This window comes from Hylobates moloch, unplaced genomic scaffold (genome assembly GCF_009828535.3).
Source record: "Hylobates moloch isolate HMO894 unplaced genomic scaffold, HMol_V3 SCAFFOLD_3, whole genome shotgun sequence".
Classification (NCBI taxonomy): Eukaryota; Metazoa; Chordata; class Mammalia; order Primates; family Hylobatidae; genus Hylobates; species Hylobates moloch.
In genome coordinates, this window is record NW_026652278.1 from 163,533,909 (window position 1) to 163,678,087 (window position 144,179).

The following is a 144,179-nucleotide window of genomic DNA, read 5'->3' on the forward strand; positions in this document are numbered from 1 at the left end:
ACTCTTGAAAAAGACGGTTTTATACACTTTAAACTGAAAGAGTATAGGAAAAATAATTTCACTCTTACAGCTAGGAAACAAAAGGGAACAAATACAAATGGGGTAATTATTGAAGTTTCTGCAAGGGGGAATAAATCGCTCAATGTCCCTTCATTGCATAAAAGCAAAGTTCTCTAATTGTTAAAGAAAAAGAAAACTCAACATTTTGATTGATAGGCCCTGTGACATCTGTCATACATCGTGATATTGTTACCTAACTTCCCCCTGGGACTGAATAACTATCAGGTGCCGGGTACCTCTAATAACCCTCAAACACTTTGCATGCCCCAGCGCATAACTATCGCCTTCAGACTCTTAATTGAGAAACATTCTTTCCTCCTTTGTGACATCACATCCACTAACCAAATGGGGTGGTGTGACTATCTCCTGTAAAATAAAATCTCTTCTGATGGCCTGTTCCTGCACATTTCCTGAGGACGCACTCGATCACAAGCAGGTTATAGCTATTTAAACCTTGCCTTACCTGTACTCTTTACGCAAATTGAAGGTCAAAAAAGTAGTCATACTTCTGGGCATAGATTAAACTGATTTTGGAATACTATTTAGGCTGAACCTATCAGTTTCAGACTAAACTCTCCAAATATCTGCCCAAACTTGCCCCATACCCTCTAAAACCAAGGCCTAACAAAGCACTAAAATCAATAGATGAACACCTAATTGAGAAATGAATCATGAAACTTTGTACTATTCCTTGGAGTACTTCTCTAAATTTAAAAAAAAACAAAGGGCAGTGATATAAGTTTGTTCAGAATCTCAGGAGTATAAATTGAATAATGATCTCCCACTTCTCTGTAGTAACAAATTCAAATATTATTTTTTCTTTGGCACATAACGAAATTGCTATTTTACAGCTGTAAATATGTTTTCTGTTCCTTTAGCATCTGTTTAATTCAGAGTCATCTATTTGCTTTCTCCTGAGAAATTTGATAACGTACACTGGTAATTATGACTTAGGGCTTATTGAGACATTGTCTTAATTTTTAAAAGTCTTTAACCAGGGCCTCAAAGAATTTACATTTCCCTATATTCTACCATACTTTGTGGTATTCTAAAGTTTAGCTGAGCTCTAGGACTGACTCCATCCATCTAATTACTTGTTTTATCTCTAATAGTCTATAAACTTTCTGATGGGAACTAAATTTTTTCCTCAAAGTAAAGTGTATCATCTGAAGCATAATATATCCCAAGGAGGTAAATTTCTCTTTTCTGAAAGATCATAACCATTCAGAATTTTTCTAGTTAGTAACCAGGAGATTTTAGAGATGATTCTTTGGGTCTCACTCACTATAGTCAACAATGGGTTTCCAAATGTATTCATTTTCTATGGCTAGATATTAAATTAGCACAGAGTTAGGTGCATAAAGCAGCACACATTTATCACACCACAGTTTCTGTGGATGAGGAGTTTGGGTAAGGCTTAACTAGGTCCTTTGTTCAGGATCTCACAAGCCGAAATCAAGGTATTAGCCACGCTGCAGTTCTCTTCTGGAGCTCAAAGTTCTCTTCCAAGCTCATTAATGTTGTTGGTAGAATTTAGTTACTTGTGGTTGTAGCATTGAGGTCCTCTCCTTTTAGAGGCTCCCCCTCTTTACTGGCAGCTTTCAATACAGCTGTTTCTCTTTAAGGCTAGCTAGGGATTCTTTTGCTTTTATGGCTTTCACCTGATTAAGTCAGTGCCCATCCAGAATAATATCCCTCTTGAGTAAAAGTCAACTAATTAGAGATAGTTACAGCAGCAAAACCCTTTCACCTTTGCTGTGTTACATAATCCAATCACTCAAGTGACATTTATCATATTCAAAGATCCTACTCATATTCAAGGGAGAGGATTATACAAGAACATGCACATCTGGGCATTTTAGGAGTCATTTTCTTATTCTGTCTGCCACACTGACTTTCAGAAATTGACACAATACTGTATCACTTGACCAAATCTTTGTTAACCAAATCTCTTATCTGAGAATTTATGCATATATAGGCATTTAATGCTTTAAAAATTAGCCCTTTAACAACCTCTCATTATGAGCCTTCGTCATTGTGAATCATGTTACCTATTCATACATAAAAGATCTGAACAAGTCAAATATCTCTTCCATCTCAACAAACCAGTATCATGCAACTATTTCTCTACAAACCCAATGTCAAAATCCTACTTTCCTAAGCTGAAAGCAGAAGTTGAAACTTGATGGAGGCTTCTACTAACAGTTTTATTTTCTACCTTAAACTTAATGGTTCCCTATTTTGCCAGTCTTTGCTGCCCATTAAAAATATGCAATATTTCCTAGCAAAGTAGGCTTACTTTCTAAAATTGTATTACTTTCTTCTTTCCACGTTTCTGTTCATCACTGTAATACTTTAAATACTATTATTCTTCTTCCATTAGAAGAGGGAAGCTCATGGCCCCCTAACCACTGTTTCCTAAATATCTAGTAGATTTATTAAAACACCCTAATAAATTGATTAAAGCATGCCCAGAAATCCAGATTTAATCTTGATTTGTTTGTAGGTCATATCCTAAGAATGAAACCAGAAAATATCAGGCAGAATACACTGGAACAAATTTTAACTCACCATTTTGACCCCTTTCCAGAGATGAAAATATTCTTAGATAACAGAATTGTTTCCATTCCCATAGCTTGCTGGATGAATAAAGGGAAGAATGTTTATATACACTAATAGTAGAAATGTTTTGGGATAGTTCATGATTTCGAAAAGCTTCAGAGAAAATAAAGATGCTTAATGTAAGTATCTTTGCAGTAAGATAATGTAATTATCTTACATTATCCATAATTTAGAATGGTTAGCAGATTAAAGGTATTTTAATAACTCTAATGGTTCCTAAGAAGTTGACTATTATCAAGGTGGATATCAGTTCAAAAAGGGACATCATCAAAGCAAAAGAAAATGTCGATTGATCATTACACCAACGGGCAGTTCTCACCAAGATCTCTAACTCACAACACTCAGAGACCACATCTTTGAAGAAGTTCAAAGAGAATATTATACTATGCCAGTCTTTGGTTCCAGAGTAAGAAAAATAGAATAATAAGCACAATGGAATTGTCACCAGAAAGTATAAACAAGATGAGTATAAACAAAATTTATAAACAAGATATAAACAAACACGTTTTTAAAAACCTGTATTTATGAAAACACCCAATCAACTCAAACGTTACATACAATTTTTCAACAAGAGAAATAAAAGCTATAGTATGAAAATCACCTCTGGCCCACTTAGAGCGGGTTCTGGTGGCCTCAAGTGAAATCTTTTTAAAAAGGTATGTGACATTACCCACACATGTAGGACAAACTGGCCTCTGTACTCAACCAACATTAGCGAGAAAATGAATTTCATTTCCTGTTGCTGGACTACTCTTGATGCATGGTGCCAAAGATTTGTAATATTATCTGACAAACTCATAAGGGCATTTTGGCCAAAACCAGATCATTGAATGATCCCCAACAACCAATTTCCAGATGGACGCACAAAAGCCTACTGCCTATTATCCAAAAAGTGAACAAGGATATGTTACCATGTTAAACTGATATCCACCTTAAGGATAGTGACTAACAATGTCAACTCGCATATATTTTGACCCATCAGCTTCCCGTCTCAGTAAAAGACTAATATGCTTTCTTTGTATGTTTTACATAAATTGAATCATTTTTAAAAGCTTTACTAAATATGTAATATATGGAAGGTGTATTATTAACTGCTACAGGAAATACCTGTGGGAATAAGTTGCATGTGTGTGCACATGTGTACACATATACATGTGTGGTTAAATTTTAAAATTTCTTCCAAGCTATAGGTAAATTTTCAAATGATTTTTATTTTTGTATGTAGTTCAAAATGTGGAATGATAAGATAAAGAAAGGATACTTTAGGAAGCCAGACTTATCAGGTATTATAACAATTAATTTAATGTTCAAACTCAATTGAAATCACTCTATTGAGTCTCCAACTACTAAATTAGTTAATGATTCTTTTTAACCTTTGGGATCTTGGTTTGATGGAAGTGAATATAAGTATCAAAATTCCTTAAACATTTCCAATATGAAGACAAATTTAAATCATATGTAAAATTCTGTTAAAGGTCTGTCACCAGGAATATTAATAAGCATAATGTAACTGTCTCTATAAAGTCTTAATAAACAAGTTGTAAACAAAATACAATTTTTAAAAACTGTTGGTGACAATAGCTTATCAACTTGAATGTTACATATACTCTTTCAACAAGAGAAAATAAAGCTGAACGAACTGAAATCAATGAATTTTCTTGGACCCATTAGAGAACTGAAGTCATAGAGCAAATCATCATCCTGAAATCTGGAGACAGGCAAATACAGAGGGTCATAACTGGAGTCTGCTTATTTGGAGCAGAAGTTTCTGAAGCCATAAATTGGTAGTAACATTTATAAGGTAATTCTTCTGAACTGCTGAAACTTTTTGATGAGGCTGAGTTTCAATCAGCACAAGCATAAGAAACTCAGAGGTGCCATTTATGGAGACTTCCATACTTTTGTGGGATTTTACTTCTAGGAACCCCACCAAGTTATCATTGTGAAGAGGTAAGAGAGAGGCCCTCATGGCTGTGACAGGGGTAGAGAAAGTTACCATTTGAAATATTTGAAACCATTTTTATTTTATTTTTATAAAATAAATATTTTTATCTTAAAAAATATTTATTCTGTTAGTTATTTTATCCCCCCACTATCACATTCTTGTGATAATCACGTCTTTTAAATCTGTAAGCAATGTTATCTTTTAATATAATCTTTGAAATATAATATTTGAAATCTCACAAAAATTTATATTTTATCATTCACCCTGAATAGCAAAGCCAAAAGAATAACCCACTATTTCCTATAGTCAAATATGTTACAGATCAACTCAAAAGAAAAAAGAAACAAAACCAAAACCAAAAAAACACATATACTTAGTTAGGAGCTAAAGTTACTCAAGCTCTCCAAATAAAACATACAGATTATTAGCATTAATTAATTATTATTTTTTTTTTTTTGAGATGGAGTCTCTCTCTGTTGCCTAGGCTGGAGTGCAGTGGCGCGATCTTGGCTCACTGCAACCTCCGCCTCCCGAGTTCAAGTGATTCTCCTGGCTCAGCCTCCCCTTGTAACTGGGATTACAGGTCTGCGCCACCACACCTGGCTAATTTCTGTATTTTTAGTACAGACGGGATTTCACCATGTTGGCCAGGCTGATCTCGAACTTCTGACCTCCTGATCCACCCACCCCAGACTCCCAAAGTGCTGGGATTACAGTCATGAGCCACTGTGCTCGGCCTAATTTAATACAATTATAACTTAAATGGCCACTTTGTCACTGACAATGATTGCTTGAGCACAGGGTGAGTACCCCATAAGCTGTTAGGAGCTGTTTCTTCAGATCAATGTCTCCTCTCTGCACTGCCAGCTCCTACTTGCGCATTACCCCCTACATACTGTGCATGAGATATACAGATATATATATATATATATATTTTAAAAATATTTTCCACCACACATACTTCCTTTCATTAATCAGATAACAGGGAAGAACAACAACAAAATCTGAACAAGCCAATCTCTCTTTGAGATATGATTTTTTTCCTTGTGCATGAAGTATTCAGCAACAACATAAGAAAGGGAAAAGAAGAACCATTTCTTGTGTATACTCCCTAAACACACAAGCCTACTCCACTGGGTCGGATATAACTGTATTTATATGCCTACCTCCAGGGATGGTCATTTTGAGAGGTGACAGCGTCCAGTGATGGTCATTTTGAGAGGTGACAGCGTGCCGGCAGTGTTCACAGCCCTCACTCGCTCTCGGTGCCTCCTCTGCCTGGGCTCCCACTTTGGCGGCACTTGGGGAGCCCTGCAGCCCACCACTGCACTGTGGGGCCCCTTTCTGGGCTGGCCAAGGCGGGAGCCGGCTCCCTCAGCTTGCGGGAGGTGTGGAGGGAGCGGCGCAAGCGGGAGCCGGGGCTGCGTGCGGCGCTTGCGGGCCGGCTGGAGTTCCGTCCGGGTGGGCGTGGTCTCAGCGGGCCCTGCACTCGGAGCACCCGGCCGGCCCTGCCGGCCCCGGGCAATAAGGGACTTAGCACCCGGGCCCGTGGCTGCGGAGGGTGTATTGGGGTCCCCAGCAGTTCCAGCCCACTGGCGCTGCGCTCGATTTCTCGCCGGGCCTTAGCTGCCTTCCTGCGGGGCAGGGCTCGGGACCTGCAGCCCACCATGCCTGAGCCTCCCACCCCCTCCATGGGCTCCTGTGCCGCTGGAGCCTCCCCGACGAGCGCCGCCCCCTGCTCCACAGCGCCCAGCCCCATGTACCACCTAAGGGCTGAGGAGTGCGAGCGCACGGCAAGAGACTGGCAGGCAGCTCCGCCTGCAGCCCCGGTGCAGGATCCACTGGGTGAAGCCAGCTGGGCTCCTGAGTCTGGTGGAGATGTGGGGAACCTTTATGTCTAGCTCACGGATTGTAAACACGCCAATCAGCACTCTGTATCTAGCTCAAGGTGTGTGAACACACCAATCAGCACCCTGTCAAAACAGACCATTCGGCTCTACCAATCAGCAGGACGTGGGTGGGGCTAGATAAGAGAATAAAAGCAGGCTGCCCCAGCCAGCATCGGCAACCCGCTCCGGTCCCCTTCCACACTGTGGAAGCTTTGTTCTTTTGCTCTTTGCAATAAATCTTGCTACTGCTCACTCTTTGGGTCCACACTGCTTTCAAGAGCTGTAACACTCACTGCAAGGGTCCGCGGCTTCATTCTTGAAGTCAGTGAGACCAAGAACCCACCAATTCCAGACACAATTTGATGTTTCACTACTACTGGTTTCTGTGTCTAAGTTCTCACACTCTGCTTGACAAGTGCTTCTTCAAGGGGATAACGGGCTAGAACTGCAGCTCTGCAATAAGTCATTCTTCCCAAGGCCACTTCTTCTCAGTTTCTCTGTCTTCATGAGTTCTTTGAGCTCAATCTTCTGTGAGAAAAAGGCAATTTTCTTCATTTTCAGGATAGAAGACACTGTTAAGAGAATGAACAGAGTAGTCACAGACTGAGGGAAATACACAAAATACAAAATAAATGACTTTATTGTAAATCATACTTAACACTCAACAATAATAGTACAGACAACTCAATTAAAAATGAGCAAAAGATCTGACAGACATGTCATCAAAGAACATGTACAGATGGCAAATAAGCATAGGAAAATTTTATCAAGACATTTGTCGTTAGGAAATTGCAAATTAAGACAAGATGCTACACACTTGTTAAAGAGGTTAAAATTTAAAAAATTGGACAATACCAATATGTGGTAAGGATGCAGTGCAACAGGAACTCTCGTTCATTGCTAGTTTTGGAAGACTGCTTGGGAGTTTCTTACAAAGTTAGACATAGTCTTACCTCAACATCCAGAAATTATACTCTTGGATATTAATGCAACTGATTTGAAAACTTATGTCTACACAAAAACCTGCATGTCAATGTATATAGCAGCTTTATTAATAATCATCAGAAAGTGTAAGTCACAAGATGGCCTTCAGTATGCTAATGAATAAACAAACTATGACATATCAATACATTGGATACTGTTTAGTGATAAAAAGAAATGAACCATTAAGCAATGAAAAGACATGGATGAACCTTAAGTGCATAATGGTAGGTGAAAAAAGCCAGTCTGAAAAGGCTACATGGTATATCATTTCAGTTATATGAGATTTTAGAAAGGCAGTTAAAAGACCATTAAAAGACTATTGTATGTTAGGAGTCTGGAGAAGCATAATTCTCCACTTCTTCCATGTAGGCTATGCAAGCTGACACCCTTTCAAAGGCTACAATGTGGAAAACGGAAAGAGTAAATTTACATTAGAGAAATGGACAAATACTACCTAAGCCCGATGATGAAAGCCAACATTAACTGTGACAAGGAATGTCGACAGCAGTTGCCTTGATATGAGAAAAGGCACTTTACCTTTGTGGCCTTCCAAATATGTATAAATTATTCTAACCATAAAAAAACCCCAAAATCATCAAACACTAATTAAGGGACATTCTACAAAATACCTTCCCAGTGCTCCTCAAGATTGTCAAAGTCATTAAAAACAAGGAAAGGGCAAAACTGCCATAGCCAAAGAAGCTGAAAAAAACATGACCAATTGTAATATGGTGTCCTGGACGGGACCTTGGAACCACAGACATTAGGAAAAAATTAAGGAAATCTGACAAAAGGCATGGATTTAATAACGAGGTGTTAATATTGGTTCTTTCATTGTGAAACATGTATTATATAATGTAAGATGTTTCTAACAGGAGAAACTGGGTATGGAGATATATGGAAACTCTGTGCTATCTTTGCACTTTTTTTTCTGTAAATTAAAACGGTTTTAAAAACAAAGTTTATATTAAAAATATTTAAAATGTCATGACCATCTGCCTCTTCTGTCATATAGCCACACCTCCATGGCTAAGACACAGGAGTAATTAAATGGTTCTTTTATTAAAGAAAGGAAGAAAGGAAATATCTTCCAATGTGTTAGAAGAAGTCACTTTAAACTATGCAGTTTTCCCTTTCAGAACTGTCCAATTCAAATGTTCTCTGACAGAATTTGTTTATATTATTAATTCTGAGAGTCTTGATAACTCTTATGCTTGAGCCAAAATTAAAATGCCAGGAGAAGTATCCATTTCAAAGGAAAAAGGAAGTCGCTACCCACATCATTACATAAAGACTTGTGCTCCTGAGAAACAAAGAAGTGAACCAGACAGAAGATAAAATGCTAGATGAAAATTGATGATAATAACTGCTTGAGAAGGCTTAGAAAAATAACTAGAAAATCACAGTGGGTACTTTCTGTTTTCCTTGCTTGCTGAAAGACAAATAGAAACAAAGTATCAGGTACAGATGCTTCTGATATGGGATCACACAATAACAGCACTGCTTCAGACACACTCTGATGAAAGTCAGCTTTCTTTCAAATCATTTTTTTAAAAAAATTATATCCTTTATTTCCTGTTTGGTGTAAAAAAAGGAGTATGGATCTTTATACAGATAGAGTGAAGTGGAGATTTGCAAAACCACTGAAGTATTTTAAAGATTGTGAAATAATCATAATAACGATTATGTATTAAATAAGAATGGTAGTCACTGCCCTAAATATTTAACCTGGTTTATCGTATTTAACTTCCCAAACCACCGTATGAGGTAGACATTACTATTATCATTCCCATTTTACAAAAGAAAAAGCCATATCCATAATGCTTCAGATTGATGCTCAGACCACTTCCCTGCCTTCCAGTCGTAAGTACACAAGTTTACTTAGCCTAAAGAAACTTCTCCTAGTTGTCAATATGATTAAATTGTATAAATATTATTTAATTTTCTCAAGTTCTGAAAATAAGATATATTTAACTATGAAGATTTAATAAGGCAAAAGTATAAGGACAGATAAGTTATGTTTTCCATTAAAATACTAGTTTTTAAACTCAGAGTATTGACACTCCGCAACAGTACTAAAAACAACATTTGGGAGGCTGACCAGGGAGAATTGCTTGATGCTAGGAGTTCGAGACCAGCTTGGGCAGCATAGTGAGACTCCATCTTAACAAATACATTAAAAAGCATTAGCGAGTGTCGTGGTGCAAGCCCATAATCCCTGCTACTCAGGAGGCTGAGCTACAATCACACCACTGCTCTCTGGCCTAGGTGACAGATAAAGACCATGTCAAAAAAAAAAAAAGGAAACATAACAACAAAAGATAATACTGTTTCCCCAGTTTCAATTTCTATTATGTAAAAATCCTCATTTGCAGTTTTACAATGCTATCTATATGGCTATCACCTTTTGATTAAATAATTCTATTGTCTTTATGAACTCTCTCTGACTTGTATTTGGCATATATTGAGAACTCTTAAAATTCAGTAAAATACACAAGAAACAATACAAACTAGACAAAATATTTCAGCAGACATTCCACCAAAGAATATACATGTCAAATATGCTTATCAAAGATACTCAGCATCATTAGTCATTAGTGAAATGCAAATTAAACTCAACTAGATACCACAACAAATCTCTTAGAGTGGCTAAAAATTACTCAAAATACAAGTGCTAGCAAGAACGCAGACAAACTGGAACATTCAAATGCAGGTGTTAGGAAATAGTACAGCCCATTTGAACTATTTGACAGTTCATTATACACTCACTATCAACTCCGCCACTCTACTTTTAGGTGTTTGCCCAACTAAAAACTTATGTTTATGCAAAAACCTGCATATCAATATTTATAGTAGCTTACACCTGTTGGTGCAATAGTAATTGCGTTTTTTTTTTTAATGGCATTACTTTCAATGGTAAAAACTGCAATTAATTTTGCACCAAACTAATATAAAACAATTTGGGGAGAATTGGCACCTTTACTATGTTAAATGTTCTAATCTATCAGTATTTGATTTTAAAAAATTTCCCTTATTAACATTTTGTAGTTTTCACCATGTCAATTCTGTACATGTTTTGTTATATTACTATCTAAGTAGTAAATTTTCTTTGGAATGATTGCAAATGGTAATTGAGTTTTAATTTCAATTTTTAAATATTCCTTGTTAGCATACAAATTGTGATTAAGTTTTGTTTGTTGATCTTGTAACCTGCAGCCTTGGTGAACTCACTTACTGGTTCTAGGAGTATTTTATAATATATTTCTCGGGCTAGTCTCCACACCACCTGTTATGGTGAGGTCCCCCTTGCTGGTTGGTGCACAGCTACCTGGGTATTCCTGGATGTGGGAGTGGGGTTTCCGGATGAGCCTGCTTCTACCGGCCCCTCTATGTTTACTGGGTCCTGATTGATTCCTCTTGCTGGTGGAATCTTGCTTCGTATTATTGGAGAGACATGCATTTGATCCAAGGGAGGCTTAATCCTTTCTGAGCCACCTTCTTTTGCTAGATTATGGGCTGGGAAACACTTGTCCTGTGTGGCCTTCTTCTGTTTGGTGGGGGAATATAAGACAAACTGCCATTATAACTTGGCTTTCCTCCAGTCCTAGGATTCCAAATCAGTTCGTCTTCCTCTTCCCTGCTTAAAACGTTTCCCCTAAGGGTATACAAAAACCTTCATTTTCTGGATTTTACCTGTAAGGGATAATTGGAAGGACAGCCGAGTTCAGGTAAGCCGATTTATTGTCAGTCCTGCCGGGCTACCTCCTGACAAAAGCAGAGGAGGCAGCCCCGCTTACCGACTGTTGCAGGGCTTTACAGGGCAAGGAACAGGGTCAGGGTGGGGGAGCTGAGTTGGGTGTGCAGGTGTCTTGACTGCATCCTGGAGATGTCTTTTGCCAGCTTTGTTATGCGAGGTGAACAGACATGTTAACCGCATCCTGTAACTGACTGGATAGTTACTGGAGGAGTCAGTGAAGGGTGGTTTGTCTTTAGCCCTGGGGGAGCTGTGCGGGATGTCACAAACGACTGCATTGTAAGACCCATGGGAAGGGAGGGGGAACAGTCTGGTTGGGGTGACCCTAACATTACCTATCACTACAAATTCCCTGTCATGTGCTCTAGTCATACTGCCAAAAAAAAAAAAAAAAAAAGACAACATCCAGAGTTAATAGGCAAAGACAATTGCAGAGGGAAGCAAGACTATTGCAATAGGGGAGACAGACTAAATTTAACTCCCCCGAAACAAAAGATGGGACAGTTTTTAACGACAAAGTACTAGAGGAAAAGGGGGGAAACATAGACTCTCCACAAAGCCAGAGTCCCTGCTGGTGCGCTTCCCGCCTCGCAGTTTGAATCCCAGGTTCCACACAGGAAGAGGAGGGGCTAACCGCCTTTCTGCTGCAAAACCCACAGGAACTTCCTGAGTTTCCACCCCAGTGCCCAGGCCAGCTGGAGTTTTTCTGGAGAGTCCTTCCCACCTGTCTGCCTCATTTTTGTATAGGATTTACATAATTTCATTGTTTATACATCTCTCCTTCACTCTGTCTCTCACATCTCTCTTTTTTTTCTCTTTTATTTTGTTGAGACAGACTCTCACTCTGTTGCCCAGGCTAGAGTGCAGTGGCATGATCTCAGCTCACTGCAATCTCTGTCTCCTGGGTTCAAGCGATTCTTCTGTCTCACCCTCCCAAGGAACTGAAATTACAGGTGCATGCTACCACAGCTGGCTAATTTTGTTGTTATTGTTGGGTTTTTGTTTTTTTTTTTTTTGAGACGGAGTCTCACTCTGTCACCCTGGCTGGAGTGCAGTGGCCTGATCTCGGCTCACTGCAACCTCTGCCTCCCAGGTTCACGCCGTTCTCCTGCCTCAGCCTCCCAAGTAGCTGGCACTACAGGCGCCTGCCACCACGCCCAGCTAATTTTTTGTATTTTTAGTAGAGACGGGATTTCACCATGTTAGCCAGGATGGTCTCGATCTCCTGACCTCAAGTAATCTGCCCACTTCGGCCTCCCAAAGTGCTGGGATTATAGGCGTGAGCCACAGCCCCCAGCCTCCCTCATATATATCTATATATGAAACTCTATCCCCACTCATGATATAAAGCTTGAAGCTAAATAAGCACTCAAAAATACTTTAAATTGAATAATTAAAGCAATTTTCACATTGTGTTAAAATTTTAATAATATGTCTCTTCATTCTTGTCTCTGAATAACTTGAGTTCATTCATCTTGTGAAAAAGGCCCTAGCACCTTGTCTGGCAGCTGCTTACTGATTATTTAATGAACAAATGGATGAGTAATAATAATTTATAAAGCAAAATTATTTTTCCAGAAAAGTAGCAATTTTGTATCAAAACTTGGAATGTCATATTAAAGTCTTTAAAAATTAATTTACATAAGAATTAAAAGCCTCAGTTTTTATGTTTAAAAGGTAACTATGTCTTTTTTCCTTCAACTATTAATTTTGTTTTTCACAAATGGCCAACTCTTTTTTTTAAATGACTCCTTTTCTTCTAGAATCAGAAATTGTACTTTGAAAATGTACTCTAGATTTAACAATTCAAATAGCCCACTAACACTGACAATTTTGATGTAAAAGAATGATTTTCTTCTGGGAAATTTTATATTTATGCATTTAAATTTCTCTTGACTATTTTTCCATGTACTTCAGAAAGCTATGAATTTTTTTCAACCTTCCACTTTTGTGTGTAGTTATCAAGTTTTAGCTCATCAAACTGCTGAATTTAAGCTTTATCTGTCTAATTTCCTCTTCCAATATTCTTCAGCAGTTCACAGTCTTCATTTCTCATTTCAGGTAGAGTACAAAACATGTTCTCCCTGCAGTCTCACGAATTGGGAACAAAAACTGAAGTGAAAACTCCCAGTGCATAACTCGTCAATACTCCTGTGATCGTATAACCATCAGCAAGACAACAAATTTGATTGAGCCCCCATCCAGTCCTCTTTGCGTGGAATCAGACCTCTTTCGCAGTGGAAAGGAGCAGGTAAAACAAATAAGCAGGGGCACAAAATCATCACCAAACCAGACTCACTGAAATGCCAACACTGGAACGTGCGCAGACATTTTCTACTCTAGACTTACTTCTAAACAGCAATGCCAACAAGCATGAGAGGTGAAAAAACGTGGATAAATACATGTTTGGTTTATTGAACTAGGTCTTATCATATCCAAATTAAAAACAAAAGGCACATCTCAATTTCAAAATAAGGTTCTGAATTTTAATTCTCAGATTCATTGAATTTCTTTTTGATTCAAAATTCAAACTCTTCTATTGAATATATCCTTGAGATAAATGTCTCCCAAACTTAGCACCAGATTCTCCCTTTTTCTTGTAGCCACATGAATCTATATATTTTCCCTACCAGAGTCTCCAAATATACTGTTGATAGAAACATAACTTTCTATTAACAAAAATTGTTTATGCATATCTACTAGTTTCTTACATTGTATTTCCACCAACCAAACATAACCAAGATCACACACATATGCAATGCTACACTGAGAATACCTTAAAAGCTAATATTTTAAACTTTGTAATTAATTCTGTTTGTCTCTATTTTCATTTAAAAAAATCTCTTTGGCTAGTACCTACCATAATTTATACCCAGTCTCTCTCTCTCTCTCTGTCACACACATACACACACACACACACACACACGCACACATATATACAGTGAGAGGGAGAGTGGGAGAGACTGTTTTGAATGTTTTGATTAATTAACTATAATGTATTTTTCTCATTTGTATTTTATTTAAATTTTCGTATTTACTTTCATTGAAATGAAATATTTTTCCAAATATTTTTATTGAAATGACAATATATGAGGCCAGGCGTGGTGGCTAACACCTGTAATACCAGCACTTTGGGAGGGCAAGGCAGGTAGATCACTTGAGGTCAGGAGTTCGAGACCAGCCTGATTAACATGGTGAAAACCATCTCTACTAAAAATACAAAATTAGCTAGGTGTGGTGGCACATACCTGTAATCCCAGCTACTCGAGAGGCTGAGGCAGGAGAATCACTTGAACCCGGGAGGCGGAGGTTGCAGTGAGCCAAGATCATGCCATTGCACTCCAGCCTGGGTGACAAGAGTGAAACTCTGTCTCAAAAAGGAAGAAAAAAAAAAAGGAATGACAATATATGAGGTTTTCCTGAATGGGGAGAAAGTATAATCAGAGAGTAAAGATGTAACAATTCTTGGTTTATAACTTCAAATATTAGGATCTAGCGGTAAGCTACCTCAGCCTATTTGGGCTGCTATGACGAAGTCTGTATCCCCACCTGGTAGAAAGGAAGGCGTCACAAGCTCCCTCAGGCCTCTTTTACAAAGACATTAATCCCATTCATGGGGCCACAGCCCATAGGACCCAATCACTCCCAAAGGCCACACCTCAATATTATCACATTGGGGTTTAAGTTTCAACATATGAATTTTGGGGGACACATAAATTCAGACCATAGCATAAGCCAAGTAAGGATTTTGAATGATCTTTTAGGAAGTGGGACTATTTTTTCCCATCCTTCTTTTCCCCTTTGTCCAAACTAAATGAAAATTTTGCAGTGAAAAAAGGGGAAAGTCTGAGGAGGAAACCAAAGGGCTAGACACTAATGAGATCTGGGAAAGCAGTTCTTTCGTCTCAAAATTGGCCACAGTATGGAACGATGAAAAGAAAGGATGTCAGGAATCAAAGAATAGATAAGACTTATTGTGTGTTCATACCTGATCATCTAGGAAACCTAAAAATCTCCCCAAATCTCCTGGGGCCAGGAACATGGATTTGGAACATCCTCACAGATCGGTCCCGTGTGATTTGGTCAGATAAAAGGAACAATCTCACATTTCTTTAACTGGCAGAGAGTGGAAGTTAAGGAACAGAAAGCAAATGGCTCTGACGATGTTTTGTAATTGTGATTAGAAGAATCTAGAGATTAAATTAGATTGGACCGCAAAGCTAGTGAGCAGACTGGGGTCTGGGATAACAAGCAGCTCTCTGCCTGAAAGTGTGGAGAGTAGGATCCCAACAGAGGACAGAGCACATCCACAGGCCAGGGGCTTTGCTCCTCCCTCACTATATATAGTGGTCATACAACCTCTTAGAAAAGAAAATTCTAGAGAGAAGTGAAAGAGAAACTTCTTGAGCTCCCTAAGTGTAAATTTGAAGTGACAAAGAATACTGAAATAATTGAGTTTAACTTGAATTGCTTATGACTATCTAACATGAGGTGGAAATGGAGCTTTTGTGATATGTTAAATCATAGAAAAGTCAAGAAGTTACATGCCTACCAAGCTCTGTTTTTTTAGAAAAAAAACTTTTAGGTTCGGGGGTACACGAGCAGGTTTGCTATATAGGTAAACACATGTCACAGGAGTTTGTTGTACAGAATATTTCATCGCCTGGGTAATATTTCATCGCCTGGGTATTAAGCCTAGTACCCAATAGTTATTTCTCCTAATCCTCTCCCTCCTCCTTTCCTCCATCCTTAAGGAGGCCCCAATGTCTATTGTTCCCTCTTTGTGTCCATATGTTCTCATCCTTAAGCTCCAACTTATAATTGAGAACATGCGGTATTTGGTTTTCTGTTTCTGTGTTAGTTTGCTAAGGATGACGGCCTCCAGCTCCATCTGTGTTCCTGCAAAAGACATTATCTCTTTCTTTTTTATGCCTGCACAGTATTCCATGGTGCACATGTACTGCATTTTCTTTATCCAGTTTACCATTGATGGCATTTAGGTTAATTCTGTGTCTCTACTATTGTGAATAGCGCCGCAATGAACACAGGTGTGCTTGTGTCTTTATAGGAAGATGATTTATATTCCTCTGGGGTATACCCAGTAATGTGATTGCTAGGTTGAACGGTGCTTCTGTTTTTAGCTCTTTGAGGAGTTGCCACACTGCTTTCCACAATAGTTGTACTAATTTACATTCCCACCAACAGTATTCCCTTTTCTCCGCAACAACACCAGCGTCTGTTATTTTTTGACCTTTTAATAATAGCCATTCTGACTGGTGTGAGATGGTATCTCATTGTGGTTTTGATTTGCATTTCTCTAATGATCAGTCATATTGAGCTTTTTTTCATATGCCAAGTCTATTTTTAAATATCATTAGTGAATTAATTATGAAGTTTATTACCTTATATTTCTCTTTGATATACCAGCATTATTATTATATAATGTATATATCATAAAGTTTGTAGTTTCTCATTTTCTGATAATTTCAGTATCAGAAATCTCAAAGAGTTTTAATTTTAATCTCGATTTCCTCCATATTTACCATTTTCTTTCTTTGTATTTTTATTTCTATTTTTTAATCTGTAATCTTATGGTTCAAAACACTTGGGTTTTTCTAGTGTCGATTGCAATCATAATCTTAACTGATACAAATTTTAATGCTGATATTGCAGTTTAATTTTCTATAACCAAAACTCTTCTTTTTCAATTCATCTTATTATTTTTTCACTATGAGCCACATGTCTGTTGTGATATTTAAAAGTAATATATCAGAGCTTCATCCCCAGAGATTCTGACTCAGGTCTGGCGTTTCCCATCTTCTGCAGCAGATGCTGATGCACGGATGGAATTGAAAACCGCTGTCGTAGTTAACTTTTTGGGGTCTGTCAGTCTTTTTTCTAGTGAGTCTGTTCATCTGAAATGGGACCTTCAATTTGGCACACAGCTAACTTTTCTGATATTATAATTAGATGCAAAAAGATAGGTTAAAAGAGATATAAACAATTCTCTAGTCCTTTAGAAAGCTGTGAACTAAAGCAAAATTAGTACTTTTAGTTATATTATATTACCTGGATGGATAGAGAGAAAGAAAAATGGATACACAGATGATAGATAGATACATAATCAATAGAGATAAAGACATAGTACATATTGTTGTAACTGTCTTCATATATTATAGGCATCAAAGCTATGAGGAGCATGAGCTGCCAGTGTTATAAATTTTTCACTGAAATACTCTAGTTTTACAATTGAGGAGCCCTTGTTTGGAAAACCAGTCAACCTCCTTAGATAAGATCTCTCTGGTGTCAGTTCTCAAATAAAATCAAGTTATATAACAATAGAAGGGTTTACATATAATACAGGATATGTCATTAGAAATGCGTTGAATGCTTACCAAATTTCAAGGTACCTTCCCATGTGGAATTCAGAATTTATTGTTAGATTAATACATGTAAATAAAAAAAACATAAACTCAATAAGCCCATGTATAGACAGGACACTTTTGGGACACTATGAGGTTTGGGACCACAGGGAACCATTCTTGGAGATCTTCATCAAGTTAAAATGTTCTATCTTAAAGTAAACGTACTACCCCATTCATAGTGAACGTCTAGTAAGATTTTTTTTGTTTGTTTATTTTGTTTGTTTTTTGTTTTGCCTTTTGCTGCTTTCTGATACAGTTGAGGCTTAGGTATTTAGGAAGCAATATAAAAATTATCCATATTTATGAAATAGGCAAGTTAATCTGGTTGACTTAATTTACTTAGAAGTTTTGATTCAATAGATTCCCAGTGGGGCAGTCCTACCATTTACTCTTTCCTTCAAATACTTAACACAGTATTTCACTTCGTTATTCATTTAGCAATTATCAAAAAGGCTCTATGGCTCTGTAAATAGAAAGATGTAGACTTCTGAGTCAGCAATTTGGGGTTTGCTCCTGGATTACATGAATCATTTATGTGAAGGCTTAGTTTCTTCGTTTGAAAAATGGGCACTTCTCCTACAAGTTTGCTCACGAGGATTGTGTTTGCACTGGTAGAAACATAGAGTATGCCTCATATATTAACTAAATAGAGTTACCATATAATTTACTGTCCAATCTGGATACTTTTGAGAACAAAAGGAGGTCAATATTAATAAGAACACTGGGACAACAGGTACAAATTACAACAGCCCAGGGCAAAATTGGGATGCAGGTCAATCTAATAAATAATGGCACTGTAGACCCTCAATAACAGCAATTCAGTCTCTTTCATTGTATTCCTCTGAGAGTAGATAGTTTAAATCTAGCAATCAACTTGCATTGTGGAAATTCTGTCTCTATAATATTAATGTAATTTCGACTTGAATTCCCAAATAAAAGTAAAAAGTGAAAGAAGTTTTTGAGCAGTTTTCTTTAACATGTAGAACAAAGAAAAGTGCCTAATTAAGATTTTGAAATGTCAAAAAATATTATTTTTAATTTATCTTAATTTTTACTTAACGAAGATAAATTTGTTACTTATTTGACATTTTTTTGGAACAACATTTTACGAAGTTTACTACTTTAGCAGAATATACCATTTCCTAAATTTACTTCATTTATGTTCTATTACCACTGTAAACTTCCCCCCTCACTCCTCCCCTGCCCTGGCAACCCATTATAACTTTAAAAAGTTATTTTATTTTCTTGACAAAACACTGCAGTTAAAAACTACCTATGTATTTGTTCTAAGTTGCTCCCACTTGTATTTGAATGGCAAGGATAAAATAAAGCCTCCTAAATGGTACTATTTTTTTCATTGTTATTCCACATTACTACTAAAATTTACCTTCTATTGAAGCATAAAGTTCATGTCACGTCACCAAAAAGACATGGGCATGATATCCTTATATTTTTTTTTCAATTACGCTCATATCACTAAGTGTTATCCTAGGAGGAAAAAATGATTTGGAGAGTGATCTTGTTCAGTTTAAAAGAGTATTTTTATGCCAATATAGAACAATGAGAATTTATCATCTAAGATAATATTTTAAATATAATGAGTTCTTCTTATTCCAGAGATTGTGACTTTCCTGAACAACAGGAGCAAGAATCAATGCCAGATTCTCTCCTCTAAAAATAATCAATTTGTTACTACAGGTAAATTAATTTCACTTTTTTTCACTTCTTAGTACAAGGGGGTTTTAATTTCTATTATAATAAAACACACATTTTAAATAGATGTCATTCGGTACACATTGATACTTACTTGTTGCATTATGTACAGAACCAGTAAAATCTTCTTTTTTTTGAGAACCAGTCAAATCTTTACTCACAATTTGCAAATAATTTCCATAGAGCCTTCTTCCTCAATGAAAGAGGTCACTAATTCCTTCACTTCACATCCTAAAGCTGGAATGAATTGTGTCAAGCTGTTAGCCATCTAGGCCACCAAAGAGAGTTATGGAAATGATGATGTATTCATTTATAAACACTCCTAGCTATTTTCTCAGCTATCATCAATTTTCCATTCTATTTTTTAAAATCATATTACTTTGATATGTTTCTAAAGATTCTTACTGTTGAATCCCAAGTTATTTTACTCTTTTTCAGTTGTCAAAGTTCAAAAACATCTGACTTTTATATTGTGAAAAATAACCTTTCATAAACCTAAACATCCGTAGTCAGACCAGGCCATCTCTCCCATTTTATTAGGTGATTTCTCAACCAGAATTTCTATACCAAAAACTACAGTATCCTTTAAGGTTCTCAAACAGATCATATTTCCTTTCCTCTGAATGTCTTCATATGTGCTGCTACCTCATTTCTTTACGTACCCTATTCACCTGGCTAGTTCCTAAGCATTTCAAATTTCAGAGTATTTTTTTTTTTCTCAGAAAGCATTTTCTGAGCCTCGGATTGAAGCAGTTCCTATTCCTTATCCAAATCACATTTTATACTTTTTCATATAAGAAGGATCTCAGAATAGCAATTAATTAGTGCCTGCCACACTACTTGAATAAGGTATTAAAACATTATGACAAATTGCAATGTTAAAAGCCAGGAGTGAAAAGAAGCAAGTGATACAGGTTAGGGCAAGTTTTTCAGAAATTAATGATATTTCATTGTTCGTAGTCCAACAAAAGTGTGGTGGCAGCTGCATGGTCTTGTGCAATAATAGATATTAGAGATGATGAAAGATTTTCATGACTGTAGCTGAAGAATATGAGGAAATATTCTGACTAGCTATATCTGAAAAGACATTGGGGACAATAGATTATTTGAAGGGTCTCTAAATATAAATGAACATTTCAGCATGTGGATATGGCCACAAGGAAAATTCAAAGTGGAGATAACAAATAAGAAGGAAGATTTAAATATTAAAAAACCAAGAAATCTTGGGGCGGGGCAAGAAGTCTACTAGGTAGAATGAATTATGTGGAAGATATAAAACTACAGAATTTGGGGAAGTTAACTAAGGGTGGAACAGAGAGAAATGGAATGGGAATGTGAAAATACTGTTCCTAAGACCAGTAATGCCACCCTCAACCAAAATATTAGAGAAGTAGATGAGCAATGAAGAAGACTTGACAGTGAAGGGATGCATGGTGGATTTCTTAAGATTTTATTTGTAATATCATTTTTGTGAAGGAGGAGGAAAAACTTCTGTATATACAAAAGTGCTCTATGTTTCTCTCCTTTTTTAAATATTCAGACTTTGCTTAGGTTTCATAAAATAATGTTTTCATAAAATGTACAGCAAAACAAAGATAAACTTATACTGCTCAGATGACCTTGTTTTAAGAGATGCTTGTACCAAATATGAATTACAAGATGATCATGAGATCATCTGAATACCTTGACTGGGGCTTAGGATAAGAAAACAGGGGATTCTTGGTATAATGTTTTATTAGGGCTGCCATTACAATCACCACAAACTGGTGGCTTAAAACAGCAGAATTTCATTCTCCCAAAATGCTGGAGTTGAAGAGTCTAAAATCCCGGTGTTGGCAGGGGAAAGCTCCCTCTGAAGAGACTCTGGGGCAGAATTCCTCCCTGAATCTTTGAGTTTTTGGTGGCTCAAGGAATTCCTTGGCTTGTGGCAGCATTACTGCAGTCTTTGTCTCCATCATTATTTGGGTCTCCACATGGCCTTCTCTATTATGTGACTGTGTCTTCTCACCTTCTCCTTTCTGATAAAGGCACTTGTCATTAGATTTAGGGCACACCATAATCCAGGAAGATCTCGTATCAAGGTCCTTAACTTATTTATCTGCAAAGAGTCTTTCTTCCAAATAAGAGTACATTCACAGGTTCCTGGGATTAGGACATGGGACATATCTTTTTGGGAGCCACCATCCAATCCACCACAGATAGTAGCACTTCTTTTTTTGATCATAGTACTCATAAATATATACTTTCTTTTCCATTTCCTTTTCTAAGAGCCCACCTCAAAACACTGTCTAATTCGTGAAGTACTGATGTTGGCTAAGAAGAGACTTTAATTACCTCCTCCAGAAATCATCTAGAATAAGGAATAGGCAAAGTTTTATTATTATGGTTTGAATATTCTGAAAATAGGACAGAAAAATGAATCATCAAACAACTGGATATTTTCCCCTTTAATATTTCAAGTACAGATTTCACTCCAAGCCAGCATTTGCAAATAAATGCCATTTTTATTTTTAAACAATTTAGAAAATATTTTATCACATACCTTTGAATGAAAATAATAAAATAAATGGGTTTTGGCAATTGTTCATTAGAATTGAGAGATGTAAAATAATTTACAATATTTCATTTTGAGTTACGTTCATCAATTGTTCACATTTCCTAAAATCAGGACCTCATGGAAAAAATAAAGTTTACCTACAAAAGCTTGAAAGGCAGATCAGATTTCACAAGGATGGATTATCCAAATAAAAGACACAATACACATTTAGATGGAAAGAAACAAACAAGCCTGAGGCTACCAAGTTTATAGTTAACTGGTGGAAAAATAGCCATTTTCTCACATGATTATCAGAAACACAAGACTGATCACAAGTCAGTGTTGCAAATTTTATGAATACAATCTTTCCTTTTTCTCCCTCTCTTCCTTCTATCCTCCCTCCCTTCCTCTCTCCTTCCTTCCTTTCCTCCCTACCTCCCTACATTTCTCCCTCCTTTCTTTCTTCTTTCCCTCCTTCTTTCCCTTTTATTGAGGAGTCAGAAACATATATAAAGGGAAGATTTTATATAGTTGGGGGTATATTTCAAGGTACACTGTTTTTGCTACTGTTTTTAATATCTCAGGGTAAAGTGGTTAGTTTTCTTCCAGGGCTGTGGGAAGTGAAGTAAGTGCATGATCACACCTCACGGTGGCAGAACAAGATATTAGTTTTGCCTTTTCAGTACCTCATCTGATCAAGGATTTGTTCACATCAGCTTATTTAGCTACTTTTAGACTTGGTATCATTAACATGAAGGTTTGCTTATTTAGAGTTATTTAAGTAGACATAACATGAGATATTAATAGACAAAACTGCAATGTTAACATGATGACAGCCATATGATATTAAAACTTGAGGGTTAGCATATGCCTATAGGGTCCATAAAGTCCCTAATGTTATAATTAAAACTACTTGTGTGAGTCAAAATGACTTTTACAACCTTTATCTGCTTTTTTTATAAAGATCAGAAAAAGGTGCCATACAAAGTATTTTTCTCAGATTTCTTTGAAGCCTCTCTGACTTTTTTTCATACTAGGATCTTCTATTTTGCCAACATTCCTTGCCTACTTAAAAATGACATTAATTATTCAGTGACATTAATTACATATTCTAGAAGCACTTAATAGACATCACTTTACATGTGAAGTGGGTCTTTTTGCTCAAAACAGGGCTTATAAGACCTATTTAAGTAATATTTGACTCTAAATGTGACATTTTCAGCATGGTCATGATTATACATTCCATTTATCCAAGTAAAGCCAAATAAAAAAAGACAAATCTATTGACCTATGAAAGTGATTATGCATTCATAACTAGTAAAGGGAATCAGTCAAGCCTTTTAGCCTGGTGTATAACCATTGTTTTAAGTGGTATCATACTCAAGAACAATAAATATATACCATTAGTTAGAAAATCATCATTAAGTTTTTATGATTTTCTATGCTTTAATCTGTAGTACAAAATTTTATATGGTTATTATTTATAAATTCAGGGGTCAATTAAGATTCTATTTACTGTGAATTTGTATAATTTCCATTTATACAAATACAGCCTGTTAAATTAAGGATTATAGATGGTATAAGAAAAAAGAAATTTCAAATTATTTTAGTTTCATTCTGTTCTACCTAATAATTCTTGTTATCTTGGTCTTTGGGTAAAGGTAGCAGTGTTTTTAAAAACTGACCTGCTTCTGGATTAAATGAATCATGAAAATCCTGATGCAATCACCTGATGTGTCAGATAAATGTCAGGTTGTTGTGGTGGTGTTGTCTAATACAGAGAAGCCTGTCCCCACGGGTTGGTTCCCTATATCAAATTTAAAAATACTGTATTAATCTGTTTTTACACTGCTATAAAGAAGTATGTGAGACTGGCTAATTTATAAAGAAACAGGTTTAATTGACTCACAGCTTCACATAGCTGGGGAGGCCTCAGGAAACTTACAATGATGGTGGAAGGGGAAGCAAGGCACATCTCACATGGCAGCAGGGAGCAGGGAGAGTGCCACACTTTTAACCATCACACCTCCTGAGAACTCACTCACCATCATGGGAACAGCATGGGAGAAGTTCACCCCCATGATCAAATCACCACCAGGTCCCTCTCCTGACAAATGAGGATTGCAATTTGAGATGAAATTGGGGGAACACAGAGCCAAACCATATTACTCTACCCCTGGCCCCTCACAAATTTCATGTCCTTCTTACATTTCAAAACCAATTATACCTTCCCAACAGTCCCTCAAAGTCTTAACTCATTCCAGCATGTAACTCAAAAGTCCATGTTCAAATACTCACCTGTGACCAAAAAAAAGTCCCTTTTGCATATAAGCCTGCAAAGTAAAAAAGTTAGTTACTTTCAAGATACAAAGGGGGTAGAGGAATTGGGTATATTCTTCCATTCTGAAAGGGAGAAATTGGTCAAAACAAAGAGGCTACAGGCCCTGTGCAATTCCGAAACCTGACAGGGCAATCATTAAATCTTAAACCTTTGAAATGATCTCCTTTGACTTCATGTCTCACATCAAGGGCACGCTGATGCAAGGGGTGGGATCCCACGGCCTCGGGAAGCTCCACCCTTGTGGCTCTGTAGGGTACAGTCCACATGACTGCTTTCATGAGCTGGCATTGAGTGCCTGCAGCTTTTCCAAGTGCATGGTGAAAGCTGTTGGGAGATCTACCATTCTGGGGTCTGGAGGATGGTGGCCCTCTTCTTACTGCTTCACTAGGCATTGCTCCAGTGGGGACTCTTTGTGGGGGCTCCAACCCCACATTTCCCCACTGCATTGCCTTAATAGAGGTTCTCCATGCAGGCTTCACTCCTGCAGCAGACTTCTGCCTGGACATTGGGGCATTTCCATACATCATTTGAAATCTATGCCAAGGCTCCCAAAGTTCAACTCTTGTCTTCTGCACACCCACAGGCCCAATACCACGTGGAAGCTGCCAAGGCTTAGGGCTCGTCCCCTCTGAAGCAATGGTCAGAGCTGTATCTTGACCCCTTTTCGTCACAGCTGGAGCTGGAGTGGCTGGGATGCAGGGCATCATCTCCTGAGGCTTCACAGAGCAGTTGGGCCTTGAGTCTAGCCCACAAAACCATTTTTCCCTCCTAGGCTTCCAGGACTGTGATGGGAGGGTCTGCTCTGAGGATCTCTGAAATGCCTGGAGACATTTTCCCCATTGCCTTGGCTGTTAACATTCAGCTTCTCTTTGTTTATGCAAATTTCTGCAGTGAGTGGCTTGAATTTCTCTGCGGAAAATGGGTTTTTCTTTTCTACCAAATGGTCAGGCTGCAAATTTTCCAAACTTTTACACTCTGCTTTTAAAAATAAAACTTTTAAAAATAAGTTCCAATTTCAGACCATCCCTTTGTGAGTGCATGACTTTACACTTTCAGAAAAAGCCAGGTCACATCTTGAGTACTTTGCTGCTTAGAAATTTCTTCTGTCAGATACTTTAAATCATCTCTCTCAAGTTCAAAGTTCCACAGATCTCTAGGCCAGGGGAAAAGTGTTGGCAGTCGCTTTGCTAAAGTATAGCAAGAGTGACCTTTGCTCCAGTTCCCAATCAATTCCTCACCTCCATCTGAAACCACCTCAGCTGGGACTTCATGGTCCATACCACTATAAGCATGTTGATCAAACGCATTCAGCAAGTATTTTGGAAGTTCCAAACTTTCCCACATCTTCCTGTCTTTTTCTAAGCCCTCCAAACTCTTCTAACCTCTCCCCATTACCCAGTTCCAAAGTCACTTTCACATTTTCAAGTATCTTTATATCAGCACCTCACTTCCAGTACCAATTTTCTGTATTTGTCGATTTTCACACTGCTATAAAGAACCACCTGAGACTGAGTAATTTATTTTTAAAAAGAGGCTTAATTGATTTATAGTTCCACATAGCTTTGGAGGCTTCAGGAAAATGACAACTATGGTGGAAGGCAAAGGGGAAGCAAGTAACATCTTACATAGCAGCAGGAAAGAGAGAGAGCAAAGGAAGATCATCGCTCTCCATCAACCATCAGGTCTCATGAGAACCCATTATCATGGGAACAGTATGGGGGAAATCCACCCCCATGATCCAACCACCTCCCACCAGGTCCCTCCCCTGACACATGGGGATTACAATTCAAGATGAGGTTTGGGTGGGGACACAAGAGTCAAACCACATTAAGGACCTTCTATGGTCCTGAATTGGTGTGTTATTCTTTTGATATTTCTTCCAGAAGAGTCAACTTCTGATCTTTGACTTGTAGCATGAGCCTTACCATAAATGTACAGAAAAAAAAAATAGAAGTCATTCAGTGATTATAAAACTGAATAGTTTTATTATAATAATACACACTCATTTTATGGAAACTATTCAATGGTTACATTAAAAGTAAGCATGTCAATTTATTGTCCATAATTGCCCCCATCTTTGTACAAGAACACGAAGGTGCTTTTACTTATACTAAAAGGTATACCACTGAAACACACTTATATAGTAATGTTTTATTGTTTATAAATAATTATAAATACAATTATAAATTATATATTGTTAAATATATAATTATAATTAACTTAGTTATAAATAATGTGGAATCAAAAAGTAATAGCAAAACTTTGAAAGATTTTGAAATATAAAATACCACATAGAAATCACGAGATACAGCTAAAGTTGAACTTAGAATGAAATGTGTATAATGACATATATTAGAAAAAAAGGAAATCACCCATCTCAAGAAGTAAACACATTCATTTCAAGAAATAAAAACTAAGAACAAAAATCTGAATTGGAAGAAAGATAGTTTAAAAAAATTAAATTGTTTTTGTAAACTAATAAGATCAGCACTCTGCCATCTCACTCCCTAAGTTGTTGATGTCCTTTCACTTCTTTCCATGCATGGGTGGAATATTATTTTTTTCTTTTTGTTTTATTTTCATTTCATATTCAAAACATGGTCGGGAAATGTCAGCATTCTAGTCTCCTTATTTCTATTTTTTTTAATTAAACTTTTCTTTAGCTTCAGGGATCCACATGTAAGTTTGTTACATAGGCAAACTGTGTGTTATGGGGGTTTGATGTACCGATTGTTTTGTCACCCAGGTAGTAAGCATAGTACCCTATAGGTAGTTTTTCAATCCTTATCCTTCTCCCACCTTCCACCCTCAAGTAGGCCCTCCTGTCTGTTGTTCTATCCTTTGTGTCCATGTGTACTCAATGTTTAGCTCCCACTTATAAGTGAGAACATGCAGTATTTGCTTTTCTGTTTCTGTGTTAGTTTGCTAAGGATAATAGCCTCCAGCTCTGCCTATGTGTTCTCAAAGGACATAATCTCATTCTTTTTAATGGCTGCATAGTATTCCATGGTGTATATGTACCACATTTTTTTTATCCAGTCTGTCATTGATGGGTACTTGAGTTGATTCTTTGCTATTGTGAACAGTGCTGTGATGAACATACATGTACATGTGTTTTTATGGTGGACCAATTTATATTCCTAGGAGTATATACCCAATAGGATTGCTGGATTAAGTGGTAGTTTTGCAAAACTGCTTTCCACAATGCCAGAATTAATTTACAATCCCATGAGACATGTATAAGCATTCCCTTTTCTTCACAACCTTGCCAGCATCTGTTATTATTATTATTTTACTTTTTAATAATAGCCATTCTGAACATAGTATCTCATTGTGGTTTTGATTTGCATTTCTCTAATTAGTATTGTTGAACTGTGTTTCATGTGCTTCTTATCCACATGTATATTCTCTTTTGAAAGGTGTCTGCTCATGTCATTTGAACACTTTTAAATGGGTTGTTTGTTTTTACTTGCTAATTTGCTTAATTTCCATATAGATTCTGGATATTAGACCTTTGTCAGATGCATAGTTTGCAAATATTTTCTCCCCTTCTGTAGGTTGTCTTAAAAATTTACTTTGTTGATAGTTTCTTTTGCTGTGCAGAAGTCTTTTGTTTACATAGGTCCTAATTGTCAATTTTTGTTGCAATTGCTTTTGGCATCTTCATCATGAAATTTTTGTCCATTCTTATGTCTAGAATTGTGTTTTCTAGGTTATCTTCCAGGGTTTTTATGGTTTTAGGTTTTACATTTAAGTATTTAGTCTATCTTGAGTTGATTTTTGTATATGGTGTAAGGAAGGGGACCAGTTTCAATATTATGCATATGACTAGCCAGAATTCCAGCACCATTTATTGAATAGGGAGTCATTTACCTATTGCTTGTTTTTGCCAGCTTTGTTGAAGATCAGATGGTTCTACACATGTGGCTTTATTTCTGAGTGCTCTGTTCCACTTCTTTAATCTATGTGTCTGTTTTTGCACCAGTGCCATGCCATTTTGGTTACTATAGTCTTATAGTATATTTGGAAGTCAGGTAATATGATGCCTCAGCTTCGTTCTTTTTACTTAGAATTGCCTTGACTATTTGAGCCTTTTTTGATTCCATATGAATTTTTCAAATCTTTTTTTCTAATTATGTAAAGAATGTCATTGGTAGTTTGATTGGAATAGCATTGAATCTGAACGTTGCTTTGGGTAGTATGACCATTTTAAGAATATTGATTCTTTCTCTCCATGAGCACAAAAAGTTTTTCCATCTGTTTGTGTCATTTTTGACTTCTTTCAGCAGTGTTATGTAATTCTCATGGAAGAGATATTTTACCTCCCTCATTAGCTGTCTTACTAGGTATTTTATACTTTATGCTTTTTGTGGCTATTATGAATGGTATTACGTTCTTGATTTGGCTCTCAGCTAGGACACTGTTGTTGTATAGAAATGCTATTGATTTTTGTACTCTGTTTTGTGTCCTGAAACTTTGCTTAAGTACCGTATTAGATCTAGGAGCTTTGGGGCAGAGACTATGAGGCCTTTCTAGTTATAGAATTATATTGTTTGTAAAGTGAGATAATTTCACTTCCTTTTTCCTATTTAGATGCCCTTTATTTCTTTCACTTGCCTGATTGCTCTAGCTAGGACTTCCAGTACCTTGTTGAATGAAATTGGTGAGAGAGGGTATCCTTGTCTTTTTCTCATTTTCAAGGGGAATGCTTCCAGATTTTGCCCATTCACTGTGATATTGGCTATGGACTTTTAAAGATGGCTCTTAGTATTTTGTTGAGGATTTTTGCATCTATGTTCATCAAGGATATTGGCCTGAAGTTTTCTTTTTTTGTGGTATATCTTCCAGGTTTTGGTATCAGGAAGATGCTGGCCTCATAGAATGAGTTGGGGTGGAGTCCGTCCTCAAATTTTTGGAATAGTTTCATTAGAAATGGTACCAGCTCGGCCGGGCGCAGTGGCTCACGCTTGTAATCCCAGCACTTTGGGAGGCCGAGGCGGGCGGATCACGAGGTCAGGAGATTGAGACCACGGTGAAACCCCGTCTCTACTAAAAATACAAAAAATTAGCTGGGCGTGGTGGCGGGCGCCTGTAGTCCCAGCTACTCAGAGAGGCTGAGGCAGGAGAATGGCGTGAACCCGGGAGGCGGAGCTTGCAGTGAGCCGAGATCGTGCCACTGCACTCCAGCCTGGGGGACAGAGCGAGACTCCATCTCACAAAAAAGAAATGGTACCAGCTCTTCGTTATACATCTAGTAGAATTTGTCTGTAATTCTTTCTGGTCCTGAACTTTTTCTGGTTGGTAGGCTTTTTATTACTGATTCAGTTTTGGAACTCATTGTTGGTCTGTTCAGGGATTCCATTTCTTCCTGGTTCAGTCTTGGGATGTTCAATGTTTTCAGCAGTTTATCCATTTCTTCTGGGTTTTCTAGCTTGTGTTCATAGAGATGTTTTTAATAGTCTCTGAGGCTTTTTTGTATTTCTATGGGGTCAATGGTAATTTCCCTGTTGTCATTTCTCACTGGGCTTATTTGGATCTCTCTCTCTCTCTCTCTCCCTCTCTCTCTCATTAGTCTATCTAGCAGTCTATCACTCTTATTTATTTTTTCAAAAAGCCAACTCCTGCTGGATTTGTTGATCTTTTTATGGTTTTCTGAATGTGTCAATTTCACTCAGTTCAGCTCTGATTTTTATTATTTCTTGTCTTCTGCTATCTTTAGGGTTGGTTTGCTGTTATTTTCCTAGTTCCTCTAGATAACAGGTTGGTTGTAATTTGAAATCTTTCTGAGTTTTAGGTGTGGGCATTTGGCACTAAAAACTTTTCCCTTAACCCTGCTTTAGCTGTGTGCAGAGATTCTGGTATGTTGTATCATAGTTTTCATTCGTTTCAAGTAATTTCTTAATTTCTGACTTAATTTCATTGTTTACCCAAAAGCCATTCAGAAACAGGTTGTTTAAATCCCTCGTAATTGTATGGTTTTGAGCAATCTTCTTACTTTTGATTTCTATTTTTATTGTGTTGTGATACAAGAGTATAGTTGGTATGATTTAGTTTTTCAATTTTCTGAGAATTATTTTATGGCTGATTGTATGGTCAATATTAGAGTGTGTGCCATGTGCAGATGAGAATAACGTACACTGTGTTGTACTTGGGTAGAGAGTTCTCTAGATGTCTGTTAGGTCCATTTGGTCATGTGTCAAGATCATGTCCTGAATAACTGTGTTAGTTTTCTGCCTCTATGGTCTGTCTAATACTGTCAGTTGGAGGTGAAGTTTCCCACTGTTATTGTGTAGTTGTCTAAGTCTCTTCATATTTTTGTCTGACAGAGCTAATTTGGAGAACTAGTCTTTGGGCTCTGGGATTCTTTCCTCAGTTTATCTATCCTGCTGTTAATACATGTGAGCATATTATGACATTCTTGAAGTGAGTTTTCCAGGTGTATCAGATCAGTTTAGTTATCTCTTAAGGTGGACATTTCATCTTTTACCTCCTGTATAGTTTGTTTGTATTCCTTAGATTCCTTGTCTTGGGCTTGCACTTTCTCCTAAATCTTGATGATCCATCTACCTTCTGAATTCTATATCTGCCATTTCAGCCATTTCAGCTTGGTTAAGAACTATTGCTGGGGAACTACTGCAATCATCTGAAGGTAAGAAGACAATCTGGCTTTTTGAGTTGACAGAGTTCTCATGCTGGTTCTTTCTTATCTGTCTGGGCTGATGATCCTTCCGTCTTTGAAGTTGCTGGCCTTTGGATGGAGTATTTTGCTTTTATCTTCTTTGATGCTCTTGGGAGTTTGATTGTGGCAGAAGGTGGGTTCAGTCCACTGACTTCACTTCTGGAGGATTTTAGGAGTCCAAAGTTCAGCTCGGCATGCCTGGGATGGGTGCTCTAACTCTGGTCAGCTGGTACTGAGCCCCCCAGCTTGTTTTTTGGCCCCTTGAGGTTATGAACCTGGTGCGCTGGAAGGGCTGAGGTTTTCCTGGTACACTAGCCACAACACTTCAATTTCCAGGGGCTGCCAACCAAAGTGCTTTGTTGGGATAGAGGCAGTGGGATCTGTGCTTGCTCACATGTGCCAGCAGCTGCAGCAGCATGGTGGGGTGCATGAACTTTGGCTGGGCAAGGGCATCTAGAGGGGGTAGGGTTGTCAGCCTCTCTGCTAGCACTTGTGCTGATGATGGCAGTGGTGATGGGGGCACTGGCAAAGCTGAGGTTGTTGGCACCTGTGCACAAGTTTGTACCAGCAGTGGTGATGGCACTGTGGGGGTGAGTTTCCTGGCATCTGTGCATGAGTTCACATCGGTGGTGGCAAAGCAGCATCACAAGGTGGGGGTGGCTAGGTGAGCTTGTGCTGGCAAAGTGGTAAGGGGGCCATGAGTGAGTGCGTGCTGGAAAAGCTGCATGGGGAGTCTTCAGCAAGGGGAAACTGGGTGGGCTGGTGTGCACTGGTAAGAGTTAGTCTACTGGAGCTTTCCAAGTCAGGCATGGTCTTCTGGCAAAGGAGCTATAACGTGAGCCCCCAGGAACTGCCCTGGTTGGGCAACCGAGGCTGCACTGCAAGTGGATGTGGTCAGGCTGGGGCCCCAGGAGATGCCAGTAGATGGAGGGGCACTCAGTCTTGCCCTCATCCCATGGGCATGACTGCTGTGCTCTGTCCAGGTCCTATAGTCACCCTGAGGCTAAAGTCTCCTAGAGTTCCTAGAGGAGCATGGCAACCTTTGGGGGTTGAGCATCACTGGCCATGCTCCACTGAAGCCATTCCCATGCCAAATCCTCTGAACTACACAGGCTAGAGCCCTGCCGTGTCATTTCTCTAAGCAGATCTTTCTGCCAGCTCAAGTGTCTGTGGGGGTCAGGAGGTCTTCTTCTGCTAGGATTCCAGAGGTCCATGATAAGTGTAGGTCACTCCTCACCTGTGTGAATTACCCCTTTGCCAGGAGTCACTGGGGGCCAGGAATGAGTCCTGGTGCTTATCCACCCTGTGCAGGGTTCTCAGCTTTCTCCCCATTCAGCCCAGCATTTGTGTCCTCCCCCGTCCACTCTCTGAAGACCTACTTGTAGGATGCCAGTCTGCCCCATATCACAGTCCCTTGGTGGGAGATGTTCCTCCTGGCTGCAGCTAGTCAGCCATCTTGAATCCCTTCCTATTTCTGTTTCTGAACCACCATTATCCTTGCACCTCATGTAAAAATCCATCAATCCCCATTTAAAATAATTGAATTAAAACTATTGACCCTTTTCCCCTCACTTTCCTGTCCTTTTCCCTCAATTTCCTGTCTTTATTATAGTCCTTTATATCACTCCCATATTTGTTAAAATCCTTGTCTATGGATTATTAACATTTCCTATACATAAACGCCAAATTTTTCTTGAGAGTTTAAAAAAACACAGAATAACTGTGAATGACTTAACCAATAACCTATCTTGGATCTATTCAACTTCAAAACTTAAAAACTTCAGTGTCTCATTCTGTGACCATAGCCTTTAATAAGTAACAAATAAGCAAACAAATAAAATAAGTAAAAGTATTGACTTTACCAGGATTCTCTTTTCAAACCTCTTCTTTTCTTTACATATCCCTCCACTGATTTCCCCACTCCATGCCCATGATTTAAATATCATTTATATGTTCATGTCTCTCAATCCCGTTCTTTATAGGTAAGCACCAGAATAGAATGTTTCGCAACTTAGTGGAAGTCTCCAGTATGATAAACTCAAAGGACTTCCAACTAAAGCATTCAACACTAAACTCTTCATCTCCCTGGCAAGATTCCTTTCAGATCTGGAATCCTATGTATTGTTAGTGGCATAGCTAACAACCTGGTCTCCCAGTATAAACCTAGGAACTTTTGAATTCTCTGACTTCTCTATTGGACATAAGTAAATTCATTTTTACCTTATATTGACTATCCTTTCTCTTCTCCATTCTCCTAACTATTGCTACATATAACTTCTAATGTGAATTTCTGAAAAAGCTTCCATACACATTGCTTACAAGTAATGATTTAAAGTGTGTAACTTAAAAGACTATAAACATAGATTTCATAAGCTATAAAAAGTCCTTCTAGAATTATCAATCATACACACATGCATGTGTATATATACATACTTGATGTGATTTATCTTCTGTTCCCACCCAAATCTGATGCCGAATTGCGATCTTCAGCGTTGAAGGAGGGGCCTGGTGGGAAGTGAGTAATTACATTGTGGGGGCAGACGTCTCCCTTCTGTTCATGTGATAGAATTCTCACGAGATCTGATTGTTGGAAAGTGTATAGCACTTCCCCCTTCTCTCTTTCTCTCTTTGTCTCTCTCTCCTGCCCCACCGTGGTAAGACATGCTTGCTTCCCCTTTGCCTTCCACCATGATTGTAAGTAAGTTTCCTGAGGCCTCCCAGCCATGCTTCCTCTATAGCCTGAAGAACTGTGAGTTGATTAAACTTCTTTTCTTCATAATTTACCCAGTCTCAGGTAGTTCTTTATAGTAGTGTGAAAATGGAGTAATACAATACTCCACACACGAACATATGTACCTGTGGTGGTAAATGTTTTATAGATTTCTGTAGAGTTTTGAAAAATACCTGATACCCAAGATGTTTCTATCCACTAGCCAATGTCTCCACTCAAGTCATTTTGTATGAACACATGGTCTGTCCTGACTCTCGTCTATTTCATAGACAGTATCTCCTACCATTCCTTGCTTCAAAACATATGCCAGTTCTAAATAGCGTTGATTATTATTTTTTAAAGATACTTATTATTACTTCACACTTCTTTCCATTTGAGCATTTTGTTATCTCTCCCTTAGAAATAAACTTCTCTGATTATTTAACTAGGAAATTCCTATGTATCTTTCAAAACAAAGAATAAATATGTTCTTTCTTAGGAAGGCTTTTGTATAATGGTTTATTTGTTTGAAATGATGTTTCACAGCTTGAGGTGAGTTGTACGTTATTCCTATTTAGGTATGAAATTGTATTTGCAATTATGTTTAAAATCCATCTTCAATAGTATGTGTTAAGGTCATTTACTTTATATATCAAGAACGCAGGATAATGCCTGGCACACAGTAAGCTTTGAATGAGCAGAGAAAATGGATGATTAGCTGAGGGGTTCCAAAACAGGCAGTATCATATTGCTGAGTGGCCCTGCGCTCTCAACCATCAGCAGTGGTTTCAGTACTGTTCATGCCTTTTGAGTAGCCTTTTCCCTGCTTATAGAATCCCAGAAGTCTGGCAGTCTTTCTTCATTTCATCCCATATTTGCCCCCTTTATTTCAAGGGGATTGGGGAGCTGTTGGTTAAAGGATGCAAAATTTCAGAGAGATAAGAGCAATTAGTTCAAGAAGTCTATTGTGCATCATGGTGACTATAATTAATAATAATATATTGTATACTTGAAAATTTCCAAGAGAGTAGATTTTAAGTGTTTTTACCACACAAATATGATAAGTATGTGAGGTAATGCATATGCTAATTAGCTTGATTTAGCCATTCCATGATATATAATGTATCAAAACATCATATTGTATAACAAAAATATATACATTTTAATTTATTAATTAAAAAGAAAACAACCTTATTGACTTTTTTTTGGAATGTCAAGGGAATCAATATTCGACATGAGGGCTCTCCACAGATTCTTCCTGGATAACTTTATCTCTATTCCTAGCTTCTGCGATGATGGCTGTTATGATCCACAAGTCACTCACGCCTCTCCCCTCATGAAGGTCAAAATTTAGTATTACAGTGCAACAACCCCCCACCCCCCCACACACACCTTAATTACAGCAGTTCAAAATGGGTGACTGAGGCCTTCCCAAAAGTGCAGGGAATATCACTACATACTAACACATGAGAATATGTTTGAAACAGCACTATCAGTCAGGACCAGAAGATTTCAGATATCCAGTTAATATATTTTTTAAAGAACACCTTTAGAATTATATTACAACCAGATCTTCCACAGGAATAGTCCAAATGGGCAATGGAAACTATACTTCATTCGGAGATTCAGAAAATTTTAGAAAGAAAAAAAGAGTGGGAGGTGAGATGAAAATGATGAGAATATGCAAACTGAGTATCTGTACATGTGTTTCCGGTATCCTGTCATTCACCTCCAGTGTGAATGGGAAATAGAGGCTTCAGATTAGAACTAAGGAGTAGTGTGCAAAGACTGTCTGCAGATGGAGTGAGGACAACTACCCTGGGCATAGTACCCGGGGGCAAAATATTAATATAATCTTAATATACTCTGAGTGATAAGCTGAACATTTTCTGGTTCTGTTAAACATATGATTCAAAAACTTCACTTGAATGCTATTTTAAGGCATGAAAACTAGTTTCAGTGCTAAATTTGTAACAGTAATTGAAAATAACTGAACAATTTTATCATTAAGAATGCTAGGCCAGGCGCGGTGGCTCACGCCTGTAATCCCAGCACTTTGGAAGGCCAAGGCAGGTGGATCACAAGGTCAGCAGATCGAGACCATCCTGGCTAACATGGTGAAAACCCGTCTCTATTAAAAATACAAAAAATTAGCCAGGCGTGGTGGCGGGCGCCTGTAGTCCCAGCTACTTGGGAGGCTGAGGCAGGAGAATGGCATGAACCCAGGTGGTGAGCTTGCAGTGAGCTGAGATTGAGCCACTGCACTCCAGCCTGGGCAACAGAGTGAGACTCCATCAAAAAAAAAAAAAAGAATGCTAATTACGTTAATTGATATCTTAGTGAATAGATGTTTACTCTTACTTATTTTTCAATAAATTATTCTTTACTAAAGTGTACTATTTTCTTTAATACTCAGTGGGTTCATTGAACAAAAGGGCCTGGAATAAAATAAGCAAAAATAGCAGATATTTGTTCAATTTTCACATCCAACAGATTTCAAAAGATTTTCTCACAACACAAAGCATGAAACTCACAGCTAAAAGTCACATAATATAAAGACACAAAACTGGCCCAGATATACAGCATTCAAAGAACAAAACTTTAGAACTAACCCCTACTACATTATTGTTTCAGAAGATTACTTAGAATATATTTTAAAACACACAATACAAATATTTATTTTAATAAAGTTTTTTATGCAAGAAAAATTGGTACATTATGACCCATCCTATTTTTATTATTATTTTTTTCTGAGATGGGGTCTTGCTCTGTTGCCCAGGCTAGAGTGCCATGGCATGGTCTCGGCTGACTGCACCCTCCACTCCTGGGTTCAAGCTATTCTCCTGCCTCAGCCTCCTGAGTAGCTGGGACTATAGGCATGCACCACAATGCCCAGCTAATTTTATTGTATTTTTAGTAGAGACAGAGTTTCATCATGTTTTTCAGGCCAGACTCGAACTTCTGACCTCCAATGATTCTCTTGCCTCAGCCTCCCAAAGTGTTGGGATTACAGGTGTGAGCCACCATGCCTGGCCTTCATCTTTATTATATCATGTCATTTCAGCTGTCATTTCCTTTCTGCCATTATATAACTTTCCCTCATTTTCAAAATCCACCTTAAAATATAAAATTCTCATGATAGATTTCAAAATATGGCCCCAGTTAACCCTTAAATGCATTCTTTGAAATATCTCTGTATTTATCTTGAGATGATCATTGCCTCTTCATTTCATATTAGATGTTGCCATTCCCTAAATTCTTATCATCAGTCCCTTTCCCTCTCATTTCCTGTATTGTCTCAAATCCCATATCTTTGTCATTTATATTTTGAAGATGCCAAATGATTTTTATCTTCAAAACAGACACATGTTCGAATCCAATAATTTTATTTTTAACCCTATGGTCTCTCTCCACTGAAGTTTTCCAGGTATACTTTATTCTCATTAAGGCTAAAGTTGAGTTCTTATTTTTTCTCAATATTTCTCCAGTCTTTCAATATTCTATTCCAGCAAATGACCACTGAATCTGTTTAATTATCCATAAGCCAGAAACATGGGCTTATACATATTTACAATTCCTTTTGCCTTCATATTGAAACAGTTATTGAAATTGTAAGGATTCATGTTCCCGTTATTTTATCAAGCTTGTTCTGCCTTTCATTTAACACCTGAGTCACTGCATTAGCCTGTTCCAGGCTTCAGTATCCCCAATCTATTCTTATAAAATGTAAACTTTCTAACAAACACAAGCCACATTCTGGCTTTATGTTTTCCCACTTCTTTACAAACACAAACATAGAGTAAATGCAGAATGTAGAAGCATGAATGTGGCACATTTTCGTATATCTCTTTGATTTTCTACACCATGCTGTCTCTGCGTGGCTCAGTCTTCCTTCTATTTCTCCCTCACCCATCAAACCAATCAACATATAATGGTGGCCCTCCAAGTGCCAAGCCCATTGAGGCACCATGGTTCTTGTGATTCACTTCTACACATACTTTAAGACACAAGTCACCTTTATATCTTCTGAAGTTCTCTATAACTCTCTCTGATAAAGTTTATTTTCATGATGGTATGTTTCCTATTTTGATGCTGAATTGTGGCTTGTTGATGGTCGAGCAGTCAGTGAATCTTAATAAATTCTCTCAGCATCCAAAAATCTTCCGAAGTAAATACAATCTACATAAAATGAGCAAAATGACTACGGAAATGCAGCTTAAAACGAGTCTCCTAGCTCCCCACCATCACCTCTTTCCAACCTCAGTTTTTCCTATATAGAAAATCTGGGCCAGGCCCAGCGCCTTGGTGGGAGGATTGTTTAAGGCCAAGAGGTCAAGACCAGCATGGGCAACACAGTGAAACCCCATCTTTAAAAAAAAAAAAAAATTAGCTGGGACATGCAAGTGCAGTTCAAGCTGCTCAGGAGGCTGAGGCAGGAGGATCCCTTGAGCCCAGGAGACTGAGGCTGCAGTGAGCTATGACCATGCTACTGTATTCCAGCCTGAGTCACAGAGAGAGACCCCGAATTTAAACAAATAATAATAAAGTAAAATAAAATAAATAACTTAGGGAAAAAATTTGGAGGCACCACATCACTAATTACATTGCATTTTGATTGTTAGTTTACTTTTTAGACCTATTATCACTTGTGTTCTTAAAAGATATGGATCGTGGAGCTCTTTTCTATCTCTAGAATATAGTTCACTATCTGACCTATAGTTAACACTATATTTTGCATTTACTAAGTTCTTCAGGCATCTGTAAGTTTCTTGACCACCATGACCATATATGTCTATATATGACAATAAATACAAAGTTGTGTGAAAATTGAAGAACATCTAGTCCAATACCCTAATTATATGAGAGAGAAGTTCTGTAACTTGCACAAAACAACAACAACAAAAACACCCAAAAGCCCCCACAAAAATCTCTGTGGATTTGGATTATAAAATTAAAAAATACTTCCTGGGCTAGGCGTGGTGGCTCACGCCTGTAATCCCAACACTTTGGGAGGTCGAGGTGGGCAGATCACGAGGTCAGGAGATCAAGACCATCATGGCTAACACGGTGAAACCCCGTCTCTACTAAAAATACAAAAAATTAGCCGGGCGTGGTGGCAGGCACCTGTAGTCCCAGCTACTCTGGAGGCTGAGGCAGGAGAATGGCGTGAGCCCAGGAGGTGGAGCTTGCAGTGAGCCCAGATCGCGCCACGGCACTCCAGCCTGGGCAACAGAGCGAGACTCCGTCAAAAAAAAAAAAAGAAAAAAACTTCTTATACACACTTTTTACACGTAGAAGAGTGTTTTAATTTGGAGAACAGGCACAAAACTGCTATGAATTCATTTTTATCTGATGGACATTTAAGCAATTTTCTTTTGTGGAGTTATTAAGAATAGTGCAGCTCTGAGCATATTAGTACACTGGTGAACATATATGCTTATTTCTGTTGGATATATATCTAGGACTGCAACTGATTATTCATGCTTTTACTTAGCTTTATTAGATATTGCCAGTTTTCCAAAGTGATTGTTGCAATTAAAGAAGAATCAAGCTTTTATGAAAATTTTAAAATGATAAATTTAAAAACATGTACTTTATAGTTCACAGATGTCTACATGAAAATGGAGAGCATTTGTAGAATATAATGGTGAAATTTCAAATATTCTGTAACAATTAAATACATAAGCATAGGCATATTTCTCTTTTGTGTAGGGTTAAATTAGTAAAGTTCTGCATGTCAGAATGTCAGAACTCCTTTTTTTTTTTCAGACAGTCTCACTCTGTTGCCCAGGCTGGAGTGCAGTAGTGTGATCTCGGCTCACTGCAACCTCTGCCTCCTGGGTTCAAGCGATTCTCCTGCCTCAGCCTCCCAAGTAGCTGGGATTACAGGCATGGACCACCACACTCAGCTAATTTTTGTATTTTTAATAGAGACAGAGTTTCACCATGTTCGCCAGGATGGTCTCAATCTCCTGACCTTGTGATCCACCCGTCTTGGCCTCCCAAAGTGTTGGGATTACAGGCGTGGGCCACCGTGCCTGGCCAGAATTTCTTTTAGAAACACATGTTTATCCTTGACAATTCACTCCAAATGTCAAATGTAAATTCTCCAGTAAACCTGACACTTTTGTGTTGGGGGCTTAGATTCTTATGTTTGTTCATTGTTTGGCAAAGCACCCTATACATTTGGATAATTATTTTCTTTCACTAGGATGTTAGAAAGTGGTCCTTAGTTCAGAGAATAACTGTCAAGGCAAGTTGTAGAGTCTGTCATTGAAGACATTTACTTAGGGCATGCTGAAAACACATAATATTAAAACAAATACCCATTTATTGTATATCATTATGGATATGTTATACACTTAATGTGTCCACACAAAACATTAAATAACTGGGTGGGGGGAAGATGCTATTAGTAGACCCAATTTAAATTTTAAAAAATTCCTTCAGAGAAGAAAGCTTATTGAAAAAGATCAATGGTTAAAAAAGAAACGTTAAAGAACCAGTGCTCATAGTAGGTAGAAGAAAGTATTGCAATATAAGAGCAGTTATCCCTAAGAATAACACATACATACATACATACATATGTACATGTATGTCCAGTTGACTCCAAACTCAGAGTATACTAATTTGTAGAACAAATTGAAACCTCAGGCAGTCAGAAGGGTAATTAAGATTGGATCTGTAGTGGCTGTAAAAACTGAGATGATCATCCGTCTCATGTAGGTTACATATTTCTATTTATGAATGAATGAATGGGCTTGGATTGAATGTAATCATTTTGTTCCTATGTCTATTTTTAAATGCTCTATTTCTAGTATATTCTGAAATTTTCCTCTTATTTGAAAACTTAAAGTAAAAATAAGTCATTTTTATAATCACTTATGACAGTAGAGATGCATTTTCTATTTCATTCGTATATGTTTTAGATTTCTATCATAAAGAAGATTTCAAATGAAAAAATAAAAGGCAGCAAATAAAACTAATAAAATGTAGGTTAGTAATAGTATTAAATGCGTCTTTTTTCAAAATGTAATATCACACATCTTAAATAATGTAGCTAAGTTGTCTTGCTTATCTGGCAAACAACTGCTGTTGTAAACATGAATCCAAGAACAAGGTATGAAATCGTATGACATATTTTTGAGCTGAATATGTCAAATATCTGGCTTATTGAATCATGAATTGTCTGATCAGGAAAGGAGAAGAAAACAACCCCTACTCCTGACCTAGAATAATTCATATCCTGTGGTATTAGGAAGATTTAAAAAAGAAGAAGAAGACATGGATTAAAAAAAAACACTAGACTCTTTCAATATTTGAATATAAGAGGATACTCTGACACACAGTTATTATATAGCTGGAAAGAGGATTTTGGGAGGTCAACATTGTAGCTTTCGTCAGCTTATTATTGCTATTAACAAACAATTGTTCTGCTTTATCGAGATGTTTAAGCATTCTTAAATTATTAGGGGCAATAAAGACAAGCAAACATAAAGCTAAACAGAAAAATAAATACTCAAAATTTCCGCTGTATAAGATCTCAAAATTTGTTATGCATTGTAAATTGTCCTATTTATAATTACACTTATTTTAAGATCCCAGATCAATTTTATTCTGCATGTACTTTATGAAAAGAGAAAAGATCGAATATGTATATTAAGTATAAAGTTGCAAAAGCTAAAGTTTAAACTTAGTTCATTATAAGCCTTTACTAACCCTTTATTTTCTACTCTTCCATATACAATTTCCTTGGAAATTACCAAAAGGAGGAAGCTTTGACTTCAGGAATTGTTTATTCTACCATAATCTTTATTGGTTTCCTTGCTTCAATTTTCAAATCTGCAATAGAAATTAGATATAATTGCCTAGCTGAACTTCAGTAAGACGCATTTTGATTATGATACCTTCTACTTAGAAACATTATGTTCTTTCCTATTGTGCTCAGGATAGACTATGTTTTAGACCAAGTCTTAAGACACATAATAATCTAGCCTCATGCTATATGGCCAGTTACTTCTAAAATAGCCTTAGCATTCTCTTCATTATCTCTTTGGGACTTGAAGTCATATCTCTTTCTGAGACACTTTCTTCCATCTCCTCCTCATTGATATTTGGTATCTCATTCCTTAAAATGTGTTCTATCTGTCAACTTAAGCACATACCTTTCCCATTCTATGAAATTCTTTGCAGCTACATTGATTGATTGTTCCTTCCTCAACATCTATACAAATTCCATTCAATAATCAATTTAATTTCATTAATGTATATATACTTGTGTTTCAGTTTAATTTTTTAGTAAATATTCATTCAAAATTTCTAGAGATAATTTTATTCATTGCGGCTGTGGCATATAAGCCCTAACTATGAAAAATGTCCATATCTATATCTTCAAATTCCTGTTTTGAAAAAAGGTGTGTGTGTGTTTGTGAGAGACAGAGAGAAAAAAAAAAGAGAGAGAATAATGAATAAGAGCTATAGAATCACTCCCCTTATACCATGGCTTTGTGCTCAGTATAGTCAGTGCTTTGCATATAATCATTGTGGTGGTAATATTAGTAGTTTTGGCAACAGAAAACACTTATTCTTTCTGGCCATTGTAGTGAGCATGCTTCATATGTTAACTCTGAATTCTCCTACTGTCTCTATAAACACAGATGGAAACCCTGCTGCATACAGGTTCTAGGTAATTATCCTAGGATAGCAGGCTGTAGATTACATACTTATCACACTATGCACTCTCCATAAATAGTTGATTTTATTAATTAGTTAAGCTTATAAAAGCAAATTTTTCAGGAAATAAACTGTATGATTCCTAAAAGTCATTGTTCCATACATGTAACCTAATGCTTTGTAAATCAGCATAGTCAAATATGAAAGACTGATCCACTGTTCAGTGTTGGCTGAAGTTATTTTTACCTTTCTTTGCGTGCATCCAGACATGCAAATAATACTTAAGCCATTTTTTTTTATAAAACAATAACAATGAAACATACAGGCAACAATTGCTTCATATATGACAGTTAAATTAGCACCTGATTAATTGCATTTATGCGATAGGAAAGGCAAGGACCCTCTCAACATCTGGACAGACAGTTCAATGAAAGAACTTTCCTCAGTTCAGTTCTGTGTATTCTTTTGTGTTATGAATACTTTCAAAATATAGGTTAATGAACATTTATTGAGTACTCACTCTGTAATGAGCTTAATGCTAAGGATTATATTATTGCAAGTCATATTGTTTTATTTCACTGCCTCCTGTTACTCTTATCTGGGTACCTTAGCTTTGATCTCTTCACCCACTGACCTGTACCCAGCTGGATAAAATATCACACAATTTTTAATGGCCAAATTGATTCCTCCTTCTGCTTTAAGATGTGGTGTTCATCTGCCCTGAAACTTACCATTTCAGAGACAAACTGTTAATAACTTCGTTGTTGCACCAGTTTCTGTGTATCTAGGAGTAAGAAATAAAGCAAGACTAGTAAGTTCCTACTCTGGGTCTGCTCTCTGCTTTATCTAAACTGAAACTCAGAGAAAAGAAAATACCTACACTGAAGATTCAGGCAGCTAATTAATATTTTTAATAGATAGAGGGCTGTTTGGGTACCCACAACATTTATTTTCTTACACTCCTTATGAGCTATTTTTGGAATTTTTCAGTCTATGTATTATAATTAATATGAATCTATCTTTCTAAAAATATAAGTAATTAGATCAGAATGAAATTAAACTGACCTGAATTTAAATTGACAAGATTTAAAATGTGAGATACTTGTTTCTGTATAATATTTTGAAAAGGCATTTGGTGATGATGCCTGGATCTGATTTTATGAGCTTTTGATCTTACAAGATTCACTACTCACGGATCACAGCTTTGCCAGTATTCTGAGTATTTGGAGATTTTCTAGTTATCTTTCTGTTACAGTTTGATGGTATTGTAGTCTGAGAAAATATTTTGTATGATTTATATTCTTTTAAATTTGTTAAGCTAGATCCAGGATGTGATCTACCTTAGTAAATATTCTATGTAAGCTTAAATATGTGTTTTGCTGTTTTTAAATAGAGTGTTCTATAAACGTCAATTCAATAAAATGGATCAATACTGCTCTTCATTTCAACCATATCCTTGTTGATATTTTGCCTGCTCCATGTCAATTACTGATGATGGAGGTGGGGAATTATCCAACTATAATAGCCTTTCAGTTCTATCAGGTTTTCCCTCAGATATTTTGATACTGTGTTGTTAGGTACATACCAGTTAGGGTTGTGTTCTTCTTGGAGAATTGACCTTTTTTTTATCATTATGTAGTTACCCTTTCTATCCCTGACAATTTCCTTTTTCCTGACGTCTTCCTGTCTGAAATATACTTTGGCTTTCTTTCTATTAGTGATAGTAAACTCTCTTCCTCCATCCTTCTAATTGTCATAATCTTTACATTTAAAATGAATTTCTTGCTGACAGCATATAGCTGGGGCTTGTAATTTATCTAGGCTAATAATTATTGCTATTTTACCGACGTCATTAGACATATTTAAAGTGATTACTCATATATTTGTGTTAAAATGTAATATATTTGTAACTGTTTTCTTTCATTACATTTGTTCTTTGTTACCAGTCTCTATCTCTCTTTCTACTTTTTTTGTTTTAATTATTTTATATTATTCCCTTTTATTTGGCACAACAGTTACACTTTGTTTTTTACATATCTGTCGGTGAACTAGGTTTTATAATATGCATTGTTAAATAAAGTTAGTTCAGCTTCAAATAACAGTATATTTTATTTGTAGTATAGGTACCTTGTAACACAGTGTTCCACATTCTCCCATCTGTCGCTTCTGATGTTGCTGTCATTATTTTACTCACTTATATTCTTGAATTACCTAAATAAATTGTTATTACTATTGCTTTAAACAATTAACTGTTAGATCAGTTAAAGATGAGACAAATACAATATTTTACTTTATTCCTTTTTTGATGCCCTTTTAAAAATGTAGATTCAAGAATCTGACTTATATAATTTTTTCTTCTTCCAGAAAAACTTCTTTTAACATTTCCTGTATGACAGTTCTGCTGTCAATGTCATTAGTTTTGGTTTGAAAATATTACTTCTCCTTTATTTTTGAAGAATACTTTTTCTAGATATAGAATTCTAGGTTGGTAGGGATTTTTTTTCTCCCTCAATGCGTTAGAGATTTGATAATCTTCTTGTTTTCATTATTTTAGGGGAGAAGTCAGCTGTAATTCTAAACCTAAGTTTTCTGTAAGTAAGGTGCCCCTTACCAGTTTCCTTCAAGACCTTTTTTTTTTCCCTTTACTGAAATTAAAATATTCTTATTGTGGTTTGTGCGTATGAGAAAGACTGTGTGTGTGTGTGTGTGCGTGTGTGTGTTTGTGTGTTCGTGTGTCTGAATGTAATATTTACCCTGCTTGGTGTTTTCTGAGCTTCTTGATTTGTGGATTAGTGGCTGTTATTAATTTTGTAAAGTTCATGGCCATTTTAGTTCTCGTTTACTTTTTTCTCGTGTTTTCTTATAAATTTTTAATATTTCTCCACAGTTCCTGAATATTTTGTTTTTAAAATCTTTTTTCTTCTCTTTGTACTTCAATCTGTAAGTTTCTGTCTTCAGGATTGCCCCTAGCTTTGTTTATTATTTTCTTAATAGTGTTGAGTCTACTGATAAGTTCATTAAACACATTCATTTCTGTTACTTTAAGAAAATTTTCTGCGTTTTATTTTTTACTTTTTCTTAATGTATCCATGTCAGTGTGTCCTGAAGGAGTTGGTGTAAGATTCAGTTTATGTATTTCTTATGCAATTTTATAGAATTCCGTGTGAAAACTACCTGGGGCTGAGTTTTCTTTGTAACAATGATTTTTACAATGAATCCAATAAAAGACTGTTAACATTTTCTGTTTTTTCTTTTGTGAGTTTGGTGATGTGTTTTTTAAAATAAACTTATCATTTCATCTAAGTATTCATAAAGGTGTTATGAAGTTGTTTATAATATTTTCTTATTAACATTCAAGTGTCTATATGATTTATAGTGATAATCCTTCTATCCCTGATATTGATAATTTTTTGCTCACTTAGTGTTTTCTTGAATAATATACCTAGGCTACTGTCAATTTTCCTCGTATTGGAAATAAACTTTGGTCTGTTAATTTTTTTCATCACTTTTTAGTATGAAATATTTACTAATTTTCTTTGTGATTCTTCGTATCATTGTGGATTATTTAGAAGCTGTTTAATCTCCAAATTTTAAGTCTCATAATACCTGTCTTATTACTTATGACAAACTTAATTTAATTATTATCAAAGTATATACACTGTATAATTTCAGTTTTTTAAAAAAGTATTTATATTTGTTTGATTTTTTTATGCGGACTTCGTGTATGTATCATGTGCATTGAGTTTTCTGTATTTTTTAGGTATATTGTTCCACAATTCTCAATTAAATCATTCTGGATGAGAAGGGGCCTAAGAATATCTACATCTTTGGTAGTTTTTTCTCTAATTGCTCTATCAAATGCTTTGTGAGAAGTGCTAAAATGTCCACATCTGCTGTTTTGGACTGCCTCTTTGATTCTATCAATATCTTTCTTGTGCATTTTGAAGCTCTGTTATTAAGTGTAAACACATTTGTTAAACAAGGTTTACAGGCAGGAGGGCATTGTTTTGCACTAACTTCCTGAATTAGGTCCCAGGCCAAACCAAAATGGTATAACTTATACTATGTGCAAGGAAGTAGGTAGATCCCCAAATAGACCAGTTTTCCCTGAAGACAGGAGATTCATAGCAACCAATCAAAAAGAGCCCAGACTACCTGAGTCAGTGTGATAAGAAATGTCTCCTTTGCTTCAGCCGTACAAGAAAAGTGACCTGTAGTAACTTGATGTTAACCAATCTGCTTTTTAAAATTGTTCTGCCTTCTTGCTCCTACCTTACGAAAACCAACTATTCTGGCATGCCCTGTGGAATATTCATTCTGTTTTATAAAATGAGGTGTTGCCTGATTCCAGAATGAAAAATAAAAAATAATTATATCTTTATGTTAAATTTGTTGTAATTTTGTCTTTTGACACATTTGTGATGGTTTTTTATAAACTTCTCATATTGCTAGAAAATATCCCTTTTTACATATAGTAATACATTTTACTCTGAAGCTAATCTTATTTGATATTATTATATATTTATCTATAATATATATTATACATTATATAGTTGATATATTATTGATAATATTAAATATGAGAGTTCTCTCATATTTCACCCTTAGGCAGTGAAGCTTTATACTGCAGGTTTAGTTAATGACTCATTATAAGGAAGTTAGAAGTAAGTCTAAAATTATAATGACCCACATTAGTTACATTTGACTATCTTGTGATTCTAATGCCTTTAGTAATCATTTCGTGCTCATTAGTTTAAATGAGAAAGATTCCATACCAAGCTAAAAATTTAAAAACTGTTTTGGTTTAAAAGAAATACTTAAAAATCATTTTTCATTATTACTACATTAGATACATTCCAAATTTACAACAAACATACCTAAGAAAAAAAGACCTAAACCATTTCATAGTAAGAAATAAAACAAGAATTAGAAAAACATTTCTTATCACTGGCTTTCAAATAAGTTATATGCTAACAACAACTCTCTCTTGTTTTAATTATCATGATGAATTTGGGATTACTGTATTACCATACAGCCTATCCACTCAGAGCACACACTTTGCTTAAACCTTATCAACTCCATAAAGATTTCACTGGCTTCTTCATCTTTCCTTCAGACACTTTCTGTCTTTAAAAATTATGGTGACCATCTCCAATTAAGAATTATATAGTGTTCTGTATTTTTTTCTTTCTATTAATTATTGTATTTTAGGTGGTGCCATTTTTATAGAAACATTCATAGCAAGTAGTATGTATGTTGTAATAGAAAGACAAGGAAACAAAATAAAAATAATAATTTGATATGTAAACTTTTAAAGTAAATACTGATTAATGTCTTATGTAAAATTTTCATAAACGTTTAAAGTAAATACTGATTATTAACTTCATATGTAAAGTTTGCATCTGAAATTATCAATGCATGTTTTCTATAGCTATCATGTTAAAACGATTTACAATTAGAGGCCGGGGGCAGTGGCTCACGCCTGTAATCCCAGCACTTTGGGAGGCTGAGGTGGGCAAATCATGAGGTTGGGAGATCGAGACCATCCTGGCTAACACGGTGAAATCCCGTCTCTACTAAAAATACAAAAAATTAGCCTGGCGTGGTGGGGGGCGCCTGTAGTCTCGGCTACTCGGGAGGCTGATGCAGGAGAATGGCGTGAACCCAGGAGGCAGAGCTTGCAGTGAGCCGAGATCACGCCACTGCACTCCAGCCTGTGTGACAGAGTGAGACTTCGTCACGAAAAAAAAAAAAGATTTACAGTTAGAGAGTAGGAGTACTTTCAAGATATTTTGCATCAGGGTGACTATAATTAATGGCAATATATTGTATTCTTGGAAAATGCTAGAGTGGATTTTAAGTGTTTTTACCACAAAAATGATAACTATGTTAGGTTATACATTTGTTAAATAGCTAGATTTAACCATCCCACAATGTATATGTACTTTAAAACATCATGCTGTACACAGTAAATACATACAATTGTATATGTCAATGAAAAAAATTAATTTGAAAGAAAAAGAAAAACTTTGAATTACTTGATTCAACATTTGTTTGTATTAATTAATCATGATTTCCTAGTATAGTGAAGAGCAATTTAGTGTTGATACTTGAGTCAAGCATGAATTATCAATGACATAACATGAAAAATTATTAGAATACTCTACAAATGAAAAAATGAAGCTGTTACCACCCGAATCCACTGAAAAACTTTAGCATCACAAAAAGTAAGACAATTAGTGTTTTGTGCTTCCTGATGAAACTCAGTATAAAGTATATGGGATGATCTATGAGATGGTCTCATTAAAATACTTGGCCTGAATCTAATCAAAATTCTAAAATTAACTTCCATTTACATGGGAAAACACATAATAAAGGAAAAAATGTAAATGCAACTAAAAAAATAGACAGACACATTAGGTTATGGTACATTCAAATGGACCGCTAACAGGGTGATGGGGACAAATCTAGACTGTAAGAAACTTAAGAGACACATCGAATACGAATGCAATAGGTGGTCTTTATGGATCCTGATTCACATAAACAAATGGTGTAATTTTTATGATACCAGACAAATTTGATTCTTGATTAGGTGTAAATTTAGGTAAAGGAAACACTTGATAATTTTGCTTGAAAAATACTGGCTTTATTAAGTAAGACTGTGTCCTCTGTTCAGAGATTCAGTGGTAAAATGACATGTGGAATTTGCTTTAAAGGCCTTAGCAAAGAAAAGATGAAGGGACGCATGTAAACCACATGTAGCAAAATCCTGATAAGTTGGGCAATAAAGAGATTCACCGTACTTTCCTCACTACTTTAAATATATATTTTAAGTTTTATTAAAATTTTGTAAAGTATATTTTCACTGACAGAAACAGAATGAAAAACTTGAAGGACAAATAGTAAAGGTTTTTTTATTTTTATTTTTTTTCTGAGATGGAATCTTGCTCTGTCACCCAGGCTCGAGTGCAGTGGCACGATCTTGGCTCACTGCAACCTCTGCCTCCTGGGTTCAAGTGATTCTCCTGCCTCAGCCTTCGAGTAGCTGGGATTGCAGGTGCCCCCCACCGTGCCCAGTTAAGTTTTGCATTTTTAGTAGAGATGGGGTTTCCAGGCTGGTCTCGAAATCCTGATCTTGTGATCTGCCCACCTCAGCCTCCCAAAGTGCTGGGATTAGAGGCATGAGCCACTGCACCTGGCCTAGTAAATGTTAATTTAAACATAGTTTGATCTTATTTATACTTCCTCTTAAGCTATCTTTTGTGACTCAATTAATGGGTCATTTGTTGATTAAATACAGTATCATCTAGGATAATAAAATGTTTTTTTCTATAAATTATGTATGGTTTGAAGGCCCAACCCCCAGTTCTTGAGAATGTGACTGCATTTGGAGACAGCTTCTATAAAGAGGTGATTAAGATTAACTGAAGTAATTAGGGTGGGCTTGAATCCAATTTGACCAGTGTCCTTATAAGCAGAGAAAATTAGTACACACAAGAGGCATCAAAGATTGTATGTACAGAGAAAAAACCATGTAAGGACCCAGTCAGAAGACAGCCATCTACAAGCCAAGTGGGAAGTTTCCAAGAGAAACCAAACCTGCCAACATTTTGATTTCAGACTTCTAGATACCATAACAGAAAATAAATTGTTTAAGCCACTCGGTCTGTGATACTATACTTTTGTTTTGGCAGCCCTACTAAACTAATACAGCATTGCAGAGAATACAGAAGTGTAAAGATAAGAAACCCCAAAATAATTAAGAAAATACGAAACACGAAGGAAATTAGTACAGATTCTTAGGAGACCATAATCTATTTTACTAAAAATGTTTTACTATGTAACTAATATTTTTTGGACTAGATCTTACATTCTGAAGGACAAATTTTAAATGCATTAATACAGTATTGTACCTTGTTAAAATTGAGTTTACGGAATGCAGTGGGCCAGATAAATTAAGAAATTTAATTAAAAATTAAATATAAACATGTAAAACTCTTAACGTAGAAAGTTGAATTTAACCACAAGATTATGGGTAACTTATTTTTTAAAAGATGATTTATGAAGTCTTTCTTGTATTTGCAAAATTCTTCATGTATATGTTCATAAGTGTTTGGCTAGGTGAGTAGGCAAAAAAATAAAAAATAAAAAATAAAAAACAGAAAATCAATGAAGAGGAGGTGGTGGTTTATGGAAGTCAAAGAGAACTGGATTCTAGAGCCAACTCCAACAATTATTAGCTACTGACTCACACTACCAAAATCTTTAGTTATCATTTCACAGAGAAAAAGAAGACTATATATATATATATATATATAGTCCTCTAATATATATATATATATTAGTCTTTTTAGTGTTGCTATAACAGAATACTTGAGGCTGAATAATTTGTAAAGAAAAGAGGTTTATTTGGCTCATGATTCTAGGTCTTGTGAGGGACTCCGTCATGCTGCTTCCTCTCGTGACAGAAAGCAGAAGGGTGCAAAAAGATCAGAGGGTAAGGGAGGAAGCAAGAGAGAGAGAAACCAAGGAAGCCAGACTCTTTTTGAACAACCAGCTCTCATGAGAAATAACCCATTCTCTCAACAGTGAGAACTCACTCCCCCAAATAAGTGCGTGAATGTATTCATAAAAGGTCTACCCCCATGACCTAAACATCACATACCAGGCCCCACTTCCCAATACTACTACATCGGGGATCAAATTTTAACATGAGTTTTCATGGGGAGAAACCACATCAAGCTCTATCTATCTATCTATCATCTATCTATCTATCTATCTATATCTATCTATCTATCTATCTATCTATCTATCTATCTATCATCTATCATCTATCTATCAATCATCTATCTGTCTATCATCTATCTACCTATTTACCTACCTATCTACCTATATATGATTATAAGAAACATGAGGTTGATTATAAGAAACATGAGGTTAATTATAAGAAACTGGCTCATGTGATTATGGAGCCTTGAAATACCAAGATAGAGGCAGCAGCAGATTTGATGTCTGGTGAGAGCCCTCTTTTGCTCTTAAAAAAGTGGTTTGCCTATGACTGCCTTCTTTCTGTATCCGTATTTCAGAGGAAGAGAGATGTGGTGTCCTCATCTTCTTATAAAGGCATGAATCTCATCATGGGGGCCTCGCCCTCATGACCTCATTTAAACCTAATTAGCATCCACGGGGTCCACTTCCAAATAACATTACACTGAAGATTCGGGCTTCAACATATGAATTAGTAGGTACACAATTCGGTCTATAGCATTGGGCCCTGGTACAACAAATTCATGTCTTCCTCAAAAGCAAAATACAGTCATCCCTTGACATCCAAGGAGGATTGGTCCCAGGACCTCTCGCCGATACCAAAACCCAGATGTTCCAGTTTCTAAAATGGTGTAATATTTGCATATAACTTGTGCATGTCCTTTCGTATACTTTAAATCATCTCTAGATTACTTATAATACCTAACACAATGTAAGTGCTGTGTAAATATTTGCTATACTCTATTGTTCAGGGAGTAAATGACAAGAAAACTGAATCTGCACATGTTCAATACAGATGCAATTTTTTTTCAAATGTGTGTTTGATTCACAGTTGGTTGAATCTATGGATGTGGAACCCACAGATACAGAAGGCTGACTATATATTCATTCCATTTTAACAGCCCCAAGAGCCTTAATTCATTTCAGCATCAACTCTGAAGTCTAAAATTCAAAGCCTCGTCTAAGCATTTTTAAAATCAGATATGGGTGAGACTCCAAGTAAAAATCCATCCTGAAACTAAATATCCCTCCAGCTATGAAACTGTGAAACTAGATAAGGTATGCAATTTCAAAATACAGATATGGGACAGGAGTAGGATAGACACCCTATACCAAATGTAAAAATCTGAAGAAAGAAATGAATAATTTATCCCAAGATAGTCCAAACCCTAGCAAGGCAAATATTATTAAATATTAACATGTTAATCCTGTCCAGTTTGATGCTCTGCCTTTCAGAACCACTGGGGCAGCACTTCTGCCTCCATGGCTCTGGCGGTCATGGGCCATACCCCCAAGGATTTATGGGGACTGGTACCTGGCCTGGGTTAGTCAAGGTCATGTCCCTCACTCTTTGAGACCGAAGAGGCATCCCCAATGATCTCTGAATTGTCTTTGGGATAATTCTTCCATTCTCTTGAAGAATAGCAAATATTTGTAGCAGAATAGCAAAATAATTCAGTCCTAAAAAATAGAAGTCCAAGTGCCTTCCTTCATTTCATCCCATCACTTTCCCTTTCAGTTCAAACTGGCAGTGTGCCTGCTCATATAATCCTGTGTGTATGTTTTCCTGTATATATCGCCCATCTAAGCACTTTGTGTACATACTTGTATAGAAAATTTAACTGTGCTAGCTTTCATTTGTATGAGTTTGCTAGTGCCTCCCTTATTAAAACTTATTGCAGCTTCACCTCTTTCTAAGATAATTCAATAAAGCCATGGAACTTCTAACATTTTTGAGTTTGTTTTAAATCAGAAGCACACCTCTGAAATTTTGAAATAGTGAATCAAAGGGGCTTCAAACTGTTAATTTATTTTTCTTATTTTATTCTCTCAACATTCTAATTAAATGTATATGTAAACTTGTTCATCTCAATCATTGTGGTAACAAGATTTTTCTTTTATTATCTCTTCTTTTCATTTTATTATTATTATTACTTTAAAAGTAGTAGTGGTGGTTACCTGAATTAGCTTTGGTACTTGGAGTTTCTAAGAAACGTATCTGAATACTTCATTTATATCCTGTCTACCCTCTTTTGCTATTTTCCAAAATGTGTAAAGTTGCTCACAAAGCGGCTCTCATATATTGCTTCATTTAATTCACATCCTTTAAAAATCTGTAATATTTCAAAATGCGCTAATTTCCTTCAAAAGCTTTTGACCCACCTTAATGGATTTGATGATGAAAGGGGAAACACTGCATACAGCAAGAAATGGCATGAAAGGAAAAGCACTGGATATTTCCTGAGTTTGGTAACAACTAGTGCAATTTATTTGCAATCCCTATGCATTAAAACAGTTTGGCTCATCCAAGAAGGTACTGCAGTTCTCTAGAATTAAGTCCTATCATGAAACTGCTTGGAGTCATTTAATGCTTATTGATTTTCATAAAGAAACACTGAATTGTTGGGTGGTTAAGATGAAACAATCGCATAAACTGATATGCTTTCTCCAGTACAGATATGGTTTCTCCAATACAGACACCCACTACTTGGAATGTCTTCCTTTCATGGCCTTTTCTTCTGATTTAATACTCACAGGTTATTTCTTCCCAGAATAATTTTGCTAGCAAATACCTAAAATCTTAACAGAAACTGAATTATTTTGTTCATTACACTTGCTTTATTATTTATTTGTCAATTCCTCTGTAAAACCATGATTTTTCCTTCGTGTTTCTTTCTAAGTGCATTGCAGATGTCAGTACACTTGCCTTTAAATACTTCGTCATGAACACCATGAGCTAGATCTGAATTTTGTTTAGCTTTTTCTTTTGAGTTAAAATATACATACAATGAATTACACACTAGACAAAGTGTGCATTCACTGTCATTTGACAATTGCACACACCTTTATAATCCAAAGACCTATCAAGCAGGAGGGCTTAAGCAAGTGCATCAATGGCCCTCTGGAACAGCTCTAGCTTACTGTGTTTCAGACTACATCAGGGAAGGATTAAGGCTCTTGTAATGCAGCAGGAAGTTAAATGTCTGCAGTCACACTGCCCATGCCAACTGTGGATCAGATCCTCTGGCCGTGGGGACCAATGCATTGCAAAGGACTGGATCTTGTGTACAGTGTCTCTCTCCACTTTTTGTACTTAAGCACTTTAGACTTGACCTTAGTGTGCATGTTGTTTGTTTTCAGCAATCTTGAATCATGTGCTGGTTTCTTCTCTGGGTGGCAATTATCTGCTTTTAACTTTGGCCACATTCATATCATGTTCTATTCCACAGCACATTCTGACTATCCAGTGAATTGGGAAATAGGTAGTATAAATAATCAACTTTGTACTTCTTTATAAAGATTATTGTGGATATTCCTAGGTACTTTGAACATTCATATAAACTTTAAAATCAGTTTGCCACTTTCCACCAACACACACAAACACACACACACACACACACACACAGCTTAATGTAATTTAGATTGTGTTTGTCTTAAATCTGTAAGTCAATTAGGAAAACAAAATTGCCACTGTCATAGATTGTCTTCAAGTATTAGTACCTTGAATTTTATGAAATTCGTTTCCTACATTTAAACTCACATAAATCCTCTCTACATCATTGTTGCTATTTGTATTTTTGCATAAGGGGATTAGTTCTAGAAAAAAAAAGAAAGCAAGATGAGAGCAACTTCACCCTAGAAAATTCAACGTTCACAAAGACTTTCCATCATGTAGTCAGATCTCTCGTTAGAAAACTTAGTCTCTTATTTTCCAGTATTGGAAAAATTAACATCATCTTCTTCTTCATTTTTCTTTTATTTATTTATTAAAAATTTTTTATTATTATACTTTAAGTTCTAGGGTACATGTACACATTGTTGAAGACACTGTGGCAATTCATCCTCTTCATTTTTCTTCATCATCATCATTATCATTGCCTTCTTTATACCATTATATATTTTAAATAAAATTACAGAACCAAAAACAAAGTAAAAATTAAAAAAAATTTCTACATAGGATGTCAGAATCCTAACTACTAAAATGAATTAAAATTGAACCTATTTTCAATGTCTTCACTTTAAAAATAACTTTTTTCTGACTATAAATTGAATTTATATGTATTTGAAAAAAGTGTTTAGAGAAAGGCCTTAGAAAGAAAATACAAGTAACACTTAAACTCACAATTCCAGGGAAAACCAATGTTAATATTTGTGTGTACTTCACAGTAAACTGTATAAAATAAATGAATAAAAATATAGGAATGTTTATAGTAATGTACATACATAAAAGAATGCTATACCAACATCATTTTTTAAAGTTAAAATTAGGTTAGTTATTTTTATCATGCTTTTATGTTTCAAAATAAACACCAAGTATTTTGATGTGTCAGTTAATATCCTTTGAAAATATAATTTATACTAATTACTTTTCCATATAAAAATGAAATATTAATTTATTTACCCAAAGTTGAGAATTCTTTACATATTTTTACTATTATAAGTAATGCTATGATGTTTTTCCCATAAATATTTGATTAAACAACTTAATATTACTCTGGAATAATTTCTTAAAAGGAAACTCTGGATCTTGACCATATTGCCACATTTTCTCTGCAGTGTGGGGCTTGATTTATCATTCTATATTCTGTATTAGAAGGCACCTGTCTCCTCACATCCTCACTGACTGTAAGTGATACCATGTTTATATTATAACACCTTGATAGGTACAAGAGAAAAATATATGGACCCTACATTCCTGGAAGAAAAATTCACAAAAAGAATATACGCAGATTAAAAGACAATAGGATTAGTTATTAGGAAGATGAATACAATAAAGAGGATGAAGTGGGTGGAATAATTGTCTCCCACAAATGTTCCCGTCCTATTCCCTGAAACCAACAAAGATTCCAATTTACATGGTAAAGGGAATTTAGGTTGCAGATGGAATCAAGGTTGTTAATCAGATGACCCTAAAATAGGGAGATTTCCCTGTATTATACCGTGAGTCCAATGCAATTCCAAAGGTTCTTATAAGTGAAGGAGGGAGGCAGAAGAGGCAGAGTCAAAATGAAGTGATATGAGAATGATTTGACCTGCTACCTCCAACCACCCTTGAAAATTGAGGGAATAAGTCTATGAGCCATTAACGTGGGTGGCTTCTAGAAGCTGGAAAGGAATGAGAAACAGATTTTTCCCTTTTAATCTCCAAAAAGAAACTCAGTCTTGCTGACACTTTCGTTTTGGCCAATGAAACTCATTTTAGCCTCCAGAACTACAGAACTATAAGGTAATACATTTGTGTTGCTTTAAGACACTGAGATTGTGGTAATTTGTTACAGCAGCCATAGGAAACTAATAGAAAAGCTAAAAGAAAAATAAACGTGCTATGGTAGTATTAAAATCTATATTGTTGCCAAAACATTCCATGAAAATCCCTTTCATAGTGTTATCTTATGATCCATTTTATTTCTGTGGCATCTGTAGTAATGTTGCCTCTTTCATTTCTGATATTGAGTCTTCTTTTTTTCTTTGTCTAGCTAACATTTATGAATTTTGTTTGTCTTTATTTTAAAAACTGCTTAATAGTCTATTTTAAGCTGATAAGTTCAATAGCACACAGAAACTCTGCAATAATCTCTGCAGTCACACACAGGAGCTCTAATACCCTACCCCACACTTTATTTTATTGTTGCTGCAATTTACATCTTTTCATATTGTGTAACTTTTAACATATTTTATTTCTTTTTTTAATACATTTGTCTTTTGACTTTTATACTAGAATTAAAAGTCATTATTACTGTAGTAATCATTTCACTATGTATATGTATATGAAAACATCATGTTGTATACCTTAAATATATACAATAACATATTTGTAATGAATAAAAAATAAGTCATTTATACACCACTATTACAGTAATACAATATCTGTATCTGTCCCTATACTTACCTTTATCATCAAGTTTCATACTTTCTTATGCTATGGTGTTGCTGTTTAGTATTCCATCATTTCAACTTGAAGAACTCCTTTTAGCATTTTTTCTAAGGCAGGTAATATACTATTGGTGATGATCTCTCTCAGCTTTTGTTTATTTTAAGTAGTCTTCATCTCTCCTCCACTATTAAAGGCCAGGTGTAGTGTTCTTGGTTGGCAGTTTCTTTTCTTTTAGAACTTTGAATGTATCATCCCACTCCCTCTGGCCTGCAAGGTTTCTGCTGAAAAATTCACAGATAGTTTCATGGGCATTTTCTTTTATGTGACAAGTTACTTTTCTCCTTATCTCAAAATACACTTTGTTTTTGACTTTTTACAGTGTGATTACAATGTGTCTCAATGTTGATTTATTTGAGTTCATCTTATTTGGGAACTTTTGGGCTTCATGGATCTGAATGTCTATTGCCTTCCCCAGATTTGGGAAGTGTTCAGCCATTATCTCTTTAAATAGGCTTTCTGGCCCCTTCTCTCTTCTCCTCTGACACTTCCTTAATGCTTATATTGGTGTCCTTGAAGAGGTCCTATCAGTTTCTTAAGTTTTCTCCACTCATTTTTATTCTTTTTACTCTACTGACTGAATCATTTCCAATGATATGTTTTCAAGTTCACTGATCGTTTCTTCTGCTTCGCCTAGTCCATCGCTGAAGCTCTCTATTAAATAATTTAATTCAGTTATTGCGTTCCTCAGCTTCAAGATTTCTGTTTTGGTACTTTAAAAATATTTTCCATGGCTTTGTTGAAATTCTAACTTTTTTCCTGCATTGTTCTCTTGACCTCCATAAACATCTTCATATCATATTTTGCATTCTAAATCAAGTAAATCATATAATGATGTTTCATTAGGGTTGGTTTCTGAAGATTTATCTCTTCTTTCTTTGTTTGGAACATCTTTGCCTGTTTCTACATTTTCCTTAGTTATCTGTGTTGACATTTGCACATTAGACACAGAAGGTCATCTCTCAGTCTTTACAGACTAGCCTTGTATAGGAGGAAACCTCCACCAACCAGCAAAGCCAGAGATTCTAGTCTTTCTAATAACTCTCTCTCTCTCTCCATGAAAAGAAACAGTGTGGTTTTTGTCTACTCCTCTGTGCTGACCTGGGGTGGGAAACTATTGTATCAACCAGTCCAAACTACCATTTCTATTAATCTTTTATCCCAGGTGTCTAGACTGTACTAGACCCATCAGAGATCCAAGAGTGGCAAGTCATATCAGTTCTTTGTGTAGTCCTGGAGAGGTTAGGTGCTGGGCACATGATCAATTCTTTTCTTCTCTAGAAGAAAGCTGACACGGGATATTTTTTCTGCTTGCTCTGTGCTGAGCAGGAGGGAAGATCTATGGTGCCCACCAGCACTAGCCTCCATCTATTTTCCTCCCTGGTGGCTAGACTGTGATAGGCCTTTCAGAGCTCTAAGACTGGTTAGTAAGATGCCAGTTCACTTTGAGAGCCCTGGAGAAATTTGGGTGTTGGATGCACCAATCAAGTACTCCACACCCTTCCCAATCCCAGGAGAGAGCTGAGAGCTGGAATTTTTTGTCTGCTCTCTACGTACTGAGAAGTAGGGAGGATCTACGCTGACTACCGGCTCAAGCCGCATCTCCATTCTCCCACAGGTGTCTAGACTGTGCCAAACCCATTCAAGCTCTAAACTAGTTAGATAGATGCTAGATCTTCAGGCAGCCATTGAAAAGTTGGAGTGTCAGATACACAGATCAGCACTTTTCCTCCATAGCAGGAAGCTGAAAGCTGAGATTTCTTATCTGCTTACTCTATGCCAAGAAGTTGGGTTGTGGGGGGGCGGGGTCTGTGGCATCCACCAGATGAAGCCACCATCTCCGTCCTCTGCAGAAAGCTAAATTGTGGTAGACCAGTAAGAGCTCCAACTGACAGAAGTAATTCGTGTACAAAGGCCCTTAAAAAATTTTGGAGTACTGGACACAAATCAGTCTCTTCCAATGACTGGGTGAAGCTGGGAACTAGGGGTTCTCTTTCTGACTGCATGGCAGTACACTGGGGACAGGGACTCCACTGAGAGGATGTTCTGAATCTCCCTACCAACTCTGGTAACTCTGATTTTTCATTTTCCCAGGATGTGGTAGTCATTCAATTAGCTTCAGAATTTCTTACAAAGATAATTTGTTCAAATTGTTGTTGAAATACGTTCTAGGGAGTAGGACGGTGCAGAACTTCCCACTCTGCCATTTTGCTGATGTCACTCTGTAGGAGATGCTTGATCCTATTTAAATTTTCTATTTTAGAAGATAGTTGCCTTTCTACGTTTAGAGTATATATATTCTGGTGTGCTTTTGTGGGCTGAGTTCCAAAAATGTTTAATTTTGATAGCTCTTTCAATATTATTATACTTTACTTGGCTTTTTTAATTCTGAAGGGGTTTCAGCTCAATCATTGCTGGTGCCATCTGGGGCAGAAGGCCCTTTCTAGGCCATTCATGTCATTAGGCCACTTTCACGCCTGAAGATGGAAGAAACAAAAACAACCAGGCTTTGGTCTTCCTATGTCATTTGATGGAGGGCTAGGAAATATCAGGTTTTATGGATAATAATTCTGTGGCTCATTCAGGCTCCATTTCACTGGCCTTATTCTACAGCAGGGTTGTATCAGCTAGGTAGGGCTTCACTGATGCCTCTGAAGGCAGATCAGTTAGCTAGTTACCTGGTTATCGAATGAGGGTTAGGTTAGTCATCCAGTGCTGTGATGTTGCCAATATGGGTGGAATGGACAGCCCACCAGCGCACTGAATGTGGTTTGTGTTTTTGGTGGGCCTGCCAAGTCTGAAATGGCCACTGTGGGTGAATCAACACACACGTGTCCTGACTCCCTGACTCTAAAGAAGGGGCTGCAGCACCTCCCCATGTCTTTGCTGAGCTTTTCCATTCTTAGTCATTTGGCCAGAAAGTGAAAGCTTTTCTTTAGTTATTTTTATTTTTTTATTTTTGTCTATGTCTGTTGGAGGTTTGGGGTTAAAGATCTGTCCAGCACCCAGTTTGGGATATACATGAAAGATAATAAAATCACTGAATGTTGTAAAGATTCCCTCCAAATTAATCTGTAAACTTAATGTAATTCATTTAAGATCCAATGGGACATTTTTAAGATGAGAAAAGTATTATAAACATAGAAGATAAACATATAGAAAAACCCAGAATTATTTTCGCAGTATGGAATTGGTCAAGGAAATTATAGCACATCAGCACAAAGCAACACGTAGCAGTCATTTGAAATGTTTGTGTAGCTCTAAATTTACGGACATGGAAAGAACATCACAAAATATCAAGTTGAAAAAGCAAATTGCAACTTTGCTTATTTTAGTTTGAGCCCATTTGGATAAGTTAAATACATAAACAAACAAAAAAATAAAGTCTTGAAGATGTACATCAAAATATCAAAAGTTATTTTTAAGAAATTATAGGTTTTTAAGCTATTTAAAATTTTGCTTATATAATTTAAAATTTTGCTTATATAATTTTTCTAATTTTTCTACAATTAATATATGTTGTTATTCTGATTTAAAAAAAAAAAAAAAGAAAGATAAGAAGAAACTCAGATAACTGACCTTCCTCAAGTCCAAAGGTAACTACTCAGAATTTTTCTTTTTATTAATCATCCTTCTATTCTCTATGTCCATGAGTTTTCAGAGTCTTTTTTTTGTTGTCCACTGACTTGTTTCAGAGTATTAAATTGTATTTAGAAGGAAGGATAAGGAAAAACTGAAATTATAAAACTTTGTTCCAGAGCATGCATTTATCATAGATGCTGAATAATGTTCTTCTTTAAAAACATAATAAAGTGTAAACATATTTTGAGTAATATTTATTTCACTCCAAGAACAATTAGCTTCAAGTCAACCGTTATTTATTACATAAAGAATTAAACCAGGCATTATATGAGATACTAATATTTGTGAATGATGCAAATGATGCCCTTGAGGGTATTCCTGCTGACAAGGCTAGTGAGAAGAGGAAGTTAGGGAAGAAACAGAAAATTAAATAAATATTGTGCCATAGAAAGCTATATGGTAAGTACCAAAAATTTAAAATAACATAAGAATGGTTTTTAAAAATGTCTCTTAGACAATGTTTTCAACTAATTTATCATCTGAAATGGAATAGAAAAGATATTAATGCTTATGACAATTTAACACGTGTAAATTGAAACTGTCTCAGAAATTTAAGATATAAGTTCAGCTTACCCTTAAAAAATTTTGTTTTCATTATTGTGGAAATATTTGCAAATAATTACATATTTAAAGAACTGTATAGTGAATCAATTTTCCATCTTTATATTCAGTAACTATCTGTGTATGGCCAAGTTTTATTTTCTGTACACTCCCTATTCCCTTTTCCCTATCAATATTTCAGAGCAAATTCTAGGCAATTTCTTGAGTCATTCCTTGATGACTCAAGGAATAAAAGCACTAATCACTTTTATCTCATGTTTTTTTCTCTTTCTCTTCTTCTCCACTGGATTCTCTTATAAGAAGAATTTCTGTACACTCATCCACATGCTTTTTGTTTTACTTACAGTGCTGCAGCTCTGATGGTTCAACTCTGCCAGAAGATGGATCTTTAATGATCAGCACTACACACTGACCAACTCAGAAGAAGGAGCCACACCACCTGTGACTCCAGCCCTGACTTCTTCTCTGGACCAGTGTTTCCATAACAGGGACTTCAAAATCACTGTGATTTGAAGCCTTGTTGAACATGAAGATGTTACTCCTGCTGCATTGGCTTGGGGTGTTTCTGTCCTGTTCTGGACACATCCAGGATGAGCACCCCCAATATCACAGCGCTCCGGATGTGGTGATTCCTGTGAGGATAACTGGCACCACCAGAGGCATGAAACCTCCAGGCTGGCTCTCCTATATCCTGCCTTTTGGAGGCCAGAAACACATTATCCACATAAAGGTCAAGAAGCTTTTGTTTCCCAAACACCTCCCTGTGTTCACCTACACAGACCAGGGTGCTATCCTTGAGGACCAGCCTTTTGTCCAGAATAACTGCTACTATCATGGTTATGTGGAAGGGGACCCAGAATCCTTGGTTTCCCTCAGTACCTGTTTTGGGGGTTTTCAAGGAATATTACAGATAAATGACTTTGCTTATGAAATCAAGCCCCTAGCATTTTCTACCACGTTTGAACATCTGGTATATAAGATGGACAGTGAGGAGACACAATTTTCAACCATGAGATCCGGATTTATGCAAAAGGAAATAACATGCCGAATGGAATTTGCAGAAATTGATAATTCCACTCAGAAGCAAAGTTCTTATGTGGGCTGGTGGATCCATTTTAGGATTGTTGAAATTGTAGTCGTCATTGATAATTATCTATACATTCGTTATGAAAGGAATGACTCAAAGTTGCTGGAGGATCTATATGTTATTGTTAATATAGTGGATTCCATTTTGGATGTCATTGGTGTTAAGGTATTATTATTTGGTTTGGAGATCTGGACCAATAAAAACCTCATTGTAGTAGATGATGTAAGGAAATCTGTGCACCTGTATTGCAAGTGGAAGTCGGAGAACATTACTCCCCGGATGCAACATGACACCTCACATCTTTTCACAACTCTAGGATTAAGAGGGTTAAGTGGCATAGGAGCTTTTAGAGGAATGTGCACACCACACCGTAGTTGTGCAATTGTTACTTTCATGAACAAAACTTTGGGCACTTTTTCAATTGCAGTGGCTCATCATCTAGGTCATAATTTGGGCATGAACCATGATGAGGATACATGTCGTTGTTCACAACCTAGATGCATAATGCATGAAGGTAACCCACCAATAACTAAATTTAGCAATTGTAGTTATGGTGACTTTTGGGAATATACTGTAGAGAGGACGAAGTGTTTGCTTGAAACTCTACACACAAAGGACATCTTTAATGTGAAGCGCTGTGGGAATGGTGTTGTTGAAGAAGGAGAAGAGTGTGACTGTGGACTTTTAAAGAATTGTGCAAAAGATCCCTGCTGTCTGTCAAACTGCACTCTGACTGATGGTTCTACTTGTGCTTTTGGGCTTTGTTGCAAAGACTGCAAGTTCCTACCATCAGGGCAAGTGTGTAGAAAGGAGGTCAATGAATGTGATCTTCCAGAGTGGTGCAATGGTAGTTCCCATAAGTGCCCAGATGACTTTTATGTGGAAGATGGAATTCCCTGTAAGGAGAGGGGCTACTGCTATGAAAAGAACTGTCATGACCGCAATGAACAGTGTAGGAGGATTTTTGGTGCAGGGGCAAATACTGCAAGTGAGACCTGCTACAAACAATTGAACACCTTAGGTGACCGTGTTGGTCACTGTGGTATCAAAAATGCTACATATATAAAATGCAATATCTCAGATGTCCAGTGTGGAAGAATTCAGTGTGAGAATGTGACAGAAATTCCCAATTTGAGTGATCATACTACTGTGCATTGGGCTCGCTTCAATGACGTAATGTGCTGGAGTACTGATTACCATTTGGGGATGAAGGGACCTGATATTGGTGAAGTGAAAGATGGAACAGAGTGTGGGATAGATCATATATGCATCCACAGGCACTGTGTCCATATAACCACCTTGAATAGTAATTGCTCACCTGCATTTTGTAACAAGAGGGGCATCTGCAACAATAAACATCACTGCCATTGCAATTATCTGTGGGACCCTCCCAACTGCCTGATAGAAGGCTATGGAGGTAGTGTTGACAGTGGACCACCCCCTAAGAGAAAGAAGAAAAAGAAGTTTTGTTATCTGTGTATATTGTTGCTTATTGTTTTGTTTATTTTATTATGTTGCCTTTATCGACTTTGTAAAAAAAATAAGCCAATAAAAAAGCAGCAAGATGTTCAAACTCCATCTGCAAAAGAGGAAAAAATTCAGCGTCAACCTCATGAGTTACCTCCCCAGAGTCAACCTTGGGTGATGCCTTCCCAGAGTCAACCTTCTGTGAAGCCTTCCCAGAGTCAACCTCCTGTGACGCCTTCCCAGAGTCAACCTCGGTTGACGCCTTCCCAGAGTCAAACTCCTGTGACACCCTCCCAGAGTCAACCTCAGGTGATGTCTTCTCAGAGTCAACCTCCTGTGATGCCCTCCCAGAGGCAACCTCAGTTGACGCCTTCCCAGAGTCAACCTCCTGTGACACCTTTCCAGAGTCAACCTCGGGTGACGCCTTCCCAGAGTCAACCTCCTGTGACGCCCTCCCAGAGCCAACCCCGGGTGACGCCCTCCCAGAGTCAACCTCATGTGACATCTTACTGGAGTCAAAGTGGTAAACGAAAGCAATCAGTACCAATTCCAAAAACTGTATCCAGAAAAGGTACATTAAAAAATAATTCCTAGTGTGTTTCTACTTACTTTTCATTGTTTTAAATAATTTGAAACTTTATTTTTCTGAAAAACTTGCCACTTTATATTTCCTAAAAAAGCCATGGCATATGTGTGGCGTACCAATTTTTAACTTGTTGCCTTTCAGCTTCCAAATCCTTTCTTCTTTTTCACTCTACTTTATAGGAACCGTATTTCTGCTAAACCAGACCTCATCCTACAGGGTTTTGCAACATGGAGAAAGAATAGGAAATTAGAAATCTGGGAGATCTGTTTTCTTCCTGTTTATCAGTGTTTCCTGAATAATAGGTTTTACACTGGTAACAATACTTGATTTTAATCTCCCCCTACTTTTTAAAACTCACTCCAGAAAAACTTCATTGTCTGCTGTCTGGTGTGTTACACTCAGGGTTCTGGATTCCAGTTCTTTGAGCTCTATACAAATGTCTCAAACTTCCAGCACCAGCCGAGCAATACCTATTGTTAGAATTCTGAGTGTGAGATCTGTGGGGCCACTACCATCTTCTAGGTTCAACTAACTCCAATCTTTTCCATTTGCTACTTAGCTTTATGAATGGAATCATTTGTTTGCAATTAGTAGTTCATATTTAGTAGCCAATTAGTAGCGTGGTGTCTACCTTAACTTGTTCTGTTCTTCAATTGCTGTTTACCCAATTACTTATATTTAATTATATCCCTCCAAAATCACACATGTGGTTTCCCTTTTTCTGACTGAGCTCTGTTATAGTACTAATCTTGATATAATGGATGAAGCAGGAGTGAGAAGGCATCGTATGCCTTATTTTTTAAAATTTACTTTTAATTTTCAGGGTTTTTTAAATCATTGTCCTTCATTGTCTCTGGAAAATTACTAAACTTATAGACAGTTTACTTCAAAATAAGGTGGGATAATAATTACAGTTCTCTTTCAACTTCTGGGTTCCTCTGGTTATAAAATGAGATGAAGCACAGCACTCTTAACAGCAGCAAAGACATGGAATCAACCTAGGTGCCCATCAGTGGTGAAATGGTGTGTTAGGGTTCTCTAGAGGGACAGAACCAATGGAATACACACACACACACACACACACACACAGAGAGAGAGAGAAAGGGGAATTTATTAAGTATTAACTCACAATAACAAGGTTCCGCAATAGGCCATCTACAGGTTGTAGAACAAAGAAAGCCCGTCCGAGTTCCAAAACTAAAGGACTTGGAGTCTGATGTTTGAAGGCAGGAAGCATCCAGCATAGGAGAAAGATGTAGGCTGGGAGGCTAGGCCAGTCTCTCTTTTCACATGTTTCTGCCTGCATATATTCTAGCTGTGCTGGCAGCTGATTAGATTGTGGCAACCCAGATTACGGGTGGGTCTGCCTTTCCCAGCCCACTGACTCAAATGTTAATCTCTTTTGGCAACACCCACACAGACACACCCAGGATCAATACTTTGTATCCTTCAATCCAGTCAAATTGACACTCAGTATTAACCATCACAAGTCCACCCCTTGTCAACTTGAACCCATACACATCTCTTGAGATCATGCATAATCTTCAAATAAAGACAATAATACGGTCATAATTATGCTAAAATAATACAACTATCCTTCCTACAACTGGAAACGCACCAATCTCCAATCCAAATACTATTACATAAAATTAACAATACTTAAATGCTGATATGAAGTCAATAAATCTTGTCACATGATAAATGAGAAGGGAAATAAAACGAAGATATTTTCTTAGTACAAGTGTATACATGCACAAAAATGTTTTCAACAGAAGAAGGAAGAAATACTCATGACAATTTCAGTCCTCATTTCTGCAGCTGGTCACGTGGTCATGGCTGGTATTGATGACTACCTTCTACTACCCATTCTGTATTCCCTTTGCCTTCAGCAAGCACCTCAGCAGGTCCTTTTTTTTATTTTTTTATTTCCCTGGTGGAGTGACCCAAACCTTCATTCCTGTGGGGTCTGGTCATTTGTAGTCTTGCCTGGATTGGGCTGTTGTAGTTTCCCATTTACCTTAATCACAGAGCATGGTAATACTAAGAGATGCCCTAATGGATCTCCTGTATTCCATACATACTCTTCCTTACCTCCATTGTGCAGTAATAGACTGATTTCCTCTTAATAGTCTGGGTAAATCACCCCAGCCAACACTGTAACTCCCTTCTTAGCCTGTTGACTTAAAGGTAGGAGGAGCCCAAAGTGTCCAGGTGGCAATCTTAACTTCCAGTTTAATGGAATCATTGTTGTGTATCCTGGTGGCAGCATTCCTCCCTCTGGAACTAAGACCTCTAGGCCAGCAGAACGAAATGTCATAGAAACAGGAAGCAAAAGGTTTGGTAGTGGATCACTATGGGTAATGGTGAGTGGTGTCACTTCCACCCCTTGATTCCTGGAGCATGAATCCTGGCTATGGGAAAAACAGTACCATATATCGGATGCTAATTCAGAGCATATACAGCCTTGTGGAGAGCTTTGCCTCAGCCATGAAAAGTATAGTCACCTAGCTGGCATTGTAATTGTGACTTCAAAAGGCCATTCTACCATTCTATCAATCCAGCTGCTTCAGGATGATGGGGAACATGGTAAGACTAGTGAATTCCATAAGCATGAGCCCACTGCTACACTTCTTTAGTTGTAAAGTAAGTGCCTTGGTCTGAGGCAATGCTGTGTGGAATACCATGATGGTGGATAAGGCATTCTGTGAGTCCACAGATGGTAGCCTGGCAGAAGCATTGCATGCAGGATAGGCAAATCCATATCCAGAGTAAGTGTCTATTCCAGTGATGGCAAGCCTCTACCCTTCCCATGATGGAAGAGGTCCAATATAATCAACATGCCACCAGGGAGCTGGCTGATTACCCTGAAGAATGGTGCCAAATAGAGGGCTCAGTTTTGGTCTCTGCTGCTGGCAAATTGGGCACCCAGCAGTGGCCTTAGCCAAATCAGCCTTGGTGAGTGGAAGTCCATGTTGCTGAGCCCATGCATAACCTCTGTCCCTACCACCATGGCCATTTTGTTCATGGGCCCATTGGGTGATGACGGGGTGGCTGGGGAAAGAGGCTGAGTGGTGTCCAGAGAAAGGGTCATCTTATTCACTTGATTATTAAAATCCTCATCTGCTGAGGTCACCTGTTGGTGAGCACTTACATGGAATACAAATATCTTCACAGTTTTTGACCACTCAGTGAGTTCCATCCACATACCTCTTCCCAAAATTTCTTTGTCACTGATTTTTCAATCATGCTTCTCCCAAGACCCAGAACATCCAGCCAAACCATTGGCTACAGCCGGTGAATTAGTATATAATTGCACATCTGGCCATTCCTCCTTCTATGCAGAGTCCACAACCAGGTGCATTGCTTGAAGCTCTGTGCACTGGGAATATTTCCGTTCATGTCTATCCTCCAGAGATGTCCTAGAAAGGGTCTGTAGTGCTAGAGCTGTCCACTTCGGGTGATGCCTGCATATCATGAAGAATCATCTGCGAATCAGGCCCTAGTCTTCTCTTCCTCTGTCAACTGATCATAGATAACTCCCCATGAGGCCATTGGTGCAGGCTGGGGAAGAGAAGGCAGGGTGGCAGGAGTGGAGACCATGGGCATTTGAGCCACTTCCTCTTGTAACTTTCTTGAGCCTTCAGGACCTGCTCGAGCCCAATCACGTACATACCACTTCCATTGATAATAGAATGCTGCTGTGCATGACCTGATTTGTGGCTAAATGGGTCAGAAAGCACCCAGTTCATGAAAGGCAGTTCAGGTCACATGGTGACTTGATGACCCATAGTCAAACATTCAATTTCCACCAAAGCCCAGTAACAGGCCAAGAGCTGTCTCTCAAAAGAAGAGTAGTTATCTGCAGAAGATGGCAGGGCCTTGTTCCAAAATCCTAGGGGCCTCTGCTCTGATACACCTATGGGGGCCTGCCAAAGGCTGCAAACAGCATCCCTATCAGCCACTGACACCTCAAGCACCACTGGATCTGTGGGGTCATATGGCCCAAGTGGCAGAGCAGCTTGCATAGCAGCTTGGGTCTCTTGCAGAATCTTCTCCTGTTCTGGATCCCACTCAAAACTTGCAGCTTTTCTGGTCACTTGATAAATGGGCTGGAGTAACACACCCAACTGAGGAATGTGATGCCTCCAAAATCCAAATAGGCCCACTAGGTGTGGTGCCTCTTTTTTGATTGTAGGAGGGGCCAAATGCAGCAACCTATCCTTCACCCTGGAAGGATTATCTCGACAGTCCCAACATCATTGGACCCCTAGAAATTTTACTGAGGTAGAAGGTCCCTGAATTTTAGTCAGATTAATTTCCTATCCTCTGGCATGCAAATATCTCACCAATAAGTCCAGTGTGTTTGCTACTTCTTGCTCACTGGCTCCAGTCAGCATAATGTCACCAATGTGATGGACCAGTGCGATATCTTGTGGAAGTGAAAAGTGATCAAGGTATCTCCAAATAAGATTATGACACAAAGCTGTAGAGTTGACATACCCCTTAGGTAGAATAGTAAAGGTATATTGTGAGCCTTGCCAACTGAAGGCAAATTTCTTCTGGTGGGGCTTTGGACAGGAATGGAGAAAACAAATTTGCCAATTCAATGCTCCATATCAGGTACCAGGAGATACTGAGACCAGCTCAGCCATGGAGACCCCAACCCAGCAGCGCTAGAGGAATTGAAGACAAAGACACAGAAATAGAGTGCAAAGTGAGAATCAGGGGGCTAACAGCCTTCAGAGCTGAGAGCCACGAACAGAGTTTGACCCACATATTTATTGACAGCAAGGCAGTGATAAGCATTGCTTCTATAGATTATAGATTAACTGAAAGCATTCCTTATGGGAAACAAAGCTTTCTTAGTGAGGAGAAGAGAAATAAGCTTTGGCTGATTATCTGCAGCAAAAATATATTGTTAAGGTACAGGCCACTCGTGCTACTGTTTGTGGTTTGAACAGTTTTCCACTCCAGGTGGCCAGGTGTTCCTTGCCTTGCTCCAGTAAACCAACAACTTCTAGCAGTGTGTGTGATAGCCATCAAGAGCATGTCACATTGCTGCAGAAATCCTGTTTATGGCCAGTTTCTTTAAGGCCTGTTTATGACAGGCTTAGGGATTGTTCCCTGCATGTCTCCCTTTCTGTTTTTGCAAAGCAATAAAGGCAAAGGCAGCTTTTTCACAGTGGGCTACTTCTCACAGAATTTAGGATCCGCATCTACAGACTACACAAAGACAACACCAGTTAAAAGCACAATCATCATTGAAATCACAGAGCCTCCAAGTGTCTTGATCCATTTTAACCAGTTAATAGCTGCTAATCCATCTGCAACTCCTTCAAACACTTCAGTTCCTGGCATTAGCGTCAGATGTGCCTGAGAGGCTTGAAATACTTGTTCCTTCAGTTTTGCAATATCCAAAGATAAATTTCCAGTATGACCCTTTAAATGTCTCTTAATTATTTCCCACTCATGCTCTGTTTCATTATACAAATGAGGAGTCATGCAAAAATCAGAAGTATTCCAGTCACATTGTAACAGCATTCTATATTCTAAACTAGTTACTCGATCTCTTAGCCAGATTACAATTTATCGGAGATCATTGATTTGATTAGCTAGTTTCTGGTCTATATTAGTTTGGGAATTCTACAGCAGAGTAGAATTTTTCTGCCAATTATTTACATAGTCTGCTGTTTGTAATGTGGAATGATAATGATTAAAATTAAAGTAGCAATGAAACACTGAGAGCGCCTCAAAATCTTTTGAAGAATTTCAGTAATAATATGCACAGAAGGAGAGGCTTCCCAAGGATGGGAAATCTTTACAGGTATCCATACTCCTTCTCAAGCTCTTACTGCTAAAATAGAATGATCAGTATTATACAAGGAAGAATTCACACCAGAAGACAATATACATTATTGACAAATCACATGATAATTAGTGAGATCAAGTTTTAAATCATCCACTACAAGCAGGAAAGAGGCCTCATTATCAGTCTCCACATGGCTGCAACCAGGGAGTCTTTGGGTGCCTCCCAAATCTCTTCCTCAGCATCTGGCTCATGATAAGGTTTCAGGTGTCTTGATGGTATCCAAATTGGCCTCTTGTTTTGGCCTGGAGATACACAAGCATAACCTCAGCCTTCCACAATAGCTGAACTAACTTACACTCCCACCAACAGTGTATAAGCATTCCTTTTCCTCCATAACCTTGTCAGTATCCATTATTTTCTGACCTTTCTTTTTTTTTTTTTTTTTTGAGACGGAGTCTCCCTCTGTCGCCCAGGCTGGAATGCAGTGGCGCAATCTCGGCTCACTGCAAGCTCCGCCTCCCGGGTTCACGCCATTCTCCTGCCTCAGCCTCTCGGAGTAGCTGGGACTACAGGCGCCCACCACCATGCCTGGCTAATTTTTTTGTATTTTTAGTAGAGACGGAGTTTCACTGTGGTCTCGATCTCCTGACCTTGTGATCCTCCCGCCTCAGCCTCCAAAAGTGCTGGGATTACAAGCATGAGCCACCGCGCCCGGCCTTGACCTTTCAAATAATAGCCATTCTGACTGGCATGAGATGGTGACTCATTGTGGTTTTAACTTATATTTCTGTAATGATCAGTGATATTGAGCTTTTTTTCATATGCTTGTTGGCCACATGTATGTCATCTTTTGAAGTGTCTGTTCATGTTCTTTGCCCACTTTTTAATGTTTTTTTTCTTGTAAATTTATTTAAGTTCCTTATAGGTGCTGTATAGCAGACCTTCATCAGGTGCATAGTTTGCAAAACATTTCTCACATTCTGTAGGCTGTCTGTTTGTTCTGTTGATAGTTTCTTTTTGCTGTGCAGAAGCTCTTTAGTTTAATTAGATTCCATTTGTCAATTTTTACTTTTGTTGCAATTGCTTTTGGCATCTTCATCATGAAATCTTTGCCTGTGTCTATGTGCCGAATGGTATTGATTAAGCTGTCTTCCAAGGTTTTTATAGTTTTGGGTCTTACATTTAAGTACTTAATTCATCTTGAGTTAATTTTTGTATGTGGTGTAAGGAAGGGATCCAGTTTCAATCTTCTGCATATGGCTAGCCAGTTTCTCCCAGCACCATTTATTGAATAGGGAATCCTGTCAAAGATCAAATAGTTGTAGGTGCATGGTCTTATTACTGAGTTCTGCATTCTGTTTCATTGGTCTATGTGTCTGTTTTTATACTAATGCCATGCTGTTTTGGTTGCTGTAGTATAGTTTGTGGTCAGGTAGTGTGACGCCTCCAGGTTTGTTCTTTTTGCTTAGGATTGCCTTGACTATTCGGGCTCTTTTTTTTTTTTTTTTGGTTCTATATGAATTTTAAAATAGTTTTCTCTAGTTCTGTGAAGAACATCAATAGTAGTTTAACAGGAATAATACTATTTTTAAAAGCACCCCAAACCCAAAGTACTTAGGTAGAAATCTAAAAAATATAAATATATTCAGAAACTATATGCAGAAATAAACCAAATGCTGATTACTGAAATCAAATATCTAAGAACATAGAGATATAGTTCATATTCATGGATCATAAGGTTCAGTATTGTTAAAATGTCAGTTCTTCCCAACGTGATCTACAGATTCATTGTTTTCTCAGCCAAAAATCACATCAAGGTTTCTAGAGATACAAACTGATCCTAAGGGGTACTCAGAAAATAAAAAACCTAAAAAACCACCCAACATACTTGTACTACTGAAGTCAGAATTACTCATTTTAATATTATATATCATTAATCAATTTTTTGTTATAGTTATTAATATTTTTGTCTAACTTTTATATTAGAGTTAACATTAATTTATGCACCAACATTAATGTCACTACTGTGTGTCTATATATTACATTTACTGGTAAAATACTCTTTTATATGCAAAATCATTAGCACAATTTTGTTCCCATTTTAAAAACTCTCAAGTTTTTCTCATAAGGAAGATCTGGTAATGATTCTGTCAGTGTTTGTTTGACAGAAGATTTTACCTCTCCTTCATTTTAAAAGATAGTTTTGCTGGGTATAGTGTTTATGATTGGCAGTTCATTTCTTTTCATTAAGTACTTTGTATAGATTATCCCACTCTCTCTTGAACTGCAAGATTTCTCCTGAGAAATCAGCTGATAATCTTATAGAGGTTTGCATATTACAAATTGCTTTTCTCTTGCTACTTTCAAAATTCTGTCTGCTTTTGACTTTTGCCAACTTAATTGTAATGTGTCTTTGTGTAAACATTTTTATGTTCAACATATGTGGAATCATTTGGGCTCCTTGGATCTTTGATCTTCTTAGATGTCTGTTTTCTTCTCCAGATTATGTAAGTTTTCAGTAATTATTTATTTTAATAAACTTCCTGCCCCTTTGTATTCTCTAGGTAAACTTCTATTATGCATATATTGCTTCACTTAATAATGTCACATAACTCCACTTCCTTCTCCTTTCTATTCTCTGGGGAAACTTCTATTATGCATATATTGCTTTACTTGATAATGGCACATAACTCCCATAGGCTTTCTTCACTATTTTTCATTCTTTTCTTCTCTTTTCTCTTCTGACTATATAATGTCAAATGACGTTTCTTTTAGTTCACTATTTTTTTCTTCTGTTTGACTGAGTCTACTGTTGAAACTCTTCATTGCACTTTCTATTACAGTATGTGTGTGTGTGTGTGTGTGTGTGTGTGTTGAGAAAGGGTCTTGCTCTGTTACCCAGGCTGGAATGCAGTGGTATAATCATGGCTCATTGCAGCCATGACCTCCTGGATTCAAGCAATCCTCCAACCTCAGCCTCCTTAGTAGCTGGAAACACAGGTATGCACCACCACGCCCACCTAATTTTTTAAAAAATTTGGTAGAGACAGGGTCTCACTATGTTTCTCAGGCTATTAACTGTATTAACTCCAAAACTGGCTCTTTTATGATTTTTAACTCTTTTTTAAACCTCTAATTTTGTTTATGTGTTGTTGTGTTGAAATTGTTGATTTGTCTTTTTGTGTTAATAGCTTGCTGAGCTTCTTTAAAGCAATAATTTTGAATTATTTTTGGCAACTCAGATCTCCATTTCTTTCTTTATGGTTTATTAGCAGAAATTTGTGTTCCTTTGGTATTGTATGAATACTTTTTTGTGTTCCTTGTAGCCTTGTCTTAGTGTGTGATCATCTGAAGAAGGCGGCTCCTCTTCCAGACTTTACAGACTAGCTTTAGTAGAAAAAAGCCTTAACCTGTAAAAAGGCTTGAGGGCAACAACTTTATGGGTTTTGTGGTGGTTCCAGGTGCAGAGGGGCATGACAATGCTGGTCCTGTGGGAGAACATGGGAGCTATTTCCAGGGGTTGCACAGAGATGTCAGTTGGCAGGGTTGGGTTAAGGCCCAGGGCTATGAAAACAGGGAAGTATTATGGCATAGGCTCCACACAGCTCCAGTAGAATCTAGTTGGAGACAGTCTCAGATGGAGATGAAGAACTTGTTGGGAACCAGAGCAAAGGTGACCCTTTTTATGTTTTAGCAAAGAGACTGGTGGCATTTTATTCCTACCCTTCAGAATTGTGGAACTTTGAACTTGGGAAAGATCATTTAGGGTATCCAGCGGAAGAAATTTCTTAGCAGCAAAGTGTTCAAGAGCTGACTTGGGTGCTGTTAAAGGCATTCAGTTTTAAAAGGGAAGCAGAGCATAAAAGTTTGGAGAGTTTGCACCCTGACAATGTGATAAAAAAGGAAATGCCATTTTCTGAGGAAAAATTCAAGCTGACTGCAGAAATTTGCATAACAAGGAGCTGAATCTTAATCACCAAAGCAACAAGAAAAATGTCTCCAGGGCATGTTAGAGACCTACGCAGCAGCCCCTCCCATCACAGGCCCAGAGGAATAGGAGAAAAAAATGGCATCATTGGTTGGGCCTAGAGTCCCTCTGCTGTTTGCAGTATAATTATTTGGTGCTCTGCTTCCCATCTGCTCCAGCCATGGCTAAAAGGGGCAAACATAGAGCTCAGGCCATGGCTTACAGGCAACAAAATGAAGAAAAGATAGCCTTTCCAACAAATGGTGCTGAAAAAAATATATACATGCCAAAAATGAATCTAGATGTAGACCATACATTTTTCACAGAAATAAACTCAAAATTTATCATATATCTAAATGTAAAATAAAAAATTATACAACTAATATATAAGGTAGGAGAAAATCTAGACAAATTTAAGCCTGATTATAACTTTTTAGATATGACACCAAGGACACAATTCTTGAAAGAAAGAATTGATAGCTGGACTTCATTAAAAGTAAAAATTTCTTCTTTTATAAATGCACCATTAAGAGAATGAAAAGAGAAGACAGAATGGGAGAAAATATTTTCAAAAGATGTTTCTGACAAAGCATTGTTATTAACAAATAGAGAAATAACTCTTAAAACTCAAAAATAAGAAAACAATTGATTAAAAATATGCCAAAGACTTTAGCAGACAACTGATGAAGAAGATATACAGATGGCAAATAAACATGTATGAAAAGATGTTTGACATACTATATCATCAGTGAAATGAAAATTAATACAACAGTAACATACCATATTACATACTATGATGGCCGAAATCTGAAATGCTGATGACATCAAATGTTAGTGATGGTGTACAGCATGATAGACTCTCATTGATTTTTGGTCAAATTCATACTATTAAAAAACTGTTGCAATACATTTGTCAGTTTCTTAAAAATGTAAGCTTATTCTTCCATATGATCAGCAAGTGCACTCCTTAGAATTTATTCAAAGGAGGTGAAAGCTTATGTCCAAACATCTGCATGTGGATATTATATCAGTTTTATTCATAATTGCCAAAACTTAGAAGATGTCCCTAAGTAGGTGAACAGCTAAATAAGGTGTAGCATATCCAGACAATGTAGTATTATTCAGCTATTAAAAGAACAAAATATCAAGCTACACAAAAAGACATGAAGGAAACTTAAATGCATAAGTTTTTTAGGAAACTTAAATGCATAAGTTTTTTATGAAACTTAAATGCATAATCCTTTGCTAAGTAAAGGAACCAATTTTGAAAAGATCACATACTGTTTTAATGCAAATACAACAGCTAAAATTGAAAAAATCTATGGAGACATTGAAAAGGTCAGCGGTTTTCAGGTGTTAGTGGGGAAGGAGGAATAAACAGAACAGCACAGAGGATTTTTAGAGGTGCAGAAGGATTATCTGTAATACTACAATGTTGGATATATGTCATTATGTATTTGTCCAAACCCATAGAATGTACATCAAGAGTGAACCCTAATATAAATGATGATTTTGGGGTGATAGTGTGTCAATATAGATTCATCAATTGTAACAAATATACCACTTTGGAGAGAAATGTTGATAAGATGTGTGAATGTATGCAAGAAGGAGCTATTTGGGTTATCTCTCTACCTTCCCCTCAATTGTGCTGAGAACCTAAAACTGTTCCAAATATTATAGTCTATTAAAAAAATTCAACACCAAATTTGAATTGTTGAAGCCAGAGTATGGACTTAAGTAGCTTGTGTTTATGACATATGTCATCTATATATTCCTTATACAAACATACATGCCACTTTCTCATGTGAAATAGTATATCTTCCTCCTCTTCATCACCTTCTCAACCACACTTGGATCTGACCTGGCTTTCCTCCTTGCTCGAGTAATATAACTTGGCAAATTTGACATTCTGGTACTTCTGAAGCTAAATCATAAGAAGACTTTCAAGTGTCTGGCTAGACCAACCAGAATGTTTGCTCCTGGAACACTGTAATGTAAGGAGAAACTGTGCTACAGAGGTATTATGTAGCCTCTCTAATACACAGACCCAACCAAACCCAGACTTCTGGCCATCTTGCTCAAGTCATAGACTGAATAAAAGTACCTCAGACCCTCAACATCAGCCAAACTACCAGCTGAATACCACCAGATGAACATTGGTTGACATCACATATGAAAAACTTGCCCAGCCAAACTCTGCCTGAATTCCTGGCCTACACATTTGTGAGAAATCATAATATAAATTTTGTTATAAGTCACTAAGTTAGACTAATTTTTTATAGAAAAATAAGTAACCTGTAACATATTGTGTTCAGTAATCTTTCCTCTGGGCAAACTTCTCTTTGTTTACCCATCCAGAGACAGAGGAGTCTCCAGTTCTACTTTAATATATAAACATTTCAAGAAAGGGAGCCTCTGTGGCATATCTTGGAGGTAATCAATATGAATTTTATCTGAGTATTAACAAAAAATGAAAAGAGCTTTGTTGAAAATGCTTCTGCTTGATAGTGATGTCTTAGGGATTGGAAACTTCCTGTTACAAAAATAAACAAACAAAAAAACCCCAACACTGTAAGCTATGTTGTGTCTAAGCATGGAGGTATAATCCCTTGATTGTTGGCCAAAATATCCCTAAGATTCGCTCCACCAAAATATACTCTCAGTTTCTGACTAGACAATTATATATGTCTTTGAGTTATTTTTGACATGTATCAGGAGGTTTCACTGAGATACTGAAAATAAAATATTCTGTTGAAACATATACTTGACACTCCTAGAACATTTAAGCATTTAGCTCATTATCCTTAATTCCTTCTAAAAGTGCTAAGTGTTTCTTATAAAATAATATTTTTGGTCTGATTTTGATTTACACACTGACAATTATGTCTTCCTTAATCAGCATGTGTTCTGGTTTTTAATTTCATGGTATATTCATTTAAAGATTTCTGTTAGGTGACAGTCTATTTTCTTTCAAGTGGCAGATGACTACAAATTGGGATTTTTCTTATTTACTTTATTAGTTGGATTCCAACGTTTAATGATATCCAAAGTTTTAGAATTGATTAGTTTATTCACTTTCCAATTATAGAGCCATCTGTCTTTGTTTGGTGTTACATGAAACTATGATTTTTTTTTAATCCCCAAAATGGTTGTTTTCTTTACACCTCTCAAATCCACCCATTTTGTCTTTAATAATTATGGCACCAGATAGTTAACAACATCCACAAAATTGGAATTCCTATACCAAAGATGATGTTTGTATAAAAATGGCCCCATATGTGAAATTTTGAATCTCTTATAATGATATTCTTTTGAATTGTGTATCAGAAGACACAAAATTCCAGCAGAAGGTGTTCAGCTTTTTTAAAAATTAACATGCAAAGCAACGATTGGGTAGTGCTATTATCTCTTCAAACCTCTTTAAATAATACTACAGAAAGCAGAGAAAGGGAACCTATTTTCTAAAATGGACATAGTTATTGATGTATAAAAAAATTATCCCAAATCTAGTGACTTAAAATAACATACATTTATCTCAGAATTTCAGTGAATCAGGCATTTGACCACAGCTTAGTTAGATCTTTTACTCAGGGATCTCACAAGTCTGTAATGAAGAGGTTGGCCAGACTGTGTTCTCATCTGGAGGCTCAACTGAGATTGAATCCATTTCCAAGCTCATTCAGTCTTAGCACAATTCATTTTCTTGCAACTTTATGTCTGACAGTCCTGGCTTATTACCGTCTGTTGGCTGGGAGCCTCTCACTGTTCTCTGCCAACTGGAAAAATAACTATCCTTGCTGGATTCATAAGGACTTTTATATAACTTTCATATTTTACCAGTAACACTCTTCTGAAGGATCCAGTAGTGTTAATTATATTGTTATTTTGTTCTTTAGTCAATATTCTAAATAAAAAACAATACTTTTTGGTCCACTTTTAAGGCTTGCTACTTTATAACAACTTGCTCAAAGTTAATTAAAAATTTTGTTTGGGGAGTACGAGCTAATTTTTTTGAAAAATGTATTTGCATAACTTCTCTATTTCTGGAGTAAATTAATACATTTAACTATATGATTTCCTGTAATTTCAGGAAGATAACTGTTTTGCCTGGCTTGTAAAAACTATAAGCCCTATATTTATGGATTTAAATAAAGGAAACTCAAGGATTTCTAGGAAAAATCTTCCAGTTATATTTTATCCTACTCCTATAACTCCAGCAGAGAAAGCTGCTTAAGCTTTCATAATGCTACTGGCCTTTGTTACTGAATTATAAAATAAGAAGCAAATAAACTAATGGGAAGTTTACTTATTCTAAGTAACATAAAATAAAATATTTCAGAGGTAATTTTACTTACAAGTTAATGCAACCTTCCTGATCAAGATAATAAATGGAAAAGTTGTACCTGTTAAATAGCTGGATTATAAAACTATATTCACTCTCTCATTTTATCTACATATAGAAATAAAATTAACATGATATTCTAACTGATTCAAATTTTGTTTTTCTCTTGACTTTAACATCTAATAAATTTAGTTATCTTATTCACATAAGGATATTTTTTCATTTTTTCCTTATTGTGATAATACTTAATCTGAGATCAACCTATGCTCTTCACAAGTTAAGGGCACAATACAGTATTTACCATAGGCATAATGTTGTATACCTAATCTCTGGAACTTATTCACCTTGCATAACTGAAACAATGAACAGCGAGTCTCCATTTCCTTCTCCCCCTACCTCCTAACAACTACCAATCTACCCTGTGTGTCTGAGTTTGACTAATTTAAATAACTCAAATATCATGCAATATTTGTCATTCTGAGACTGGCTAATTTTGCTTAGCATAATGTTCACACGTTTTGTCCGTGTTGTTACATATTATGGAATGTTCAATTTAAGGCTGAATAATATTCCATTGTAGGTATATGACACATTTTACTTATTCATTCATCTATTAATGGACATTTAGGTTGTTGATTCCCCTTCTTGGTTATTGTGAATAGTGCTGCAGTGACAGAGTGCTAACATCTCTTTGAGACCCTGATTTCAATTCTTTTGAACAGATACCCAGAAGTGAGATTGCTGGATCATATGATAGTTGCATGTTTAATGTTTTGAATAACCTCCATACTATTTTCCATAGTTGCTGCACCATTTTACATTTGCAACAACACTATACAAGCATTCCAGTTTCTCCACACCCTTGGCAACATTTATATCATTATAGTTTTGTTTTATAATAGCCATCCTAACACACGTGAAGTGATACTTCATTATGGTTTTGATTTGCTTTTCCCTGATGACTTGTGATGTTTAAAATCTTTTCATGTGTCTGTTGACCTTCTGTATGTCTTTTTTGAAGAAATGTCTATGGAATTCCTTTGTGCATTTTTGTGCTTTTCTATTGAGTTTTGTGATTTCTTTGTATAGTTTAAATATTAACCCTTTATCAGATCTGTGGCTTGCAAATATTTATTCCCATTCCTTAGGCTGCCTTTAGACTCTGTTGTTTCCTTTGCTGTGCAGAAGCTTTTTAGGTTGATGTAGTCTCTCTTCCTATTTTTGCTTTTGTTTCCTGTGCTTTTTGTGTCATATCCAAGAAATCATTGTAACAAGCACTTTCAAGAAGCTTTTCCTCTGTTTTGTTCTAAAAGTTTTGCAGTTTCTGGTCTTACGCATTTGTCTTTCATCTGTGCTGAGTTGATTTTGTGTATAGTGTAAGAAAAGGATCCAAATTCATCTTTTTGCATATAAATATAGTTTTCGTAACACCATTTGTTGAAAAACCCCAATGCTTTCCTCATTGTGTAGTATTGGTGCCCTTGTCAAAGACCGGTTGACTGCACATGTGTGGGCTTATTTCTGGACTCTCCACTCTGTTTCATTGGTGAATATGTCTATCTTATGCCACTACCAAATTGACTTAATTGCTGTAATTTGTGTTATATTTTGAAATCAGAAAATGCAGTGCCTCTGGCTTTGTTGTTCTTGCTCAAGATTACTTTGGCTATTTGGAATCTTTTGTAGGTCCCTATGATTTCTTGGATTTTTTTTCTATTTCTGTAAAAATGCCACTGGGATTTTGCTGAGGATCACATGAAATCACTAGATTGCTTTGGGTATTATGGCCATTTTAACAACACTAAATCTTTTAATACATGAACACAAGATGTCTTTCCATTTATGTGTCTTCTTTAATATCTTTTATCAATGTTTTCTATTAGCAGCACAGAAGACTTTCATCTCCTTCATTAAATTTATTCCTAAGTACTTTACTCATTTTCATACAATCATACCATCATAAATGGGATGTTTCTTATTTTCGGATAGTTATTTGTTAACATAGACAAATATCAGTGATATGTGAATGTTAATTTTCCATCTTGTAACATTACTGAATTTATGTGTTAGTTTTAAAAATGTTTGGTTGTTTGGAGTCTTCAGATTTTCTACATATGTGATCATGCCATCTGCAAAAAGAGATATTTATTCCTGTATGATATGGATGCCTTTTATTTCTTTTGTTTATCTGCTCTGACTAGAACTTTTACTATGTGGAATGAAATTGACAAGAGTGAACATCCTTGTCTAGTACCTGTTCTTAAAGAAAAAGGTTCAGTTTTTCATCATTGAGTATATTAGCTTTGGACTTTTCATAGATGGTTCTTATCATGTTGAGGTAAATTCCTTCCATATATACTTTCTTGAGAGATTTTGTCATGAAAGAGTGTTGAATTCTGTCAAATGCTTTTTCTGTATAGGTTGAGATGATCATGCATTTTTTTATCCTTCAGTCTGTGAATGTGGTGTGTCACATTGATTGATTTGCATATACTGAACCATTCTTACATTCCAGAGGTAATTCCTGCTGGTTCATGATGTATGATCCTTTTAATGTGCTATTGAGCTTGGTTTGATAGTATTTTGTCTTTTTTTCCCTTTCATGAAGATTGGGGTCTCACTATGTTGCCCAGGCAGGACTTGAACTCCTGAGCTCATGCTGTCCTCCTTCCTCTGCCTCCCAAAATGCTGGGATTACAGGCATGAGCCACTGCACCAAGGAGTTTACTAATATTTTGTTGAGGATTTTTGTATCTAGGTTCATCACAGATATTGACCTATAGTTTTTTTTTTTGTAGTGTCTTCATTTAGCTTTGGTATAAGGTTAATGTTGGCCTTATTAAATGAGTTAGAAAGTATTTTATTCAATGTTTTGGAAGAGCTGGAGAATGACTAGTGTTAATTCTTTAAATGTTTGATAGAATTCACTAGAAAAGCCATCTGGTCCTGGGTATTTCTTTGTTGTGAAGATTTTGATTACTTATTAAACCTCCTTATCTGTTTTAGTATGTTCAAAAACCTATTTTCTGCTTTATGATTCTGCTATAGTAGATAAGTGATATGTGTCTAGGAATTTATGTATTCCTTCTAGTTTTTCCACTTTCTTGACATCTAATTGTTCATATTAGTCCCTTTTAATTTTTATGATGTCAGTTATAATGTTTTTTTCTTTCACTTCTGGTTTTATTTGAGTTTTCCCTTTATTTGTTAGTTTCATTAAGGGATTACCATTTTTGTAATTTTTTAAAAATGTCAAACTCTAGTAATTATTTTCCTGTTGATTTTTTCTTCTACTTATTACTGCTCTAATTTTTGTCATTTTCTTTTTCTGCTCAGTTATGACATAGTTGTTTTTTCTTTTTCTAGTTCCTTTGGGTATACTAAGTTAAGTTGTTTTGGGGGGATTTCTCTTCTGTTTTATAGTAGGTATTTGTCACTATAAACTTTCCTCTTGGTAATGCTTTTGATGCAACCCATAAGTTGTGAGATGTTCTGTTTTCCCTTTTGTCTCAAAATATTCTTAAATTTTCCTTTTAATTTCTTTTTTGACCCATTTGTTGTTCAGTGCATTGTTTAATTTGCACATATTTATACATTGTTCTAGTTATCTTTTGTTATTGATTTCTAGTTTCCTTCCTTTAACATTGAAAAAGACATTAGGCATGATTTCAATCTTTTTAAATTTAAAATTTCTTTTTTGATGTAACATATGATCTATCCTCAAAGATGTTCTGTGTGTACTTGAGAAGAAGATGTATTCTGTTGCTGTTGGGTGGCTTGTTCTTTGTATATCTGTTAAATCCACTTGTTCTACAGTGTTATTCAAATCTGTTTACTTACTGATTTTCTATCTGGATTTCTATCCATCATTGAAAGTGAGGTATTGAAGCCTCCTACTAGTAATGTACTGCTGCGTATTGTTCCCTTAAGTTATGTCAATGTTTGTTTCACATATTTAGGTGCTCTGATGATGGGTGCATATATATTTATCATTGTTATACCTCTTCCTGATGAACTGACCTCTCTATCATTACGCAATGACCTTCTTTGTCTCCTGTAACAATATTTGGCTTAATTTAATTTAATTTTTTTTGACAGAGTCTCACTCAGTCGCCCAGGCAGGAGTGCAGTGGCTCCATCTCCGCTCACTGCAAGCTCCACTTCCTGGGTTCACGCCATTTTCCTGCCTCAGCCTCCGGAGTAGCTGGGACTACAGGTGCCCGCCACCATGCCCAGCTGATTTTTTTTGTAATTTTTTTTTTAGTAAAGACAGGGTTTCACCGTGTTAGCCAGGATGGTCGCGATCTCTTGACCTCGTGATCCGCCCGCCTCGGCCTCCCAAAGTGCTGGGATTATAGGCGTGAGCCACCGCGCCCGGCTGGCTTAATGTTTTTATTGTCTGATGTAAGTATGTGTCCCTGTAGAAGAGGAAAATTATATGCACAAGGAAATCAGTAGATGAATTTGGAGTTATGCTGCCAGAAACCAAGAAACTAACAGAAGGTACAAGAAAAGCCTGAAAGAGATCTTTCCTTAGCACCTTCTGAGGCAGTATGACCCTGACAATGCCGTGATATTGTGATTCTAGTCTTCAGAATTGTCAGACAATGCATAACTATTGTTTAAGCCATGCATTTTATGTTACATTGTTATGGAAGCCTTAGCAAACTAACACAGACATTAAAATCATCATGTGTAAATGTGGTCCTTTAAAACATAACTGCAATAAAAAATAGAGTAAAAGTAAAAAGTTCAGTGAAGGAAAAGGTATAGACCTTAACTCACTAAGATGAAGGGGCAATGGAAATGCACTAGCAGATATCACACCTGTAGATATTACCAGCCTCTCCACCCCACAAGTAAACTCTCAAGGATAACAGAGACTGAACTTGTTTCCATGGTTTCCCTAAGCCAACATGCGGAATGCAGTCTTCTCAGACTGGTACTTAAAATCCACCAGCTAACCAACTTACCAAATGAAATATATTCCCACACTATTACTTTATTCATCTCTCTCTTCTTCAAATTTTGTCTTGTCTTTTCTTACTGACAACAGCCCTCCATAAGAAATGAAGCATATCTATGTACAGATGTGAAATGTCTCTGAGTTATTCAATGACCTTAGACAAAAAGATATAGATGATAACTGATATCCGAATTCCTTAAAAATTGTTTTAAATGAGGTTGAATTTTTTTCTAGAATTTAAAATACCTGAAGTATTCCATTATATGGTTCAATTTTGAGGAAATCATCTGTGGCCAGGGTAATAGTATGAGCTAAAGTACAGAAGGTAAAAAGATTATATATCAGGTATAGAAATGGAGGAAGGAAATCAGATTTCTTACTACTGAAGAATTATTGGAGCACACAGAATGAGGACAAAGAAACTGTATTTATTAATGTTAAAGAGTAATTATAAAATTTGGTAGAGATGATGCAGCTAAAGTAGGGATAAATCTTACCCAATTGGTATATCCTATAGAACTGAGAGACTCTTGTTGGTAGGCAGTTAATCTAAAACTTAAATGAGAGACAACTGAAGGAGAGAATTTATGATTCTCTTCATCATGTGAGGCCTCAAATAAAAATATTCACAAAGATGAGTGTATAAACAATCCCAATCCACGAATGGGGCTACAACTAGATAAGATCATAGGAGCTGACAATTCATCTGTTGGTAAGTCATTCAAAAATTTAGCTCTAGAAGAGAGAAGCACCAGTACTTAACACATGCATGAATACACACAGATACACATACACGCACAATATAATTCTTTACCAAGTGTTCAGATATTCAGGAGGATTTACACTCAATTATTTCGTAGTCTACTTACTTGCTTCAGAACCTTTAACATGTTTTTAAGGATTTTTTTAAATTTTACTCATAGTTTATGAACAGTGAATTAGGCTATAAATGAGAGCGAGAGGGATGTGGTAATTAGGATACAGAGAATGATGAATTCAATGAGTGTGGAGAGAAAAAACCCCAAATTTGTAAAGGGTAATGTATGACCAACTACTTTGATGTCTCTCCTATTATAGCACTATACCACATTATTAACGAAAATGTTGTATTTTCTCAGGAGGTGTAGTCTCTGGAGTCATTGTATAAGATAATGCAGTAAGTGCAAAGGCAGTCTGGCTCAAATATTCTTTTCAATTTGTTTCCTACTGCTTGCAAGATAAGTTCTTATAAACAAATTCTGAAAGATGTATTCTGGTAAGTTCACTCTCAGTGGGGCTACATTAATGAAAAATAATCCTTTTCCATCACAACAAAAATCCACACTCCATAATAATTAACAAATATATATCAAGAGAGACACGGAGAGAAAATCAGCGTAACAAAATTTTACTCACAATGTGTAGATGTTGTCCTCAAAGATTTCTTCTACTGATCTGGGTTTCTTCTTGTGGCCTCGTGGCATTTTGTGAAGTAAACCTCTCTTTTATATCACTTGATTACTTTACCCGTGCAATCAAGCCACTCTTGTCACTTTAGTGAGAAGGATAACATATTCAGCCTGCAAAAAATCCACTGCTACATATGTGCAATGACAAACCAAATACTAAATATCTAATCCTATATTAAACAAACATGAAATGAAAAATTTTTGGTTTTATAACTTAAAATCACTGATATGCAATAATAGTAACTCATAAAAACAAAGACAAGGTTGATTTTCACTTAGGGTCCTATGCATTAATGAGGAAACTTAGAAAAACAGATAGTTAAGAAAAAATATGAACAAAATAAAAATTATTAACAGCATAGGAGTTTTTAAAATATCTGTCCATGATTTCAACATTTAAGGGTGAAATGTCAGGCTATTTGATCTTAATTTTATGTTTCCCCTTTTTAAGCATCCTCTAAATATATTCTGTGATTTATTATCACAGAAGTGTTGGCAGTGAGCGGTAGGAGTGGCCAAAGCAGACAAAAGATTAATCTAGATTCACTTGAGGATTGTGGTCAACAGTGGTTGAACTGAAGAAGTCCAGAGCTAGGCTATGGGGATGGAAGACACAGGAAGGGAATTTGGAAAGAGAGAAAAAAGAAGAGAAAGTTATTTTAATCCTCTATGAATTTGACGTGTAAGTTTCAATTAAGAATAAAAGCTATGGTTAACTAATATATCTGAATTAGGATGGTCAAGGATGGTAACACCATAGAGGCCATAGGTCAACGGCGAAAGCTTATTGAAGATGAGATGTAAAGGTAACAGCAAACAAACAAACAAAAAACTGGGTGCTGTATGGGTTGCCCATGCTTGGCAAACACAGTAAATATTATTGGCATAACTTGATAAGATGATTGGCAGAGAAGAAAGTAGTATCAGACACCCATTTATTTGTGGTTTGTGCAAGACTGATTTGGGAAGTTGGTGTAACAGTAAGGAAGAAAAGTAGATAATAATATAATGAGATGGCTGCCAGTTAAGTGGTTTGTAAGGGCCTTTGGCAATCACAGCAAATTATGGCCAAACATCTGGTTTATAGGGAATATGGGAATACTGAGAACGGAAAACTCCCTCTCTGCTGGGCTTCACGTCATTCAGATATAAGTTTTTGTTAACTTCAGTAGCAATAAGGAGCTCTCCATAAAGAGATATGAGAAGAGATTACTGTGGCTTTTCATGTAAGAAAGGTTCTGTAAGTGACAGGAAAATGATTCCAGAAAAAGAGGTCAAACATCAAGACAAAACATAATTAAGGAGAAAAGAATCCATGTATTGAAGATGACAGGTGCTGAAACTAGCATTTTTGATTTTTGTATTACCTACCATTGAAAGTGGTATTTAATCAGTGTGTTTTAGATTCCTCATAGCAGATTTCACTTTCTCCTGTGTTTTTTTTCCAATTAAGCTAGTAGTTCTTAATCTCATTACTTTGATAATCTCATCATTAATAGCCTGATAATCACTGTGAATACTCTCACTAGCTAAATAAAACTAGGCATTTTCTATGTAAAATATGGAATGGAATTTTACAAATTCCTAAAGTGTATCTTTGCCCCAAACACTCTGCCTGAATTTATGCTACGTATCATTAACTTATTTTGGCCTGTATCATTCATTTTTGTTTCTAAGTGTGCAGCTTAGTGTCTACATATTATATGGTTTAATTAATGTGTTATTCAAGAGCAAAGCAACAAATCAGTGTTGCCAGCCAGACATACTAGATTTCTCATTTGCACAAATATGTGGTAATAAATTTGTACTATTAGGTAAAATTTTTTATTGTATTTTTATATAAGCTATGTAAATGTGTTTTCATATATGACATAAATACTTTTGGAGGTCAATCTCAGGAGCTGGTGACTTTATCGTCTTAAAACTGGAAGGGACATTGATGCCTTTGTCCCAGCATAATATTGCCTTCCCCAAAGCTTTCCTCCCCCTTTTTGGGGTTCATTGATTTCCTTTTCATTTCTGAAGGCAGTTTGTTTTGTCTTCAGCATTTTCACATCTCTGTTGCTTTCCTGGCTTGTTTTATTTCTTTTTCATTTTTCATAGCCAAAGGCTTTGAAAACAGTTATTTTTATTAAGGGTATAACTAAATATATACATCTTTGAGTAATATCTATCTATGGACACGTGGTACTACCTCATTCAATTCCACTATTTTTTGTTGTGTTATTCCACAAAGGTATCCACTACAGTAAATACTACTATTTTTGAAGAGCAACTGATGCTTTGTAATTTGACAGGAAGAGGTGAAGATAGGACAAGTAATGATTTGCATGGAAGTATATATTAAGAAAGATGAAAAAAGATATGAAATATTTCTTTTATATATTTATATATATGTATCTCCAGAGTAATGTAACTAAATAATGTATCACTTGAAACTGAAAGGAAGAATATTGATATTTATTCCAATTCAATATGTATAAATCAATATTCCCTTATCAAAACAAGATATACGTTCAGCTTTTAAGAGCCTTTCCTTTTAAATATTTGTGAAAATGTGCACACATATACATATGTTTTGATAACAGCATAATGAATCCATGTGTTCTTTATCTGGTTTCAGGATTTATCAACTGGCAGCCAATTGTCATTTTTTAGTATACAGTCTGAGTTTGCCTCACCAATGTTTAAGAGCCAATCCAATGTAGTATTATATATTGAGTCATGTGTTGAGCCAAACACTAATCCATTCTCACCCATACATTCCTGTTTCTCCTTCACCCCGGCCTATTCATAACACCACCTGTGTGTCTGCCTTTCTTTTTATCTTTTAATTTGGCTGCTGCGACAGATTGAATGCCAGAAAACAGACCACTAAGGGTCAGCGTTGCATAAAACTAATCCAAGGGAGAAAGACAGACGAATCTTGCCTGCTGTCTTCCCCTCTTTTGCTCTCACTCATAGCTCCATCATGGTGGCTCCACAATGGCTGCAGGTGAAGCCCTGTTGCATATGAGGATCACACTCCTGCTGCTCTCACTGAGGTTATTTCTGTTCATTTTTTGATGAGCCATATTGGACACAAGACCACAGCCCCCCAGAAGTGGTGATAACCCTGAGGGTAACTTGTACTGGTAGTGGTATGAATCTTCCAAGCTGGCTCTCCCGGAGCTTGTAATTTGAAAAAAAGAGACATATTGTCCACATCAGAAGCTTTTGATTTCCAAACACCTCCTAGTGTTGACCAAAGTGCTCTCCTGGAAGATCACCCTATTTTCTGGAATTACTGCTGCTATCATGGTTTTGTGTAAAGGGATCCAGAATCCCTGGTTGCTATTAGCAACTGTTTTGGGGGTTTTCAAGGAATGCTACAGATAAATTACATGGCTTATGAAATGACACCCAAAAGGCCTTCTGCCACATTTGAGCATCTGGTATAAAAAGATGGGTAGTGAGGAGACACAGTTCCCAACCATGAAATGTGGATTAACAGAAGATATAGTAAGAGAATTAAAGTTTCAAGAATGTGATAATTCCACTCTGATGCAAAGTGGCTATGAGGGCTGGAGGACCCACACATTTTTTCTTGAACTGGTAACAGTGGTAGACTATACTCTATTCGTTATTTGGAAAGTAATACCTCCCTTGGGCAGGGGGAAATAATAGTTGCTGCCAACAAATTAAATGTTGTTTAATATTGCCATAGGACTTAATGTGATGTTAACTGTACTTGAGATCTGGGACGAAGAAAACCAAGTTACAGCGGTGACCTGTGTATTCTTATATAACTTTTGCAAATGGAAATAAATAGCTATAATTTCTACATATCTGATGATGGTGTAGAACTTGCAGTAAAGGATAAATATGGTAGATTATTATCCTACACCATTATTAGTTCAACCTGTAATATTGGTTTTAATTATAGAGTTATACGGTTCCAGGGTACTGAATTTATATCATTTGCATTGCTGTTGGTACACGACTTAGGTCATAGGTTTGATATGCAGAATGATGGTAAAGATTGTTCCTGTGGTTATGAAACATGCATGATATCTTCACGAATATAAAGGGCAACATGGTGAAACATCGTCTCTACAAAAAATACAAAAATTATCCAGATGTGATGGTCCTAGCAAATCAGGAGGCTGAGATGGGCAGATCCATTGAGCCATTGAGCCAGGAAAATTGAGGCTGGCAGTGAGCCGTGATCGTGCCACTGTATTCCAGCCTGAGAGACAGAGCGAGACCCTGCCTTAAAAAAAATATATCAAAGACAAGTCATCTATTCAGACACAGAAATTATTCTATATTGGTCAGCCTTTTATCTAAGCACTAATTGTGTACTGAAATCCAGAGAACGTCATCACAGAGAAGTGCTGTGGCAAGGGTGTGGTTGAAGAAGGAGAGAAGCGTGACTGTGGATCCTTACAATTGTGTGCAAAATATTCATGTTGTTTGGCAAACTACACTCTGAAATCTGGGGCTGCCTGTGCTTTTGGGCTTTGATGCAAGGCCTGCTAATTCATGCTGTCGGGCAATATGTGCAGAGCAGAGAACAACGAATGCATTATCTCGTAGTGTTTCAATAGAAATTCACATAATTGTCCAGAAGATATGAATGTGCACAACAGGATCCACTGCATGGGCAGTGTCTACTGCTATGAAAAGGGATGTATTAACTATGAACAGTGTAGACAAATTTTTGGCAAAGAAGCAAACAGTGCAAATCAGAGTTGCTACAGATAAATTAGTACCTGTGGTTACCATTTTGGTCACTGTGGTATCTGAGGCTGGACATGTAAGAAATAATATCTCAGATATCTTGTGTGGGAGAGTTCAATGTGAGAATGTGGAAGAAATTCCCCATTTGAGAGATCACACTACTGTGCACTGAACTCACATCAGTGGTGTTACCTGCTGCAGTACTGACTTTCATCTGGGGATGACAATAACTGATATTGGTGAAGTGAAAAATAGCACAGAGTATGGTTCAGAACAAGCGTACATTGACAGGAAGTGTGTTCATATCATTTTGGAAAAGTACTTGTTCTTCTAAGACCCGCAATATGAGAGGAATCTGCAACCATAAACATTAGTGCCACTGCAACCAAAGGTGGAAAATACTCATTGCCTGATACAGGTCACTGCAGGTAGTGTTGATAGTGGCCTATACCCTGCCCACCCCAAAAAGATGAAAGAGTTGTTCAAAAGGATTTTCTTGATAGTAATTTTTTAATTCTTTTTTCTCTTTTGTTTTACTGTTTGTTAATTTCACTTTCAATGATACACACAAGAAAGAAAGAAAGAAAGAAAGAAAGAAAGAAAGAAAGAAAGAAAGAGAAAAACATCATCTAAGAAAGAAGTGCAAATGGTTCAAACTTCACCTAAGATAGAAAAGCAAACTGTTCAAACTTCACCTAATAAAGAAATGCAAAATGTTCAATTTTCAATTATGAACAAAGAGCAAAATGTTTAAACTTTATTTCAGAAAAAAATAGTAAAAATTTACTATTTCAGAAAATAAACCCAATTCTTAATGAAATTTTTCATCTGTTAATTTTTAATGACCTGGCAGTAGAAATGTTATTGTGTATGTCAGAGATCATTGAAAGAAAATCCCAGAGATCTATTATATTTAAGAATCACAAATATTAGCCATTAAATGAAAAAGTTAGTACTAGAATATTAATACTTTTCATTATTTTAAGTAATTTTAGTGTTTTATTTTTCATGAAATTACTCACATGTTTCCTGAGCAAAGGCAGGGCTTATGGATGATGCATGTGCATTTTAATGTGCTGTCTCTCAATTTCAAAACTCCTCCCCTTTTCCAATCTGCTTTGTCACAAGAAGGATGGGTGCCTATACAATATAGCTTTTCTTTGCCAGTCCTCTCTCTATTAGTGTCTTCCAATGGGGCAGCTACAGGCAGACTAGAAACCTGAGATAACTGTTTCATAGCTGTTCATGTCAGCATTGGCTCAGTAAAAGCTTTTACCTTGGCAGCAGCAGTAGCTCTCAGTCTGCACATAATTTTTATTGTTAAATCAAAAACTTTAGAAAAATAAAATTTAGCAGAGCTTACTTGAGGAAAGAATCATTCATGAATTAGTAGCACTCAGAACCAGGAGAGATTCAGAGACCTCCACTAGGCAACATGGCCATTTAGTATTTGTAGACAAAAATAGTAACTGATGTACAGAAGCACGTGGATTGGTTACAGCTGGGCATTGGCCTTATTTGGGCATGATGTCATAAGGCATATGCCTTATGTGTACGTGGTCTGATCAGCTGGCACCCTGTGATTAACTGAAGCTCAGCTGCTGTGATTGGCCAGGACTCAGCCATTTGTTGCAGGAATATACTTTTAAGTTAGGTAGCAGTTTTTATTTTTAAAATACAACATTAGGTTGAACTCTGTTATGAAGGAATTCAAAGTATGGAGGGAGTTTTAGGCCATATTTATTTTAATTTAAAATGTCCCCATTTGGTCAGCTTCTCAATTTGGAAAGATTGACCAAAACCTTGGGCACTGACATCATTCTGTCACCATCACAATCATCTTGTTTGGTCTCAGTATGGAATTTATAATTCACAATTGGGTTAGTTGAATGTTTCTTCTGTTCTTTTTATGTTTTCACTATTCAAACTGTAGTAAGATCACTTGGCACAGGACAGATGGCTGCATAAGAACATTTAAGACTCTTGAGAGAATCTGGTGCACCACAGAAACCATTATGATGGCTATCAGGAAGATAATACTAAGAAAATGAAATATACTCTAACAGGAGCCCCAAATAATCAAACTGATCAAAATCAAATATATAAAATATGAACCAGAAGAGAAATCTATTTGTTTAGTCATTTAGCTTGTTTGTTGATTTCTTGCAGCTGAATTTCTTCCATACCAGATGTATTTATCCAAGGGCATCAGAAGTGTTAGCTATCACACACGCTCCCCCTTGTTAGGCCATCAATAGATAGTCCAAAGCAATCATGTTATCTAAGGACAACATTAGTAAGAAAGTTTCAAGAAATTTCCTTGGGCAACTATAACCTTTGCAGTAGAGTCAGCTATATATGCTACCTAATGTTTGAGATAGATTTCTATAATCATAACTTCAATGACATTAATGCCAAGCCAAGGAAAAGCACCCTTCAAAAAGATGCCTGTTTAGAAGGATTTATGTCTGCTAGCAAATTCCTCTTTATTCTATAGTGCAAATTAAGAAGTGTGGCCCAATGATCACTTTTCAACTGGTTATAGAGTGATAGTGGTAGCATTAAAATCACTCCTCTACATTGGTCCTTCCTTAGCCACTTACTGAAACATAGGGTTGCCATGCATATGGTTAGATGATAACAATATTGTTAAATCCTTCACAGATAACTATACATCCTGGAAAGGCACAACAAACAGCTTTATGTGGGATGCTTGTGTGTTAGCAGTTACCAGTAGGGAAACACTAGTAGCATTTATGCAAAGCTCCATTACTGAATCACTGAATGCTTTGATGCTTCCAAAAATTAAAGGAATAGGTTACACATTTGGGTACAAATTGTTGAATTATTTTTCCTTTTGTCTTCTTATTCAACTTATGGCAGAGTTTAACTGCAAAACCATCACTTTAGTTTTGCCTACTGTTACATTTAAACAAGAAAACTGAATACAGAAATCTAGAAAGTATCAGAAATCATATTTGAAATACCAGTTACAGAGTGAACCAGAAACTAAGATCATATAAGGACTTATGTTTCACATGACATATCCAAAATTCAGTTAAGTTCCCTGAGTATCAGGGGAAATTCAGCCAGATATCGGGAGAAATTCACCCCCGATATTTCACGTAGGTTCTTTTCTATTTTCCCTAAGTGTCGGCCGGTCTGAGATATAAAGGGACAGCGTACAAAAGAGAGAAATTTTAAAGCTGGGTGTTCGGGGGAGACATCACATGTCAGCAGGTTCCATGATGCCCCCTGAGCCGCAAAACCAGCAAGATTTTATTAGTGATTTTCAAAAGGGGAGGAAGTGTACAAATAGGGTGTGGGTCACAGAGATAACGTGATTCACAAGGTAACAGAATATCGCAAGGCAAATGGAGGCAGGGCAAGATCACAGAACCACAGGACCGGGGCGAAATTAAAATTGCTAATGAAGCTTCGGGCACACATTGTCATTGATGACATCTTATCAGGAGACAGGGTTTGAGAGCAGACAGCCAGTCTGACCAAAATTTATTAGGCAGGAATTTCCTCGTCCTAATAAGCCTGGGAGCACTACGGGAGACTGGGGCTTATTTTATCCTTACAGCTTCGACTATAAAAGACGGCCACCCCCTGAAGTGGCCATTTTAGAGGCCTACCCTCAGGGACGCATTCTCTTTCTCAGGGATGTTCCTTGCTGAGAAAAAGAATTCAGTGATATTTTTTCCATTTGCTTTTGAAAGAAGAGAAATATGACTCCGTTCTGCCTGGCTCACCAGCGGTCAGAGTTTAAGGTTATCTCTCTTGTTCCCTGAACATTGCTCTTATCCTGTTCTTTTTTCAAGGTGCCCAGATTTTATATTCTTCAAACACACATGCTCTACAAACAATTTGTGCAGTTAACGCAATCATCACAGGGTCCTGAGGTGACATACATCCTCCTCAGCTTACGAAGATGACAGGATTAAGAAATTAGAGTAAAGACAGGCATAGGAAATCACAAGGGTATTGATTGGGGAAGTGATAAGTGTCCATGAAATCTTCATAATTTATGTTCAGAGACTGCAGTAAAGACAGGCATAAGAAATTATAAAAGTATTAATTTTGGGGAACTAATAAATGTCCATGAAATCTTCACAATTTATGTTCTTCTGCCATGGCTTCAGCCGGTCCCTCCGTTCAGGGTCCCTGAGTTCCCGCAACACCTGAGGATGCTATCAAATATGACATCTTAATTATTGCATTATCTTATCATGTACAGAAAGAAAAGAAACACAGAGAAAAAAGTCAGGAGGACAAAAGTTTCACGCAGGTAACTCTTCATCTGTGATCTTGGGAAGGTTGTCTACACCTGGGATGTCATCTGCTTCTCTGAAGAAACCTCCCTGGCCAGTTTGACCATGAGGTCTCCAATGACTGTACAGTCCCAGGAGTCTGGAACGGCCCTCTTGAGTTGAGACATGAATCCAAGAATCAAGGCACCAAAGTTGTACTTCAAAGGGGTTTCAAGGGCAGTCTTTTTCTGGTGTTCATTCCAAAAGACTCAATATCCAGACTCTAGATCATGAATGGTCTAGCAGATACCTGCTGGTGGTTCACAGAGGGCTTCTTTTACGTGGAAAAAAATATACTTTGGAATAATCCATTAAGGTCTTGCAATATTGAGTCATTTCAGAGTTCATGAGTGTGAGATACATGAAGTCCAATTATTAGGGGCATGGTCCTTCTAGTAATTATGTCATAAGGGGTCAGTCTGTATTTTCTAGTGGATCATCAATCAGTAGTAACTTTGATCAAAGCAACCCATTCGATTCAGTTAGCTTTGCTTAATGCCTTTGTGTTTGTAATTCCTTATTTGACACTTTTATAATTTTTGTAGTGAAATGAATACCTTCATTGCTGGAGATTTTTCCAGGAATGCCCCATAAACAAAACACATTTTCTAATAATTTTTTTTCTTATGTTATAGATTCAGCCTTCTTGCATGGGAAACCTTTTATACAAACAGAAAAAAGGCAGCAAAGTTGGCAATTGAGTAAAATTCCTCTGTAAATATTCAAGTGATCCAGTAAGTGGTGAAAATGTATCAACTGAGGTTACTTTCTTACTAGAATTATGGGTTTGACAACCCAAACAATAGTTATAAACCACTTTAGCAATTTTAGAATAGTCACCCCACCATTTCTTTCCATGATTTGTATCATCTTATCTATTCCATATTGAGTCAGAGTGTAGAGTCTTTAATAATGAAAACTTTAAAAAGTCAGGAAAGATCAGGCAGCTATCAAAGCCTCCATAAGTCTCCACTTAACATTGGATTTACATATTTTTAAATACTAGATTTTTTTCCCTCCAAATAAGGCATGTAGCACTGTTTATTAAATAGTTATTATAGGTAATCTGACTTGTATTTATCTTATAAAATTCATTCAAATTGCATATAATAACAATTTCAGTACTGATTGACTTAGCATAAAAATCTGACTATGCATTTCCTTGGTATTTAATTAACTCTTATTCTATTTGATTTTTGGTTAGCAGTTTTATGAATCAATCAGTCTCTTCATTAGAGTTTTTGGGAATACTTACCTGGTACAATAGTATGATCAGATTTCTAAGAGAGGCATATAATTTCTGGAATACATAATAACACATCTACACAAATATAATTCAAAGAAGGTTTGGACTGACTTATTTGGCAATGCTTTCACATTATTTAATATATCAAATAAGCCAAATTAACTTAATATCTCTCTTTTCACAAAGACAGGTACCCGTTTGATTTTTCCAATAGCACCCCTGAAAAATCCCAAGGTTAATTTGAGATTAAAAAAAGGACTTAATTTAAATTTGGTTTCTGAAAGTATGTCAAAAATATGAAGGATGTGAAACACTGGATCCAAATAGGATCACAGGCTGCTGTGCATGATCATCATTAATTTAATCAAAGTAATAATTTAAAGACTTCCAAGGCAAATACAGAAAGTTCATTGTAGAAAAATTTTAGTTCTTTCAATAAAGAAGGCAGTTTTCTTAAGGCAACAAAAACCTAGTAAAGACTGAAGTGGAAGAAGTTATCTTAGTAAAACGCAGCATCACTGTTTTCTATTGCCTAGGCCATTTAACTAAAAGATAAAGAAGGCTGGGCGTGGTTGTTCACACTGGTAATGCCAGTACTTTGGGAGGCCCAGGCGGGCGGATCATGCGGTCAAGAGATTGAGATCATCCTGGCCAACATGGTGAAACTCCGTCTCTACTAAAAATACAAAAATTAGCTGGGGTGGTGGTGCGTGCCTGTAGTCTCAGCTACTCAGGGGGGTGAGGTAGGAGAATTGTTTGAACCCCGGGAGGCAGAGGTTGCAGTGAGCGATTGCACCACTGCACTCCAGCCTGGCGACAAAGCGAGATTCCATCAAAAAAAAAAGAAAAAAAAGAGAGATAAAGAAAACCCTTTCACAATTTCCTTTTAAGAACAGAACAAAATTCCAAGAAAACTGTTGTTTAACACAAGGGACAAAATTCTAGTTTCATATCAGTGTACTTTTGGTGTTAATACTCCATTTTTAGAAAAACTTTTAAATAATTCCTTTCTGAGCTTATCTAGCTTAATCACACATAAAATTGCTTTCACAAGATTCATCTTCCACAAACCTTCTGACTTCCTTATCCATTCAGTTTTTATCGTATACTTTCCCTCTTCTCATTTTAGAACTAGTCATTCTTTAGAAGAAAAATTACTTTCTTCTTCCCTTAACAAAACAGCCTCATACCTTATAGTTTTTGCATATAAAAACACATCTTAACTTCCTTGTATACTTGCATAGAGAGTTATTTCCCTTATTATTTCTATGTTTTATTTACATACAGTAATTAGAATTCTTAACCCTTAGTGACATTAGTTTCCAGTAAACACTAGGAAGCAAAGAATTTCAAACGGTCTTTCTTGCCAGCAATTTGTAGATCAGCAAATCTAAGAATCGTAATTTCAAGAAATATGTGCTTTCCCAAACTACAATTTGTCAGTGTGGCACAAAACATGAGTATCTTTGATAAGAAACTGTAGATGAGGCAAAATATACCTGTCTTAGGTTTTTTTGGCTAGGCATGAGAATCAATTGTTTGTATAGCTATCCCTCAGCCTCAACTTTCCATTCTTGGTGGTAAGAATGTTAAAACCTTCTGTTACAGGGAGGACATATTTCATATGGGAATTTTATTTTGCTTACATCTATTTAACTTATTCAAATAATTATGCTTAAATTATTCATAAAGATGAGACATTAAATAGCTTGCCATCATCTTAATTTTCTTGGTGACAAATTTTGTAATATGGTGCTAATATAAGCTTTTTATCAGGAAACCTAGGTAAAATAAATTGTACATCTGTATTATATTTAAAGCTCAGGACACTGAAGATATGCTTGTCTTAATCAAACCAAGAAAATTTTTATTTACCAAAGATTACTCAAGACACATAAACTTGAAAATTTGGGGGATAGTTTTCATTTTCCTGAGAGAATATTTAGTTTATAAATGTGTTTGTTTTTCTTTACACTAGTTAAATAAAGCTCTTCTACAATTTAATTCTTCCAATATCATAAGAAGATAGAAAATATTGATGCAGGTTTTTTTTTTTTGGCTGAGCCTTGCCAGCCAGAGACCTCTGTGCCAGGCAATGCCCCTGTCCAGGCCTCACTCAGTCCCAGGCTCACAACAGGAGGTGCCTTGCCGACTCATCCTGCTGGGCAGTGCCTCACTTGCACTCCAGTCCAGATTCCATGTTTGCTGTGAGATCCATGCTCAGACCCCAGCAGGAGTGGATGTGTAAGCAAGAGAGGGGGGTCCAGCTGGCCACTCCAAGTGCCAGCACTGGAGTGGGCTCTGTATGAGGCTTGGGCTGGACCAAGCATGTTGCAAGTGACTCCCTCGGTGGACTCCAGCATCCAGATGAGGCGAATGTGGTGATACCCAAATAGGAATGTCCGTGACCCTGAAGCTTCAGAGGGTGTGTTACAGCATGCTAACAGCTCTTCTAGTCCCACCACTGGTAACCCAAATGGGTTTGTTAACAGCTCTGTCAGTCCCATTGCTCCACTCTGGCCTGCAGCTCTTGGGCTGGCCTGGCCCCAATGCTACTTCCCACTTCTACTTCCCATGATGTAGGGCAGTGGGCTACAGTACTACTGCCTGCTTCCTACCTGTGTTTGGCAGGGTCCGAAATTCTTGTCCCACATCAAAGAAGAATGAAATTATGCTGACAACTGGAGGGTGAAGAGGGTGGAAAAGAGTTTTTTGAGCAACGGAACAGCTCTCAATGGAGAGGGGAAAAGAGGGTGGTCCCCACCAGAAGTCAGGTAGTTTGTCTCCCACTGTGGCTGGGTCTGGGGCTTTTATGGGCTCAGAATGAAGGAATGTCTGTTGATTGGCTTGTGAGTATGCAAAAAAGCCTAAAACAAAGTCACCACTCAAAGGTGGACAAGACAGTGTTAAAAAACAATTAGGGAGGGGTAGCTATGTGTAAAATAGGTGAAGAGTGGAGATCAATTGGAAGATAACATGTCAAAAAGGAAGAGACGTTCTCACTTGGGTCCATGGATTTATTTAAGACTTGTAGTTTGGCTTTCAGGTTTTAACCTGTCTTTGGTTTGAAGATTAGGTTTCACCAGGGAACTGCCCCTGTCTGCTTAGAATTTTTCTGCCTCCTGCTGCTATCAATATCACATATATGTATCATTCATAAACATATGGACAGTTACAAGAATACAAAGCTCACTAGTTTATTAAAGAATACCTGTATCCAGATTGTTTTTTCTTTCTGGCTGATGAATTAAGACCCCTTGCCCAGATGGCCAAAATGCTTCACTTATATTTGTGAAAGAAAGAAAAAGGAAAAGGAAAAAAATGGCTTAGAATTTTTCATTCATCAGTTTCCAAATAGTGCTTTTTTATTTTGTTCTCTCTTCCTCTATGTCATCACCTCGAAATTTGCATTTCCAAAGGAATAGCCCTTAGGTAAGATCATGTAGAAAACGTACATCTCGAAGGCACAGAGCTGTAACTTCAAGGCTAAATATCATAATTTGCCTATTGCAAAAAAGAGGAGTATAGGAAAAAGCCCAGTTAAGACAAGATTGCCAAGAAAAGCACCTTAAACAAAGGTAAGACTTGTTATGTAGATTTAAGCCAATGTGCTCTCCATTGAGAGCATTGCTAATATTTAGTACTCATTATATTCTGCTTGTAGAGATAAAGACACCCTTACGAATAGAGATTTCCTTCATAGATGTAAATTTTTCTTGCAGAAAGCAGTTGAAGTGACCAGCTGAAAATAGGTTTTATGCCAGGAAGTCTTATTTTGGAGACTAATTGGCTAGATGACCAGTTCTCCAACCTAGTGTGAATCCTTTAGCTAAAAATACTGAGTGAATGGAGTATATTGAAGAAAAACAACCATTTTTATGGCTGATTACAGCGTAGATACTTCTAATCTTGCCTTATAGTGAAACATTGTCCCATCTTTTGTTTCCTTTCAAGATTGAGTGAAAGACCAATCAGCTGCATTTTTGTTCCCCAAGAAATGGTTCTGGGGCACAGAAAAATCATGAAAACGGCTGGGCAAAGGGGCTCATGCTTGTAATCCCAGTACTTTGGAAGGCCAAGGCGGGTGGTTCATGAGGTTAGGAGATCAAGACCAGCCTGGCCAAGATGGTGAAACCCCATCTTTACTAAAAATAAAAAAATTAGCTGAGCACAGTGGCAGGCACCAATAATTCCAGCTACTCATGAGGTTGAGGCAGGAGAATTGCTTGAACCTGGGAGGCAGCCCACCACTGCTTCCACCTGGAGACAGAGTGAGTATCACCTCAAAAAAGAAAGAAAGAAAGAAAGAAAGAAAAATCATGAAAACAAGAAAGAGCTGGACAGATTTGACAGAGTATTTAGTCAGCAGAGGTTTGAGGAAAGAGATTTCAGTAGACTGAGAGTTTCCTTTGGGAAAGACCAGGAATTAATGCTTAAAATGGTTGTTTTACTGACCATAGATTCTTGGGCTCTCAATGCAACAGAAATTGACATGAGGCCAAAAGAGTTTTCCCACACAGGGCTTCCTTGGAGCTTACACCCAGGCATAAAGGAGGCTGTACAAGAAAGAGAATTCCCCAACTCTCCACAGAGAGTTGGTAGGGCTTTTTTTTTATTAGTCAAAGCAAGGTAACTGACATCAGGGGTCAAGTACGTATATAAGCTGGGGTGGGTAAAGCAAGTGATGGGTAGGGTATGCAGGTCAGCATTATCAGGCTGCCATAGTTATCTTGACTGGCCATAACTGGCGACCTGATAGTCTGGCCAGTGGCAGCAAAGCTGTAAATGAACTGTTCGGCATTCCTTCCTGAGGCTGGACATTCTCCAACCTTTGTTATCTCTAAGGCCAGTTCCTGGAATTTTTTAATTAAAAGGACTATTAGCAGTGTGGTATGGTGTGGGTTTTGTCATCACTGGAAATGCATGAAAGAATGCTCCAGTGGGGTGAGCTGAAGCAGAGCCCCATCTTTACCGTCTCAGTTGTTGCAAGGGGATAGCTTGTCGGTTCTAGACTGGCTGTAAGGAGTAAGTCCCATGGAGCTGAGTGAACTGACCTGCCAGAAGAGTTACTACCTCTGACACAATCAGTAGATTACACATATTCACATAATACATATTACTAAATTAGATTGACTTGAATATATTATTTTATGCAAAGATGAGAAAAAAGACATGATCTGAAGATCTTTAGTATTCTACTTATTAAAAATGAAGATTCTAATTGTTTCTAAATTCCTTTACAAATTATAAGTCTAAGATACATATCTATTTACTTCAAATCATCACACTTTGTTATAGAATGGAATAAGCTACGCACATTTATATGCAAGCACACAAAATGTGTAGATTCCTCTGAAAACAGTCATAATGTTTTATGTTTCCTTCTTAGCCAAAGGCAAAACACGAGAAATAGGTATATAATAGCATCAGGGAAGGACTTGCCCTAGCTTCTTACTTCTTGCACTGTGGTCAGCAGATAGTTTTATATGTACTGTGGTGTGGTCAGCAGAGAGTTTTATATATTAGTCATTGAGCCTCTGTTGTTGCTCAATTTGCTTCTAAGGCATGATTCCTTTCTTCTCTTCTTCAGGTTTTGAGCCCAAGAGCAATTCTGTTCTTTTTAAGAGATGGGGTCTCACACTCACTATGGCTGGAGTGCAGTGGCACAATCAGTTCACTGCAGTCGTGAACTCCTGAACGCAAGCGACCTCAGCCCCCCAGAGCTGGGGTTTCAGCTGCACAACACCATGTCCAGCAATAGAACAATTTTTAATCAACATCCTGCACACTAAATTCCAACTACGATCTCAGAGTCTGCTTCCCCGGGAACTCAACCTGTAACAGTGTGTCATTTGAATGGAAAATAACTATGAATTTAACAACTCAGGCTTATATCTGCTTTGGCCAGTACTGTCTTCTTCAGGTTGTAACCAAGCTCAACTGTAGCACAATTGAATCGTTTAAGAGATATCCTCTGGTAGTAATTAGTATCATTAATCAATATATCTAGGACTTGTATCTCTAGGTTCTTCCTTCAAATCAGACTAGCCAATGAGACTTTCATTTTTTTATTTCTTATTTTTTATTTTGAGATGGAATCTCACTCTGTCACCCAGGCTGGAGTACAGTGGCACGATCTTGGCTCACTGCAAACTCCACCTCCCTGGTCCAAGTGATTCTCATGCCTCAGCCTCCCAAGCAGCAGGGATTGCAGGCACATGCCACCAAGCCTGGCTAAATTTTTTTGTGTGTATTTTTTAGTAGAGATGGGTTTCTCCATGTTGGCCAGGCTGGTCTTGAACTCCCAGCCTTAAGTGATCTGCCTGCCTTGGCCTCCCAAAGTTCTGGGATTATATGTTTGAGCCACCACACCCTGCCCAATGAGACTTTTAAATGACAGTTGAAAGGTTTAGCTAATAAAATGTAAACAAAAGTTTTAATGTGGTAGCGAATTGTCTAGCATGTTCCCTTCTCTTTGACACAGCAAGCAATCATATCGAGATGGAAACCAGTACAGATTAGAGGAGTTTTTAAAATTATTCTAGCAGAATTTTTCCTATTCAGGTTTTTTTTTTCTACAAAGTCAACTTATGTCCAATCACTGCTATATGTACAGGTTAATAAGGGGAAAAGAAGTTAAAGAAAGAAAAGTCAAGTGAACTTTGGTTATTTTAATTACCATTGTTAGGGAGTCTGAGAAGCACCTCTTGAAGGATTTGAAATTGCAGTGAACATACCAGTACACAAACAAATAAAGCCACATTAAATTGAAACCACTCACTTCAAATTCAGAAAGGATATTTTGAAAGAAAGTATTAATTTTTTAAAAATAGGCATGTGTAGCTCTTCAGTAATATAAAGACCTCCTTAGGGTCTTGTAGGGTCTGTAAGAATAAGTAAATGTTTGTTAAATGAAAAAATAAATGTTTTTAAACCTTTCTAGTTTGGAGAACTTCTCCCCTACAATGCATTTAACCAATCCCTCAGATTAAATACATTTTTGTATTTCAATATTCCAGTGATTTTTAAAGACACTGATTATATGTGAATCTTAATTTGTCCAAATGTTTAGTGTAACTGTTACCTCATCAACAAAGAATTAACTATAATAGCAATGAGAGAGAGAGAAAAGAGAAACTACCTCCTATTTCACTGGAATATTTTATTTTACAATTATGGTGGTAGTATTAACACATCCCATTGAGAGAGGAGGTGGTTAGGGGCTGGATAGGCAGACAAAGAGGGAGGATCTCGGGAGGACACAGAAAGGCAATGTTCACAGGAACAACCTCAAGACAGCATCTACACTGCCTCTGCAGCTAATGGCAAGAAATGTGGTTAAGAATTTCCCCTTGTGCCAGGATGTTGCTCAAAAGGGACTGTTCCAGCTTAGGCACAGGCACAATAAATCAACCTAAATGTACTTAACTTAACCCAGCTCATTATAATGTCATAAACATGGCATTAGTATTGTTGTGTTAGCCCTCCCTCGGTTTTGCTTAGGTATTCATGGGTAATAACAAACATGAAGTCACAAACCCACAGAAAACATCCTGACTTCTGCCACATAAAAAACACAGAACTCAGCCCCATTTCTGGTAATCTACTTTCAGGCCCCCTCTTTTTGCTAAGAGCTTTCAATTTGCTTAATAAATCCTATTCTACTCATTCTCTGGTGTCCATGTCCCTTATTCTTATTGGTTGTTGGACAAGAACTCGGACCTAGCTAAGCTAGGGACTAAGCAAACTGCAACCCCATCCAATATTATCATCTTTTATGTAACACTGTCATTCTTTCTTTAAAGGATCTTGGGTCTGTGAGGGTCTGTGACTAAAACAGAATTGATGCTATGTGACTTTCTATGTTGTCATAAAAGCTTCCTCCTGGGATACTCACATTTTGATCTCTATTAAAAAATTTAATAGCCTTCAGATGACCTCAGTCTGGTCTTCAAGCTGCCCAAGCTGGTACTGAGTGAGCTGTCTCTACTCAGGCCTGCCCAAATGGGAGGTGTGACAGCATAACAGGCAATGCAGGAAAGGGCACCTGAGAAAGAGAAAGGAGAAACGTGAGGGGAGCCCTGTAATTGCCCTCACACACTGCCTGAGGAAATAGCTCACCAACAGCCCATATAAAAAGAGTCCAGCTGGAGCCTGACAATCTCCTTGACTTGGGGGAGGTGAAGTTGTGAATTTGCCGAGGCCAAGGGAACTAGAGATCGCAGGAAACAGTATTGATCATTTAAAATCACTCTAGTAATTTCCAATGTAATTTCATTCCTGTCCAGGGGCCCTTGCATTTGACATTCCTTCTGCCCTGTACTCTCTTTTAGATAACCATCTGGCTGCCTTACAAGGCATTACATTATCTGTTTCTAATCACTTTATTAAGATATCACTTGCTGTCAATCTCAATCCACTTGTGTTTTTTGCCCTTAGAATTTATCACAAATACCATAGACATCAAATGTCCTTGGAAATTATGTAAGCAGATTCAGAAAAGTCCAGTGGAGAAAAATAGAATCTAATTATCTGTCATTTAAATATCTTAAGAAATGCAAAAACAAAAATAAAATGAAGCATTAAAGTATCATCCACAAATTTAATGTTGTTTGCAGACGTGGTAGAGGATACATTTCTAAAGGTGTTACTTCCTTACACCTTTAAATTAGGATTATGGTTCCAATTCCTTCAAGTTATAAAGTTCTTATTATCGGAGCTATATATAAAACTAAATGGTTTTCATAAGTTTTATGGACAAAAACTTGATCTTGATTCTAGACCTGTCTGTGCTCCAATTGCTAGATTTTTCAGCCATCTGATTAAGAAAACAAAACTAAAGAAATCATTTGGGCAGGGAAACATCCACATTTTTAGATAGTATAATGTATTTCTGAGGGGTAAATATGTTTATTGCCAAGAAAATCTAGATTGAAATATTATAACAAATCGATCCCATAATTTCTGTTAAGAAATAATTTAGCACTTTTGACATTTTGAGTACATTGTAACATTTGAAGTAACTGGCATTTTAAATTATTTTCTGATTACACTTGAGGTTATAATCACAAGTGTGCTGTTATTTAGTTGAGATAGAACTGCGCTATTTACTATTAAAGCTTTTAAAATGATTTTACAAATTATATTATCTGATTTTACCAATTACTTAAGTACTTAGGAAAGTTTTATCATAAGAGAGTTAAATTTTTTAATAGAAAACTGAATATTTTATATTTTTCAGCATGAGCATTTTTAAATATATTTTGGTTATTTCATGAAATCCTCCATGAAAATTATTGGCAAAAGTTTTTCATATTTATAAATAGAGTAAGATTATAGTTTGAACTCAAGAGCTTAAGGAAAAATAAGGCTTTTCATTTTTTCACTATCATTAGTTGAGTATTTATGATATAAAACTTAAAAAAATTCCCTTGAGGAAAACACTGAAAACACTATAACCACATATGTTTAATTGTTCATTTATTTATTCTTCCCTCAAAAAATTATTCTCCATATAAACCATTGTCAAAGAAAATTTCAGCATCAAATGGCTGGCTTCTTCAGCTTGCCCATTTAAGAGATGCTATTTTTTTTAATCTGTAAAGCATGTAAACCTGAGTATATGTCCTAAAGATCAAGAACATTATTTTTAGTTAAGATGACTCAAGATAGTCTTAAGATGTATGCATACTAGGAAGAGAAAATAAGATAAATGAATTTAGTTTGGAGAACTGTTTAACAGCAGATATGTTCAAATGATTTTAGACAAGCGAACCAAGATTATTCAAGTGGGAAGCAGTGGTCTTCTCAATAAATGGTGCTGGGAAAATGGCATAGTCACATGCAAAGAATCAAATTGGACCTTTACCTAACAATACACAACATGGATCAAAGACCTAAATGCAAGAGCTAGGACTATACAACACTCAGAAGAAAACACAGGAGAAAAGCTTCATAACATTAGAATTTGCATTGATTTTTTGAATATGACAATTAAGGTACAGGCAACAAAAGAATAAATAAGCAAATAGAAATTCATAAAAATGAAAAACTTTTGTTCATCAAAGGATATTATCAATACAGTTAAAAAAAACCCAGAGAGAAAATATTTGCAAATCACATATTCTGATAATGGATTAATATCCAGAATATATAGAGAATGTATAAAACTCAACAAAAGCAACAACAACAGCAATAAACAAACAACCCGATTCAAAAATGGGGAAAGGACTAAATAAAACAGACATTTTTTCAAAGAAAATATACCCATGGTCATCTGTATCTTGAAAAACTCATTAAAAGATGCTGAATATCACTAATCATTTGGAAAATATAAATCAAAACCACAGTGAGATACAACTTTACCCTCACTAGGATGCCTAGTATCCCAAGAATCAAATATTAATTTTTGAGGGGGATATGGAGAAACTGGAAACTTCGTGAACTGCTGATGGGATTGTAAAATGGTGCAGCTGTTATGGAAAATATTATTTTGTTCCTCAAAAAGTTAAAAATAGAATCACCATATTATTCAACAGTTCACTTCTGAGTTTACAGGCAAAATAATTAAGAATGGAGATGTGGACATATATTTGTACACTCACATTCGTAGCAGCATTATCCAGAATTGCCAAAATTGGAACCAACCCAAATGTCCATTCATGAATGAGGAGACAAAATGTGGTACATACATACAGAGGCATATAATTTAGCCTGAAAAAGGAAGGAAATTCTGACATATGCTACAACATGGATAAACCTTAAAGATATTATGCTAAGTGATAAGCCAGTCATAAAAGGACAAATACTGTATGATAGCACTCATTTAAGTTATCTAGGGTAGTCCAGTTCATACAGACAGAAAGTAAAATGGTAGTTGCCTGGAATTGGGGGAAGAGGAAATACAGAGTTATTGTTTATTAGGTACAGAGGTTTAGTTTGTGATGATGAGAAGAGTTCTGAGGACAAATAGTGGCAATGGTTGTACAATGTAAATATACTTAATGTCACAGAACTTCACACTTAAAAACGGTTAAAATGGCACTTTTTATGTTATATATATTTTAACATGACTTTTAAAACAAATATTGTTTTACAAAATCTCCATGACGGTCTAGTGGGCCTTGGGCCAAAGAAAGGAAGGAGTTCATGAAGCACTCGTCAAAGAACCAAAAATAACTCACTTGTTTCTCAGCTGTACTGGCTTTAACACTTATAAAAGGCAAGGCAAAGAAAAGAAAAAAAAATGAGAGCAGAAATCCATGGCAACAAGCAATTTTTTTTATTGATAGCATCTTAGGAGAATTAAGTATCTGGCTGCTATAGAGACCAAGTTTGTGTGAAATCTTCTGAGTCCATTTACTCTATTCTGATTGACCAAACAGAAAATTAATACCTGTTCTATATTCATAAGAAATATATTTTTGTATTTTTGTCTGACAACACAATCCAATATCACAATTGTTTCAGGAGTTATTAATTAAGAGTACAGCATTAAAAAGGGGACAACAAATAACCACTGAGGCAGAAAGCAGACAATAAAATAATCATAGGTAATAATGTAGCCAGCCTAAAAGTATTGGGTATTATTGGCCTGATGAGTGTAGTACATGACAAGTTACATAATCGTTAGCTTTGGTAAAAGAAAAATTAAGGTAAACAATTGACTTCAGATGAGTTTCTAAATTTGAATGAGTACTACTGATATATAATCTTGTTTTATAAACACTAAGATAAGAAAAGGTTTAACAGGGTTTAGCAAAGTTCAAATACCTCAATTCAGTTCTTACTACAATATCTGTTTAAGAATGGAAACACCCCATTCACTAACTGGACCCCAAAAGGCATTTATTTTAGTCAGCTTGTAGAGTGGCTGAACTACATAAAATTGAGAATACAAAACACATCTAAATATTTTAGTAACCCTCACATTATAAAGTCAGTGATATGGTTTGAATTTGTGTCTCTGCCCAAATATCATCTCAAATTGTAATCCATAATGTTGGAGGTGGGGCCTGATGGGAGGTAATTGGATCGTGGGACTGGATTTCCTTCTTGGTGCTGTTCTCATGATTATGAGTGAGGAATCCAGATTTGGTTGTTTAAAAGTGTGTGCTACCTGAACCCACCTCCTCCCCCCAGTGCCTGCTCTGGCCATGTGAAGATGTGCCTTCTTCCCCTTTGTCTTCTGCCATGATTCTAAGTTTCCTTAGGCCTGCCCAGCCATGTTTCCTGTACAGCCTGCAGAATTATGAGCCAATGAAACATCTTTTCATTACAAATTACCCAGTCTCAGTTATTCCTTTATAGCAGTGTGAGAACAAACTACTATAGAAACCTGGTACTAGGAGTGGGGTATCGCTATGAAGATATCTGAAAATGTGGACGTGACTTTGAAACTGGGTAATGTGCAGAGGCTGGAAGAGTTTGGAGGACTCAGAAGAAGACAGGAAGATGACAGAAAGTTTAGAACTTCCTAGAGATTTGCTGAATGATTGTGACCAAAACGCTGATAGTGATAAATACAGTAAAGGCCACGCTGACGAGGTCTCAGATGGAGATGAGGAACTTACTGGGAACTGGAGTGAAGGTCACTTTTGTTATACACTAGCAAATTGAGGGGGCATTGTGCCCCTACCCTAGGGATCTGTGGAACTTTGAACTTGAGAATGGTGATTTAGGGTATCTGGTGGAAGAAATTTCTAAGTAGCAAAGTGTTCAAGATATAGCCTGGATTCTTCTAGCCTTCTGTGTTCATATTCATGTGCAAAGAAATGATGTAAAACTGAAACTTAAATTTACAAAAGAAGGAGAGCGTAGACGTCAGGAAAATTTGCAGCCTGGCCATGTGGTAGAAAAGAAAAAACAATTTTCAGGGGAGGTATTCAAGCCAGCTGCAGAATTTTTCATAATTAAAAGGAAGGCAAGTAGTAATAGCCAAGACAATGGGGAAAAGGTCCTGAAGATATATCAGAGAACTTTGTGGTGGCCCCTCCCATCCTAGGCCTGGGGACATAGGAGGGAAAAATGGTTTCATGGGCCAGACCCAGGGCCCCCCTGCCCTGTGCAGCTTCAGGACACTGCTTCTTGGGTCTTGGCTGTTCCAGCTCCAGCTGTCCCTTAAAGGGGTCCAGTTACTCAAACTCCTGCTTCAGAAGGTACAAGCCATAAGCCTTGGTAGCTTCCATGTGGTGTTAAGCCTGTGGCTATGCAGAGTGCAATTGTTGAGGCTTGGGACCCTCTGCCTAGATTTCAGAAGATGTATGGAAAATCCTAGATGTCCAGGTAGAAGTCTCCTGCAGCGGCAGAGCCCTCATGGAGAACCTCTACTAGGGCACTGCAGAGACAATATGTGGGGTAAGAGTCCCCACACAGAGTCGCCACTGGTACATTGTCTAGTGGAGCTGTGAGAAGACGGCCATCACCCTCCAGACCCCAGAATGATATACCAACAGTTTGCACCATGCACCTAGAAAAGTGGCAAGCATTCAATGTTAGCCCATGAGAGTAACTATGGGGACTAGCCCTATAGAGCCACAGGGGTAGGGCTGGCCAAGGCTTTGGGAGACAACCCTTTGCATCAGTGTGGCCTGGATGTGAGACATGGAGTCAAAGAAGATTATTTTGGAGTTTGAGATTTAATAACTGCTCTGCTGGGTTTTGGATTTGCATGGGGCTTCTAGCCCCTTTAGTTTGGCTGATTTCTCCCTTTTGGAAGGGGAGTGTCTACCCAATTCCTGTACTCCCATTGTATCTTGGGAGTAACTAACTTGTTTTTGATTTTACAGTCTCATAGGCAGAAGAGAATAGCCTTGTCTCAGATAAGACTTTGAACTTTGACCTTTTGAGTTAATGCTGGAATTAGTTAAGACTTTTAGGGACCATGAGGAAGGCATGATTGTAGTTTGAAATGTGAGAACATGAGATTTGGGAGGGACACAAGGAAGAATGATATGGTTTGGATTTGTGTCCATGCCCAAATCTCATGCTACTCTCATGATAGTCAGTGAGTGCTCACAAGATTTGTTTGTTTAAAAGTGTGTAGCATCAACCCCCTCTCTATCTTACTCCTGCTCTGGCCATGTGAAGATGTTTCTGCTTCCCCTGCACCTTACACCATGATTGTAAGTTTCCTGAAGCCTCCCCAGACATGCTTCCTTTACAGCTTGTGGAACCGTGAGCCAATACAAATTCTTTTCTTTATAAATTACTCAGTCTCAGTTATCTCTTTATAGGAGTTTGAGAACCAACTAATACAATCAGTGAACCAACTTCTTTGGTTGTCAGCATCTATCTGGGAAACCCCAAAGATGGTAACATGTAGAAGACATTGCAACAGCTTTTTTTTTTTTTTTTATAATTCCAAATTTGGAGGCTGAATTGAAAAAGGTAAAAGATTTGAGAACATTGATTAAGATACTGGATATCCTAATTGACTAAAATCAAGGAAATTGCTACTTTTTATTTTAGAGAGAGATTACTTTAAGCGAACACAGTAGAAAGCAACAAAAGTAAGTCCCTTTAGAAATAAGTAACTTCTATTAAAATGATTTAAAATACTGCAATGGCAGCAAAAATATTAAAAGGTGCATAGTTTCTCAAAAAGCAGATGAATATACTACGACCCAGTTTACATATTTTCATGTCTAACAATAGTACAAGTATAGTATCAACAATGTATAACCAGATATTTGAATTACAACCAGTAACCGAAGTATCCAACTTCTGTTTCCTTAAAAATTGACACAGAGAAAACTAAAAGACAAGTAACCCCAAACTACATGCTATGGTATTCCATGAGTATACATTAGATATCCACTTTATAATTTTACAGGAGCAAAAATAAACTTGTATGTTGACATTATCCAAAATCATTTATACATCCTCTAATCCATTAATTAATGACCATACTATAATGTCTATACACGAGAAACAATGTCAAAATAATATGATTTGGATCTTTTTGCCTTACCTAGAAAGTGTTGTTATATAAATATCACTAATAAATGATCTAAATTAAATCTTTACCTAAAGTAGATGTCAGTAAATGAATGCCAATAGAATACATCCAGCCTATCTTAATTTTTTTTGTACAGACTGTTCTTCTAACTGCCTACAAATTAGGAATTGATCTTACATGCCCATTGACAATGAGTTCTCATTTGATTTATTAGTTCTCTCTTGGAGTAGTAGATAAAGTATTACAATTTGTAGAAAATTTTCCGTATTTTTAAAACAGAAAATGATGTCCATTTTTGTCCCCGTTAGAGGAGCTATTTTTGATAAACCAAAAAAAAAAATACAAAGTACAAACAGAGACCCTGTTATCAATTTAAAATGCTGATCCACTAAAACAAAAACAGGATTAATTAACAATGGGTCTCCCAGGGAAATATCATTTTCAAGGATCTGAGTAATTTTATGATTCTAATATATATTTGACAGATACCAAAGAAAATACTTCTGGTGGTTTATACATTCTCCAAAAATCTTTAAGAGATTAGCTGTAAAGCATATGTGATAAGCAATCTCCATGGAATGTATGCCAGGAAGGGTCCTGCATTAAGTTTATGCCAATTAGTACAAATGACACTGAATTTCCCCTATAAATTTTAGTGGTTTATATATCATGGTATAAAAATATCATATTCTTAATAGTGATGGTATCTGCATGTTTTCATCACCCTAAGCCTCAGTGTCTTCAGCTATAAAACTAAAATATTCTTTTAATTATTAAATAAGATTGTTACTGAAACATCACAGGTCTACGTCCTGTTGCTCACTGCACAGAAAGCCAATCACTGAGTTAACAAGGATTGCCAGGTGATATGATTTGGTTGTGTTCTCACCCAAATGTCATCTAGAATTGTAGCTCCCATAATTCCCATGTATTGTGGGAGGAACCCAGTGGGAGATAACTGAGTCATGGTGGCGGTTTCCCCTATACTGTTCTAGTGGTAGTGAAGAAGTCTCACAAGACCTGATGGTTTTTGGCTTGGTTCTCATTCTTTCTTGTCTGCTGCTGTGTAAGATGTGCCTTTCACCTTCCGCCATGATTCTGAGGCCTCCCCAGCCATGTGGAACTGAGTCCATTAAACCTCTTTTTTTTTGGAAATTAGTCTCAGGTATGTCTTTATCAGCAGCTTGAGAGCAGACTAATACATGAGGGAAGCAGGCTTTACTTTGGGTGCTGCACCCAAGAATAACAGGTAATACAGTCTCTAAATCTGTTTCTCTAACAGCAAAAATGGGGTGTTTATATAGCAGGGAAGGCAGGAAAACAGGAATTAGGGAGGGGTAAGGAAGCAATCATGAGGAATGTAGTTTATTGCATCTTTTTTGTCTGATTTGGATGTGGTAATCTAGTGAGTTTCAGTCCCTCACCTGAGGGCTGGTTTCCTGAGGAGGGAACTCAGATGAGATAAATGTAAGTTGCAATTTTAAGACAAGGGAGGGTCAATTTCTGTCTATTTTTAAAAACCTATAGATTTTTTTTGTATGGGACAATTTGGCTGGTATCAGTATCCCCTTTCTATTTATGAATTCTTCCATCATGGGGAATCTGGTTGTCAATCTTTCTGGCTGCTTCTTGCTGAGGAGAGCTATTATGGGATAATGCTGAGGAATGTAAACCTTACTCCTGTAATTGAAAGCACCCATGAGCACCTGGCCAGCATATGGCTTGTTGGAGCACCATGACCTAGATAGTTTGATCTTGGTTTAGAACAACACAGTAAGCCACAGTTGCCTAGGATGATTAGTAACAAATTTTAAAATAAAACCATAATTTTAAAATACCAGAGAATATGGAGCTGAGCCCCTGGGGAATCCCAGAGTATAACTAATCCTACCAAAAACTTTTCCTGATTCATTACTTCCTGCGTGCATAAAGCTATGGTTTCAGGAAGAGCAACAACCTGAAAAGCATATGGTCGCTTTATGATTTCTTATCTAGGCTCTTTGGCTGGGCTTTGAATACTAACTTTGGCCCTCTGAGGGCTCATAAGCCCAAGACCTGTTTCCCCTGGAAGGATCAAAAAGGGCTTGGTTTTAACTGAGTATGGAGAATCCATGGCTTAACACCATCCAACTTGAAATGGAGCCTGTTGTTCATTCAAATTGGCTCCAGCTCAAGTTGGGTGGTGTTAAGCCATGGATCTTCCATACTCAGTAGTAGTATGAGTAGTAAATATATTTCATCTTAAAGCCAGTTTCCCGTGACTTGGATATGAAGCATATCAGCTGCTTCATCTGGGGTGTTGCACTTGGCATTGATATGTGAAGTTTGGCAATTCTCCTTCTTGGGGTAAACAGATCTTACAGTGGCATTTATCCAATCCACCAGGCTGGCTGTTCTCTCGGAAATAACCTCCTGTGTGTCTGAATTACATATACCCATCTGTGATTGTTCAACAGTGAGCTGTAGGTTCTGCATCAACCAAAACACGCATTTCCATTCTACACCATTTAAAACCAAAGTAAGTGCTCCCAGATTCGTTAGTCTCATAATCCGTTTTAGAAAGGCTGATGATACCAATCTACAAAATGAAACAATTTATTTACGTTGTACCCTCTGGTTTTGACAGTTACTTAGTTCTGCCCTTCCCCCACTTTGACTGCCTTCTGGAAAAGGCAGGTCTCAGAGGCACTTTCTGGTGCTCTGGCATAATTTTTCCTTTTGTGGGTAGCCTTGAGGCTACTTACTGGAGCCCAGAAAGTTCCACATCTGAGTTGGTCCAGCCCCAACACCCAACTCAGCATTCTCTTACTTTCATTTTAGCTATTATAGATAACAATAACCAACGGACTGCATGTTTTGCTTTTTCTTTATTAGTTTGCATTTCCTTATGCATCCTGTGAACCAATTCCCCGGGAGTTGAATATATCTCTAAATTTCATTGGTAGATTTTGTCTTCAATAACTGAACACAGCACAACTGCAGCTCTACACAATAGGTGACCAGGTTTCCACCAAGGAATCAAAAGCTAATCTAATAGAAGGCATACTATAGTTTTCTTCTGAAACATAAGTTTTTCTCTCTTTAGTCAACCATTTCTACCAAAGACAAATTGTAGTAGAACCAATTTATTTGTAATATAAGTTTTCATCTATCATCCTTGGCCTGGTTATTTGCATAATGTGACTCAAGAATTATTGTCCATATAGGATCTTTTATATTGGGGCTTTGCTGGACTTTTTCATAAGGAATCTCAGATTTGACAATTAAAGGCCTCTCAAGCCCAGGCAAGGATTTATCTCTGCCAGCAGGTGTCTGTATGAACTGGGTGAATTCCTCTCTTCTCAAGGTCCCAAAATAACTTAAGGTTCCTGGGCCTGTCAGAAAGTGACATTCTTTACTTATCACAGATCAGGAAACTTATAAAGGAACCAGTTAGACAAAATACTAGACCAGTCTTTCCAAGGAACTTTTATCGTCTCTATAAATCAACCTCAATCTCTGAAGGCATTCTGCTCATATCTGAGAATATATCATTCCAGTCAAAGCTCTGGGAAAATAACCAGTGTTTCCAACTGTGTCCTATTACAAAAGAAAACAAATTCTTATTGAACATATGCAAATAAACATATTGCCATGAATTAAGAATATTCATAGATGATTTCCAAAATCTGGAGAAATCAGGTAGAGAAAGAAAAATATGCATTAAATTGGTTTACAAGAGTATACTCAATTGTTAAAGGCTATAAATATCTAAAAATAAGAAAAAGTCTTTTATCAACCCTGAAAAATAAAACAAAACATCAATGTTTCATTAAAAAAAAGCCATACAAAATTAGTTTGGTCCTTTATTAGTTCAGTCTATGCTATTAACTCTTGTCCTGCTTCACATTGGGTTAACAATCTTTCTGAACATATCAGTCTTTTAATTAGAGTCCTGAAAGTTCTCTCTCTAGTCCAACGGCACATTTCTAGAGAGAGAAAGTTATCTCTCTAGTCTCTTTGTGCCATTGCAAAGTTATCAAACACTTGCATTCAACAGTTTTTTTCATGAATTTCCCTAAAGAAATAAGTTTGGAACTGTAGCTAATTGTAAGCCACTTTTTTGACAAGAATCAAAGTAAAACAGTAATTTTGAATGATAAAGGTCTTAGGACAGTCCTGGTTAAAGACAAGCCTTAGGTTAGCCATAATTAAAGACACGATTGATAAGGAAATTCACTTTTTTTTTTGGCATACAACAATAATAATCATAAGTATTGCTGATAACATATACTTAAGACATATCAGGATTTTAGGAATCTCACACAAATTTGGAACACATGTTCATAACATACTTACATAAATATAACCGCAAAGAAAGTTAAACACCATTTCATGTTTGAAAATGCTTCCTTTATAATTTTAACATATCATATAAGCTTACTATGCCTCTCTTGGACTTCAGGGGATGTAATACCTAAAAAGTTATTTTAACATCCAAAAGACTAAATTTAGAACTTGAAACTTTGATATTGGAAAGTTTGTTAAATATCAAAGGATTAAAAAACTTACTATCACAAAATAGGATTATAGGTCATTATAGTCATTCATTTAGCTAAAATGATAATTCAAAGATTTTTTTAAAAGCAAAAATCTTTATTCTTTGATAGAGGAGACTCAGTTTCCCAAACAATAAGACCTTATAAAGACAGCATTTGCCTAACTAAATCTGTCTCTCTCTCTCTCCCCTCCTTTATGCCCCTGAAGTTTACTCGAAAGGTAAAGAATAATCTTTATATCTCTTATTAATGTTACATGAAAATTTTGTTCAAAAGGTAAAACCAGAATTTACCTTTGCGTAGTATATTGTTAATGTTAAAGCCCATAAAACCTTATAAGTAAATCTAATTTTAATGTTTGACCATAATGTAAGATTTCTTTTTATAACCTTTTACTATTTTCTATTAAAGAAAAGATGAGTGCACCAAGAAAACCCTTTTATTCTGACACAGGGGCCCAGACACTGGTCTTGCATCACTATGCCTTTAATATTAATGTTTAATTTATAGAAAAACTCTGAACCATTCTTATCCCTCAAAATAGGCCTTTACAATCTCATGCACCACCTCTTCTGCAATAGTCTTTGGGCCTAGAGGGATTGAGAAGTTTTAATTTCTGACTCTGTGTTTTAGCAAAGCAGTTCATTTCGATTACTGCTATCTCCAAGGTCTGAAAAAGAGGTGTTCACTAATGTCAACATTTAAGACTTGGCAGTAGTCAATGCTTTCTTCAGATCCAGGAGTCAAAGCCCTGTGATGTAACAGCACAAGGACTTTAAAGCAATATAGAAAGTCACATGGATGTAAAAACCTTTGAAATCTCAGTTTTCCTAAGCAATCAGAAACCTAATAATGATGCCTAATAATGATGACACAAGAATTATTACAATAAAATGTAAAATATCTTCCTTAGGCTAGTTACCAAAAGGCAAAGAAAGTCCCTCTGTTATGTGATTGTTTCTCCTTAAGGGAAGACCATTTAGATAATCTGAAAGTCAATCCCGATGAATAATTTAGACATATCAAGAAAAGTCAAGAGTACAGAATCAAGTTACACTGAGGGAAAGCACTCCTTTCCTAGACCATATATGAGGGTTGAATTTGGCCCATGGGTTTCATTTTGAAGCTCTGGCTTGCAAATTAGGTACTAACAATTAGAATAAGACTGTTTAGACAGGAAAGCTACCTGGAAAAGACATTTTGGCAACACTCAATATCAGTCCCACATAAACTGGTGGATGAGAGGGAAGATTATCCTACTTTGAGAGATGATAACGTAAAGGCATAAAAATGAATGAAATTCATTATCTGTAAGAGTCTCTAAGAAGAATTACCTTCCTTCAGGGGAGAATACTGTGAAATAATTCTGGTGAAAGAAGCTTGCTATGTGGAAAGAAAAATGAATGGTAATCAGGGAATGATGAGACATTCTTGGTATCTGGGATGGGAATTTAACTATATGAATAAAAGTACATAAATGTTCTACTTCTAGAGAAACTTACTAGAAAATAGAGATGAAATGAAATAATGTCTAAAATTTGTTTAAAATAACCATGAGTGAGAGGCAAGAGTAAGACAATATTACTTATGTATTGATAATTACTAAAGGTAACTGAAGGGTACACAGAAATTCATTGCACTATATAATTTTGTATGTTGTATATGTTTGAACATTTATATAATAAAAATTTATATATCATGTTTTTATATAATAAAAAGTTTAGAATTAAAATAGACTAGCACGTAGAATTTTGGTGAAAATGAAAAGTAAAAATCAAATGTAAGGAATACTATGAAATATACAGTAATAACTGGAAAGCTATATTAAATAATACAAGAAATAAAGAGAAACAACTGAATTTGAGCCTCAGTTTAAAAAGCAAGGCCACATATTTTACAATGGTTCCACGTCTATTTAAGACAAGGAGAAGCCGATGAACTAAAATTATTTTCAGTCTACCACTGTGACTTTAAGTAACATTACAAAACATTTCAAGTGGAAATAGACTCCCATACTAAATTTGGTGTATCTCCGGGCAGGCATCATTGTCCATATGGATAAAAGGCAATGAAACCACCCCCACCGTTTCATAGAACTGATGTTTACAGTTTTTAACTTATATGTGTCTTATCTGAGTTCCTTTCTTAGGAAATTGACCCTCAGGCAAGAAACCGAAACTCACCAAACTACTGCACCCCAACAATGGGATACCAAACCCCTCATCCAACATAATTGCTTCCTTACTCCTCCCAAATTCCAGTTTCCTTACATGTAGCCACATTCCTCCCCCACTATGTAAACCCCAAATTTTAGTTGGTTGAGAGAGACAACAGTAAGCAGCAGGATGTAGGCTGAGTCCCAGGCATTTTGGTAATAATAATACAAAATAAACCAAAAATGCATCCCTAGCACCAGCTCAGTGTCTTCTTCACAATAGAAATGATGCTTCAACCTTTGACAAGCTCTCTACATATGCGCTTTTTTTTTGTTTTAGCTTCTATATAATTGCCTTTGCTATGACAAAAGGAATTTGCAAACACAATATGACAACATTTTATATCTGGCACTGAATAAAATATTTATTTGAATTTAGAAAATGATTCAATTACTCTAGGCTGTTGAACTAATCTCATACAATGTAATTTGGTTTTAAGGAAAAAACTTATTCTACTGGAGGTCTAATAAACTCTAAAAACCATATAGTCCACAATATATCTGTTACTCAGCTTATTCTTTAGTTTTCTCTTTAATAAAATTAAATTATGTAAGAACCTAAAGAATAACTCTAAGCAAAAGAATTATCTTTAAGATTGTCAAATATATTCCTTGGAAATTGTTTCTTAAAAAACAGAATAATCTCTTAAGGCAACACATTGATATTGTTGTTTGAATATAATTACTTTAATCATGAAATTTTATGGGAATTTGTTAGGAATTGTTGAAAAGAGAGCTCCAGAACATCTTTTTATTTTGTAGACATAAGTATTTTATGGCCTTATTTGTGAGGAATTTGTACAGAGGTCTCTTTCTATAAGCTATACAAACAAATATTGTAAACCAGCAAGTAAATGCTGTCTCTCTTGCATTTGTAATTTAAATCTTAAGAATTTTTGTAAAGTTGCTTTTTAGAAAGTTGGCCAGCCCGGGTGGCTCATGCCTGTAATCCCTGCACTTTGGAAGGCTGAGGCGGGTGGATCACCTGAGGTCAGGAGTTTAAGAGCAGCCTGGCCATTATAGTAAAACCTCATCTCCACTAAAAAAATACAGAAATTTGCTAGCTGCGGTGGCACGCATCTGTAATCCCAGCTACTCAGGAGGCTGAGGCAGGAGAATCACTTGAACCCAGGAGGCGAAGGTTGCAGCAGTGAGCCAAGATCGCGCCACTGCACTCCAGCCTGGGCGACAGGCGAAAAAAAAAAATTATGCCAAGATTGGGGGGAAAATGGTGGGTAGGAGGCAAAAATAACTTGCAGCTCTCACTCAGACAGACAGAGCAGCGTGTGGAGACCACATTATGAACTTTTGCTCCAAGAACTACCACAGGAATATACCAGAAAAAGTAAGAGAGTCCACAGACCCTTTTGAAGGAGGCGGATTGCTGCTACTGGTTCTGTGGGACAGCAGAGCAGCAGAGGAACTCCTAAGACAAAGGACATAATCCCTTGGGAGCTCTATGGCCCTGCCCACCACTTGAGAAACCTTAATACTTATACAAAGGTGACCCTAGGGCAAATTTTTATCCTCCGTAAACAACCGCAGCTGAGGTGCTCTTGAAAGCGCCACCTCCTGGCTAGACGCCAGTCAACACAAAACCAGTGCACTTAACAAACATTCAACCAAGGACTCACACAGAGTCAACCCCCTGCTACCTCCACCAGAGCAGGTGCTGGTATCCATGGGCTGAGAGACCTAAAGATGGATCACATCACATACTCTTTGCATATACTCCCCAGTACCAGCCTGGAGCCCAGTTGTTCTGCTGGGTGGCTAGTTCCAGAAGAGAAATAACAATCACTGCAGCTTGGCTCTCAGGAAGGCCCATCCCTAGTGGAAAGGGGAGAACACCATATCAAGGGATCACTCTGTTGGACTAAAGAATCTAAATAGCAGCCCTTGAGTCCCAAATTGTCCTTCCGACATAATCTACCCAAATGAGAAGGGCTCAGAAAAACAATTCTGGTAATATGGCAAAACACAGTTCTTTAACACCCCCAAAAGATCACATTATTTTACCAAAAATGGATCTAAACCAAGACAAAAATGTCGAATAGCCAGGAAAAGAATTCAGGACAGCTATAAAGCTAATCAAGGAGACACCAGAGAAAGGTGAAGTCCAATTTAAATAAATAAATAAATAAAAGATACAGGATATGAATAGAAAAATCTCCAGTGAAACAGATTGCATAAATTAAAAAAACTCACAACTTCTGGAAATGAAGGACACACTTAGAGAATTGCAAAATGCACTGGAAATTCTCAGCAGTAGAATCAAACAACAGAAGAAAGAACGTCAGAGTTTAAAGACAAGGGTGTTGAATTAATTCAATCTGAAAAAGACAAAGAAAAGAAAAATTTAAAAAAATGAATAAAGAAATTAAAACAAAGAGAATTAAATTAGAGAACAAAGAGAATTAAATTTTTAAAAAATGAACAAAAGAGAATTAAAAAAATGTACAAAGCCTCCAAAAAATTTGCAATTATGTTAAATATATTTGAGGAAATAATGAAGGAAAACTTCCCTGGCCTTGGTAGAGATCTAGACATCCAAATGCAAGAAGCTCAAAGAACACCTGGGAAATTCATCACAAAAAGATCACCTAGGCACATAGTCATCAGGTTATCTAAAGTCAAGACGTAGGAAGAAATCTTAAGGGCTGAAGGCAAAAGCATCAGATAACCTATAAAGGAAAAGCTATCAGTTTAATAGCATATTTCTCAGTAGAAACCTTACAAGTGAGAAGGGATTGGGGGCCTATCTTTAGCTTCCTTAAACAAAACAATTATTAGCCAAGAATTTCATATCCAGTGAAACTACACTTCAGAAATGAAGGAAAAATACAGTCTTTCTTAGACACACACACACAAAATGCTGAGAGCATTCACCACTACCAAGCCAGGACTACAATAACTAAAAGGATGTCTAAATCTTGAAACAAATCTTTAAAATACACCAAAATACTAATAGAATCTCTTTAAAGCATACATTTCACAGGACCTATATATAAAACAACAACACAATGAAAAAAACCCAAGGTATTCAGGCAACAAATAACATGATGAAAAGAATAGTACTTCATGTCTCAATACTAACATTGAATGTAAATGGCCTATATGCTCCATGTAAAAGATACAAAATGGCAGAACAGGTAAGAATTCAACAACCAAGTATCTGCTGTCCTCAAGAGACTCACTTGATGCATAAGGACTCACATAAACTTTAGGTAAAGGAATGGAAAAAGATATCCCATGCAAATGGACACCAAAAGCGAGCAGGAGTAGCTATTCTTATTTCAGACCAAACAAACTTTAAAGTAACAGCAGTTAAAAAAGACAAAGAGGGACTTTATATAATGATATAATGATATTTACCCAACAGGAAAATATCAGAATCCTAAATATATATGTACCTAACACTAGAGTTCCCAAATTTATAAAACAATTACTAATAGACCTAAGAATGAGATAGACAGTAATATAGAAATAGTGGGGGACTTCAATACTCCACTGACAGCAGCAGACAGGTGATCAAGACAGAAAGTCAACAAAGAAACAATGGACCTGAACTATACCCTAGAACAAATGGACTTAACAGATATTTACAGAACATTCTACTCAACAACTACAGAATATACATTCTATTCATCAGCACATGGAACACTCTCCAAGATAGAACATACGATAGGCCACAAAACAAGTCTCAACAAATTAAAGAAAATCAAAATTATAGCAAGTACTCTCTCAGACCACAGTGGAATAAAATTGGAAATCAACTTCAAAAGGAAATCTCAAAACCATACAAATACATGGGAAATAAATAACTTGCTCCTAAATGATTGTTAGGTCAATAATAAAATCAAGATGAGAGATTAAAAAATTCTTTGAACTGAACAATAAGAGTGACATACCTATCAAAACCTCTGGGATACAGCAAAAGTGGTGCTAAGAGGAAAGTTCATAGTATTAAATGCCTACATCAAAAAGTCTAAAAAGAACACACACAGACAATCTAAGGTCACACTTCAAGGAGCTAGAGAAACAAGAACAAGCCAAACCCAAACCCAGCAGAAGAAAAGAACCAACATCAGAGCAGAAGTAAATGAAATCGAAACATAAAAAAATACAAAAAATAAATGAATAAAAAGCTGGGTCTTTTAAAAGATGAATAAAATTGATAGATCATTAGTGAGATTAACCAAGAAAAGAAGAGAGAAGATCCAAATAAGCTCAATTAGAAATGAAACAGGAGATATTACAATCAATACCACAGAAATACAAAAGATCATTCAAGGATACTATGGACACCTTTATGTGTATAAACTAGAAAACCCAGGGGAGATGAATAAATTCCAGAAAATAAACAACCCTCCCAGATTAAACCAGGAAGAAATAGAAACTCTGAGAAGACCAATAATAAGCAGCGAGATTGAAATGGTAACTAAATAGTTACCGACAACAAAAAAGTCTAAGACCAGATGGATTCACATCTGAATTCCATCAGATATTCAAAGAAGAACTGAACCAATCCTACTGGCACTGTTCCAAAAGATAGATAAAGAGGGAATCTTCCCTAAATCATTCTACGAAGCCAGTGTCACCCTAATACCAAAACCAGGAAAGGACATAAGAAAAATAAAACTACAGATCAATATCCCTGATGAACATAGATGCAAAAATCTTCAACAAAATACTAGCTAACCAAATCCAACAGCATTTCAAAAAGATAATCCACCGTGATCAAATGGGTTTCATACCAGGGATGCAGGGATGGTTTAACATATGCATGTCAATAAATATGATACACCACATAAACAGACTTAAAAATTACATGATCATCTCAATAGATGCAGAAAAAGCATTTGACAAAAGCCAGCATCGCTTTATCATTAAAACCTTCAGCAAAATCAGCATAGAAGGGACATACTTTGTGGTAATAAAAACCATCTATGACAAACCCATAGCCAACATTATACTGAATGGGAAAAAGTTGAAAGCATTCCCCCTGAGAACTGGAGCAAGTAAGAGATGCCCACTTTCATGACTTCTAGTCAACATAGTATTGGAAGTCCTAGCCAGAGCAATCAGGCAAGAGAAAGAAATAAAAGGCATCTAAATTGGTAAAGAGGAAGTCAAACTATCACTGTTTGCTGATGATACGATCATATACCGAGAAAACCCTTAAAGACTCATCAAAAAAAGCTCCTAGAACTAGTAAATGAATTCAGCAAAGTTTCAGGATACAAAATGAATGCACAAAAATCGGTAGCCCTGCTATATACTAACAGCAACAAAGATGAGAATAAAATCAAGAACTCAACCCCTTTTACAAATGCTGCAAGAATAAATAAAACAAAATAAAATAAAATAAAATAAAATACTTAGGAATATATTTAACCAAGGAGGTGAAAGACCTCTACAAGGAAAACTACAAAACACTGCTGAAAAAAATCATAGATGACACAATAGTGCCAAAAGCAATCTACAAATTCAATGCAATTTCCATCAAAATGCCACCATCATTCTTCACAGAACTAGAAAAAGCAATCCTAAAATTCATACGGAACCAAAAAAGAGCCTGCATACCCAAAGCAGGCTAAGCAAAAAGAACAAACTGGAGGCATTACATTACCCGACTTCAAACTATACTATAAGGCCACAATCACCAAAACAGAATGATACTGGTATAAAAATAGGCATATAGAACAATGGAACATAATAGGGAACCCAGAAATGAAGCCAAATACTAACAGTCAACTGATCTTTGACACAGCAAACAAAAACATAAAGTGGGGAAAGGACACCTTATTTAACAAATGGTGCTGGGATAATTGGTAAGCCACACGTAGAAGAATGAAACTGGATCCTCATCTCTCACCTTATATAAAAATCAACTCAAGATGGATCGAAGACTTAAATCTAAAGCCAGAAACCATAAAAATTCTAGAAGATAACATTGGAAAAACCCTTGTAGACACTGGCTTAGGCAATGACTTCATGACCAAGAACCCCAAAGCAAACACAACAAAAACAAAGATAAATAGATAGAACTTAATTAAACTAAAAAGCTTCTATACAGCAAAAGAAATAATCAGTGGAGTAAACAGGTAACACACAGAGTGTTTGAAAATCCTCACAATCTACACATCTGACAAAGGGCTAATATCCACAATCTACAAAGAACTCAAACAAACCAGCAAGAAAAAAAAAATCCATCAAAAAGTGGACAAAGGATGTGAATAGACAATTCTCAAAAGAAGATAAACAAATAGCCAACAAACATGCAAAAATGATCCATATCACTGATGATCAGGGAAATGCAAATCAAAACCACAATGAGATACCATCTTACTTCTACAAGAATGGCCATAATCAAAAAAATAAAAAAATAATAGATGTTGTGGTGAATGTGGTGAAAAGGGAACACTTTTACACTGTTGGCAGGAATGTAAACTAGTACAATCACTTTGGAAAAGACCGTGGAGAGTCCTTAAAGAACTAACAGTAGATCTACCATTTGACCCAGCAATGCCACTTATCTACCCAGAGGAAAATAAGTCATATGAAAAAGATACTTGTATATGCATGTTTATAGCCTCACAATTCACAATTGCAGAAACATAGAACCAGTCCAAATACCCATCAATCAACAAGTGGATAAAGAAAATGTAGAATACTACTCAGCCATAAAAAGAAACAAAATAATGGCATTCACAGCAACCTGGATAGAATGGGAGACCATTATTCTAAGTGAAGTAACTCAGGAATGGAAAACCAAACATCACATGTTCTCAATCACAAGCGAGAGCTAAGCTATGAGGACAAAAAGGCATAAGGATTATACAGTGGACTTTGGGGACTTGGGGAAATGGGTGGGAGGGGGATGAGGCATAAAATACTACACATTGGGTACAGTGTATACTGCTTGGGTGATGGGGGCACCAAAATATCAGAAATCACCACTAAAGAACTTATTCATGTAACCAAACACCACCTGTTCCTCAAAAACTTATTGAAGTAAAAAAAATTGAGAAACTTAAAAAAAACAAAACTAAAAAGTTATGCCAGAGGATTGGAATACGGTAAAAATGAAACTTTTAAGTTCATTAAATAAAAAGTATAAAAATATTATTTCAGATAGCCTTGGCTGGCACTAAAGTCAATCTGTATTTTACCATCTTTTTATCTTTTCATTTCAGAAGCCCAGAAATTCATTATTCAATGTTCTCTTCCTCCCTCTGTACCACATATTTCCCATTCCCTCCATCCAAAAAGAAACAGGCAAAAATTTTGCTTGCTTGCTGATGCCTGGTAAGTTTTAAAAAGAATAAAAATTGGATTTCAATACTTACACAAATAAAAAATTTTAAATACAAATAATATTTAAAATTCATACTTTCATTTTATTGAGGAAAATATTGCAGAAGTAAATTTCCGCCCTCAAAAGCATTAATGGTCTCTTTAATATTTTCAAGGTGCAAATGACTAATACAAAATTCCTAAGAGGGATGAAAAATAGAAATTCAAGTAATATATGAATACATTTTGGGGGAGATGTGAGAGTTGCAATTAAATAGCCTGATGACCAAAAAGAAGGGCATTCCATCATCAAGATTTTTCCTAGGTTTGCAAGATTTTCTGATACAGAAATATCATTGAGTTATTCACTCATATAGGCGAATTTTAGACATTGAATGATCCTCTGATTTAAGAAATGTCTATGTGGCCGATTAGGCCCTGAATTAAATTAAAAGAAAACTCATTTGGAGAGGTTTAACTTAATTCATTATTTCTGGAGAAATATAATTTAATCTGGAGTTTCTTCTTTCACATCTATTGCTTCCTTAGTGCTTCAAATATTAAGTGAGGAAAGCAATACAAGTTGAATAACTACATTAAAAATTCAATTTTCCTTATTATTTCTTATGTTCTATGTGAAATGGCCTAAAATATAAGCCACAGAGATGACACAATTGTAGTGGTAAAATCTGACTTTTATAATTTCATTAAAGCTTGAGACAAGGTTGACAATCAAGTGATATATTTGGAAGTAAAATTTCTAGATAAACACTTTGCTTCTAAATATGTTGGTAATGTTATATGGAAAATAAAGGAATTCATAAATAAAATAAAAGGAGCTGGTCACTGTTCACATTGGTTTTACTTTAATGTTTGTCCTCTTTCAAAGTTAAATAGTTTCATAGCCCTGGGAAATCATGCTATCAACTAAAGGCAAACTTCATACCAGAAGATTGCTTAAGTCTTACTGAGATAAAGGAATGGTCTAATGCTTATGTCTGAAATGTCCATTATTAATTATACTTCTAACAACCATATCTGACTTACAATTGCTGCCACCTTTATCACTTACATAATTTATTTATGTGTTATGCTATTTTTTTACATTTAAAATATAAAAAGAATTTGGTAATAAAGTTTAGTTACTAAAATTGGTGACTAAAAAATAAAGTTTAGAAAAGTTTCCTGTTTTGTCATCTGATAAGAGAGCAGAGGAAATACATCATATTAATATTAGATTGTGAGAGTAAAACATATACAATTACTTTATGTAAGGATAAAAATTCCTCAAAAGAATTGGTATCTCTGCTAGATATGATGAGAGACTTGTACCAAATACGATGTATATTTTAATAGAAAGCCAAGTTCGTGAACTATCTATTGCACATAATTACATGAGATTTCTTTAAAGGATTTCTCTAGACTTTCACAGATATAGTAGATAAAATATTTAACTATATAATTTTCTGCCTTCAGAGTGATGAAAGTCATTTAACTCCACAAAAAGTGATGCATTGGGAGCAATATTCTGCAGTACTAATGAATCTTACACTCATCACCCCGTGTTGCTTTGCTCTTCTCTAGTTTCTGTCTTGAGCTTTCATAAAAGGAAAGATTGACAAAAAATTATTTGATTGCTTCCAGCTTTAATATCTTATAATTTTGCATTCTAACTGTCCAGAGATATTGAATCCTCTATAATACACAATAATATAAACTTACATATATTTTTGATGTTACTCTGCTTAAATTATCAAAGTTAAGCTCACATCTGAGTAATGTATATCTAATTCATGACTAAACAGGCAACTTAGAGTTATCAGAACCAATTTTATCAGAGCCCAAACCATTTGAATATTTTGCAGAAAATTAGCTTTAATTTTAATTGTTTCTAATAGATATGAATATTAGAATAAAAATATTTTAGAGGAACTATCAAGAAATAAATGTCTTATCCTATACATAAGAAAGCAATTACTCCCAAAATATAATTAAGCCTGAATTATTGAAGTGGATATTGTATAGGCATATTTCCATATTTGGCAGTGATTAGATTAAAAATTATGATATCGTTATCTAAGTATTAATTTATATAGCATTTAGATTCTCATTCTCTTGAAGCATTCCACTATAGTAACTTAACAAAATCAAATGTAGTATTTTATAGGAAACAAGGCAATGAGCAGTATCTATCAATTAAGTTTACTTCTGGGATATTTTCCTCAAAAAAATGAAAGTATGCATTTTAAATATTATTTGTATAAAATACTATTAATATTATAGTCATATTGTTAAACTATGAGTAAATATACATGGTTTCTGTGAAAAAATATAAAACCTTTGAACACTTAACTATAAAATACTAAAATTTTAAAATAAGAACGGTACAGGCCAGGCACGGTGGCTCAGGCCTGTAATCCCAGCACTTTGGGAGGCTGAGGCGGGCGGATCACGAGGTCAGGAGATCAGGAGATCAAGACCATCCTAACAAACATAGTGAAACCCCATCTCTACTAAAAATACAAAAAATTAGCCGGGCGTGGTGGTGGGGACCTGCAGTCCCAGCTACTCAGGAGGCTGAGGCAGGAGAACGGTGTGAACCTGGGAGGCAGAGATTGCAGTGAGTCTCCCATGGACATTTAACCCGGCAGGAGGATCTTCCCGGAGATTTAATAGAGACTGTGCTGCAGCAGGCACGAAACTGGGGCCTTTGTGTGCAGGACAGCTGTGGCGGAGCCTGGCTGCTTGTAAATGCCAGTTGCCCAGGGCTCCCTGTATCCCTCTGAGAGGTTATAGCCCCGGCTAACTGCCAGGGCAGGAGACACTAGGGCTGGCTTCCACATGGGACTGGAGCACAGTCCATTCTGCAGACCTGCCTGTCCAAGGCTCCTGCTTGGCTGCACCCACAGGAATGTGTGCATAATGCAGTCTCCCCTGCCAAGCCTGGGTGCTTTGCTCCATCTGAGTACACCCCTGCAGCCTGGGGGCCCTTGCGACCCCAGTGCAACTGGAAACCAAACATTATGGTCTGGAAGAGGGTGCTGCGAGCAGATCCTCATGCCCCAAGGCCACAGCCTGTGGCTCAGGAGTCCTGAGCTGGGATCTGTGCCATTCAAGCGGGGAAGGAGTCCACACTCAGAAAACTGAGAGGGGAGAGTCTTAGTTTTGCCAGTTACTATGGGACCTAGGTGTGCCTCTTCCACAGCGTTGTCCCTGCCAGACCTTCTGCCTGTGGGAGCCCCGTGCCCTGAAACACCTAACAAAAACAATAACAAAATCATGGGCACAGTGTCAGTGATCAGAAATGGCTCCCCCAAGGCCCAGGAGCAGACCAAGTGAGGGGGTCCTCTCCCCTTTGCACCTCAGAGCACAGCTACAAATACGAGGATACACAAAGGAGCCACATGGCTGAGTAGGAGCCAATCTACCACCAGTTGCCCTCAAGCACCATTGACTGGTTTGCCTCCCAAACTACAGCACCAAAAACCACTGCTAATTCTTCCCATTGTGAAACCAGGAGTGAGAATTCAAAAACAAAGACCCTGTACAGAGACTTAGTCCTCTGAAAACTTCCAGAAATTAAGCCAATGGACTATGCTCAATTTATACCACAGTGAAAAGGACACCAACCCACCCAGATGAGAAAGAATCAGGGCAAGAACTCTGGCAATAAATGAAGCCAGAGTGTTCTATGACTTCCAAAGGAGTCCACAGATCCCCAGCAATAGTTCTTAACCAGTCTGTAATGTCTGAAATGACAGATATGGAATTAAGAATGTGGATGCCAAGGAAGATCACCGAGACCAGGCAGAAAGTTGAAACTCAATGCAAGGAAGCCAAACAATCCAGTAAAATGATTCAAGAGCTGAAAGAAGAAATAGCCATTTTTAAAAAGACCCAAACTGAACTTCTTAAGCTGTAAAATTCTCTAGAAGAATGTCACAGTAAAATTGGAAGCATCAACAGCAGAACAGACCAAGCTGAGGAAAGAATCACAGAGCTTAAAGACTAGTTCTTTCAATCAACACAGTCAGACAGAAATTTTTAAAAAGTAATGATTAGAAAAATGAACAAAGCCTGCAAGAAATATGGGATTATGTAAAGAGACCAAATCTATGATGCATTGGCATTCCTGAGAGCAAAGGAGAGACAATAAGCAAACTGTTAAATATATTTGAGGATATCATCCACAAAAATTTCCCTGGAAAATCTGATGATTACGTACGTGTCTTGGGGATGATCTTGAGTAGAATGTTGTGGGAGTTGTCTGTACTTCCTGAATTTGACTGTTACCCTCTCTAGCAAGGCTGGGGAAGTTTTAGTGAATGATAATCTTGAAATATGTCTTCCAAGTTGTTTACTTTCTCCTTGTCCCTTGCAGGGATGCCAGTGACTTGTTGATTTGATCTCTTTACATAATTGCATACTTCTCAAAGGTTTTGTTCATTCCTTTTCATTTTTTTTTCTTTATTTTTGTCTGTCTTATTTCAGAAAACCAGTCTTCAAGTTCTAAGATTCTTTTCTCGGTTTGGTTTATTCTGCTGTTAATACTTGTGATTGCATTGTGAAAATCTTGTATTATTCAGCTCTGGCAGACCCATTAGGGTTTTTCTTTAGACCAGCTATTTCATCCTTCAGCTCCTATATCGCTTTATCGGGATTCTTCCTTTCCTTGGATTGGGTTTTGCCATCCTGCTGAATCTCGATGATCTTCATTCCTATCCATATACTGAATACTATTTCTGTCATTTATGCCAGTTCAGTCTGGTCAGGAACTGTTGGAGAGAACTGGTGTGGTAATTTGGAGGACATACAAACTCTGGCCATTTCAGCTACTGGAGTTCTTGCGTTGTTTCTTTCTCATCTCTGTTGTGGGTGTTCCTTTAACTGAACTGTAGATTGAGTACAGTCAACAGACTTCTTTTCTGAGTGTTTTCACCAGGCTATATTTAAGTCAGATATCATCTTTACAAGGTACCTTGGAGGATGCTGCTAACCTACTCAGTAGGGGCAGTGGGGTAGAGTAAATTCTCACGGAATCATGTAGACTCTCACTGTTTCTTTGACTTTCTCTCGTTTCCCCACTCCATGCCATTGTAATTGGCTTCCTACTTGTCTGTCAAACACCTCAATCACGTGCTAGTATTCTGTTTCACAGTTACTCTGCCTGTAACATTTTTCCCTGTGATGCCCATCCACCTGGTTACCTTCATCATCTCCCCCAAGTCTTTATGTATCATCTTCTCAATGAGGCAATCTCTGACTACTCTGTTTAAAATTGCAGTGTGATCCCTATCTCTTCTAGTTACCCCTAGAATCTTTATCCTCTTTATACTGCTCTACTTTTTAAATCAATGCACTAGTTACTTGATAGCATACTGTAGAACTGCTTGATTTATTATGTTTGCTGTGTATTTCCTCTCTCATTGAATGATGTAAGATCATTAAGGGGAAGCATATTTTTTAATGTTTCATTCATTGATGTGGCGTCAGTGTCAAGAAAAGCGCTTGGAATACAGGAAGCATTCAGTTAGTATTTGTGAAATACATGAATGAATGATTAGGGAATGAATGCACAGCTTCCCTCTATTATGTATTCACCATGGAATATACATTTAAAAAAATCCATTGTATTAGAATAACATATGAATGAAATGCATTAGGCTTAATGAGTTACATTTACATTTGGTAAGAGGTTTTATGAAGATGATTTACTTGATTCTGTGGGTATAAATACTTTCAGGATTTAAAAATTGCCATGTGTATATTTTCATCAATAAAATAAGGAAAAAAAGTCTGAATGTCTGTCAAAACTAAGGAAAACAAGCCTACATGTCTGCCTCTATGACTGTGTAAAATCAAAGAACACTTTGGGAGCCTGGAGCAAGAAGAAAAAGCTGAACTGTGCATATTTGACTCCAGAAACACATGGCTGTGCAATCACTTTCAATATTCAAAATTAAAATTAGAAAAGCAATATTGGAGGAATGGCTGGGGAGTAGCTTAGGAGGAATCTGATAGGATATGCATTAAGGAAGATCTTGAGTTTGCAATAAGAGACTGTTTACTGAGCCTGGATGTTTGGGTTCTTCAGAGCTATTAAACCTCCTTCAGACTTGACCTGTCAATACAAATAAATTAAATATTTATTCTGCTCATCTCCTTCACTGGAAATAACTGGAATTCTTTGCTGAATGGAAAAAAAATAGCACTGGGAAAAAACAGAGCTCTTTTCTTGGTATAGTGGCTTTGAGACAATGGGTTAGTCTACTCGTAACTATTGCATTCTGCTGCTTTGATTACATTCTCTAAGAGCTAACACCAAAAATGTAAAGGTAGACAAGGGAGGCAATGACTGGTATCCAAGTTTTTCCTAATGATAAAACAGCTTGTCTTAACAATCCTTGACATATAATAAATTCTTAAATTTCTAATTAAGTTCCTTATTCTCCAATACAGTAGTCCCCAGTAGACAATAGCATCAATAAACCAGTAATTTATGCATTTGTTAAATATTTATTTAGGTCACCTGCTATATGCATTTAAACATTTTAGGCATTTCAGTTCACAAAGATAAATTCTAAAATATGCATGCCATCTTAAATCACAGTCAAACTTGTGTGAGAAGTCAGGGCAAAGATGAGAAGGACTTGGCAGTGTGGAAAGAATATGCTAGAAAGATATACCTGGCGGAAATAAAAGGGCTTGATTACTAAGGCTTCTTTTTCCTTCTGATTTATTTTCTTCAGTGATCTTTGCCTCTTCCACGATTTTAATAATCATTTATAAGTGCAGAATCATAAATGTTTATCTCAACACTGGCATTTTTTGAGGTCCGTACTTCAATATTCAATTGCTTACTCTATATCACAATTGGATATCCTAAAGCACCCTAACAGAATGTATGAGAAACTGATTAAACAACTCACATCTGCATGTTTTCTTAAAAATAAGCTCACATGCACAGAAATGCTTGTTATTCCTCCAGTGTTCACATGGTGACTCCTTTTTGCCTTATTCTCCCTATCCAATCCAGTTTTTGCTTCTCCAATTCATCATTGTCTTTTTCTTATATACAACTTTTGCTTTTATCCAAAGTTTATAAAATGTGTAATCTCTTTTATTATATAATTAACTTTCCGTGCTTGCCCATAGGCTAATTCTAAGATTGGGACATTAAACTGTTTCTATTTTTATAAACCTTATTTTCTGACATGCTCTATAACTTTTATTTACCCATTTATATAGAGTTGTAAGGATCTATTTTACACCTCTTTCTACTCTGCTCTCTACCTTGAGAGTCTGACCTCTCTGGACATCAGCACGAAGCTCCCTCTCTCTTTAGATTTCAGATGTATTTGGCTAACTGAGACTCTAAACAGGAAATATGAGAGAAAAAGGGAAGGGAGTCCAGCCTACTTATTATTCCCCACCCTCGGCTCCCTGCATGAAGTATTGGCTCTTACTGGCTTTGTCCCTTCATCAAAGCTCATAATGTCCTTCTGAGCAGCCCTCTCTATATTATTCTCTCCTTCTAAGTTTCTGAAAATTCTCTTCCTATTTTCTTAGGGCTTGGTAAATACCTCTTCTCTGTTCCTACCAGCTAAGAGTACTGCAGTAAACCTTGCGGTTTTCTTAAATGATGACGCACATTTGTAAACAGCCCTTTAATTAACCCTCCTTGAATTATCCTAAATTGAGTAAGCCATCTGTTTCCTGCTGTGACCCTGACCTGCAAAATCATCTTTTTTTTTCAAATTTTCTTATTGTGAAAAAAATACAATTCTTTCAATCTCTCTGCTAAAATTAAATTGTTCTAAAACTCAAGGTCAAGTTGACTCTCTTATTTTTTTACACTTTCTTAAATGCTATAAGTACTGACAGTTCAAATTTGAGTCATATCTTTCCTGTACACTTCTTATTTTCTCTAGTTTCTAAGTGTACTTATTTCATGTGTTGACAAAGACAGCATATGGATTTATACTAAGCTCATCTACTTCCATTACTATATTTTTGTTAGCATTAATGCATTTATCTGAAATATATTATTGTCAGATATCTAAGATTTATAAGTCTAATTTGGACTACGTATGTTCCAAGTCCATTAGGCAGTTTGTTATACTTGGATGACAAACTTAGGAGCTGGAGTTGATGTTTGCTAAAATAAGAAATATGCATACAAAACAGCTTACACAACAGCTATTTAATCTTATAATTTAGAGTTGAACTTTAAATATACTCTTAATCACATCAAAATGTCAAAAAGAGGTTGGAAAACACACAAAGGTTTAATTTATCTGCAATTGTAGGAGGTGTTTCATCAGATACTCTCATTAGCAAATTTAATTATAGGAAGCAAGACAATATTACTTTATAGCTTTAAAGATCTAATCAGTGTTCAGAAGTTAGTCTAAATTAGCTTACACATCAAGCAGCTCAAACATTTTCCATTCTATGGCGAATTTCACTGGGTAAAAAATCTTTTGTCTTGTGGGCTTTAAAATTCACACAGCTGTACAAACAAATAATGGCTGCAAAGTGGTTCTAGAGTTTTTTTCAAGAGGCTTTTGGGCTTTGGTTTCAAATAAATACAACTATGTAATTTTTTATCAATGCATTAGTATCATATATTTATAATTAATATATATTAGTCATCACTCCCATATATACATGTGTATATATAGTATATATATAGTTTTATATATAGTATATATATTAAATATTATATAGTATATACATAGTATTGATATGATGGTAAAGACTAGTTTTATTTTCAAATAAAAGTTAAAATAATTAGAAAAGCATTAAGGAAAAAATACTTTCAAATTTTTTTGATCCAGTTACCATTTTGTTTGCTTAAGGGGAAGCCAAAAAGACTTCCTTCCAAAACTAAAATTATCATGCATATAGAGCAGTACTCTTTCCCAGAACTCATGCTATCTGTAAGAAATTTTCCAATTTCTGATCTCATCCTCACCTTAACCGTGTAAGGCGTTTTGTATTTCCTTCTGCGGCAAGACACTCAAATGACTCTAACTGTTGGACATGGATTGATGTATCTGGTGGTGATCTGCATGAACATATTTTCATATTTGATTTTTAACTTGAGGAAATTCTTGAGTGCAGGAGAATTATTCATGGGCACTTGGAGTCATGGATAGGTGGGTGTGGAATAGGACAAGAAATCATGTTATCCATTCCCTTACCTGGTTTTCTAATCCTGCTTTATAAACCCTATGGAAGAAGTGTAGACTGGCACCAAAGATCTGCCTTCATTAGTTCTGTAAAATGCAAGAGCAAATTCTGGTTATTGTTTTTTTCAGGCAAAAAGCAAAGTGTCATTTTAGAATAGGATTTTCTCATTATCTTCCTTTTTCTTTCCAGTCTTCTGTCCTTCCTTTCATTCTTTTTATCCACTTTCTCCTTCCTTCATCAAGGGAACTATCCAGGGAATATTGCTATATACAGAGAGAATAAACAGTAGAAATGTTGCTTAACTATTCCCTTCCTAAGAACTTAAAATATTCTTCCAAAAATATCAAACTTTGTCAATTTTATAAGTTTGACAAGACTTCAAAGAACAATGACTTTAGCTTTAAACAATTTCTTTCAGACAATAAGAAAAAAGGAATGACTACTTGGATTATTTCAAAGCATAATCTTTATAAATTTTCATACTAAAACCAAGAAAGAAAGATAATTAATGGCAACTTTTTATTAATGTTGGTATAAAAATAATAATTTTAAATGATAATTTCAAAATACATTTATAACATTTCTGGAATCAAAATTGAGTCACCATTAATAAATTCATTAATCCATTTCTCCACATAAGTGTTTAAAGAAAAAATTCTGAATGCTGCTATGGTTCAGATATGGTTTGCACCACCCCCTACCAAAACTCATGTTGAAATTTAATTGTCAATGTAACCATGTTGGAAGGTGGAACCTTAAGGGAGTGGGCCTACTGGGAAGAGTTCAGGTCATACCAGCTTTTCCCTTATGGGCCTCTTGGTGCCCTTCTCTCAGTAGTTAGTGAGTTCTTGGTCTCAAGGAAATGGATCAGTTCCCAGGAAAGCAGATTGTTACAAAGCGAGGTCCCTCCTCATGTTTGGTTCCTTTTCACATGTGTCCACTTTCCCTTTGACCTTCTTCACTTGTTTTGACCTAGCATGTGGCCCTTACCAGAAGCCAAGCAGATGCCAACACCGTGCCCTTTAAATTTCCCAGACTGCAGAACCGTGAGCTAAATAAGCCTTTTTTCTTTATAAATTGCCCAGCCTCAGGTATTCTATTATAGCAACACAAGATGGACTAACACAACTCTTTTCTATTTGTTTTCTCTAGGTAGGCTCAGAGCCTTCTAGAGTGTAATAATGGCTCCCCAAAGATGTTTTCATCCTAATCCACAAAACCTGTGAATACTGTGAATGTATTACCTTGTATGGCAAAAGAGACCTTGCAGTTATGATTAAGACTCCTGATATGCGAAGGCTATCCTGAATTATCCACATGGGCTCAATGTAGTCACAAAGGTTCTTGTAAGACTTAGGCAACAGTATCAGAGTCAGAGAAAGAGATGTGAGAATGCAAGCAGAGATGGGGCAAGGAAGAGGGGCAAAATTGTTTGACTATATTACATAGTTGACATTGGAGATGGAGGAAGAGACCCTCAATCAAGGAATGCAGTAGTCCTCTGGAAGCTAAAAATTCAAAGGAAAATGAAGTTCTCCTAAAGTGTCTTCAGGGAACACAGCCCTGCTTAAACCTCCATTCTAGCCGTGCAACCAATTTCTAACTTCTAAATTCCAGAGCTCTAAGGAAATAAATTTGTGTTATTCAACCCAATAAGAATAATATATAGCAATAAGAATTAATATATTCTCCATCAAAAAGTGCCTTTTATTATGAGGTCAGGCTGTAAAGTCAACCTGACTGCGCTCAGTTCTCAGGTGTGACACTAGCTGCATATATGGAAAAAGTTGCTTACTTTTCTGCATATTCTCATTACAGAACCTGATAGACATATATTAAGCACTTACTACTAGAAACTGAGTAAACACTCAACAAATTTCAGGTATAGTGACTCATGATCTCTTATTTTATTGTTTCCTGGATTGATTTCAAATTCCTCAGCCTGGAAATCAAAGACCTATATAACCTGGCTCCAAATGTGCTTTACAAACAATTCCAACAAGTCACCTCAGGGGTCATTCTTCTCCTCTAAAGAAAAAAAAAAAGAAAAAAAATTCATTCTTGCTGTTTCCTGTTCCTGAATGATTTTCTCCTCTTTCTTGATTATTTGAATTTCATACTGACTTGAATATCCAACTACAATCTTACTTAATCTGTGTGGCCTTTCCAGCTTACTTCATTAATGAGTTCTGGTTCTTTCAATTTAACATTTGTTTATTCAATTCAAAAGGTGTCTGAAGTGACTTGTCTGCAACACTAATTTAGCAATTAAGCTTGTGTAAGGGAGACGAAACTTTACTTCTACTCTTTTAGGGTTCTGCATGGGCCTGAGAATTACATAGACATAAAACAGATTAACAGAAGAAAAGCATACAAATTTAATGTAAATTTTACATGACACAGGAGCCCGTGTAAGAAAATGAAGACTCAAAGAAGTGGAAAGACTCATCTTCTTTTGTATTAGGTTGAACGAAGAGAGGCAACTGTGGAAAAGTAAATAAATTATATGGGGAGGCTGAAGGAAAATAACAGTTACTTTACCAACGTCTGTTTTTACATAATTCTCCCAGCTATGACTCTCCATTGAAGAATGTTTCTTTTCAGCTGGTACAGCTCAGACATCTTTCACGGAGGCCTTTTAATCTCTTGTTTTCAGGGAGAAAAGAAGATTAGAATGCCTTTCTTGCATTTGCTGTTTTTCAAGTTCCTTTAGCTCAAAATAATACTTAGGACTCAGTGGCCTATTATGGGGTGGCATATTCTGCCACTCTCCACTTTCTTTTGTGATGTCATTTGTTAATATCTAACATAGATAATTCTTTTAGTGTTTAACATTTTGTGGGAAAATGTGGCTAGGCTTTTACAGAATTGTATACAACCATATTCTAGAATTTTTAATTAAATTATAAGATCATAAGTATAAAGATAAGTAACCTCTGCTGCACATATAATAGCATCAAGATAATAAATATTTACTATGTAATGACATAAATCTGGACAGAGATATAATAATTATTTGATCTATAGGAACATCTACATCAGAATATAAACAAATAATACATTTTATTTCACATTTTTAATAATAGTAGAATTTGCTAATATATAGAATATATCTAAAAGAAGTCAATGATCATTTAAAGAAAACTCAATTTGAGCATTTACTGTGTCCAAAGAATGTACAAAAAAGTACATTTCTAAGTGAATCTATGAAATGGTATATTAATGTGCTGCTAATGCCAAGAAAACCCCGTGCTTGATACTATCTTAACATTGAATACCCATTTTAAAATACACTGTTACTCTAAGGTTGAATGTCATCAAGAAAGGTGTTATTGTAAAAATGGTTTTGTAGCCTATTTGATCACATATCTGAGAGAAAAAGAGGGATATTAACATCCCAATACATTCTAAAATGTGACAGTTTCTTTAGAACCAAAGACAAGAAGTCATGATTTTTGCTAAGATTTCTGAAAATAAGTATTTCCTTGTCATCAAATCTAAAATAATAATGGCAATATCGAAATAGTTCCTTCTGTATTTTGTAACAGAGAACAAAGAGCCTATAATACATAGCTTCAAGTATCTCCAGATATCTCAAGAAAGATGGGGAAAGGCAGTATCAGTATCACCTTGTAAGTTTACTAAAAAAATATATATATATATTCATGAATATATATATACATGTATATACATATATACATGAATATATATAGATATATATACCCCCATCCCTGCCCCAGCCCCTTGTTTAATAAAACTTGAGCCACCTGCCCAGATAATGATTTCAGTTTAGTTTCTAAGTTAACTCATACAGGTTTAGTTCACCTTATCTCAAATAGCTGAAGCCAAATTGCTTGGATTTTGGAGGTTTTCAGATTTTAGAATATCTGCATATATCTATCCCATCATGGGGATGGGACTCAAGTCAACACATATTTCACTTATGTTTCATATACAGCTCATACACATAACCTCAAGGTAATTTTATACAACTACTTTTGCATAAAGTTGCCACTGGTGCATCCAGCCTGCACTTGTGCCATTTTATTAACCTTGTGGGCATGATTGGGTAGGAAAATTTGGGCGTGCTCGGAAAAGATATGTGGCAGCTGAAGGAGGCAGGAAGGGTCTTTTTTCCCTTGCACTAACAGTTGTGCACTTTCATTTATTTCTGGTGTTATGTCAGTGCTCAAAACGTTTAGGAATTTGGAGTATTTTGAATTTTAGATTTCAGATTAGAGATGCTCAACATATTTCACAGTGTGTGAGAGGGGTGTGGGTGTTGGTGTGGGTGTGTAGGTGTGGGTGCATGCTACAAATATAATACCAGGGAGCCATGATTCCCCTTTTTCTATGTCTTAATTTGCCTGCAAATCATAGTTTTACTAGAAATAAACAATACAGGGATAATGCAAAGAAATTCTTGAGTTTGGCTCCAGATCACCTCGATGAAGTGGATACCTCAATAAAGCAAGTCACACAAATTTCTGAATTCCCAGTGCATATAAAAATTATGTTTACATTATACTATAGTTTGTTAAGTGTTCAATAGTACACACCTTAATTTAAAAAATTTAAAATTGCCTTATTGCTAAAAAATGCTAACAGTTATCTAAGCCTTTAGTGATTTGTAATCTTTGTGCTGGTGGAAGGTCCTGCCTTGAGGTGGATGGCTGCTGAGATCAGGATGGTAGTGTCGCTAAAGGTTGAGGTGGCTGTGGCAACTTCTTAAAATAAGACAATGAAATTTATCTTATCAATTGACTCTTCCTCTTATAAAAGTTTTCTCTGTAGCATGTGATGCTGTTTGATAGCATTTTAATCATATTATAACTTTTTTCAAAACTGGAGTTTATCCTCTCAAACTCTGCCACTGCTTTATCAACTATGTTTGTATACTATTTTAAACCCTTTTCTAATGTCAACAATCTTCACAGCATCTTTACCAGGAGTAGGTCCCATTTGCAGAAACCAATTTTTTTACTCATCACTAAGAAGTAACTCCTCATACATGCAAGTTTTATCATGAGATTGCAACAAAGCATCTTCAGGCTCTACTTCTAATTCTTGTTCTTTTATTATTTCCACCACAACTGCAGTAACTTCCTCCACTGAAGTCTTGAGCCCCTCAAAGTCATTTATGAGGGTTGAAATCAACTTCCTTTATACTCCTGTTATTAAACTGCTGTTAATGTTGATATTTTGTGCTCCTCCAAAAAAAAAAAACAAAACAAAAAACAAGGGTTCTTAATGATATCTAGAATGGTGAAGCCTTTCCAGAAGACTTTTAATTTACTTTTCCAGATCCATTGGAGAAATCATTATCTATGACTGCTATAGCCTTACAAAATGTATTTCCTGAACAGTAAGAAATGAAAATCAAAATTGATCCATGGGCTACAGAATGAATAAATGCATGAAAACAACATAAATTCCTTGTATATCTCTATCAGAGTCGTTGGGTGACCAAGCGCATTGTCAATGGGCAGTAATATTTTGAAAGGAATATCTTTGTCTGAGCAGTAGGTCTCAACATGGGGCTTAAAATATCCAGTAAACCATTCTGTAAATATAATAAATGTGCTGTCATCCAAGGTTGTTTGTTGCATTTATAGAAAACAGGCAAAGTTGATTTGGCATAATTCTTAAGGGCCGTAAGATCTTTAGAATGATAAATGAGCATTGGCTTCAACTTAAAATCACCACCTGCATTAGCCTCTAACATGAGAGTTCATCTGTCCTTTGAAGAAGTTTTGAGGCTGGATATTGACTTCTCTCTGGCCATTGAAGTCCTAGATGATATATTTTTCCAATAGAAGGCTGTTTTGTCTACACTGAAAATCTTTTGTTTAGTGTAACCACTCTCATCAATTATTTTAGTCAGATCTTTTGGATTACTTGTTGCAGCTTCTGCATCAGCATTTGCTGCATCACCTTGAACTTTTATGTTAAAAAGACAGCTTTTTCCGTTAAACCTCATGACTGAATCTCTGTTTGCGTCAAGCATTTCTTCTGCAGCTTTCTCTCCTCTCTCAGGCTTCACAGAATTGAAGAGAGAAAGGACCTTGCTCTGGATTAGGCCTTGGTTCAAGGGAATGTTATAGCTGGCTTTATCTTCTATCTAGACCACTAAAACTTCCTCTATGTCAGCAGTAAGGCATTTTAGCCTTCTTATCATTCATATGTTCACTGGAGTAACAATTTTGATCTCCTTCAGGAATTTTCCTTTGCATTCACTTGACTAACTGGTGCAAGAGGCTTAGGTTCTGGCCTATCTCAGCTTTTGACATAATTTTTCTCACTAAGCTATTAAGCTTAGTGATTACTTTTAAGATTAATCATTACATTTCTAGATTTTGAATTAAAATAAGAGATGTGCTAATTTTCCTTTCACTGAACACTTAGAGGCCATTGTAGGGTAAGTAACTGGCCTAATTTCAGTATAGTTGTGTCTCAGGGAATAGAGAGGTCTAGGAAAGGTTGAAGCACAGAGGAACTGCCTGTCGGTGGAGCAGTTAGAACACAGGCAACATTTCTTGCTCAGATCTGCCATTTCTATGGGCACCAGTGTGTAGCACCCTAAAAGAATTACACTAGTAACATCAAAGATTGCTGATCACAGATCTCCAAATCAGACACATTAATAATGAATAGAAAATTAAAATATTGTTGAGAATAACCAAAATGTGACACAGAGACACGAAATGAGCACATGCTGTTGGAAAAATGGTGCCAATAGACTGGATAGATGCAGAGTGCTATAAACCTTCAATTTTTAACAAATACAAGATCTATAAAGCAGAATAAAGCAAAGCACAATAAAGCAAGGTAAGTATATATGGAAATTTGTATCAGAAATCCAATAACGTTTTTGATCCTCTCTTTGACGCCCTTTAAATATATTAGTTTGAAATACTGTTCAAAACTTTGTTGAAATTTAGTTCAATATGCTCCACTTTAAAGGGCATAAGTTCTTCAGAAAATTGTCCTAAAGAATACACTAAATGGGACAGTCTTCCAATGCTTCATGTTGCCAAGAGTTGATAAAAAGTAGAGCTGAGAGTATGATATTTAAATAGTTCCTTTCTCTACCAAGTTTCACTAGAAAATTAAGCCATAATGTCCTAAAGTATCCATTATATTTGAATTAACTTTTATTCTGTTCCCCTTGATTGGACTACTTATGTACCATTCTTGGATAAATTGAAGAAATCTGACATCACTTTCTGTCTCTGTTGTTCAGATGATCAACCTGGTCATCTACTGATACATACTTATATGTGGATAAAATAAGTATTTCCTACTAGGAGTAAATAAGTATTTCTTACCAGGAGTAAAATAAGTATTTCTTACTAGGAGTTATAATCCATACTTTAGCTTTCAATGTACTGGTTTGTATCTACTGGTCTGTATCTAATGATCTTGAAAGCTAAAGTATGGATTATCACTCCTAGTAACAAAATACTTATTTTATCCAAATTAATTCAGCAGCCTCTTAAAGGGGTAGGAAGCTACTACACTGTATTACAATGATTTAAATTCTCAAGTGAATTTCTATTTATCATCTTGCCAAATTAAAAGGTTTTTTTTCATTTGCTCTGTTAGACATACAAATATCTGCTCATGATCTGAACTCTAGATGAAGCATCTTACTCCTTAATACTTTTGCACATTCTGCTCCATGAAGCCGGACTACTCAGAGTCCATCGTGATTGTCCTCAGATGTTTCTAGGCTAGTTGTATTTTATTGTAATTACATATTTAATTTAATGCCACATAAATCCATGGAATATAAGTACAATAAGATGGGGACATTTGTTTTTATTAAACTGAAATAGAGTGCATTGGAAGATTACATTGTGGCAAATAACTGCTGTTGAACAAGTGTGGGTGAAATACCTATAAAACTTTGGGAAAATAATCATAAGCTGCAATAAAGAATTTTTACAATAAGATTGTTTTGCCTATAAGTTTTGTTTCTGTTTTCACAAAGCAAAGTAGGAATTCAGAGATATTATCTTCTGAGGTATGGAAGATCTCTGCCACTCAGGGAAAAGCTGCAAGGCAATCTATGCCTTTTTCTGCCTACACGTAAATTAATATATGGAGTCCTGTTGTTTTTCTAGTGCTTTACATGTGAAATGAGGCTTGATTCTCCCTAAGCTTCTGCATATTTAAAACTTGTCATATACTTATCTTTTTTTATGAGAGCATTTAAAATGTACTCTGCATTGTCACCTGTCAAGGTCCCTATCAAGGGGTTCAGTCAATAAATAAGGAAATAGGCTCCTTCCTCCTGGCTCACTGGTTTCATTATCACTTACATTTTCTGCCTTATAATTTTTATTCTATAATTTTTATAAAATGTCTAATTTATTTAGTTTAGACTTTGCTATTTATAAATATATTAAAACTATAAATTTTCTTTTGAGGATCACCTTAGACGCAACCAAGATATCATACTGTGCAAAATTTTATTTTATTTTTTTAATTGGTTTTAGTTTATATTTGCTCTTGGGCCAGGAAGAAGGAGCCTATTTCCTTATTTATTGACTGAACCCCTTGATAGGGACCTTGATAGGTGACAACATAGAGTACATTTTAAATGCTCTCATAAAAAAGATAAGTAAATGACAAGTTTTAAATATGCAGAAGCTTAGGGAGAATCAAGCCTCATTTCAGATGTTCTTGGGCACAAGCATTTTCTAAGTGAGAGCTTAAATACTCCAATGGAAAGAATTTTAATAATAATCATTGTGAGTCCTAGAGTTGTGGCACTGCAATCAGAAAATGGTTTATTGTATATTGTTGCTTTATATAACCCATTTAAGTTTTCATTGTTACTTATAGGGTCAATTATCATATATGTCCTACGGACTGTTGAAAAGAAGCTATACATTCTAAGGCTGCAATACTTATTAAGATAGACCTTATTAATTAGACTATTTGTTGTTCATTTAAGTCTATCATAATCGAAAAGGTAAATAAAAGACACTTCACTTTTTCATCTATTATCTTTTGTCTTTTGGTAATTACTGCATAACAAATTTGGGAATATGTTATTGCAATCATGGACTTTAAAATTTTTTTATTTTTAATTTTTGTGAGTACACAGTACTATATATTTATGGGGTACACAAGAAGTTTTGGTAGAGGCATGCAATGCATAGTAATCACATCAGGAATAATGGAGTATCCATTCCCCTTAAGCATGTATCCTTTGCATTACAAAAAAACACAATTATACTGTTTCAGCTATTTTAAATGTGCAATTAAATTACTATTGAATATAGTCTCCTTGTTGTGCTATCCAGTAGTAGGTCTTATACATTCTAAATATTTTTTGATACCCATTAATCATCCCTCCACCCCCAACTATCCTTCCCGGCCTCTGGTACCATCCTTCTACTATCACCATGAGTTCAATTGTTTTCATTTTTAGTTCCTACAAACAAGTGAGAACAAGTGATCTTTGTCTTTCTTGCCTGGCTTATTTCACTTAACATAATGATCTCCAGTTCCATCCATGTTGTTGCAATTGACAAGATCTCATTCTTTTTTATGGCTGAATAGTACTCTATTGGGTATACATAACACATTTTCTTTATCCACTCATTTGTTGATGAACACATAGGTTGTTTCCAAATCTTAGCTATTATGAACAGTGCTGCAGCTAACACAGGAGTCCACATATCTCTTCAATATACTGATTTCCTTTCTTTTGTGTATATGCCCAGCAGTGGGATTGCTGGATCAGATAGTAGCTCTATTTTTAGTTTTTTAAGGAATCTCCAAACTGTTCTCCATAGTGGTTGTACTAATTTACATCCCCACTAACAATGTATAGAGGTAAACCTTTCCTCCTCATCTTCTCCAGAATTTAAATGTTATTGCCTGCCCTTTGGATATAAGCCATTTTAACTGAAGTGACTTGATATCCCATTATAGTTTTGATTTGCATTTCTCTGATAATCAGTGATGTTGAGAACATCTTTTCATACGCCTGTTTGCCATTTGTATGTCTTCTTTTCAGAAATGTCTATTCAAATGTTTGCCCATTTTTAAATAGGATTATTAGATTATTTCCTATAGAGGTGTCTGAGCTCCTTAAATATTCTGGTTCTTAATCCCTTGTCAGATGGGCAGGTTGCAAATAGTTCCTTGAATTCTGTGGGTTGTCTCCTCACTTCATTGATTGTTTCCTTTGCTGTGCAGAAGTTTTTAACTAAATGTGATCCCATCTGTCTATTTTTACATTGGTTGCCTGTTCTTGCAAGGTATTATTCAAGAAATCTTTGCCCAGACCAATGTCTTGGAGATTTTCCTAAATGTTTTCTTGTAACAATTTGATAGTTTGACGCCTTAAATTTATGTCTTTAGTCCATTTTTATTTGATTTTTATGTATGGTGAGAGATTCTGCATATGGATATCCAGTTTTCTCGGCACCATTTATTAAAGAGACTGTCTTCCCCAGTGTATGTTCTTGGCACTTTTGTCAAAAATGAGCTCACTCAAGGTGTGTGGGTTTGTTACTGGGTTCTCTACTGTGTTCCATTGGTCTACGTGTCTGTTTTTATGCCAGGATCATGCTGTTTTGGTTACTCTGTAGTATAATTTGAAGTCAGATAATGTCTTCCCTCCAGTTTTGTTATTTTTACTTCAGATAGCTTTGATTTTTCTGGATCTTTTGTGGTTCCGTATAAATTTTAGGATTGTTTTCTCAAATTCTGTGAAGGATGTCATTGGGATATTGATAGGGATTGCATTGTATCTGTAGTTTATTT

General features: G+C 36.4%; 1 protein-coding gene across 1 annotated transcript; it reads left to right on the forward strand.

The window, feature by feature from the left end:
- The first annotated feature begins 453 nt into the window (after window positions 1-453).
- Window positions 454-64,380, forward strand: ADAM29 (ADAM metallopeptidase domain 29). The gene is made up of 3 exons (XM_058437044.1): window positions 454-496; window positions 13,320-13,505; window positions 61,579-64,380. Exon 3 carries the CDS (start codon window positions 61,759-61,761, stop codon window positions 64,378-64,380), a length of 2,622 nt encoding a protein of 873 aa, XP_058293027.1. The 5' UTR covers window positions 454-496; window positions 13,320-13,505; window positions 61,579-61,758.
- Window positions 64,381-144,179: the final 79,799 nt, after the last annotated feature.

Coding starts and splice junctions, on each gene's coding strand:
- ADAM29 (XM_058437044.1), top strand. CDS start 61,759: ATGAAGATGTTACTCCTGCTGCATTGGCTTGGGGTGTTTCTGTCCTGT.